The sequence below is a fragment of the Lontra canadensis genome, unplaced genomic scaffold, assembly GCF_010015895.1.
Source record: "Lontra canadensis isolate GAN:19392208 unplaced genomic scaffold, GSC_riverotter_1.0 scaffold123, whole genome shotgun sequence".
Classification (NCBI taxonomy): domain Eukaryota; kingdom Metazoa; phylum Chordata; class Mammalia; order Carnivora; family Mustelidae; genus Lontra; species Lontra canadensis.
Window position 1 is genome coordinate 4,165,202 of NW_022631117.1, and position 144,179 is coordinate 4,309,380.

The 144,179-nt window shown below is 43.4% G+C and overlaps 3 protein-coding genes and 1 non-coding gene across 7 annotated transcripts; 3 read left to right on the forward strand and 1 right to left on the reverse strand.

The window, feature by feature from the left end:
- Window positions 1-3,632: 3,632 nt before the first annotated feature.
- Window positions 3,633-5,186, forward strand: GPR101 (G protein-coupled receptor 101). Its single transcript, XM_032841434.1, has one exon. The coding sequence runs from the start codon at window positions 3,633-3,635 to the stop codon at window positions 5,121-5,123; it is 1,491 nt and encodes a 496-aa protein (XP_032697325.1). The 3' UTR covers window positions 5,124-5,186.
- Window positions 5,187-14,231: 9,045 nt separating this feature from the next.
- Window positions 14,232-94,525, reverse strand: LOC116857395 (transmembrane 9 superfamily member 2-like). 4 transcript variants are annotated; one of them, XM_032841427.1, is made up of 17 exons: window positions 94,314-94,525; window positions 85,639-85,706; window positions 83,991-84,084; window positions 80,481-80,608; window positions 80,046-80,172; window positions 69,754-69,881; window positions 64,275-64,386; window positions 49,366-49,445; window positions 46,150-46,255; window positions 45,315-45,447; window positions 43,775-43,894; window positions 43,517-43,574; window positions 33,840-33,999; window positions 29,468-29,616; window positions 27,126-27,237; window positions 24,777-24,948; window positions 14,232-14,419 (listed from the first exon to the last, which is right to left on the reverse strand). In XM_032841427.1, the coding sequence occupies exons 1-17, from the start codon at window positions 94,500-94,502 to the stop codon at window positions 14,352-14,354; spliced, it is 2,004 nt and encodes a 667-aa protein (XP_032697318.1). In that variant the 5' UTR covers window positions 94,503-94,525; the 3' UTR covers window positions 14,232-14,351. The 4 variants fall into 4 exon arrangements, with proteins under 4 accessions (XP_032697318.1, XP_032697320.1, XP_032697319.1 ...); XM_032841428.1 differs by lacking the exon at window positions 27,126-27,237 and having other exon boundaries at window positions 14,373-14,419; XM_032841429.1 differs by lacking the exons at window positions 29,468-29,616; window positions 33,840-33,999.
- A 22,769-nt stretch (window positions 94,526-117,294) lies between these two features.
- On the forward strand, window positions 117,295-122,470 carry RBMX (RNA binding motif protein X-linked). Its single transcript, XM_032841382.1, has 9 exons — window positions 117,295-117,466; window positions 118,573-118,701; window positions 118,899-119,005; window positions 119,523-119,694; window positions 120,257-120,409; window positions 120,889-121,003; window positions 121,101-121,226; window positions 121,329-121,411; window positions 122,049-122,470. Exons 2-9 carry the CDS (start codon window positions 118,593-118,595, stop codon window positions 122,357-122,359), a joined length of 1,176 nt encoding a protein of 391 aa, XP_032697273.1. The 5' UTR covers window positions 117,295-117,466; window positions 118,573-118,592; the 3' UTR covers window positions 122,360-122,470.
- Window positions 118,750-118,821, forward strand: LOC116857423. The gene has a single exon (XR_004380753.1). It is a non-coding gene; the product is annotated as a small nucleolar RNA SNORD61 (small nucleolar RNA).
- Window positions 122,471-144,179: the final 21,709 nt, after the last annotated feature.

Here is a 144,179-nt window from a genome sequence, read left to right on the forward strand (position 1 = left end):
TATCAAGACCCAACTTGTCCCCTGTCACAGCCTCCTTTCTGCTCTTTGTCCATTCAATGTCTCATTTTCCCCCACCTCTGCCCTGTTTCTTAGAAGACCCTGGAAAAACAGAAATCTCATCACATCGCCCTGCACAGAAACCATCAATGAACAATAATGGCAAAATATTTATCATTGCTAAGGCTGAATGGTGGGAACATGGGGTTTATCTTATGATTCTCATGACACTTGTGTAAGTTTGAAATTGTTCGTAATAACACAAATCTTCACCAGCCCTCCAGGGATCTCAGGATACATTCCAAAGTCCCCAGGCTGGCATTCAAGGTCCCTCGGGACCTGCCCCTGCCCCAGCCCCATTTTTCTAGCTCACCTCCTGACACTCACCATGCTGCAGCCTCTCTTGGCACCTGGCTCTCTCCAGCAGTCAGATCTCTGCCAGTGCCTCCTTCTTGCAGAACATGTTTTCCCTTCGTTCCTATCTAAAAACGTTTCCTCAGCCCTTGGAAACCGGATGCAAATGACTCCTGAACTGGGATATGGGATACCTTCCCAAGCCTGGCCCTCCTTTTTTATTTGGGGGGAGGAGGGGACAGCCTATGTCCTGGTGTCTGCCCAGGCAATGATACAGAGCAAACACTCCGTATGTTTGGGATACAGCAGAAAGTCTTGGTTAATAAAGCTGGTGCAGCATTTACTTGAAGTTGAGCAATTTGGGTACTCTCTTAGCTTTGGCTTCTGTCTCTATAAAACGAGACTTAACAGCTTAACCCAGTACCACAGTACCTGGTGGGGTGGGGTGGGGGGCGGACTTATAGACAGACTTCCGTCAAATAATATAGTGGACAATTAAGCAGCTTCTCTTTGACCAAATGATCCCAAAACCCACAGGAAAGGAACTACTGTTTAGCCCTTGCTGGGAGCTAGAAAAAACTGCAAAATTGGGGACCTCAAAGTCACGATTCCTCTCTGGGGCCCGGGGTGGTTCTTACTTTAGGAGAGTGGACGTGAGGGGGCGGGGGTTCTTCAAAGGTCGTGGCCCGACGCTCGGACCCAGGTTTCTGCTCCTCTTTGGAAGAACTGTGCAGGTATGTGGCCGGGGCCTGGCCGAAATCCGGGGGCCAGGAAGGCACAGGTTTGCAGGAATATCTGTCCGGGTGACAATCCCCCATTCTGTGAGGTGCTGGCGAGTTCAGGCCGCCCCAGTTGGGGCCCCGGGCTGAGAAGACCAGAGCGCGGTCCGCGGCAGCGCCCCCCCCACCGCACCCCGCACCCCGCACCCCGCACCCGCGGGCCCCGCTCTTCCCGGCGCCCGCGGCCTCGTGCGTCACCGGCGCGGGCGGGGGCCGAGGGGAGGGGGACGCCGCAAGGTGAGGGCCCCGCGCCGCCTTAAGACGCCGCGCGCCCCCGCCGCCGCTCAGAGCTTGCAGCGCGGCGCGCGGGCCGGACGTGCGGGCTCAGGCGCCCCGCTCCCACCGCGCCCCGCGCCCCGCGGGCTCCCCGCCGCCGGCGCCTCGGGAGACAGCCCGGACGAGCGCGGCGAGTCCCCGAAGGAGCGGCACGCAGCTTCCGCGGCGCGACACCTCCGCCAGCAACAGGTAAGCGGCCCGGCTCGGCTCCCGGCACCGCGGCCCTGGCGCCCACCTGGCCCCGCGCTCGAGCGCCCCGGACGCCCGGTCCGCCGCGGCCCGACGGCAGCCGCTCCGGCCGGCGCCGAGCCCCCGCGCGCCCCGCTCGCCTGGCTGCAGCCCTCGCCGGTGGCCTCGCGCTTATTCCGCGCGGTCCCCCGCTCTCCCCTCTGCTCCCCATCCTCTCTGTCTTAGTCTCTCTTCGATTCTCCTGTCTCTGTCTCTCCCTGCCTCTCGTTCGCTTGCTGTCTCTCATTCGTGGTCCCCACTCATCTCCCTATCATTTTCTCTGCCCCTCCGGGCGGCTCTCATCCTGTCTCTGTCTCTCCTTCTCTTTCTGTCTCTCCGGGTCTCTTTTTTCCCTCTCTCTGTCTCTCTCATTCTCTTTCTCTGTCTGCCTCCCGGTGTCTCCCGCTCTGCCTCTCTCAGACTCTCCCACCAGCCCGGCACCTCTGCCTCGTGTCCTGCTCTCCCCGAGCTCTCCCTCCCCAGCCGGGCCGCCGAGAGAGATAGAGAGATAGCGGGCGGGCTGGAGGCTACGGGGAGGGGGTCGCAGGAGGCATCCTCCCTGCACCCAGCGGCGGCTGCGCCCCTGAGAAACTAGGGGATTGATCCGCCGGAGCCCGAGGGAGCCGGGGTGGCAGCCGGTTTGCCTGGCGAAATAGCCAGCCCAGAGACAGAGATCGGAGATCGAGATCCGGGCAGAGAAAAACCGAGGTGAGGGCTCGTCGGGGACGAACGGGGGGACACTGAGATGCATACGCACTAAAAACATACGAAGGAAGCGTTCCGCGAGAGTCCCAGGGACAGAGGGAGAGACAGAGAACCCAACTGTCAAAGTGCACGCGCCGGCGAGATAGCCTGAGCCACGAGAGACAGGGACAACCAGGAGAGACAGCCATAGACCTTCCGAGGCAATGGCGAGAGACAGGCAGACCGCGGTCAAGAGGAAACTTAGCGCGCGGAGAGACAGAACCCGCGGGGAGACGCGCGGGGGACACAGGGAGACGCGGCAGCGAGAGCCTCGGGGAGACACGGGGACCGACAGGGACACGCAGGCGGCTTGGGATACTGGACAGGTGCACTGGGGACCCCAGAGATTGTCAGGGAGCTAGGCTGACAGAGACCGGGAGAGACGACGCCGCGTGGGGAGAAGACGGGGGAGCGCACGCACTAGAGAGCGACACAGACCGTGACAGGCAGAGACACGGAGAGAGACGGGAGCGCATCAGCAAGAGACGGAGGGAGAGACGGGGAGACAGGCGGAGAGAGACGGAGAGAGACGTGCGCACACAGCTGCAGAGAAAGTGAGCCGGCGAAAGAGTAACGGGGCGGGGGTCGTGTGAGGGGGTACTGAGTCCGAGAAATTGGCTGAGACCTGGAGGGACAGACGGGAGTGACACAGAGACAGGCTGGAACGAGAACGACAGAGTGACGGAGAACGACTGCGCGCACGTGCTAGCGAGACGCTGGGAAGGAGAGACAGAAGCCAGAGTGAGAGACGCGGAGAGTCGGAGAAAACCGCTGAGACACCGCCACAGACCCCCAAGAGACACAGGACAAGTGCGTTAGTGCGGGACACTGAGGAGAGCGCGCGCGACACGTAAACAGTAGAGACCGCGCGCGCGCATGCGCCGGCGCCAGAGATCGCTGGAGAGACGCAGAGACCGTGTGGGAGAGACGCGGCGCGCGCAAGCCCGCGGGAACGGCGGGTGGTGGGGGGGGACCCGGAGACTCTGAAAGAGCGGGGCGGAGGGACCGGGAAAGGAAGAGGAGGTGCAGAGAAACTGCCCTTCCCGTGGGCAGAAGTGGCTGTGGAGGGCGCGGTGGGGGCCGGTGTCCAGGGGAGGAGGTCCCCCGCCCCCCCTCCCCGAAGCGGCCCTCTCCCGCGCCACGGCGGGGTGACTGACCCGGCCCGGGTGTTTCTTTCGTCCCCAGCACAGGCACTGACTGCGGTGCGGTGCGTGGTCCGAGGAGCGCCCCTGAGGCCGCCCGCCCTCCGTCACTATGACGTCCACCTGCCCCAACAGCACACGCGAGAGCAACAGCAGCCACACGTGCGTGCCCCTTTCCAAAATGCCCATCAGCCTGGCTCACGGCATCATCCGCTCGAGCGTGCTGCTCATCTTCCTCACCGCCTCCTTCGTGGGCAACATCGTCCTGGCGCTGGTGCTGCAGCGCAAGCCGCAACTGCTGCAGGTCACCAACCGCTTCATCTTTAACCTCCTCGTCACTGACCTGCTGCAGATTTCGCTCGTGGCCCCCTGGGTGGTGGCCACCTCCATGCCCCTCTTCTGGCCCCTCAACAGCCACTTCTGCACCGCCCTCGTGAGCCTCACTCACCTGTTCGCCTTTGCCAGTGTCAACACCATCGTGGTGGTGTCAGTGGATCGCTACCTGTCCATCATCCACCCTCTCTCCTACCCCTCCAAGATGACCCCGCGCCGGGGGTACATGCTCCTCTACGGCACCTGGATCGTGGCCATCCTGCAGAGCACACCCCCTCTCTACGGTTGGGGCCAGGCTGCCTTTGACCAGCGCAACGCCCTCTGCTCCATGATCTGGGGGGCCAGCCCCAGCTACACCGTTCTCAGCGTGGTGTCCTTCATCATCATCCCACTGGCTGTCATGATCGCCTGCTACTCCGTGGTGTTCGGCGCGGCCCGGCGGCAGCACGCTCTGCTGTACAACGCCAAGAGCCACAGCCTGGAGGTGCGAGCCAAGGACCCTGTGGAGAATGAGGATGAAGAGGGAGAGAGGAAGGATGCATCCTCAGGCCAGCACGGAGGTGAGGTCAATGTCCAGGAGGGCAGCTCGGAGGCCGAGGAAGGGAGCGTGGAGAGCAGCGCAGGTGGTGCGGCGGCCAAGGGCAGCAAGGAGGTCGGAGAAAGCATCTGGGTGGCCGGGGAAGGCAGCATGGAGGGCGAGGAAGATGGCATAGCCGCCGGCGGCGTGATGGCAGACAAGGTCCACATCGAAGAAGGCCAGTGCAACATTGACCTGGGTGAAGATGACATGGAGTTTGGCGAGGAGGACATCAATTTCAGCGAGGATGACATCGAGGCTGTGAACATCCCAGAGAGTCTACCACCCAGTCGTCGAAACAGCGCCAACGACCCTCCTCTGCCCAGGTGCTACCAGTGCAAAGCAGCGAAAGTGATCTTCCTCATCATTTTCTCCTACGTGCTGTCTCTGGGGCCCTACTGCTTCCTAGCAGTCCTGGCCGTGTGGGTGGATGTCCAAACCAAGGTGCCCCAGTGGGTGATCACCATAATAATCTGGCTTTTCTTCCTGCAGTGCTGCATCCACCCCTACATCTATGGCTACATGCACAAGACCATCAAGAAGGAGATCCAGGATATGCTGAAGAAGGTCTTCCGCAAGGAAAAGCCCCCAAAGGAAGACAGCCACCCAGACCTGCCGGGAACAGAAGCCGGCACAGAGGGTGGAACCGAAGGCAAGACTGTCCCTTCTCGTGATTCTGCCATTTTGCCTTGAAGCTAGCTCAAAGGCAAAACCTGAACCCTGCGCCGTGCAGAGACAGGAGCAGCTTTGTTTTTCGTGGACTGCCCCCCCCATCCCGGTAATGCCAACCCACGCCATTTCAGGCAAAGACCTTGCACACCTCCTCCTCACCACAAGATAAACTGATGGAAGAGGTAGGAACTGGAGTTTTCCCTTAAAAATGTGCCCGCAACGCATGGACTTGAGGATTCTGACTGAAATTACCCGCCCCCCGAAATTATTAGGCTCTAAATTTCTTAAAGCAACAAGGGCTATCCACTTTGGACCTGTGTCTGTCTCCCCAGAGCTACAGCGTTGTTGGCTTTTGCTCTGAGGAAAAAGGAAGATGATGCCTGTGAACTTAAGGACGTTTAGGCCCTCAGGTCAAGAGATTATGGGTAAGGGCTACAGCCCGTGTTCAACCAAAAGAAAAGCAGCGGACCAAATCATTCACGGAGCCCAAGAAGCAGAACCCGACTGACCGAACAATGAGTCAAGTTCTAAACTGAAGAGACCACAGTCTGGTGTAAAGACTATTATGGGAAAAAAAAGAGACTATTATGGAAACTAAGGCAAAGGGCATCATGTAGTTAAAATACCAAGAGGGTTTCTAGATCCTCGAAAGGGATCCAGAAAAGCAGAAGAGGATATTAGGGCATGTTTGGAATGGGAAGGTAGTCCAAGGGAAAAGTTCGAGAAATAACACACATCCATGAGGCTGGGGCTGGGACCAGGTCATTCCATGCAAATGGAAAATTGTCAGTTGACACTAAAACTATTTTCTGTCTCCTATTCGAATAATAGTGAGACAGAAAGCATGCCACCATTTTACAATTTTCCCTTTGTGATTGAATTGGGATGCTCATAAGAATCCTCGAAATAGGACTTTTTGGTCAAACAGTATTTCCAGAAAAAAAAGAAAGGTGAGCGGGAGTGGCCAAAAGTTTACAAAACTCACACTGCCAATCAAGAGTGATGTGCCCATTAGAAATCTCTTTTGTGTCCACAGGATCATAGACAAGACCCATGACCTCCACGTGGGGAGCGAGTGAGGCAGGCTAAACCTTTTCCTTCCTGCAGGCTCACCCATGTGTCTTTTCCACCTGTGGCTCTCCCTAAAGCCTTTAAGCTCCCTGCAGATGTGGAAGAGAAATACAGGAGAGTCAGAAATAGAGACGGTGGTTTCACAATGCCAGGCAAGAATCTGACCTATTTCAAACAATCCTAAACGAAAGTGTTCAGGTCACACATATCCTAAGTATTGCTACAGAAATACATTGCTTTGGGAAAGACTTTACGAAGCCTAAATTATCCCCAGGGTTAACACAGAGGAAGGTTCTTTCACATCTCAAACCCTGAAATCATTTTGGGTCATGAGCTTCTCAAGGGGGAGAGGTAAACAGCAGTGTGTGTGGGCTATGAATAAGTCTGCGTGGGAACTTGGGATCACCACGTTCAGAATTTAGGGAAGGAGATGGGTATAGATGCAGACAGTACTGAGCTGGCCTGTTGACTCAGTATGTCCGTGAAAGTCGTGTCAATTCCACCCTCCCTACAATGTGTGGTAATTCAGACAAGACATGTGGGCTGCAGTTTCCCCTTGCACTGTCATTTATTTTTCTACTAAAGTGTATAAAGCGAATTAATAGTCATAAATTTATTATACCAATTTATTGCCAAACTCTTGTAGTGACCTGTCCTCAAAGGACACCTGGGTGGAAATGGCCCGTGTGTCCAGGCCTCTTATGGGGGAAGGGGTATCACCTTGAACGTCTGTCATGGTCATAACAGTTCAAAGTGGCAAGATCCTGTACTTTGAGTAGAAATGCTTACCTGGGTAGGAAACAGGATTTCAAACACATGTGTCTCCAAATATTTTGTTGAAACTGAACTTCTTGTTTTATTTTTTAAAGCTCAACCCCTTCAGAGTGTATCAGAGAAATTTGTTTGCCAAAATCCCAAATCAAAATGGAACCAGAACCTGAGTGTGGTAAGTTCACGTAACAGCACACAACATTCTCCGGGGTACCACGACTCACCAATTTCCTTTATAAAAATTTCCTCTTTTCCCCATTTTAGTCATTGTCTGTTCTTACAGCAAATTGGATTTTTCAAAGGTGAAAACCTTTTGAAAATAGGAGACTGGGAAAGAGGACCTTTGAATTAAGAGCAGTCTGCTTTGCTGACATTTTCTGCTTAATGAACAATAGGGCCTCTAGTTAGCTCGAGATAGTAAGTGCTTCAAATTTTGTGCTATTTTGAATAAAACACTATCAACTTAATGAGGTTTTACTGCACATACTGTTTTGTCATTTAAAAATCTGAAAGCACACAAAAAAGTCATCATTAGCCTCACAGAGCCTCATGCGCAATAGCTTTCCCTAAATGTTTTTAAAGGATGTGTTCTTTTGCCAAGGCCACTTCATATGTGCAGTAAAAATCCCATTAAAATCCAGGGGCCAGACAAACCAGACTTTGAAATGATGTGATTTCCAATTTAATGATTTCCTTATTTAAAAATAATAAAGCATCTAGTTTGCCAAGGAGTCGCAGGTGCTTTCACTGACACACAATTTCAAAAAGCTTGGAAGTCAGTAATAAGGAGCAAGCCTTGGGCTTCTATGGCTTCTGTGATTTGAGGGTCCATCTTCTCGAAGACACCACAAACAGCAGCTCCCTGCCTACCTCTTGCCATCAGGCCCCTGCCTCCACCTGTCTCACAACCCCTCCCCTTGTCCCACTGGTCCTTCCCCTGTCCCATCCCCGCCCCCTCCCACACCCAGAGCTGACAGATCCAAAGGAACCTGGGGGCCCATGGAAGCAGGGAAGGAGAGAAGTGAAAGGTAGGAGTGACAGAAAGGTATTTTTCTGTCTCCTCCCCAATTCCAATTCAATTTAGAGATGACGGGATATCAACTTCAAATTTCTTATCCAAAAAGCACCCAATACAACCCATCTTTGGGGACATATTCAATCTTATCGATACTCTCCACCGATTGCAGCAGGAAAAAAAAAACACTAAAAAAAATTTTACCTATAAAATTATAAGGTGCCTAACATTGCCTTATTTTATACATAATTAGCCAATTAAGCTAGATAGTTACTTCACAAGATTTTTTTCATACTATCTTGAAGAATAATTTACAAAATTAAATTAGGCATTCTTTCTCAGACTTTGCCAAAATGCTCTTAAAAATGTCTGAAATACACCATTTGGAAGGGAAGAATTATGCATCATCTGGTAATTGGAACTTTCCAAAATAAAATCCTCAGAGGTTGTTGGGATGAAACACAGAGAATAACAATTTAAACTACTGGACTGCTTCTTTCTCTCACAACTGCCCTCCCCCATGTCCTGAGGAAAAGAAAAAAAAAAAGTGTTTGCCCCTGATAATGTTTTTTTGCTGTGTTTCTCTTTAAGACAAACCCCATGCTGTCAGGAGAGGCTTCTCTAAGCAAAATGTCTTTTCCTTCTAGAGCAGACAAAAGATTAAACGAACAGTTGGCTGCCAGCCAGTTACCAAGATAAGGAGAGAAAATCTGGTCAGTCATGGCTTTTAACCCTCTCCCTCTTTAGTTCTGTCCTTCTTGTCTTCTACCGGCTGGACAGGTGCTCTTGACCTCCCCCCCTCGGAGCCCCTCCCAGCTCAGGCAGGAGGAGACGGAAGCAGCGAGCTGCAGACCACAGACCATAGCCTAAAACTCAAAAAGAAAAGTAGCCCTGGTCATAAATTCTTTCCAGTTACTTACAAACGGTCTCTTCCTCTATGGCAAATGCCCAGCTTGCTCACAGCAGTCTTCTGCTAAAAGCAACAAGATAGGCTGGAGGAAGAAGTAGGAAAGCTACAATTCACAGAACTTGACCACTGATTGCCACTTCACTGGCAAGTTCACGGCTCTTTGGTAAGTAGAATGAGAATCCTCAAGGTAAATGAAGGTTGCCAGTAGGAGTCAAATTTTCCCATCATTGCTCTTAGATCTCAAAGTACACATAACAAGAGGAAACCACGTAATTTCTACACTCATGAGAGGCTTATGATGTTTGAGGACTCATTACTGGATCTCCCTTGTTCCAACCAGCAGACGGAAACAAGATTGGTTTTAGTTTGGTGCTTTAAGGTTGAGCGGATTCCCCCTACACCCCCGCTTCATCTGTTCCAACTTTAATGTTAAAAAAAAATTGATATTTTGGTCTATTTCAGTGGTATATTCCTTTCTGTGGTAGTTCTAAATGTAAGCTGTACCTGTATATAAAACACCAGTGTTCTTGGAGATACGGTGCTAGATATTAGAGTTTGTGTGTTTGTAGATAGTGTCATCCTCAACAATGGGTAGTTCGTACATGTAGTTAATAAAATGCATGCCGAATTTTACGTGTGACCCACACCTTGGTCAGCTTCTGAAGTAGAACATAGTACATTCGTTTTTCAAATTTCATTTTTAAAGTGTATACTACAGGCTGTAAAAGATGGGTCCAAGGTGGGGGCGGCAGGTACAGGTGCCTTTCATTCCGTAAATCCCTGGTGATCTCTGACAGGGAAGAACTTATTCTGGGACAACTGATCATTAGTGTGAATTAATCATCTTGGCTGAAGCCCTCGCTGGCAGTTCTCCACCACATGCTTGGCACTGGTTTACCTGTTGTCCATTAGGCGAATGTACAAAGAACGCAGACCCAGGAGAGGCTATTGGAGTCCTGTTGGCAGGATTTAAAAAAAAAAATACCATACTCTCAAGACCCAACCAGTAGCTGACAGGACATGCATTTAGCAGATCTATATTGTGCCCATCCCTCCCCTCTTAGAACACCACCCAAACGCAGAAAAATGCTATTCTGGATTTTTCCTTTGATCAGCTACCTGAGAGATGAGCTAGAACTGGATGGGTAAATCAAGGAGTGGGTCTCCTCCGGGGGGGTCGCAGCTAAGGTGTTTGAGAATATTACAATCGCATATCAACAGCATATGCATCAGACAAAAAAGAGAGAAGTATGAGTTTATTATATTTTAAGAATAAAAATATGAAAATAAAAGACCATGTATATATGTATATCCTCATTGAGTAATTTCTAAACCTGCCTAAACCAAATTTTATGTGCTGCTTTGAGACTGAAAACCATAGAAAGATGCATTCATTGAGAATAGTTCTCTTTAATATATTCAATTGTGAATTTAAGATTTTCCTTTTCCTTTGGAAAAAAAAAATTTGTAATTTAAAAGTGCCTTTTCAAAGGACTGCCACATTATGATCCTGAGGCCAAGTTCCCATTGGCACAACTTACCTTCCGGTGCACAAGAGGGGTGGGCTTTATCCTCCTGCCCCAGCAAGAAGAGAAACCCCTTCACACCCCAATCAAATTCATAAACCAATACTGTTATAAGGGGCCAGTAGTCTCAGACATTCTGCCCAAGGACAAGGTTTCACATATTGGTTGGCGTTAATTGGATCCTTTCTAAAATGGTTACAATGCATTTTTTGCTGAAAAGGAATAATGGACTCCTGCTTGGGGAAGGCAGAGAGATTGATGTCTGTGGCTTAATTAAATATTATTAAGTAGTGTTTGTGTTTCTTAAATAGGTGCTGTTAATCTGTCCTTGGTATTCTTCTTAAATATGCTAAATAAAGTCTAATTTTAATGTGCGTATCTGGTTATTATGCTGAGATTGGTGGGAAAACAGCAAGAAGGACACACCATGAGGTCTCCATGCCTTCCCACTTGCTGGAAGAGAAGAGACAGGATAAGCTAACTGTATTACATGGTAGGATGGGACATATGGGCCCCAGATTTCACATTCTGCTGGCCCAATACAAGAAACATGCAACAGGTTGGGGGAGCCATCCTGATGGGCTTGCTGGAATAGGGGCTTGGGCCTCAGTCGTCTATGAATAAAAGGGATTTCAAAGCAACAGTAGGGTGGGCAGAGCAGAAAAAGGGCCAGGTGGTTTGTGGGGTTCCCAAATGCCAGCCTTCATTCCCAAGGCAGGGAGGTTTGACCAGGGGAGAGGGTAAGGAATAGCCTTCATTTATAGGAAACAATACTGCCCAGCACCCAGGTCACCCCCCACTGGGCTCCTGCCCTTGCTGTCCCACTACTGAGGACCAGGACACCTCCCTTGGCACAATCCCGTCCCAGCCACCTCACCTCAGCCCCAACTCACCAGGGTTTACGGAAGAGTGGGGCGGATGCACGTTCCCTCGAGCCCCGGGGTGAGAAAGTTATACCTTGAACACCTACTATGACATATGTACACACAGGACACAGACAAGATAGTCCAATATGTCTAAAACTTAAAAGCCCACCAGTTCCTCTGCGGCTGACATGCTTGACCTACTCGTAGCTCCCCTGTCCTCTCATCACCAGCAGTTCAAGGAACTGCACACCTTGTGCTTCCCGAGTGGCATTTACGGCCCACACTCAGAGGTTCGGGGAGCTGTTCATCTCCGTTTCAATCAAAGTCAAGGGCTCTTCCCCAGTTTTCACTCCAAAATCAAGCTAAATTCTGACTTACACATTGTATTTCAAGATGTTCAAAGATGGCTGCCATGAGACCTGCATGCAGCTGCAGAAATAAATTTGCCCTTCTATTTCTTTTTAATACTTATTATTGAAGTATAGATCACCTACAATGATATATGAGTTTCAGGTGGATGACACAGCAATTCAACAATTCTGTAGGTTAACTCACTGCTCACCACGATGGGTACGGTCACCACCAGTCACCATACAACATTATTACAATATGACCGCATTCTCTATGCTGCACTTTCCTCTCCATCACTTACTTATTTTATCACTGGCACTTTGTACTTCTTAATCCCCTTCACCTATTTCGCCCATCCACCCCCACCCCCTCCCAACTGGTCACCGCCCGTCTGTCTTCTGTACCTATGAATCCGTTTCCATTTGTTCCTTTTGGTTTTTTTAAATTCTACATGAGTGAAATCATATGATACGTGTCTTTCTCTGTCTAGTTCACTTAGCATAAAACCCTCAAGGTCCAGCCATGTGTCACAAATGGCAAGAGTTCATTCTTTTTTTTTTTTAGATTTTATTTATTTATTTGACAGAGAGAGAGCACAAGGAGGCAGAGAGGGAGGTAGAGAGGGTGGGAGGAAGCAGACTCCCCGCTGAGCAGAGAGCCTGAGCAGAGAGCCCAATGCGGGGCTCGATCCCAGGACCCTGAGATCATGACCTGAGCCCAAGGCAGAGGCTTAACCCACTGAGCCACCCAGGTGCTCCAAGAGCTCATTCTTTTAACAAAGCTGCCTTTCAAGCAAACTACTACCATCAATGCAAGTAGGAGGGCTTGTGAGCTTGGATAAAATTCCCCAGCAGCCAACCCAATGGGAAGAGTCCCCAAAGCTCACTATAACACTGCTTAGTTCAAAGCATTCAGGGGAGAATGGAATTGGTTCCAACGAATCTCAGAACAGCAGTTACTCCCCTCAGGTAGGGCCTAGGGGTCGGCCTGATTCTGACACTGAGTGGGAGAAGGTGGAGAGGATCTGAAAATTCTAGTCAAGAGACACCTTTGACCTTCTATAACCACTCCCTCTCTCACCAGGCAGCTCCAGGACCCCCAGGCCTATTTGCCTGGGGTCTGAGACTTCAACCTTCAATACAGACAAAGGCATCCTACTGGCTGGGGAATTACCTTCCTCCTTGAGGCAACTAGTCAACTTCTATCACCTCCCCCCTCCTTCAAAATGCAACTCTCTAAACCCCATCCCTCCCCATCCCAATTTCCCCTTCAGGAACAACATGGCTTCTTTGATCCACACACACACAGACAAGTGCTCCTCAGCTTAAGGAAGGCTTTAAGCATGTTCATGAATTGAAGCTTGTGCATATATAGTTTTCAAACATTTTCCTCCACAAGGCCAATACTTATCAACACAACGTATTGCAGAAAATACACGATTTTCATGATTGCTTTCCCAAAATTGAGAACTCGGAGAATATTTTGTCATATGAATTCCTGGCATTTGGGGAGTTAAGATACCTGACTATTCTAGTCAAAGCAAATAAATCCCAGAAAATTGGCTCCAAATATTTTTATCTACACACAGTCAAGTCAAACTTGAACATTGTCAACCTCCAAATGACAGCAAACAGAAAAAGACAACCAATAACCAGCAATGTGCAGATTTAATTTAGGAATAAGAGAGCAGTACCTGGTATTTCATAAACTCGATATACTAAACCAATGTTCAGGGAGCGCCTGCGTGGCTCAGCTGGTTAAGCATCTGCTTTCAGCTCAGGTCGTGATCCCAGGGTCCTGGGATGGAGCACAGCCTCAGGCTCCCTGTTCATCGGGGAGTCTGCTTCTCCCTCTCCCTCCCACCCCCATTCATGCTCTCTTGCTCTCTCAAATAAATAAAAGCTTAAGAAACAAAAACAAAACAAAACAAAACAAAAAACAGATGTGCTTTGATAAAATGGTCATCCAGGGGCACCTGGTTGGCTCAGTCAGGAGAGCAAGTGACTCTTGATCTCAGAGTTGTGAGTTCAAACCCCATGTTGGACCTAGAGCTTCCTTTAAAAAGTAAACAAAATAAGGGCATGGAATCTTGGTTTCATTTAAGCATGGACTCTTGGTTTCAGCTCAGGGTCCTGGGATCAAGCCCCACGTCATGCTCCATGCCCAGTGGGGAGTCTGCTTAAGATTCCCTCTCCCTCTCCCTTTCCTGCTTCCCTGCTCTCTCTCTTTCTCTAAAATAAATAAGCCTCACAAAAATAAATAAATACATATATAAAATAAAACTGTTATCCAAATACAAGGGTCGAATAGTCTGTACAATCCACTTAAGTTAGAAAAATTCACATTTTACCTAAGATTTGACAATAGTTCTGATCCTATAAACGAAATGAAGAAAAGGAAAAAAAAATTTTCATCTGAAAAGGCTGTGTGCTCAGCTTTCATTTTGTAAAGAAATGTGCCTCCCTTTGCTCTGATTCCTTTCAATTAAACCTTTTTATGGTATCTTTTCAGGACAGTCTGACTTAGAATAAACCTGTTTCCAAACCAACCTGTTTTTTCCACATAATCAGTATTTTGTGTCATATAAAATGAGGCCAGACAATGAGATTTTTAAGTGATATATATTTAAAATGCGTAGTAGGAAGCATGCATGTACATCTCTATAGATGTTCATACGGGTATAGATGGATATATTCAAAAGTGACGCTGATGAACCTGAAGGACGTTGAGGGACATTCTTTAATCCACTTTCACCACACTGTAGATTTTAGTAATAAACCAGAAACAAGAAAAAAATCCAATTGTCCCTGAAACAAAATGAAAAAGATCCTTGTTTACCAGACACTCTAACAAATCAAAGTAGTTTTCTCAAAAATGCAAAGCATGTCAGTTTGGAGGTGAACTACTGATTCTCTAAATCTCAAGACTCATACATTATCAAATAAAAAATCACCAGGCTCCCTTGCTGAGCCAAGAGTATGAGCAGCAGGGCTGGAGGCAGCCACCTTCAACAGGGTGTGAGAATTCATTTGATTGAACGCTGCAGGTCTCGAGTCAAAGCAAAAAAAAAAAAAAAAAAGAGTAGCTTAAGTTCTCTATTTCAAAAAGGATACAAAGAGGTCCAAGGCTAGTTTCTAATATAATAAGCTTCGTATAACTTGCATCAATTTAGAAAATGTAAATAACGGTTATCACTTGATGTAACAAAAATGGCAATAATCAATTTACTTTCCTGCATACTCAGTACATAAATAAGTTTTATAAATCAAAATTTTGTCTTATTAAATTTCAGAAATATCCCTCTTCTGGGGATTTATCTTAAAGAAATGACCCCATGGAGATGGAGAGGAGAAGGGAGTTGGGGGAAATTGGAGGGGGAGATGAAGCATGAGAGACTGTGGACTCTGAGAAACAATCTGAGGGTTTTGGAGGGGTGGGGGTTGGAGGTTGGGTGAGCCTGGTGGTGGGTATTAAGGAGGGCACGTATTGCATGGAGCACTGGGTGTGGTGCATAAACAATCAATTCTGGAGCACTGAAAATAAATTTAAAAAAAATAAAAATTTAAAAATAAATAAATAAATAAATAAAACCAATCTCAAAAAAAAAAAAAAGAAAGAAAAGAAATGACCCCATATGGCGCCTGGGTGGCTCAGTGGGTTAAGCATCTACCTTCGGCTCAGGTCATGGTCTCAGTCCTGGGATAGAATCCTGCATTGGGCTTCCTGCTCAGTGGGAAGCCTTCTTCTCCATCTCCCTCTGTACACCCTCCCCCAGCTTGTGCTCTCTCTTTCTCTCAAATAAATAAATAAAATCTTAAAAAAAGAAATGACCCCATAGAAGAAAAAAATTACATGCAAAAATGGTGTTCATAATACTCTGATTTATAATATTAAAAAATTACAAACAAACCAAATGCCCCCCAATAGGTGACTTAGCTAAATGATGGACGAAGTCCTCAATGAAACAAGACAGTCATCAAAAATGATAAATTTAAAGACTATACAGGAGCATGGAGCAGTCTTTATAATACTGTGTTAGGTAAGTCAGATCATAACTCACCAGCGTGAACCCTATGTACGCTTAAACCCATGGACTAGACAGAGCAGAGCATGGACCAAAGAAGAGACCTTCATATGTAGGGTGACACAGTTCTGTTGTTTGACATAGGATTTCATTGAGGTTCATGTTCTAAAAACAATTCTCAGACGATATTAAGGTTCAATGACTCAAAGAAAACTCTAATAGGAGCTTTCTTTTCCAGATCCTACAATCTAATGGGGCCCCTGAAGACAATTCAATCATCTAGGGAAACATGTTAATCACAGAAAGCTTTAGGCAGGGTTTGCTTCCTTTTTCTTTGCCAGTTTCCAAGCTCAGAGTAACTTCCCATCCAATATACCATCATGGCCCTCCACACCCTTCAAAGCTCCTTCTTAGAAGAGTGACATAAATCTACTCTGTTGGTAACTATCTGTTTAGAGGCCTTCCTTCTCCAGACTATAGCTGTGAGGTTTACTCGGTGCTGTAACCCCAGTGCTTAGCCCAGGGCTGGGCACACTGTAGGCACCTAACAATCATTATACAGAACTGTTTGGATGAACGGCATAGCAACGTAAGCTCCCAAGGATGGAAATCTCTCTCCCTTTATACGAAGTTTTGTTCACTGCTAAAGGCCTGGCTTCCAGGGCTGGTGCCTGACACACAGTAGGTATTCGATATATGCTTGAATGAATGGTGAGAATTTGGAGAGGACAACACAGTCCAAATTGGACTCAGAGGCATCTGAAGATGAGAGACAGGTATCCCAGACAGAGTGAGAAGTACCCATAAAGGCCTGGAACAATTAAACCTCAACAGTTGTAAGGAACAGTGAGAACCCCAGAAGAAGGACTGGGACGTTAAGGGTGTATGATCAAAGACCGAAGGGAGCACTGGGATGTGTCTGGCTGGCTCTGTCCAAAGAGCATATGACTGTTGATCTCAGGGTCATGGGTTCAAGGCCCATGTTGGGTGTAGAGATGACTTAACAATAAAAAAATAAACTGAGAATACTCTTGAAAATATTCAGAGGAGAGGCTCCTGGGTGGCTCAGTGGGTTAAAGCCTCTGCCTTCGGCTCAGGTTGTGGTCCCAGGGTCCTGGGATGGAGCCCTGTGTCGGGCTCCCCCTCTCTCTCTCTGCCTGCCTCTCCACCTACTTGTGATCTCTGTCAAATAAATAAATAAAATCTTTTTAAAAAGTAAAATTGACAAAATTCAAATAATCACAAAATACAGAAGTACAAAGCCTAAAGGGAACAGATACATGATAAACATTGAGAAATCAAGGGGCGCCTGGGAGGCTCAGTGGGTTAAAGCCTCTGCCTTCGGCTCAGGTCATGATCCCAGGGTCCTGGGATCGAGGCCCGCATCAGTCTCTTTGCTCAGTGGGGAGCCTGCTTCCCCATCTCGCTCTGCCTGCATCTCTGCCTACTTGTGATCTCTGTCTGTCAAATAAATAAATAAAATCTTTTTAAAAAAAGAAAATATTCAAAGGAAAAAATAGAATTAAGGGAAGAGCAAAGAAAGCATATAGTAGAAAAGACTGCAAAAGTAGGTTAAGAGCCAGAGAGTGAATCCTAAGAAGCTGGGATTTGATTAGGCAGGCAGCTGGGAGCCAGTGAAGATACATAAGCCAGAGAAGAAGATGACCAAATTTCTATTTCATGTCAATGACAACAACGATGGTAACAACGATGAGGTTGATACCCATTGTTTACTAACTTCTTATATGCCTGGCTCTGGCTTAAGTGTTTACACATGGGATCAGATTGAGTCGAAGTCTCTGAGGTAAGTACTGGGATTTTCCCCGATTCTATAAGGAAACACAGGCTCAGAGAGTCTGTGGACTTGCCTTACAAAACCCAGCCAATGAGCGTTATAGCTGGGACTCAAAGCCAAGTCTGTCCAATTGCTCTAAGATAGGGAGATCAATATGCGCAGAGGTGAACACGAACTGCTTTGTGCAGAAAGACCTCAGAGAATGAGCATCCGTTGGACAGGAAAAGTTTGGGGTGTAGGGAGTAGAATTCAACTCAGGTATGAGACGCCAGAGAATGTAAGCTACACCACACAAGAACGCCAGAGAACGCAGACTCTGCTTACCACTGGGGAAAGGAACGCTACCTTTCCCAATATTTCAGCATGATACTCAGGACTAGAAGAATACTGGCTCGCAGAGGGCCCAGAGTTAGAGTAGGTGTGTAACTACCTGCACTGGGAAAAACAGCAGGAGCCCCAGGTTTTCCGTATCCTCAAGAACAGAGAGGACACCGTCCCGCTCATTCCTACAGCACCTGGTGTGTGGATCCATAAATGTAAATCGAGACCAAAATGAGGTGGGCTTGAGGAAGTATGAAGTTATTCCCCAGGAAAAACTGGAAGACTGTGCCTCTGTTTTTTGAAAGAAGGGTCACAAGGGTATGGGAAAGACTTGAGATAATTCTGTTTCCATCATCTTATTCTCCAGGGCAATATTGTGTCATCTTAGATGCACCAATCTTAGCTCCCCCAATTAGAGAAGTCCCCCTGATCAAACAGAGGACCACAGAGAAGATTCCACAGGCCTTCTCTGGCTGTTGGCTTGGCCTCAGCTCAAGGAAAGCGCCTCTCTGTTGAGGAGGACATGGAGAGTTGTAGTTAAGAGAATGAGCTTTGGAGTCAGACCAGCCTGGGTTGGACTGAGTCAGAGAGCCAACACTTACTAACAGAGTGACTTCAAGCAAGTCATTTAATCTCTCTGGCCTCAGTTTCCTCATCTGTACAATGGGAGTAATATGACCTAACAGCTCATGATAGCTACACAATTAGGTGAAAATCAAGTGAGATAAATACAAGCAAATAGTTGGCACACAAGTCAACTCAACAGAAAACAAGTGGTATTAGATCTAGGATTCCGTATCCCCCATGAACACATTGCCATTGCCAAGTACATGGAAGCTTAATAACTATTTGTTGGTTGGTTAAGTTAGCATTAATAAATTTTATCCCTTTTTGATCTTTTGGCCTTTAGAACTGAAATTTTTTTTTAGATTTTTTAAAATTTATTTATTTGACAGAGAGAGCACATGCACAAGCAGGGGGAGCAGCGGGCAGAGCGGGAGAGAGAAGCAGGCTCCCTGCTGAGCAGGGAGCCCAAGGCGGGGCTTGATCCCAGCACCCTGGGATCATGACCCGAGCCGAGGCAGATGCTTAACTGATCGAGCCACCCAGGTGCCCCAGAACTGAAATTTTTAATAAGGCAAGGACAAGTCAGTATAATAAAACACAAAAGGCCCACTATGGCTAATACTTGTATGTTGAGGTAATTGGACTTTTCCTTCAGCGTATCCCATCCTACACTATGTGAGAACATGGATTCTTCACTTTAATTTAGTGATAAAATATTACATAGTAGACATTCTCAAAACATAGTGAGCTTCATTAGGTTCTTTTAATGAATAAAAATATATTCAAAGCACAGACCCTGAGTGAGAGAGCCACCAGAAAAGCACTCTGCCCTTGCCTAATACTTCTTCTGGGTCTTAAAAACTCCTGGTACCAAACTGGCTTCAGTCCTTGCACAGTGACTGGTGATTTAGAGTCTCCGATTCTAAACAATATCTTGATTCTTGAGACAATCAAAACTGTATTTTGAAAGTAGCACTAACTCCGGAGTAAAAGTGAGGTTCGAAAATAGCTCAGTCTAGACCAGGGTTTCTTAACAGTGGCACCACTGACGTTTGGGGCCAGATAATTCTTTGTTGTAGAGGGCTGTTCTGCGTGTAGTAGCCTCTACCCACTAGATGTCTCTAGCACTCTTCCAGTCATGACAATTAAAAATGGTTCCACATACTGTTAAATGTTCCCTAGGGAGCAAATTCACCCCTGGGTTGAGAAACACTGCTCTAGAATAATAGATTGTGGCTGAATAATGGACCTTGGCTACATATAGACATTTTTCATGGCTTGCCTAAAATATACATCATCATGTAAAAGATGTCATTCATTACCCAACAGCAATGCCAAGGTTTATATTAGGCTAGAAATGTCAGTATTATAATAGAAGATAGTACTTTAGGCTTTTAGAGAAGGAATCCTAAGTGTTAGATTTTAATTGGTTATTGTGAGTTTATGTCCTTCCTTCCAAAATAAAACTACACTATTTCAATTCATTTTCTTAAGACTTTAACTCACTTGGGGTACCCGGCTACTTCAGTCAGCATGTGACTCTAGATCAAGTAAGTTCAAGTAGAGATTATTTAAAAATAAAAATTTTTTTAAAAGACTTTAACTCGGGCACCTGGGTGGCTCAGTGGGTTAAGCCTCTGCCTTCAGCTCAGGTCATGGTCCCAGGGTCCTGGGGTGGAGCCCCACATTGGGCTCTCTGCTCAGTGGGGAGCCTGCTTCCTCCTCTCTCTCTGCCTGCCTCTCTGCCTACCTGTGATTTCTCTCTGTGTGTGTCAAATAAATAAAAATCTTTAAAAAAAAAAAGACTTTAACCCATTTGATATCTAAAAGAAAACTTGATGCAAATAAAAAATCACTAACTATCCTTCAGTCAAAACTAAGTATCCGTAAGTGAACCAGCAATGAGCATCCATTAGAAATCAGAGGCAAACAATCGAATTAGAAGAGAGCAAAGTCTACACATCTGTAATGCACAGACTTAGCTTCCTTTTTAACTAGCTTAACCAGGTGATAGACTAGTCTTTAAAAACCAGTTAGGCTGGGGCGCCTGGGTGGCTCAGTGGGTCAAAGCCTCTGCCTTCAGCTCAGGTCATGATCCCAGCATCCTGGGATGGAGCCCGCATCGGGCTCTCTGCTCAGCAGGGAGACTGCTTCCCCCCTCTCTCTCTGCCTGCCTCTCTGCCTACTTGTGATCTCTGTCAAATAAATAAAATCTTAAAAAAAAAAAAACAACCAGGATTTGGGGCAAGTCACCCACACATAACTGAAATTTATTATCTCAGTCTACACAATACAAGGTTTCCGTCCTGGTACCCTTGGATGATATTGTTGATATATTGCGGCTTATCTTCCCTCTCGCTATCCCTTGAATCCTACTTCGACATGTTGTTTACACATCTGTAAGTGTGCCACCAACTGAAAACTGGGTAGAGGAACACCAGCCACAATGCACATCACTTCCTTTGCCTCAAAAAATGAGTGGAAGAGGGGCACCTGGGTGGCTCAGTGTGTTAAGCCTCTGCCTTCGGCTCAGGTCATGATCTTAGGGTCCTGGGATCAAGCCCCACATCCGGCTCTCTGCTCAGTGGGGAGCCTGCTTCCCCCTCTCTCTGCCTGCCTCTCTGCCTACTTGTGATCTCTCTCTCTCCGTCAAATGAATAAATAAAATCTTAAAAAATAATGAGTGGAAGAAAACAATGGGATTCCATTTTAGACATATCGTGTTAACAAAAAGGAAAACCACTGCTGGAGTTTTGTTTTGTTTTTTTCAAAAATTATACTCAATGCCAGCCAAGGTTGTGGAGGAACCAATACACTATGTTAATGACAGAAAAGTGTAAAGAACCATAAACATATTCATGCTTTTTGACCCTGCTATCCCATTTCACAGACTACCTTAAGGAAATAAGTCAAAACAGAAAAAAACAAGTTCAATGGGCAAGAAACAGGTAATCTGCTCACTAGCTTAAGCAGCCTCACAAAAGATAAATATAAAGGATTCATATTTGAATATGAATTCATATTCATATTCCATAGTTGGGGCACCGGGGTGGCTCAGTCAGAAGGGTGCAGGACTCTTGATCTTGGGGTTGCAAGTTCAAGCCCCATGTTGGGTGTAGAGATTCCTTAAATAAATTTTTTAAATAAATAAAAGTAAAAGATTTGTAGCAACATGGAAATATAATTAGTATATGAATAATCTTCTCTACAGTCACAATACTCAATATTGAAAGATGACAGCTGTGAAGTCTTATCTCTCTGCTGCAACGACACAGAAGAATCCAAATAGCAAAGACAATGTGGTGACCACAAGGAAGAGCTTTGAATGAATGCATAATTATTCTAAATGAGTGTGAAACTCCTTGGCATTTTAAACATGAGTGGATATTGCTAATTTTCCAGTTGCCATTTAAAAAAAAAACCCTCTCAGAAGCATTTGTCTACAGCAAGAAAGAGTAATCAGCAATTATTAACTGTACTTTTGTGTACATCCATATTCTCAAGACTAATGATTTAATTAAGGATGTCTTCCTCAAAAGTGAAACAACATGAACATAAGCAGTAAGCCTTACTTCCTGCGGTGAACCTCAAAATATAATGATGACAAAATAAAAGGAACTCAACAGAAAAAATATATATAATGATGAAATGTAAAGAGATGCCATTTAAGGGTCTATAAGCAGACAAGGCTTCTTAAAGAAGAGTTCTAGAAAATAGATGCCAAAAACACACATCATGGGATGCCTGGGTAGCTCAGTCAGCTGAATGTCTAACTCTTGATTTTGGCTCAGGTCATGATCTCAGGGTTGTGGGATCGAGTCCCCCCACCCATACCATTTGGCTCTGCACACAGTGGGGAGTTCAGTTCTCCATCCCACCCACCCCCACCCCTCCCCACCACGCTCGTTCTCTCTAAAATAAATAAATCCATCAAAGATGGAAAGAAATTAAAATGAGTCAGTCTTGGGGAAAGGAAGCACTATAGTCACTAGAGTTGGCGTGTTGAGTTGGTAGTGCCAGTGTGACGTGCAAATGCTCAGAATCTAACTGCCTAGAAGTTACAGCTTGGGATACAGACTTAGGAGCTGTCAGCACTGGGGACCTAGACGAAGCCATGGGACTGAATGAGCTCTGAAAGGGAGAGGATACAAAGAGGGGACTGGAATGCTGAAGACAACCCTGCATAGAGGCTAGAGGTAGGTGACAAGAAGAGGAAGGCAAAAGAAGATCCAGAGCAGTATAAGGAGAGTGATACAAATCACACTGAGAGAGTTTCGCAGAATAGGTGCTGATTAGTTAGCTGCAGAAACTAAGGAGGGTGAAGGCTAGGGAAAGGCCATTAGATCTGGCAAGGGATCATTGGGAACCTTCAAGAGTCAGTATTCAGGTGCACCTGAGCAGTTCAGTCGGTTAAGTGTCTGCCTTTGGCTCAGGTCATGATCCTGTGGTCCTAGGATTAAGCCCCGCATCGGGATCCTTGCTCAGAGGGGCCTGCTTCTCCCTCTCCCTCGGATGCACCCCCGCTGCTTGTGCCCTCTCACTCCCTCTCAAATAAATAAATACATAAATAAAATCTTTTTTTTAAATCTTAGTATTAAAAAAAAAAAGAGTCAGTATTCAGTGGAGGGTGACCAAAGAGATGACAAGTGGTGGAGCCAACCAATGGGAGATTTCTGTCAGCAGCGTGATCATTCAGCATTCCATCTACCTTCTGAAGGAAGCTGTTGTCATACAAGACTCCCAGAAAAAAAGCAACCTGAGTCAAAGTGCTAGGTATTGAAGAAAACAGAAGCCTGAAATTACTGTGTGAGACCCAAATATAAAAGCCAGTCAGGGGGCGCCTGGGTGGCTCAGTGGGTTAAAGCCTCTGCCTTCAGCTCAGGTCATGATCCCAGGGTCCTGGGACCGAGCCCCGCATTGGGCTCTCTGCTCCGCAGGGAGCCTGCTTCCTCCCCTCTCTCTCTGCCTGCCTCTTTGCCTACTTGTGATCTCTGTCAAATAAATAAATAAAATCTTTAAAAAAAAAAAAGCCAGTCAGTCACTGAGGGAGAAATCCAAAACAAAAGACACAAGGGGTAGAGACAACATCTACACACAGCATCATGGGGGAACTTCACCAACAATACTGAGGAAAAGAGAGCAGACATTAAAGAGTACATCCTGTAGGATTCTATTTATGCACAATTCACAAACGGGACAAATTAATCCATGATGCTAGGAGTTAGGGGAGCAGCTGCCTTTGGGGAAGGCGAGGAGAGAGAAGTGGCTCCCGGGGCACTGATTGTGTACCAGTCACTGACACCAGTGCCAGTTTCAAAAGTGCGTTTACTTGGCAATAACTCATTGAGCTGTGCGTGCATGTTGCACGCACTTCTCTGTATGCATATTTCAAATACGAAGTTAGAAAAACTGCAAAACACATGAGGATCCTGGTTAGACCAGGATGGTGAGATGTCGTCAGGCCCTCAGTTTTATCTAGAACGTCTGGTGGCTGAGAGATGAGAGGAATCCTGCACAGTCTTCTTTGACCTGAGGAGATGAGGCTGGCAGGTCATAGGTAATACAGTATTAAACAGGGAGCCACCACCAAGATGCCTTGGTTTCTCAGATAACAGACTTGTCTTAAGGCTTTGATTTCTGACACATTTCCATAGTTTACGTATCTGTTGAACCTGACAGAGACAATACTTGAAATTTGTCCAAGTGACCTACATCAGTCATACAACTTGAGAGAAGAACCAGAACTTAAAAGTGAGGCAGGTAGAAAGGTGCCTGACTGGCTCAGTTGGAGGAGCTTGCGACTCTTGATCTCAGGGTTGTGAGTTCAAGCTCCATGTCAGGTATGAAGATGACTTAAAAGTAAAATCTTAAAAAAAAAAAAAAAGTGAGGCAGATGGAATGGAACACTGCCTCGCTCGTCATGAAAGGGTCTCCAAGCTCTCAACTTCATTATTTCTCTAAATGGATCATTTTATAAACCACTCCATTTTGCCACCTACATCAAGCATTAATCTAAACAAGAGTTGCCATCACATCTTGGACTCAAATAACAACCCCAAATGAGTAATCCTGAGAAGTATACATCTTGTCCCTCGTATCTAATTGCTCAAATGACTACACATTCATTTAATCTATTTTTGCTAATTTAAAAGTTATTCAAGCCAGTTAATGTTTATGCTCAGAGGCCATTCAAAGGTGATTACATATAACCCTTTCTGTACTTTGGAACACATCCCTACTGCTTGAAAACATTCACCAGGGACAACCTTGAAGCTGAGTACATAAGGTCCCTCCAGTTCCCCAGGCTTTGCAATCTTTTATCCCCAAAGCATAAAAACGAACATGATGACTTTGTTCCCTATTCCTTCCATTAATTGTTAATTGATGCTTATTACATTATGGCTACCTCCAGGTCTCTTCAGAGAGTCTGAAATGCATGAAGTAGTTCTGTGGTTACCTGTAAAAAGGAAGAAGATCAGGACGATGACCATTGTGTACCCAAAGTATAAAATGCTGCTTGCAAAGCCCGTGATTTGAAGTTTGGCGAAGAAGTAATGAACTGCATATATGAAAAGGTAAACAGCTGTAAAACTGCTGGTAAAAAAGGCTCTCCACCACCAACGATAATCCTGCAAAAAGAAATAGAAAAAAATAACTTTTTAGGTGAAATCTAACTATAAATGAGTTAGCAATTATTGTCATAAAATAGGCTCCATTAGATTACAGAGTAAGAGAAATAAAAGGGAAACTTTCATAAGAAGTTCAACTGGGGGTTGCTGGGTGGCTCAGTCAGTTAAGAGACTGCCTTCAGCTGAGGTCATGATCCTGGGGTCCTGGGATGGAGAACTGCCTCTCTGCTCAGCAGGGAGCCTGCTTTCCCCCTCTCCCTCTGCCTGCTGCTCCCCCTGCTTGTGCTCTCTGTCTCAAATAAATTAATTTTTTAAATTCTTTTTTAAAAAAAGAAATTCAATGTGGTATACACTATCTGACTAATGTAGTTCTGCTTGGGGTGCCTTAACTTGTATAACCTCCTTGTTTCCAGGGAGACCACGTGTGCCTTCAGGGTCTGCACTCGTAATGCACACGTCTTTTCTATCAGGACGCTGCCTCAGCCTTGGAAGGCTTTTCCGGTCAGCTTCAATTTACTGGCCAGAGCTGCCTCGGGCTAGGTAGGAAACTATTAGTATAGAAACTTCAGATTGAGCTTTACAGCGAATGCGATTTGTTTTACCCTACTGAAGGTGGGATCCATGGAGGCATGACGGAGGTCAATACACAGGTTCTGCATATTCTGCGGGCTCCTGCTGATGCTAATTTTACTCTAAGGGGTGGGTAGAGCCTGCAGACTCTTGATCTCAAGGTTGCGTTCAAGCCCCACATTGGGTGTGGAGCCTACTTTAAAAAAAAAAAAAGGAAAGAATTTTACTGGAAAGTCACTGTGGTCAGGGGCTAAGGGGATCTACAGTGCAGAAAAGAGTTAACATAGCAGGTCTGAAGTTACTATCTTTAGAAGGGCCCACTTGCAAATTTGGCACTTAGCTTACATCTGGGAATTTGGCATTTAATCATTCCCTGATTGATAAGACTGGTTTGCTATACCGAGACTGTACAAACAATGTGATTGATGATGAGCACTTGCTTTCCTTTTGGGAGTCTGGAATTTTTGTACTTGCCAGGCAGAGGTTGCCTGTGTGATTAGCTCCTAATGAAGACCTTAGATGTGGAGTCTCCAATGGGCTTCCCTGAGCACAAACACTGCATATCTATTACTATATTTTTTACTGCTGGAGAAAGAAGCACAATTGATGTATTCTCTTGTGGAAAAGAGAAAGCATGGGAAGACTGAATGTGGATTTCTCCAGGCTCTACCTGTGTCTTTTCCCCTTGCCGATCCTGTTGTGTATCCTTTGGCTACAATGGGCCGTAACCATGTGTACATCTATACTCTGAGCCCCATGAGTCCTTCCACTGAACTGTCCAATATGTGGGTGGTCTTAGGAGCCTCCAAAACATTTTTTTTTCTTAAGTAGGCTCCAAACTCAGCGTGGAGCCCAATGCGGGGTTTGAACTCATGACCCTGGAGCTGAGATCAAGAGCTGGACGCTTAACTGACTGAGCCACCTGGCACCCCATCTAAGAAATAGAAATAGACACATCATATGTCTATGAAAATGCTCTCAGACATCAGGTACACGATTGTCATTCCCTAAACTCTCTATTGTCACCTTTAGAAAGTCCCATCTAACTACCAAAACAAGAAGGATGTAGGGCATTTATGAAAATAATCTTCACTACCACTTTAATTATCCAGAATAACATCAGAAAAAAAAATGGGGGTGGAGTGGGGTTAGCAGAACTATTTATGTCCATAGTAACCAAAAGGCAATGAAATGAAAATAAGAGAAAGGGCCTTTAGCAGCAACCTCAAACCCATAAAACACGATGCTGGCCTAAGTGGCGAAAATTTTAGTTGTTATTAAAAAAACACTATTGAAGCAGATCTTTTATAGGTCTAAATATCAAATCAGTTCCCTATATTTTTCTATGTTAACTGAATATTACATAGCAATTACAGTAACTAGCCAGAGAGAAATTGCATTCTGTTTAAATTTTCCATCAAAGTTGCATTAACTTGATAGCTACATCAAAATCAAAATGTGTCATCAGGAAAACAATATAAAACTGATGCCACATTCTTGAAACCATGCGGTTAACAGTTGCTTCAATTCCTTTCTCAACACAAGCTCCTCATTCCAATAACACGAGCTTGGGAAGCAGAAAATACATTCATTTCTTAGGTCTTTACCTCAGCGCACAAATGGAAATAACACAGCAAAACTGTAGCTTCTGAACAGGTAATCAGGAGAATTATAAAGACCAAGAAAAGGAAGCCAAACATGAAGTACATCTGATGAGACCTGAAAATAAAAATGACAGCTTTAAAATTAACTTCGAGTACACAGAAAGCCCAATCCAAATCCATACGAGAGATGGCCACACTTTTCGAACCTTAGCCATTCATTCCAAACCTTGATCTATCCATCCAGTATCCAAAAGAGACTTCCTGACCTGTGTGGCTTCTGAGTTCCCCCCCGATCCTGTCCAGGGTGACCCCGTCTGGCTACTAACCCATAATTTCCTGCTCACGTAGTTGAGACCCATCAGTATCTCTGTCATTTTCTTTATGCACACGTTAAACCACGCTTTCTTTTTAGCAACGGAAGGTTGTAAGTGCCATAAATATCAGCGACGACGTTATATAACAGAAAACCACAGAATCAAATACGCTTTGCCTTTGAAGCTCTATTGATAGGCAGCCTCTCCCGATGGGTCTTGCTAGCACAGCGCACATAATTCTATTAAATATACTTTCACACATGCATCCTCTTAAAGCTCTGTGTGTAGACTCCATTTCTGCCAGACTTTGCAGGAACAAAGTCATTTCTTTCATTATGACAGAGCTGAGCTGACTAAATTGGGATGAGCAATTTTTAAGAGCCTCCTGAAGAAAAGAAACTGAGGAACAAATCGATACCCCATTTTACACTCTCCTGCAGAATGCATTCCCCGGGCACAAGGGCGAGGGACAGGGCTTGGGGAGAATCATTTTTTTTAAAGATTTTATTTATTTATTTGACAGAGAGAGATCACAAGTAGGCAGAGAGGCAGGCAGAGAGAGACGGAGAAGCAGGCTCCCCGCTGAGCAGAGAGCCCGATGCGGGGCTCGATCCCAGGACCCCGGGATCATGACCTGAGCCTAAGGCAGAGGCTTTAACCCACTGAGCCACCCAGGTGCCCTGGGAGAATCATTTCGATAATGAACATATACACAGTTGTATACGACAAGCACCCTCTGTTTCACTGAAATAAAACTTGTCTGAAGACTCTTCTAGTTTTCACTTGAAAATTATTTTCCCATCAAAAACATCTGGAAAATGCTGTTACTATAATCGATTTTGCAGCAGGTTAAATATTTAGTTGCTGACAAGGTAACAGACTTTATTGCTTATCTTTTAAACAAATTTGGCACAATGCTGTTTAAAAGGTAAGCAATTAATGTACATGATTAAGCCTAACTTTTGAGGACTTGAAAACTGTGTCTGGAAGGTGGCTTTGGGACAAAAGCATTCTAAACACACACAGCTGGCTACTGCATTTGATTTGATTGTGCGTTTGCCCCATCTCCAAAACTCCCTCCAGAGGGCCACCCCACTGACCAGCTCCTGAAACCAGAATGCAGTCAAAAATCAGGAATTAAGGAAAATAAAGGGACTTGGAGAAGCTGAAGCTGTCGCACTTGCATCAGAGAGCTCGGATTCTTACTTAACATATCAGGATTCTTAAATCACGACAGATTCAAAGTAGCCAAGACAAAGGGGAATGCTGTAAGAAACAAGCGTCCCAACATCAGAGCTAACAGCTGACAGACAGGAAAGCAGAAAAATATTACTCACATACAGCTCAGTACAGATGAAGACCCAGAGTCAGTGGTCTTCAAGGTATTTTTAGCGGAGGAACTCTGAAATCTTGCATGCAAGGTCAGTACAGAAAAAAGAGACACATGGGGGCCACCTCTTCCCATGTTCAGACGCCTCCTTCCAAGGGACACCCCCGCCCCACCTCTTGCAAAGGCTTAGAGAAGTATGGTGGCAGCCAACTTTCTAAGTCATCTGGAAAGGCTTAAAAAGAGGTTATTACTTTTTTTAAAAAAGGAAACCCGCATAGAAATTTCCATCAAAAAGTGTCTTTAAAAACTTGTGAATTAAGGGGTGCCTGGGTGGCTCAGTGGGTTAAAGCCTCTGCCTTCGGCTCGGATCGTGGTCTCAGGGTCCTGAGATTGAGCCCCGAGTCGGGCTCTCTGCTCGGCGGGGAGCCTGCTTCCCCCTCTCTCTCTCTTTCTGCCTCTCTGCCTACTTGTGATCTCTGTATGTCAAATAAATAAATAAAATCTTAAAAAAAAACTTGTGAATTAAGTCTTAATTCCCTAGGAAACTCCCCTGGGGTCAGACCGCCATTTCCTGGATACAAAAAGGTGGGAGGGGGGACAAATGAAGTTTTACCATACCAGAATTAAACCTCCTTGAAATACAGGAAAATTAACTGATCAACAATTAAGATTTTTTGAGATTATGAAGATATAATACTCACCACATACTGTTTAGAATGAAAAAGAGTTGAATAAAAATACAGCCAAAAGGTAAAATGCCACCGATTATGATGCCAAAAATCGGTTTAGTAAAGAAATTCTGCTGAGGAATATGACGGGGAATCTGGTTTGTGTGAACTGGACACCTAAACTGCTCGAAAAGAAATTCAAGTGAAAATCAGAATGACATGAAACTGAAGCGAATTTATATACTTATAATCACATACTGAATCCTAAATTGGAACAGGACAAGAAACACTTGCAAGAGCAGTCATGTGGGCAGAGGCTAGACCAACTCTGTGCGAGAGAAACATAATGCAAGCCATACATGAAGTCTTAAAGCGTTTAGAAGCTGTATTTTATTTTATTTTTTTTTTATTTACTTGACAGAGATCATAAGTAGGCAGAGAGGCAGGCAGAGACAGAGGGAGGAAGCAGGCTCCCCGCCGAGCAGAGAGCCCGACGCGGGGCTTGATCCCAGGACCCTGAGATCATGACCTGAGCCGAAGGCCGAGGCTTTAACCCACTGAGCCACCCAGGTGCCCCTAGAAGCTGCATTTTAAAAAGTGGAAAGAAATAGGCAACATCATGGTGCCTGGGTGGCTCAGTTAAGCCTCTGCCTTTGGCTCAGGTCATGATCTCAGGGTCCTGGGATCAAGCCCCACATTGGGCTCCCTGCTCAGTGGAGAGCCTGCTTCCCCCTCTTCCTCTGCCCTTCCCCTCCCTTGTGCTCTCTCTCACTCTCTCAAAAAAAATAAATTTTAAAAAAATTTAAAAAAGAAATAGGCAGAATCAATTTATGAATACATTTCATTTGACCTAACATAGTCAAATATTATCAGTTAAACTTGTCATGATGTTTTTTATTTTGTTGCTATTGTTCTGTTTGAAATTCATTGTGTATTTTTTTAAGATTTTACTTATTTATTTGAGAGAGAGATAGTGAGAGAGAGCATGAGGGGGAGAAGATCAGACAGAGAAGCAGACTCCCCGTGGAGCTGAGAGCCCAATGTGGGACTCAATCCCAGGACTCTGGGATTATGACCTGAGCTAAAGGCAGTTGCTTAACCAACTGAGCCACCAAGGCGCCCTCACTGTGTATTTTAAACTTCCTTACAACACTTACCAGTTTGGAACTTGCCATATTTCAAGCACTCAAAAGTCATATGGGGTGGGGGGCGCCTGGGTGGCTCAGTGGGTTAAGCCTCTGCCTTTGGCTCAGGTCATGATCTTAGGGTCCTGGGATCGACCCCCGCATCAGGCTCTCTTCTCCTTCCCCCTCTCTCTTTCTGCCTGCCTCTCTGCCTACTTGTAATCTCTGTCTGTCAAATAAATAAATAAAATCTTTAAAAAAAAAAGTCATGTAGGGCTGGTGACCACCACACTAGAGAGCACACAGCTAGATAATAAGGACTTTTATCCTTTCTTATCAGTTTCAAGGAAGAGATTAGACAAGATTTAGTGGTGATTATTCCAATATGAAGTATTTGATAACAAAAAGTCCTCTCAGAATGTATAGAAAAACCTGAAAGACTCCATCAAAAAATTGCTAGAACTACTATATGAATTCGGCAAAGTTGCAGGATATAAAATCAATGTATGGAAATCAGTTGCATTTCTATAGTCCCATAATGAAGCAGCAGAAAAAGAAATCAAGGAATCAGTCTCATTTACAATTGCACCAAAAACAATGAGATACCTAGGAATAAACTTAACCAAAGAGGTAAAAGATCTCTACTCTGAAAACTACAGAATACTTATGAAAGAAACTGAAGAGGACACAAAGAAATGGAAAAACGTTCCATGCTCATGGAGTGGAAGAACACTGTTAATTGTCAATACTACCCAAAGCAGTCTACATTATCAAATGCAATCCTGAATCAAAAATGTAATCCCTATCAAAATATCAATGGCAGGGGCGCCCGGGTGGCTCAGTGGGTTAAGCCTCTGCCTTCGGCTCAGGTCATGATCTCAGGGTCCTGGGATCGAGCCCTGCCTCCGGCTCTCTGCTCAGCAGGGAGCCTGCTTCTCCCCTCTCTCTGCCTGCCTCTCTGCCTACTTGTGATCTCTCTCTCTCTATGTCAAATAAATAAATAAAATCTTTTAAAAAAATACCAACAGCATTTCTCACAGAGCTGGAAAAAACAATCCTAAAATTTGCATGGAACCACAAAAGACCCAAATAACCAAAGCAATCCTGAAAAAGAAAAGCAAAGCTGGAGGCATCACGATTCCGGACTTCCAAGTTACATTACAAAGCTGTAGTCATTGAGACAGTATGGTGCTGGCATACAGACACACAGATCAATGGAACAGAATAGAGAACCCAGAAATGGACCGTCAACTCCATGGTCAACTAATCCTCGACAAAGCAGGAAAGAATGTCCAATGGAGAAAAAGACAGTCTCTTCAAAAATGGTGTTGGGAAGACTGGACAGCAACCTGCAGAAGAATGAACCTGGACTGCTTTCTGACACCATCCACAAAAATAGATTCCAAATGGATGAAAGATCTACATGTGAGACAGGCAGCTATCAGACCCTAGAAGAGAACACAGGCAGCAAACTCTTTGCTCAGCCACAGCAACTTCTTACTAGGCATGTTGCTGGAGGCAAGGGAAACAAAAGCAAAAATGAACTACTGAGACTCATCCAGATGAAAAGCTTCTGTGCAGCAAAGGAAACAAAACTAAAAGGCAGCCTGCAGAATGGCAGAAGATATTTGCAAATGGCATAGCTAATAAAGGGCTGGTATCCAAAATCTATAGAGTTCATCAAACTTATCCGAAAAACAAAAATCCAATTAAGAAATGGGCAGAAGACATGAACAGACATTTTTCCAAAGACATCCAGATGGCCAACAGACACATGAAAAAGTGTTCCACATCACTCATCATCAGAGAAATACAAATCAAAACCAGTGAGATACCACCTCACACTGGTCAGAACGACTAAAATGAACAAGACAGGAAACAAAAGATGCTGGCAAGGATGCGGAGAAAGGGGAACCCTCTTGCACTGTTGGTGGGAATGCAAGCTGATGCAGCCACTCTGGAAAACCATACAGAGGTTTCCCAAAAAAGTTAAAAATGGAACCACCCTACAACCCAGCAATTGTACTACTAGGTATTTACCCAAAGGATACAAAAATACAGATTCAAAGGGGCACATGCACCCTGATGTTTATAGCAGCAAAGTCCACAATAGCCAAACTATGTTAAGAGCCCAGATGTCCATTGACAGATGAATGGATAAAGAAGATGTCATAGGTATATATACATATACATATATATAACTATAGTAGATAGATAGATAGATAGATGTGATATTTATATATACACACATATAGAGATGTAGTATAGATACACACACACACACACACACACACACACACAAAGCATGGACTATTGCACAGCCATCAAAAAGAATGAAATCTTGCCACATGCAACCATGCGGTTGGAGCTAAAGGGTATTACGCTAAGCAAAATAAGTCACTCAGAGAAAGACAAATACCATATTATCTCACTCATATGTGGAATTTAAGAAACAAAAGAGATGAGCATAGGCGAAGGGAAGAAAAAGAGAGAGGGAAGCGGATGGTGAGGCTCTTAATCGAGAGCAAACTGAGGGTTATTGGAAGGAGGTGGGTGATGCATGGACCAGATGGGGATCAAGGAGGGCACTTGCTGTGTTGAGCACTGGGTGTTCTTCGTAAGGGATGAATCCATAAATCCTACTTCTGAAACCAATATTAAACTATATGGTAAGTAACCAGAATTTAAATAAAATTTTGGAGGGAAAAAAAAAGAGAATTTCTCTTAAAATGTGTCAGTGTTTTTCAGGCATCTTTCTTTTTTCTGCTCTGTGTGGAACCAGCTCATGTTTTGTCCTATCTGATTTCTCTCCTGCAAATGCACACCATATCTTTGTACAATCCTTTTGCAGGCTGGCCTCATTTAGTTTTTTTGATATCCTGCTCCTTTACCCTATGCATGGAATAGGCTAATTTCAGATCTATAAACTGAATAGCTCCATTTTTCAGACTGTATCTTTGCTTTCTTCCCCCACTCCATAATCTTATTACTTTTCTGACTTTGTTAAAGTCAGCCTTCCAACAATATGTCCCTTTAATTTCATCTAACAGAGATAGACAGAAATATAAACAACCTATAAAATGGGAAGTACATTAAATAGTGTCTTTTGAAGCGTTACTGTGTTTCATTTTTTTAATTTTTTTAAATTTTTTATTCCAAAATGATTATTCTTTGTAGTTTTCGCCAATGGTACATTTCGCTTTCCATGTATAGTAATATACGCTTTGAGGTATTATTGCAGACATTAGTCAATGGCCAAAAGCAGGATTTTACAAATTTACCTTTATCTTGCTTCCGAAGTATGCACCCAAAAATGTTAATGGTACAGAAATTCCAAACCACAGCGCAAGGATACCTATCAGGGTACCAAAGGAGATGGCAGCCGATGACCTTTCCACCCAAAGAATCAGGTTCATTAAGAACAGGTCGATGAAGATGACACTAGGGAGAAAAAAAAATAAGGAAACAATATGCTTTCAGGAAAATGTTATAATTATACTTGATGTGAATGTCGGGAAATTCTTTTGGTGGGAAGGATAGAATAAATGACAAGGCAAAACCCTAGAAGAATATTATGCTTCACTGTGGAAACCCAGCCATACCATGGAAAAACTCGATGTGTGGTATAGTGAACACAATCAAGAACATGGATATACTAGAAACAGATTTTAGAATCCCAAAGGAAATGGGCTGTGAGTCTCAAGTCCAACAAGCGTTGACTTAACACAAGAGCTTTCAATCAGTCACTCAAAATCAAGGGGTCAGCTGTGAATCTACTGGGTAAATCACCAGGTGAGCTATTGTCCCCCCATGGGTTCCAGCCAACTTGGCCAAAGCTACAGGTGAGTCTGGGTATGGATGTGGGTGTTTCCAAAAGCTTAAAAGATGAGGGTGAAGACGTGGACAGAGGCTAGATTGTGGAAGGCTTTGAACACCGGGGTAAGGAACGTAGACTTGCTCCTGGCAGGACCAGGAGACAGCAGAAGGGGCTTTACATTCAAAGCTCTGGGGTACATAGCACAGCCTTCCAGGTAGAGAAGTCTGCAGCCTGGTGAAGGTCAGACCTAAGAGAAGAGAACTAGAGACAAGGAGACCAGATACAAAACAGTAAGAATCTGTATAACGTGGTGATGGTTAAAATGTAAATGAGTTATAAAAAAGTCATCAAGCACTGAGACTTTTGGTTAAAGATGACAGATTGAAATCACACATTTAGCTCCGCCCCTCCTCAAAACTCCAATAAATGATAGTAAAAGAACTTTAAAAGAGCATGAATACACAAGGATGGGGGATACAGGAGAGAAGACATTAGCAACAAATTTTGGAAAGCAGACAGCAGATGGACTAGTAGTAACTGAGTTAGTGGGAGGGAAGGAGTGGCTAAAACCAGGACTGGTAGAAAGTCAGCCTAAGATACTCACAGATTGTAGATCCCCTTCCCCGTGCCTCAGAGCCGAAGACCTTCTTCCCAACCCCAGCAGAAAACTGGAGGGTCAAGCCTCCTAGAGAAGAACCCTGCAGCTCAGAAGAAAACTTTAGAAAGGAAAACCTATGATTGACATCCACAAAGAGATTGGAAGGGCCACTGCAACTGAGAAGCAAGATGACACGTTAAGGACTGGTGAGAAATAAAAGAGCTCTTTAGAATTAGAAATATGACAGGGGGGATGAAAACCTGAGTCAAAGGGTTAGAACATAAAGCTAATGATAATGTCTTAGAAGGCAGCATTAGAAGGAAGAGGAAGAGGAGGAGGAGGGGGAGGAGAAGAAATGAAAACACCTTAAGCGCCCATTGAAACATGAGTGGAGGGGCGCCTGGGTGGCTCAGTGGGTTAAAGCCTCTGCCTTTGGCTCAGGTCATGGTCCCACGGTCCTGGGATCAAGCCCCACATCAGGCTCTCTGCTCAGCGGGGAGCCTGCTTCCTCCTCTCTCTCTGCCTGCCTCTCAGACTACTTGTGATCTCTGTCTGACAAATAAATAAAATATTTACAAAAAAAAAAAAGAAAGAAACATGAGTGGATAAAGAAGTTGTGGTATAGATAGACAGATGATAGAGATAGAGATATTATTCAGCCTAAAACTGAAGGAAATCCTACCATTTGTGACAACATGGATGGACTCTGAAGACATTATGCTAACTGAAATAAGTCAGAGAAAGATAAATACTGTGTGATCTCATTTATATGTAGAATCTAAAACAAAAACAAAGGCAAACCAAACTCAGGGCTCGTGGGTGGCTCAGTTGGTTTAGCATCTGACTCTTGGTTTCAGCTGAGCCCTATTCTCAGAGTCATGAGATCGAGCACCATGTCAGGCTGTGCACTCAGCAGGAGGTCTGCTTGGGATTCTCCCCCTCTCCCTCTACCCATACCCTGCTCACTCTCTTTCTCTCTCAAATAAATAAATATTTTTTTAAAAAAAGCAAACCAAACTCATAGAAAAAGAAATCAGACTTGTGGCTAACTGGGGCCAGGGTGGAGGGAGGAAGGTGGTCAAAAGGTACAAACTTCCAATGATAAACACCTACAAGGGACGTAATGTGCAACATGATGGCTTCCACTAACACCACTGTGTGATAGAGAGATAGAGAGATAGGGAAGTTAAGAGTGTAAAACCTAAGAGTTCTTATCATAAGGAGAGTTTTTTTTTCCTTTTTTCTTCTTTATTTGCCTTTTCTTGTAGCTCTATGAGATGATGGGTGTGAACTGAACCCACTGTGGTCATCATTACACAGTATATGTAAGTTGAACGATCACACTGTACACCTTGAACTTATACAGTGATGGGTGTCAATTACTTCTCAATAACAGGGGAGGAAAAAAGAAAAAACCAAATAGGTCAAAAAGAAAGAAAAATTAGATGAACAGCCCAGGCACATGAGAAATAGGAGTCACCTGAATAGGGAGTTCTTCGTGTCTTTTAGGGATATTAAGTACTTTGTCAAGGTCAGACCGCTGATAAGAGAGAGAGCTGGGATTCTAACTCAGGTGGGTGTGATTCTTTACCAGCAAGCCATTTCCATGCCACAGTGTTCTGCTAAGGCCTCTATGGTGGGAACCCACCCCGCCAACCAGGTCTATCTTCCCCCAGACTTTTTGTCAAAGCACCAGCTAAGGCTCCGAGGTCTCCTGTTTAGGGAATCTCTGGTTAATTCTTTACTTGGAAATTCTCTCAAGGTCCATTCCAATTCTAGGATTTAATGCTGTCTTCCTATTTGCCATCTTTCTCCAATTTCTTAATCAGGATCATGTTCTTTTTATGTTCCTCATCTCTCATGATAAACCAACTTCAGCCATTTCTTCCTTCATGTCACTATTTCTGCTTCATCCTCCCCACTGTGTGTATGATCTCTTCTGCCGACTAAACCTATGTCGGTAGATAACTCTACTGTGCTTTTGAAAGGCTCACGTGTGCTCCTGCCAGAGATGCATGTCATCTGAAGCCCTTTCAAATGACAACAAACCTTAGGTCTCATCACTTTCTGGCATCTTAATAAGGGATTCTGGTTTCCTATGATTTAACCATACTTCTTCAAATGTTTCTTAATACCTTTCTGCTCTAATGAATTTGTTCACAATATTCCTCTGCCAAATTTCCCAGCCTTTGAGAGATTCATTTCAGCTGTTATCATTCCATGGCCAGAAAAATTACTTCTCACTTGACAAATCATAACCTCCCTTCTTATACATAAACTCAATTAACCCGTCTCAACAATTTCCCTTTTGAAAGTACACTCTAGAATGTTAATATGTGTTTAACAATTCTGTAACTGCCCTTCAGTTTCAAGTTTTTATATTCTAAATAGCTCTTCCTTTGTTGATCTCTAATTATTTCTAGACCTTTTCATGGAATCTTAAACAGCAAAACTAAAAGGAAACTTAAGATGTCATCTGGGGTCATCTCCTACCTGAAACATTTATTCACATGTTCATCGAACATTTATTGAGTACATATGTGTTAGCCCCTGGCACTCAGAGGTAAATAAAAACCCTTGCTCTGAAAAGCTTAGTCTGGTGGGAGAGAGAGATAAATAAATTACAATACAACATGGCATATACTATAGCAAATGACAAAGACAGAGCAATAGGATCACAGAAGAAAAGAGTGACCAAAAATACTGTATAGCTCACAAAACAATTTCACAGTCCATTAGTTCATTTACTTCTCTAAACGACTCTGTGACACAGGCATTACCAGGCAAGGAAACAGACAATCAGGAAGGTTGTAGGACTTCTCCCAAAGTCACTTACCTAATACCGAGGGCCTGATCGTAAGTGCTAGAATTCAGGCTTGCTTCTTTCTAATTGTAAAGTTTGGGTACATGACCACCGAAGTAGACTACCTTTTCCTTTTCCTACCTACCACTTTTGGGGTTACATGAAGGAAAATTATATGGTTGAAGAATCTTACTTTCTTCAATTTCTTTTTTTTAAAGATTTTATTTATTTATTTGATAGAGATCACAAGTAGGAAGAGAGGCACACAGAAAGAGAGAGGAAGGGAAGCAGGCTCCCTGCTGAGCAGAGAGCCCAATGGGGGGCTTGATCCCAGGACCCCGGGATCATGACCTGAGCTGAAAGCAGAGGCTTTAACCCACTGAGCCACCCAGGCGCCCCCTTTCTTCAATTTCTTTTAGGGAATATCTATGTTCATTAGACTGAATGCTTCTCCTTTTAAATTAAAGCCGTTTTGGGGGCGCCTGGGTGTCTCAGTGGGTTAAAGCCTCTGCCTTCAGCTTGGGTCATGATCCCAGGGTCCTGGTATCGAGCCCCGCATCGGGCTCTCTGCTCAGCGGGGAGCCTGCTTCCTCCTCTCTCTCTGCCTCCTCTCTGCCTACTTGTGATCTCTGTCTGTCAAATAAATAAATAAAATCTTTAAAAAAAATTAAAGCCGTTTTTATGGTGCCCATTTAAGGTGCCATATGAGCTACTCGCACACTGATCCATTACGAGGCACTGAACTTCTCTTTCAACCTACTACAGTCTAAGAAATGAGAACACCAGTACCTTACGATTCTCTCGCTCTCATATACTTAAGAGAGCCCTCGAACCACTTGAGGGAAATATGTCCTTTGTATCATGCCTGGTTTATTGCTTTAAAATTGCATTCAGTTCTACCAACAGAACAAGGAAACCGAATCTGTTTTGCATTTTTAAATTATTCATTTGATTCGATCATACAGTAGATATTTACTGAACACTTACTCCATATAAGGCACTTGGTTACATGCTGTGAAAGATACAGAAATGATTAAGACATAGTAATCACCCTGGTGAGTTTTAGAATGCACAATGAGATAAGGCATATCACAAATAAGTCCAATCTAAGGAACACTGTGACAATTGTTAAAATAATGATAGTAGACACGATATAATTCCAGAACATGGAAGTTGTGGCATATCAGCGGGGACATAAAAAAAGAACAGGAGGAGCACCTGGGTGGCTCAGTGTGTTAAGCCTCTCCCTTCGGCTCGGATCATGATCCCAGGGTCCTGGGATTGAGCCCCACATCGGGCTCTCTGCTTGGCGGGGAGCCTGCTTCCTCCCCTCTCTCTGCCTGCCTCTCTGCCTACTTGTGATCTCTCTCTGTCAAATAAATAAATAAAAATCTTTAAAAAAAAAAGAAAGAAAAGAAAAGAGGAGTGCCTGGGTGGCTCAGTGGGTTGAAGCCTCTGCCTTTGGCTCAGGTCGTGGTCCCAGGGTCCTGGGATTGAGCCCCACATCCGGCTCTGTGCTCTGCGGGGAGCCTGCTTCCTCCCTTCTCTCTCTGCCTGCCTCTCTGCCTACTTGTGATCTCTCTCTCTCTCTGTCAAATAAATAAGTAAAATCTTAAAAAAAAAAAAAAGAACAGGAATCTGGCATTGGAGGATTGGAAAGAAGTGATTACAAAAAGAGGGAACAGCATGAGCAAAGGCATGACGGCAAAAGTCAAGAGTAGCTAACAACCACAGCTACCATTTGTTGAGCACTCAGTATCTGCTAGGCACTCTTTCAAATCCATCATACATCATCCCATTTAATCCTCACAGCAACCCTGAGGTAGATAACACCATGATCTGCATACTCCAGATGAGGAAAGCCAGGATTAGAGAGGTAAAACCACTTGCCCAACAACCCATGATTAGCAAATATTAGTTGAAGCTCTTTTTCGTCCAATTTAAAAGACAACAGCATAATGTGATCATTATAAATCTGTGTTGATGAGCATGCACAGTATTAAGATGTCATCTGTCTGGCAATAACTGCACAAGGAAGGAGGGAAAGGTGCTACATGGGATCAAAGTTTCCATATAATATTGAAATTAAATTAATCCAAACCAGACTGGTGTAAATTGAGGCATTAATTGTAATCTGTAAGGTAACCACTAAGAAAATCATTCAAAAAAATAGTAAGAAATGACAAGAGAATAAAAATAGTACAGTAGAAAAATATCTATTTAACGCAATAGAAGGCCAAGATCTCAAAGAAAGGCCCGAACCCCTATGTTCATTCAGCAATATTCACAACGTGCGCAGGGCCTGGTGACTAGAAGGAGGCAGAACTGGGAAATGAACTGCTGTGTGTGTGTAGAGTGTAGGGTTGGTGTGCATGGGAGAGTGCCTGCGGGTGTGCGTGCACGTGCTCAGGTATGTGCGTGTATGTGTGTCTGTGTCTGTGTGTCTGACTCTAAAGCCTGTGCTTGTAGCTTCTATCAGTACCTCTCCCCTTTAATGTACAGTTATGAGTTGTTGTTACTGTTGTTTATAATGAAATTATTTAAAAGTTATCTAAAAATTAAAATAAAAAATTACTTTAAAATAATGAAATGATTTTTTTAAATTATAATGAAATTATTTAAAAATTTCTCTAAAAGGTGGGGCACCTGGGTGTGTCAGTCAGTTAAGCATCTCTCTTTTTTTTATTCTAAGATTTTATTTATTTGACAGAGAGAGACAGCGAGAGAGGGAACACAGGCAGGGGGAGTGTGAGAGGGAGAAGAAGACTCCCCACTGAGCCGGGAGCCCGATGTGGGGCTCGACCCCAAGACTCTGGAATCATGACCTGAGCCAAAGGCAGACACTTAACAACTGAGCCACCCAGGCGCCCCAAGCATTTGAGTCTTGATATCAACTCAGGTCTTGATCTTAGGGCATGGAGCCTACTTAAAATAAAAATAATAATAATAAAAGTAACAAAATAAAAATAGAAATAGGTAACAAATGCATATGGTATACGATGCAAAACTTTTTTAAAAAAGAGTGAAAAGTAAATCTGATACAAATAGTCTCCTTTACACTCCTATCCCCCAGCCACCCAAAAACCCACCCAGGACACAACCACCATTATTTAAATTTGTTTTTCAATTTTTAATTTTTTTTTTTACTTTTACAAAACTATGGCTATAAACCTGAGCCCCATGATTATGGATTTCTGCTCAAATTTTTGAATTTTTCTGTGTAAGACATTCTTCAAAATGTTTTGAATCCCAATTTGCTCCCATAGAAAACATGATGAAAACAGCTCATAGTGTGTTGCAAATGCTAATGCTTTTCAGACATTAATTGTTTAATTTGGCTAATCAAGCTTAGTGATACGGTATATTCTAATTATTTTACATCTATTTCAATGATGTAACTTCTTTTTGCAGTAAGATGGGACATCTGTGTGATGAAAAATGGGTCATTATTATTCATCTTGAGCCACGAAGCCAGAGATTCAGGGGCAATTTGTATTTATTTCCTCTATAGTGCCTAGTATAATGCCTTAAATATAATAAAAACAAAAACAAAACAAAAAAGACCACAGTAAGTATGTTGAATGAGTAACTAAATAATGCAGAGAACAGTGAATGGCTTATTGACTGGCTCTTGCATGTAATATCCCTTGTATTACAATCCAGTATAATGACTTCTGCACAATGGCACTTCGTTGCCAAATTTATTCAGTTTTGGATTCATTTGAGGCTCAAACTGGAAGCAACAGATATCTGAAGTATTGTCAAGGACATCGCTTTCTTACAGAAATGTAATAAAGCATTCACCTCAGAAAAGACCACCCATTCTTGTTCCCTTGAAAAGAGTTATAGGAAAAGCAGATGGCTCTATTCAAGGTGGGGGAGGGGAGGGGAGGGCATTGTCTGTATTTTAAACCAGTTAAAAATTCTGAGGTTCCCGTATTTGATGTGCAAACTTGTAACATTCAAGCCTTTCAATGATCTAATCTTTTTCCCTGGAGTTTTGAGAGAAACCAGCCACATGGAGATGAATGATTATGGGGCTACAGAACCCATCACTGTATTGCATGCCTTATTGTGTGACACGCAGTCACAGACCATTATTGAAGCATTTGCTTTCACTTTGTCACTATTCAGAATATAACGTAACTGAATTCACTATGTGTAACTTTCACTATTGGACCTCTTCTGCTATTGCGACATCCTCTTAGCATCACAGATGTGGAGACTTCGTAACAAGTAGAAATTAACGTACCACGTGACAATTAAGATATAATCCACTACTTTCTCCTTAAAAAAAAAAAAAGGCTATCCTTCCTAACAGATCAAGGAAAGAATATTAGAAGTGAAACGTGCTATGGACTGCATTGTGTTCCCCGCCCCCATTCATTTGTTGAAACCCTAATCCATAATGTAATGGTATTTGGAGGTGAGACCTTTGGGAGGTGAAGAAGCTTAGATGAGGTCACGACAGTAGGGCCTTCATGATGAGATAGGTGCCTTTATGAGAAGAGACACCAGAGTTCACCGTCTCTGCCTGCCATGTGAGGAAACACTGAGAAGGCAGTCGTCTACAAGCCAGGAAGACAGCCCTCACCAGGACCCAACCCTGTTGGTGCCCTGATCTGACATCCCTGCCTCCAGAACTGTGAGAAATCAAATTTCTATTGTCTAAGCACCCCCCAACCCCCGTCTATGGTATTTTGTTATGGTAGTCCAGACTAACTAAGGAAATTAAACACAGGAAATAAAAGGAAAGGAATGAAAGGAAATGAAAGTGCTGGGCACCCGGGGGGCTGGCTCAGCTGGTGAAGTGTCTGCCTTCAGCTCAGGCCATGATCCCAGGGTCCTGAGATTGAGTCCCAGGTGGGGTTCTCTGCTCATCGGGGAGTCTGCTTCTCCCCCCTCCTCCCACTCATTCTCTCTCTCTCTCTCAAATAAATAAATAAGATATTTTTAAAAAAAGGATTCAACAAAATGTGAAAGAAAGAGAGGGAAGGAGGAAGGAAGGAAGGAAGGAAGGAAGGAAGAGGAAAGAAAGAAAGAAAGAAAGAAAGAAAGAAAGAAAGAAAGAAAGAAAGAAAGAAAGAAAGAAAGAAAGAAAAGGAAAGGAAGGAAGAAACCCAAAGTGGGTCAGCACTTCATCAGCGAGGTTCTGTGGGAAGAGCCCTGGACAGGATGCCAGGAGGACTCTCAGTTATGTACAGCCTGGGCTCTGTCACTGACTTCCCATGTGACCTCGAACACCTGCTCCCCAGCTTGGTCACCAGTCTCCTGTCTCTATAATCAGAGGGCGGAGGGAGCTACTAGCACCCACCCCGAGCAGCTGCACCCACTCCCCCTGGGACAAGGACCCTACCTGGGAGCGGCAGTCACTACTGATACCGCAAGAACCAGGTGAGACAGGAAGAAAGGATCAGGGAAGCCAGTGACACGGGGAGCAACAAAAGGTGGTATGTAACGCGAGCTATATAACGAGATGAGCATTTATGAACTCTGCTTCCAGACCAAATCTCAAACTCGAACACAGTGGCACCAAAGCCGTCCCTCTGTCCTAGAGGGTACGATGTACAAAAAGATGAAAGTAATGCAGATACCACAGAAAGAATGCCGGCGCTACAGAGAACACAGGGGTCTCTCATCTCCTGTCTACTCCTCATTACCGCATACAGTGATTTTTTTCCAAGATGGAATCCAAGAAAGAGTATAATTGTGTAGAGAAAAGAGAATGAGCAATACTGACCCAGGACATAAGAGTGCCGTCAGCAGAAAATTTGTCTTCCAGTTAACACCTTTAAGTGCTAAGGAAGGAAAAGACAGAAATAGTTACTGTAGCAACTTATTTAGCCCAATTACAACTACTTTATACCCAGTGCCCAATTACATTTTGGTAGGCCGGTTAAAATGCCCCATGCAATGTTTAAATGTTTTCTTTTACGGCCTTTTAATTTCTACATTTAACACACCAACTAACCGGAATGATAACAGTTGCGATGCTTACTTTTATACATTCTGGAGGACACATATCCGGCAGGGGTTCCCAGGAGGACCCATAACACGACGGCACAGGTCATTAAGGCCCCTCGATTGGCAGGGGACAGAAAACCAAAGCAGGCTAGAACTAAAGGTACAAAAAAGAAATATCAAAGCAGTGACGGTAACAGTCTCAGAGCCACACAAGATTTTGTAATAAATTTAAGATCTGCTCATTAAGACCCATTATGTGTAACAGCACACAAGGAAATTCTGTGGTGTGAGTACTTAAATGACAGTGGGAACGACTGTTATTTACTTCGCTGATGACAATTTTTTTTCTGAACGAAAAGGTGTGGTTTTTCAATACCAGGCAAATGAAGTCCGTTTCCAAGTGGGGTCTAGTCTTTAATCTCACTGTTGGTGAAATCAAAATTAAACAAACTAACGCCCCGTTCCCTACTCCGGGATCACAACCTAAACGACAAATCATTTTTCCCCACAAAAATTTCCTTCTACTTCCTTTTATTCAAGGTGAGGGATAAAAACAAAAAAATCAAGGTGAGACTTAGTCTCAAGAAAATATAACCTTAGGAGCTGAATTTTGAAATTATCATTGACATGTGAAACACCTAATAAGCCTTTTTTTCTTTTTAACAGCAGCTTTGTTTACAAAAATCACCACTCTGGCTATCAAAAACTGACAAGCTCCATATTCACTTTATAAATGAAGGCAGCCAGGGTTTGTCAGCTGTTTTAAGACTACTCAAGAAGCCATTGCGTTTATACATTTAAAGACCAGTGCCTAGGCTTCCCATAGCATTTCAAAATGCTAGTCGTTAGGGGCAGCTGGGTGGCTCAATGGGTTAAGCCTCTGCCTTCAGCTCCTGTCCTGGTCTCAGGGTCCTGGGATCAAGCCCCGCATCAGGCTCTCTGCTCAGCAGGGAGCCTGCTTCCTCCTGCCTCTCTGCCTACTTATGATCTCTGTCAAATAAACAAATAAAATATTTTTTAAAAATGCTAGTCATTAATTATGAATTCCCTTAGTCCATATTTAATATGCTTCTGCCCACATGCTGATTTTCTTTCTTTCTTTTTAATTTGAGAGAGAGAATGAAGGGGAAAGAGAGCATGAGAAGGGGGGAGGGTCAGAGGGAGAAGCAGACTCTCCGCTGAGCAGAGAGCCCGATGCAGGACTCAACCCCAGGATTCCAGGATCATGACCTGAGCCAAAGGCAGTCGCCCAACCAGTGGAGCCACCGAGGCCTCCAATACATGCTGATTTTCAAGAAAGCATTTATTTCTCAAAGCAAGGAATATGGGTATTGGATAGTATAATAAATTATTCAGAACTGAAGAAAGCCACAAAAGGTCCTTGACATAGGAACGTATTCAGAGTCCTATCCTTAATTTGCAAAGATGGAAATATAAGTACCATAAAACACACATTTTCTTAAAACTTCAGGGTATCTTCAAAATCCTTTTGTGCACATGGATCAAAATTTAACATACGTCAGCAGTTGACTAAGAATGTTTAAGGTGACACCAACTGATCTGAGTCTACTCACATAAGGTAATAAACGTCATAATCAAAACTTGTGTTCCTTGCCCCAGGAAAGCTGACAGCAGCATTCTGTTCCTTGGAGGTCTGAATACATCCCCATGAACCAGCTTCCAACCAAAGTCCTCCTGGATGCCTTCCTGCATGTGAGAAAGTCTTTGGTAAATGCACACTATGACCGAAAGTTACCGAAAATCTGAAAGTTACATGAAAATGAATTTTCCTCTAAAGACAGATTAATGGAAACCGGTAGCTCATTTTGGATACAGTGAGGTCTCTGGAAGGTAAGTGATCTGCCATACAAGTAAGTTGCTCCCTTACTTTAAGGTTTGCACTGGGGGGGGGGGGCGGCGTTGTTCACCATATAAGGGCACACACCTGGCTTCATTTCATGAAGAAAGCAAAATCATTTAACACACAAAAGGAATTTAACCAATTTTATAGACATTGAAAATTCACCATATACAAATGATGATAAGAGTCAAAACAGCATAAATGAGATGAAAACTAAATTTAACCTAAATGATAGCATTTTGCAATGTTTGGTACATTTATCTCTTGCTCCAAATTTATGAAAACCTTAAATAATAATATTCTGTAAGTTCAGAAACATACAAAAAGGAATGGAACCAGAGTTGATAACAAATATTTCTCTAATTAGCTTACTTGTGCTTTTTAAAAATCTACACAACCCCATAATTTCTGATTTGGTCTAATAGGCAAAATGACTAGACATCGAAAATGTGCTGTATTCAAGGTATTATATCCTCTAAGTACAAATATAACATTGACTACTGGGCATTTAGATATGTGCTGAATCAAATATGTGCATTTTTACTCACAGAATTCATCTGATTATATCTGATAATATCTCTATGGAGTGTTCTTAATAGAATCATAGCCACCATCCCAGACAAGAAGAGAGCAATAATGAAGGAATTCATAATACTAGAAAATTTAAGGAAGAAAAAGAGAGAAGTTAGGTCTCAAGGTCTTTAAATAGTGAAGAGAAAATGTGTGTGCGTATAAAAGAAAGACATGCAAATTATCGTTACAGTGATCAGCTTTCCAAGGTTAAACTTAGATCAAATGCTGAATGCATCAACATATTAAATGAACTTAAAGCTCTACCATAAAAGGGCATTATAAATAAAGGAATAGCAGCAACACTATCCTTCAGGTGATTTTAGAATTTTTTTAAGAGTACATTCCCAGGGGCGCCTGGGTGGCTCAGTGGGTTAAGCCTCTGCCTTCAGCTCAGGTCATGATCCCAGGGTCCTGGGATGGAGCCCCACCTCGGGCTCTCTGCTCAGCAGGGAGCCTGCTTCCCCCTCCCCCTCTGCCTGCCTCTCTGCCTACTTGTGATCTCTGTCTGTCAAATAAATAAATAAAATCTTAAAAAAAAAAAGAGTACATTCCCAAAAAGAAGCAAGAAGTAAATAAGATCAATAACAGGAACTCAGTTCCAGAGCATGGAACTGAGAACGAAAGTTCAGGAATCAAGGTTGAACTAATGGCGGACCGACTTCTTCGCTGATAAACCAAGGTTGTAGTCTTTTTGTCATTCTATGAGCTTCAGAGTAATGACCCCATGGACGACTGACCTGCCAGCTCTTACTGTTACTAAAACTAAAACTTGAAAATTATCCCCAAATCACAACCAGTACGTCTGCCATCCCACCACCCAGCCAAACCCAGACACATCAAAAGATTCCACCAGAATCTATGAAAAGACCAGCACCGTTTTAGAAAGATGCCAATAAGATGATGGATATCTACGACTGCCTGAGAGGGGGTGGTGGAGGGATGGGCAACACAGGTGAAGGAGGGCGGGAGGGGCAGGTTTCCAGTTCATGGAATGAGTAAGTCAAAGGGATAGAAGGCGCAGCCTAGGGAATGTCCTGAATGGTATCAAAATGGCGCTGTATGGGGACAGATTGTATAGGGAACATGGCAGAACGTGTAGACTTGTCCAGTCACGCTGTCTTACACCTGCAACTCATATAACATTGTGTGTCAACTAGACTTTTGGATATAAATAAATAAATAAGCCAGCCAGCCAGCCAGGCCTGGGGATGAAAGGTACAGCACAGGGAATATAGTCAATAATATTATAATAACTGTACGTGGTGACAGATGGTAAGTACACCTATCACGGTAAGCATTTCACAATGTACATGATCGTCAAATCGCCACGTTGTACACCTGAAACTAATAATATCGTCCGGCAGCTATACTTCAATTAAAAAGTTTTAAAAAGATGACTGACTTCTAAAATGTCTGTTAAATGTCGAAAGTAAATTAGCTCATGACAGAAACTGAAGTACATTCCCTCATTAAGCTATAAAGATCACTACTACGAGAGATTAGCCCCCACAGTGTATCCGGAGGCCCTTTGATTTCACAATCCCTTTGGAGAAACCATTCACCTAAATTTTATCTGAAGAGACTTCTGGGGGTATAAGAAAATGGGACCTGGACAGTTGCCCAAAGAAAAGACTCAGTGGAAAAGCTATGATATGATCATAATAATGAAGAAGAAAAGGAGGAGGGAGAGCAGGAAGAGAAGAAGGAACAAATCTAGAAAAATAGGAGTAGGGGATGCTGTTCTCACTTTTTTTAAGATTTATTTATTTAGAAAGAGAGAGAGAGAGAATGCATGCAGGGGGTAGGGGCAGAGGGAGAAGGAGAGAGAAAATCTCCAGCAGACTCCCACTGAATATGGAGCCCAATGTGGGGCTCGATCTCACCACCCTGAGATCATGACCTGAGCTGAAACCAAGAGTCAGACACTTACCAACCACACCACCCAGGTGCCCCGCTATTGTCACTTCAAAGGCAATGTCAATATTAGGAAAATCATCACCTCAAAAGACCATACTCAGAATCACACCTTTCCTCACTTTCATTATTACCTTTATAGTCTTCTTCCACCCCCAATTGAGCTAACACCCTACACCTCCCTCAGGACTTTACCACAGTCATGCCCGATCATCACGTTCTCAGCTGGTCTATCCCTCTGTCTCAGGTTGAAATTCTAACTCTGTGGCTTGGCCCTGTTGAAGATTCCTGAGGAATCAAGCACTTTCCCTGGAATCCACTAGAACGTGGTAAGCTTCATGGGAGCGGAAGCCTGCGTGCCTCACTCACACTGTCTCAGAGCCCAGCAGAGTGCCCGGCCACCTAAGAGAGACAAGGAAGAACTCCAGTGGAATGAGTGGCCCTTCACTCACTTTTCCTCACACAGTCCTCTCCAATATCTGCCCTGCCGATAATAAAATTATAAATAATAAAGCTGCTCTTTCCCTTCAGCAGAAACATTTGTGTATTTAAGACACAACTTCCTTTCTTACTTTTTCTCTGTGTATGCAGAGGGGTGGGAGAGAGGAAGGAGTGGAGAAACTAGCCATAGAGAAGAAAAAACGTCACTCAAGATCATCTCTGGTAACAAAATAATTTTAAAAAATAGGGCTGCCTGAGTGGCTCGGTTGGTTAAGTAACTGACTCTTATTTCAGCTCAGGTCATGATCTCAAGGTTGTGGGATTGAGCCCAGCGTTGGGCTCTGCGCTGGGCATGGAGCTTCTTTGGGACTCTCTTTCCCTCTGCTCTCTCACCCTTAAAAAAAAAATGTATCAAAAAAAAAATATATATATGTATGTATAGGGGCGCTGGGTGGCTCAGTCAGTTAAGCCTCTGACTCTTGATCTGGGCTCAGGTCATGATCTTGGGGTCCTGGGACTGAGCCCTGCATCAGGCCCCATGCTCAGTGGGAAGTCTGCCTGACGTTCTCTCTCTCCCTCTCCCTTTGACTCCCCCTTGCTCATGCTCTCTAAAATAAAATCTCTTATATGTGTATATAATACAAATAAATACTTACATCTCCCTCCCTTAAACTATGTATTCTTTGTGTCATAAACTACTTACATAGGGGCACCTGGCTGGCTCAGCTGGAGCAGCGTGAGATTTGATCTCAGGGTCATGAGTTCAAGCCCCACATTGGGGGTAGAGATTACCAAAAAGAAATTAATTAATTAAAAAATAAAAATAAAGTACTTACCTAAACCACTGAATGTTGGTATGAGGCATGGACTCCAAAATATAATCCCATCTAGATGCCCACCTGATACTTCTGTTTTCCTAAAAAACAAAAATATATAATTACATGACCGAACTGTCACTGACCTTTTTCCTGGTTATAATCCTAAAACAGGCAGAAAGTTATTCTGCATGTACTTTCTCCATTTCTTTATCACTAAGTTCATGGAATAATGAGACGTAACCTGGCATTTTTATCTTATTTTTATTAACTGATATTCCTCTTCATTTCGGGAAGAGACTAGGAAGAAAGTAATTTTAGCTCGCCGCTATTCCCCAGAAGTCGCAACCTTTTTTAAAAAAACAGACTATCTAAGGGCTCCTGGATGGCTCAGTCAATTATGCGTCTGCCTTCACCTCAGGTCATGATCTCAGGGTTCTGGGATCGAGCCCTGAGTTGTGCTTCCCACTCAGCAGGGAGTCTGCTTGTCCCTCTCCCCCTCCCCCTACCTGAGCACGTTCTCTCTCTCTCAAATAAATAAAAATTAAACAAAAATAAAACGGACTATTCATTAACTTAAGGTCATCTGTACATTCAACGTGGGGCTCGAACTCACAACCCTGAGATCAAGAGTCCCACACTCTTCCCACTGAACCAGCCAGGCATCCCTACATTTTTTTTTCATCCCTACATTTTTATACATTGAGTATTTTGAGATGTAATGGCAACAAGTTTATAAAGAGATGTTTTGTTTTCAAATATTGTAATTTTCAACACTGAATAAACCACAAGAAAATACAATTACCAATCAATCTGTTTCTGCTGATGTGTGATCAAACTCAAACTGTCAGTAGCTTTCTTACAAAATATCCCCAGTAGATGAAGATCTTAACTGGTAACCCCAATAAACGCTTACACCATTAATACAGAGTAATCACCCCTCAAATCAATAACATCCTCTCAGCAAAAGGAAAATGCTGGTACAAATTGATCAAGTAATGTCTGAAATGACTTATTTAAAATTGGATGTTTGTAAGGCAAAATCAGAGAGGGACAGAAACCATAAAAGACTCAACTCTAGGGGCGCCTGGGTGGCTCAGTGGGTTGAGCCGCTGCCTTCGGCTCAGGTCATGATCTCAGGGTCCTGATATCGAGTCCCGCATCGGGCTCTCTGCTCAGCAGGGTGCCTGCTTCTCTCTCTCTCTCTCTCTCTCTCTCTCTCTCTCTGCCTGCCTCCCCATCTACTTGTGATCTCTCTCTGTCAAATAATAATAAATATGATATAATAAAATATATAATAAAATATATAATAATAAAAATGACAATGTCAAATCTTAAAAAAAAAGACTCAACTCTAGGAAACAAACTGAGGGTTCATGGAGGGGAGAGGGGTGTGGGAATGGGGTAACCGGGTGATGGGCATTAAGGAGGACACGCAATATAATGAGCACTGGGGGTTATAGAAGACTGATGAATCACTGACCTCCACCTCTGAAACTAGTACTACATTATATGTTATTTACTTGAATTTAAGTTAAAAAAAATAAAATACGGGCGCCTGGGTGGCTCAGTTGTTAAGTGGCTGCCTTCAGCTCGGGTCATGATTCCAGGGTCCGGGGATCAAGCCCCACATCCGGCTCCTTGCTGGATGGGAAGCCTGCTTCTTCCTCTCCCATGCCCCCTGCTTGTGTTCCCGCTCTCTATCTCTGTCTCTCTCTCTGTCAAATAAATAAAACCTTTAAAATAAATAAAATAAAAGTGGGGTTTTGTTAGGTGTTTTTTTTCTGAAGTTTAGAGTTGGGAATATGGAGAAACTCAATGTGCATTGCTTTTTTTTTTTTTTTTTTTTTTTCACAAGTAGGCTCCAAACCCAACATGGGGCTTGAACTCAACCTTGAGATCAAGAACTACATACTCTACTGACTGAGACAGCCAGGTGCCCCTAATATGCCTTGCTTAAAAAAAAAAACCCAAGAGGCACCTAACTGGTTTAGTTGGTAGAACATGCATGTGACTCCTGATCTCAGGGTTGTGAGTTCAAGCCCCAAACTGGGTGTGGAGACTACTTAAAAAAATAAAAATTTTTAAAAATCCAAATGATAGATTTTAATTGGGGTTTGATTCAATGGTGGATTTTAGTTAAAAGCTGATGACCAGGAGATTGTGATTAACCAGTGACAAGGCAGGTTAACATCACATGCGACCTAATGTGCGACATCACTTCTGCCATGTAATCTCTGCCCAGAATGTGGCCTGAGCCTGTCCATAAAGAACCATCAGACAGATTAATGATCATCCTGCAGGTTGCCAAGTCCTGACTCTATAAAAATTTCAAGGATGTGGAAGACAGTGGAAGACAGAGAAAGAACCAGTCTGGATTGGAGATCACAAACTAAACAACACACACTCCTGGATAGGATCTCAAACCACAAAGGGAAAAAGTGACATTTTTGGCCAACTGGTGACATTTGAATGGATGGATATGGACCGGATGGGAATGAGATACCGATACAGATTCCTGATTTGGAATCACTATGCTAGTGGTATGCTATGCTAGTAGGAAAGTGATCTTGTTTGGGAAAAAGACTCTGGAGTGTTTGGGGGTGTTGGAACACCTAGCTCTCCAAAGATTCAGAGAAAGACTAAGGCTAATGGACACACAAGGGTGAAGAATGCAGCAAAATGAGTAAAATGGTAACGATTGGGACATCTGATTAAAGGGACTACAGGAGTTCTTTGCATTGTTCTGACAATCTTTCCATAGTCTGAAACTGTTTCAAGATAAATCATTATTTAAAACCTATAAGGAGGGGTGCCTGGGTGGCTCAGTCAGTTAAACATCTGCCTTTGGCTCAGGTCATGATTTTAGGGTCCTAGGATCGAGCCTGGCATCAGGCTCCCTGTTCTGCGGGGGGCCTGCTTCTCCTTCTTCCTCTGCCTACTGCTCCTCTTGTGCTTTCTCTCTTTCAAATGAATAAATAAAATCTTTAAGAAAATAAAAATTAAAATTAAAAAACCTATAAGGAAATCAGAATTCATAGACAAATAAAGGGTTAAATATTCATTGCATGAAAGCATGTATCTTCGCCATTCTATTAAAATATTGTTTCTACAGTAAAATGTGACTTAATTTGTAAAAATTTGAATTACAGGCATCTTCTTCACCAGTCTATTCATTGCCTTGAGCATGTTAACTCATATCAAGTCTTTCAAAACGGACAAATATTTTAAAATATGCGCCAGGAAGTTTGGATTTTAAATACAAACAGAGCTTGGAAAAATCTGCATTTGTTAAACCTAATAGTTTTGCACCCAACACTGCCATCTTCTGGAAATAACAGACCATAACACATATTACTCTTACTAAGAGAATAAGAAACCATTTAAAAATCCTACAGCACATTTGAGAACAAAATGACAAAAGCAGACAGATAACTAAGTGGTGAAACCTATTTCCTTAATCCATGGAAAACTAATGAGTTATTCTGCTTCTTTCCATGCCAGAGTTTCAAAGAAAACATTCATGTTTTCTAAGACATAGCAAATTCCCCTAAAACAAGTCCTTAATGTTGTCTATACTGGAGACACATAAGCCAGGTTGGAAACACACACACAGGACTTCTAGAGTCCTGACACAGTGTCCCATGATGGATCTCACTCAATAAATAATTAGGCAGGGGCTCTAAGAATCAAATGGGCAGACAACTAGGGCTTCTTCTAGTCCAGATGTTTTCAACATGGGGAGCAGCACCCCCTAGGAGGCCAAATGAAAATGTGTACGGATATATCCAGTGTTCTGCAGCAGAGAACGCCAGACTTCCTACAGGGCACTGGCAGACCAACACAGCAACAAACTGAGAAAAACTTCCAAAGCGCCACCCAATGTGGTTTGAGGGAAAGACTGCTTATGATTATGATCTGCGGGAAGCTGAGGTGGTTCAGTCAGTTAAGTGTGTGCCTTTGGGGGCGCCTGGGTGGCTCAGCGGCTTAAAGCCTCTGCCTTCGGCTCAGGTCATGATCCCAGGGTCCTGGGATCGAGCCCCGCATCGGGCTCTCTGCTCAGCAGGGAGCCTGCTTCCTCCTCTCTCTCTGCCTGCCTACTAGTGATCTCTGTCTGTCAAATAAATAAGTAAAATCTTAAAAAAAAAAAAGTGTCTGCCTTCGGCTCAGGTCATGATCTCAGGGTCCTGGGATCAAGTTCCCCATCAGGGTCTCTACTCAGCGGGGAGCCTGCTTCTCCTTCTGCCTTCACCCCTCCTCCTGATCGTGCTCTATCTCAAATAAATAAAATCTTTAAAAATTTTTATTATTTTTTAAAGGATTATGATCTGTGCCTAGAATCAAGTTCCATTTTACAGATAAAGTACCTTTATGCATTTTTAATATACACTGACTTTTGGGGGGAGTGCAACTACCATGTAGTTGAGGGAAAACTGTATTATGTTTGGTTTGAAACTTTTTATTTGACAGAGAGAGAGCACAAGCAGGGGGAGCAGCAGGCAGAAGGAGAGGGATAAGCAGGCTTCCCGCTGAGCAGGGAGCAGGATGAGGGGCTTGATCCCAGGACCCCGGGATCATGCCCTGAGCTGAAAGCAGCCGCAAAACCGACAAAGCCACCCAGGTGCCCGTTAAAACTTTTTTTTTATGGTATTTTTTTTTTCTAGGTAATCTCTCAGCCCAATGTGGGGCTCAAGCTCACAAGGCCAAGACTGAGAATAGCATGTGCTACCGACCCAGCCGGCCAGGCGTCCCTGGTTTGCAACTTCACCGAAATTGATCAGCATTTCAGAGACTCATGTCATCTTGTGGAAATATGAGCTACCAATGCACAGTATTCTCATCTTCATCTGCCTCCACGGCAATCACATTTATAGTGATTATACACTTTGGCACATGCATCTGACAGGCTGATATATGTACTGAACTACATGTTATTTTATTAGAAGTTATTTTCTTTTTGTTTATTTGATATTATAGGTAGGCTGTTATACTGATGTTTATTGAAACTACGTGTATAGACAGGTTCAATCATTTAGTATCTACAAATATGAATTCACAGTAGTAAAGGGATACCACAAAAACATTTGATATTAAAAGAGGACATCAGGGCACCTATGTGGCTCAGTCGGTTGAGCATGTCCGACTCTTGGTGTCAGGTTGGGTCATGATCTCAGAGCTGGGGGACTGAGCCCCCACATGGATCTCCAAGCTCAGCACGGGGTCTGTTTGCCCCTCTCCCACCCCATCACGCACACAAGTGCTGTCTCTCTCAAATAAATAAAATCTTTTAAATAAATAAAAGAGGACATCAATGTGATAGGGTTGAGAACTACTGATGTGTTGTCAAGCCTCGCTTTTATTACGGGGAAATTAGAGTCCAGACAGGCAAATAAACTTGCTCAAAGTCCCAGGATGAGTTTGAGGCAAGAGAATGCCAAAATACCAAAATATTCCACTTCTCAATTCAGTTAGTGGTCCATGCTGCCTACAAATCAGGAATATATTTTGGAGGGGGTGCCTGGGTAGCAGTGTCGGTTAGGAATATATTTTGGAGGGAAAAAAGCAAAGCTAGTAAGTAAATTAATGAATGACTTAAACCAAAAAAAAGGAAAGAAAAAGAAAAAAAAATGCTATAAATGTGGCCAGGGTCCCAGGTTAGCCCACAAATAAAGCTTATATAATTCACATAAATAGCTAAAAGTACTGGGATTAGAATGAAACCAAAAAACATTTGATTGGTGGTATAAAAACAGTAAGTTTCTGGGCGCCTGGGTGGCTCAGTGGGTTAAGCCGCTGCCTTCAGCTCAGGTCATGATCTCAGGGTCCTGGGATCGAGTCCCACATCGGGCTCTCTGCTCAGCGGGGAGCCTGCTTCCCTCTCTCTCTCTGCCTGCCTCTCTGTCTACTTGTGATCTCTGTCTGTCAAATAAATAAATAAAATCTTAAAAAAAAAACAGTTTCTGAAATAAAAGTACTGGGAATAAAAACACCTTAGCCTGGCACTCAAAGCCATTCAAAATCTGACCCATGTCTATCTTTCTGACCTTTCTACCAATACTATATAAACACTTAAAGTCTAGAGTGTTAGACTGAATCTTTTTGGCCTTTACAAACCAGCACCTAAATGCACTTAATGTCCTTTGACGAACGGATAAGCAACACTTTGTTTCAATTGGATGTTTGTTTGCTGTTCTCCACATACACCATGCACAATCTTACCCAAAAAGCCTTACCCCACCTCCTCTCCAAATTCCTAAAATCCGGGTCTCTTAACTCAGCCCATTGGCCTTCCCACAATGCCTCGCACACCTCTGTCCCTTCCATCCAAATCACATGCAGCGTCCTTTGAAGCCCAGCTCGAGGCCCCTCTCTTACAGTGTCCTCTTGAACAATTCACCCACCATAATTCTTTGCCATTTTAAGGTCACACAGTGTAGTTGAGAGGCTGTGTTTACAGCGTGGACTCTCTAGTCAAACTAATCTTGGTTTATAATCCTTTACAGCCATGACCTTGGGCAAGTGACTTTCCCTCTATGAGTCTCAGTTTTATTTTCTATAAAATGGAGATTTAAAATAGTACCTGCTTTCAGAGGACTATTGAGAGAAATGAAGTTAGACTAAGTACTTCAAAAAATCCCCATGCCAGGCATACAACAGGCACTTGATAAATATTTGTCATCTAAATGGATGAATGAAAGGTCTTCGCTCTGATGTTAATCTTTATGACCCATCCTTCAATAACTTCTGAACAAATTTGTTATATAAACTCCCGACCTTACACCCCTTTGGGAACATGAGTCATTTTCCGAAAACATAAAATACACAAGATGTTTAACTAAATAACCAAAAACACAGAATTTTTTTAACTAAAAATTATATTGTCTCTGGACCTTTCTGTAGCCAGTAGCTGCCTGAGCAGGGGCTCAGGCCCACAGTCTCAGCCAATCACCATGGGCTCTGCTTCCAAACAACAGCTTGCAGGTGCTGTACAGGAGGTACAAGGAGGTCTAAGGCGATAGAGGGAGGCCAGGAGGAGGGAGGTCACAAGCCAGGTGGCTGAGGAGCCCCAGCTGCTGCATGGCTTGACATATGCATGAAGTTTGCCTTCCTGTCCATGTCCCCCGGCCCCACCTCTGTGTCGGGATTGTGCATGCCCCTCCCCCGCTGACCCTGAGAAGGACTCTGTGTGCCAGAGGTACATGGAAGGCTTCCACAGTCTGTACGAGGATGAGACGGTGTGGTTTGCCCAACCAAGGGCCTGGAATCAATCCATGTCACAGGACCTGGTGGGATCTTCTGTACTGGGAGTGAGAAGCAGCAAAAAGAGGGAAAACATGCAGAAGCACGGACCAAAGGGGAAACTTCCAGGAAATGTGGAGGGTTAGATCTTTGCCAAGATGACAGCAACTAGTCACCTGTGTCTATCGAGCACCTGAAATGTGGGTGGTCCGAAGGGAGATGAGCTTTAAGTGTAACATATACGCTGGATTTCAAAGACTTGTTACAAGATAAAAGAACACAAGGTATTGCTTTACCAAAACAAGTGCTAAACAAATATGGCATTCTAGTTAATAACTGTGTCTCTCACAGGGGTATAGGTTACAGACACTACATGTATGCTAGGGTTGAACAAATAAGTCAACACAGGGTAGACGATAGGGGCCAGGTTTCTCAGTGTCAGAGAATGACCAATGAGCAAGGGGAATAGGGCTATCCGGAACCCCACAGTACTAGATTAAGTCTGAGTTACTGGTATGAGCTCATGTTTGCTTATTTCCTTATCCACTCACTTATTTTTCTATTTTCCCATTTGCAATTAGCAAGTCATCTGTGGTCATCATACTTTGCTACTGTGAGAGTGACCAGTTCCCCAGTACTCATTCACCTCCAATTTTAACACCCACTGATAACATTGACCTGAATCAATTATTTGACTGGAGGGTGAAAAATAATGGTTTTTGAATTCAAATTCAATTTCCACTTCAAATAGTCATGACCACCAAAGCATTTCAAAAAATGATGATGTCAGCCCAGCGAGTTGACAAAATCCTGCACAAGCCATAGTGCACTTTTATATTACAGTTACCAGCGTGGGAAGCTTTGCTTATTTGTCCACTGAAAGTTCAAGCTCTGTTAGGAGTTCAATAAGATTTTGTGAGCTATTCCAAGATGCAACAACCACGTACACTTGGGACAACCGAAGTGACATTCACTATGCAACATAAATTGTGTTCCAGAAGAGGGCGCCTGGGGGGCTCAGTCATTGAGCATCTGCCTTCGGCTCAGGGCTCAGGTCATGATCGCAGGCTGCTGGGATGGAGCCCCACGTCTGGCTCCCTGCTTGGCAGAGAGCCTGCTTCTCCCTCTCCCACTCCCCCTGTTTGTGTTTCCTCTCTCGCTGTGTCTCTATCAAATAAATAAATAAAATCTTTTTTAAAAATCATACTCCAGAAGAGTACTCCAGAGCCAAGTGTAGATGTAAAATGCTGGGTTAGACTCAGTCAAAAGGTCACTTTACTAGGAGACTTTTTTTTAATAAAGATTTTATTTATTTAAGAGAAGGGGCGCCTGGGTGGCTCAGTGGGTTAAGCCTCTGCCTTCAGCTCAGGTCATGATCTCAGGGTCCTGGGATCGAGCCCCGCATCAGGCCCTCTGCTCAGCAGGGAGCCTGCTTCCCCCTCTCTCACTGCCTGCCTCTCTGCCTACTTGTGATCTCTATCTGATAAATAAATAAATAAATAAAATCTTTTTAAAAAGAGAGAGAGTGAGAGAGCAAGCGGGGTTAGGGGTGCGGTGCAGAGTGAGAGGAAGATGCAGGCTCCCCACTGAGCAGGGAACCCGACGCAGGACTCGATCCCAGGATCCTGGGATCATGACCTGAGCCAAAGACAGACGCTTAGCTGACAGAGCCACCCAGGCACCCTAGGAGACTTTTAAATATTTTACTGATGGGCTTTGTGAAGCTAGAGAGCAGCGTTTTCCAAACTTGTTTGACTAGTGTTCCAGGGAATGTACTTTGGAAAATGCTGATGTATATCACTGTCACTGGGTTTTAAAAAAAAATCATTTTTCAACTAAAGACAATAAAATGAACGGCAGCAGAGCTATACAACACCACTCTTCTTGACCCCTCCCCCACCTACAACAGCAACGTTCTGGTGTTCCGATCAAGAATATGGTGGCTCTGTGTGCTCTCTGCACACATGAGCCATTGTCGTGTGAGATACTTATGAATCACCGGCTCCTGTATCCTCAAGAAGGAAGAGGAATCATTGCATGTCTACTACGGCTAGGCCCTGTGCTAAACATTTTATGTGAGCTCACATATCTTGGATAGTAATCACCGGAGATGATGATTTTATGCCCATTTTACAGATTAGGAAAAATAGGCACAAAGTACCCCGCCCAAGTTCACACAGCTAGTAAATGTCAGAGCCAGAATTCAAACTCAGACATGTCTGGTTCTTTCCATTGTGCCACTTCTTGAAGCCAAGGGCCTTCTAAGCCCCCTAAATGAGCTTCAACAAGAGAGGGAGAGAATTCCCTGGAAGCCCTGGGCTTCCAGGATGGAGACCTAATAAGAAACAAGGGGTTGAGAATGTTTATAGCAGCAATGTCCACAATAGCCAAACTATGGAAAGAACCTAGATGTCCATCACAGATGAATGAATAAAGAAGAAGTGATATATCTATACAATGGAATACTATGCAGCCATCAAAAGAAACGAAATCTTGCCATTTGCAATGACGTGGATGGAACTAGGGGTATTACGCTGAGTGAAATAAGTCAATCAGAGAAAGACAACTAACATATGATCTCCCTGATATGAGGAAGTGGAGATGCAACATGGGGGGGTTGGGGGGTAGGAAAAGAATAAATGAAACAAGATGGGATCGGGAGGGAGACAAACCATAAGAGACTCTTAATGTCACAAAACAAACAGAGTTGCTAGGGGGATGGGGGTAGGGAGAGGGTGGTGGGGTTATGGACATTGGGAGGGTGTGTGCTATGGTGAGTGCTGTGAAGTGTGTAAACCTGGCGATTCACAGACCTGTACCCCTGGGGCCAATAATACATTATATGTTTATTTAAAAAATTTAAAAATGAAAAAAAAAATAAAAAATAAAAAAAAAGAAACAAGGGGTTGAACCCTAACCCCAAATAAGGCGATTTCCCCATACTCCCCCCCGTCTGATTACATCTGAACTTGTACTTCAGCTTTGGATAGCCACGGTTACTTCCTGACAGCCAGACAGTCCACTAGCGCCATACCATGTAGGCTTCTGATATGAATCTGGACTTCAATTTAGAAGCGTTCTCCCTTGGCTTTTACTGTAAACATAAAGCTTCCTACATTTATTTTTTTAAAGTAGGCTCTGTGCCCAGCATGGTGCTTGAACTCATGACCCTGAGATTAAGAGTCACCTGCTCTACCGAGTGAGCCAACCAGACGCCTCCCTTCTACATTTAAATTTTTAACAGCTGATGAATAAGAGATAAATATGTAGAAGGGCTTCCGTTCTTTGATCAATTTCTGACAGTAGCTTACTCTTAGTAATATTCTTGATCACTGGGGAAAGTTTATTTTAACTTCTTGAGTGTATTTCATCCCTTCCCCCAGATTACACTTCTGCATTTCATCCCAAGACCAGGCAGCTGACTGGACTATACTTATCGGACTAGTAAATTGCCTGGTTTTTTTTTTTTGTTTGTTTTTGTTTTTACCAATTGTACTTTGGGTGAACTGCAGGATGTGGGATCAAGTAATCTTGACCTCTAGCTGGATGATCTAAAGTACACACACACGCAGGTGTGCACACACACACACACACACATTTCTAATGCAAAAGTTTCTCATTTTCTTCGCAGTAACTCTGTGGACAGAAAACATAACTGACCTTTCATGTTGAAGGTCAGAATGGTAGAGTAGAAAAGTTATGACTCTGGAGGCCAGACAGATCTGAGTTTGAATATCACTTCCACCTCCTGCCAGCTATGATCCTGAGGAAATTATTTCACCTCGCTGGGCATCAGTATCCTCATTTAAAAAATGGATATAACCACGTAGGTGATCCAGAGGGACAAAAGAAAGCCATCCCCAACCTGGAATTGCTTTCAGAATGGGATTAGGAAAAATTATGTTCTGATGGCCGTCAGGCATCTTTGGAAATGATACAAACTGAGCACAATTTGTAAATATTTGAAAAAATTTGAGACTTAATCCCAAATAATATGATTAGGGTTTGGTCTCAAGAAAGCACATCAAAAGCTTTAAGAAATAAGCCTTTTATACAAAATCAAGTACAATCAAAGCAGAATCAAAAATATGAGATATAGGGCGCCTGGGTGGCTCAGAGGGTTAAAGCCCCTGTCTTTGGCTCAGGTTATGATCTCAGGGTCCTGGGATTGAGTCCTGCATCCGGCTCTCTGCTCAGCAGGGAGCCTGCTTCCTCCTCTGTCTCTTTGCCTGCCTGTCTGCCTACTTGTGATCTCTGTCAAATAAATAAATAAAATCTTTTTAAAAAAATATGAGATATACATATGATCTCCCTGATATGAGGAAGTTGAGAGGCAACATGGGGGGGGTTGGGGGGTAGGAAAGGAATAAATGAAACAAGATGGGCTCGGTAGGGAGACAAACCATAAGAGACTCAGTCTCACAAAACAAAGTGAGGGTTGTTGGCGGGGGGATGGAGAGGGTGGTTGGGTTATGGACATTGGGGAGGGTATGTGCTATGGTGAGTGCTGTGAAGTGTGTAAACCTGGCGATTCACAGACCTGTACCCCTGGGGCTAATACTACATTATATGTTAATAAAAAATATAATAGGGGCGCCTGGGTGGCTCAGTGGGTTAAAGCCTCTGCCTTCGGCTCAGGTCATGATCCCAGGGTCCTGGGATCGAGCCCCGCATCGGGCTCTCTGCTCAGCGGGGAGCCTGCTTCCCTTCCTCTCTCTCTGCCTGCCTCTCTGCCTACTTGTGATCTCTGTCTGTCAAATAAATAAATAAAATCTTTTAAAAAAATAAAAAATAAAATAAATAAATAAATAAAAATATAATAAAAAACATATATAAGATATAGTCTTTAAAACAAAACTAAAAACAGAAATACATGGATCTGTATAGTCATAAAAGGTTTTCCCTATAAAAGGAGAGCCCCAAAGTTAATCTTTTGGTGAAGCACCTCTAATACTGCCCAGGGCTGAGTCCCTAACTCATGAATATGAACATTTGGTCCATGGGCAAGCAGAGCACTAGAGTGCCATGAATATCATCTTTCAATGCCCATTTCCCTTTGCTCTGGAGTTCTATGCTCACCATGAAACTTTCTATTCATTCTATTCTGTTTCTATTCGCTTTTTCACATATCGTTATAACAGGCAGATGTGCTAACCGGCTCACATGAATGGTGTGGTCTGCTAGGCACTTCTATTTCTCCATGTAAATTAGTAAGTTGGTATTCTGGTTTATACATTGGATCCTTAGGAGTTTGGTTAGTATGAATCAATCTTCTTTAGACATACTCACAGAATTAAAATTCTGAAGAAAGATTTTTTAAAATTGACAAAAACCTAATACTGCTGCGTATGTAAGGAAACAGCAGATCCTCAGGCCCAGCAAGTTGTCTGGACAAAAATTTGGCAATGTGTTATCAAAATATGTACGTCCTTTTACCTAAATAAGCCTACTGCTAGGAATTTAACTTTGGGAGGTAATTATACAAGAAAACAAGTAAGAATGTTCATTAAAGTATTGTTTATAGTAATTAAAAATTAGACATTTGAGTCATTTTTATCAATAGTACACTAAGGAAATCAACGATGTCCTACACATTATGTGTATGTAATAGGGGGTGTCTTTCTTGGCAGCCCAGTCGGTTAAGCGTTCAACTCTTGATTTCGGCTCAGGTCACGATTTCAGGGTCATGGGACCAAGCCCCACATGGGGCTCTGTGCTCAGCATGGAGTCTGCTTGACACTCTTTCTCCTTCTTTCTCTGCCCCTCCCCACCCTCCCCTCTCTAAAATAAAAATAAATCTAAAAAACTTTTAAAAATGGAGTACCCAGGGGCATCTGGGTGGCTCAGTGGGTTAAAGCCTCTCCCTTCAGCTCAGGTCATGGTCTCAGGGTCCTGGGATCGAGCCCCACATCGGGCTCTCTGCTCAGCAGGGAGCCTGCTTCCTCCTCTCTCTCTGCCTGCCTCTCTGCCTGCTTGTAATGTCTATCAAATAAATAAATAAAATCTTTAAAAAAAATGGAGTGCCTGGGTGGCTCAGTTGGTTAAGCATCTACCTTCGGCTAAGGCTGTGATTCAGTGTCCTGGGATCGAGCCCTGAGTTGGGCTCCCTGCTTAGCAGCGGGTCTGTTCCTCCCTCTGCCTCTGCCCCTTCTCATGCTTCCTCACTCACTCTCTCTCAAATAAATAAATAAAATCTTTTTAAAATTTTTAAAAATAGGGAGGCCTGGGTGGCTTGGTCCATTGAGCAGCTGCCTTTGGCTCAGGTCATGATCCTAGGGTTCTGGGATCAAGCCCCGCATCAGGCTCTCTGCTCAGTGGGGAGCCTGCTTCTCTCTCTGCCTCTGCCTGCTTGTGCTCTCTCTCTGACAAATAAGCAAATGAAATCTTTAAAAAATTTAAATAAATGTGCCAGGCAGTAAATAAAAAGAAGGCTGTGACTCTATATTTATTGACATGGAAAGATGTCCATGATAAACACATGGAGTGAAAATAGCATGTGTAGTATCTCATTTGTACAAAGTCGCATATTTTTTAGTATCACATGCAGTGTTTCCCTTGAATATGTTACAGAACGTTATAATCCCATGAGTTCTGCCATTGTCTATGAAATGCCACATATCATAATCATCTTCTGAAAAATCACAGTGCTTTCTAACATAATGACTACTCTCGATGCCATTGTTTTAACATCGTTTAATTCAGCATTATCTGAAGTAACCTCGTCATAGAATCCCTTTTTCACATAACGCTTTTGAAAATACAAAGCAAAAATAAATAAAATATGAAGTAACGAGTTTCCAGGAAAATCTTTGGGAAACATGGGCATCACAGTGCTGATAAATTATTCACTAGAAGGTTAATAGTCAGTCTGTATGTCTATCCACCCTCCCCAAATACAGAACACTTCATAAAAACAGCCACTTACAAAAGACAAATGACAGATGTAGAAACAATAACGAGTGCCATATGTTGGGGACCTACTGTGTCATGCAAAGGTCTTTATATATTCTGAAAATGAGGATGAAATAACATGAGAAAAAAAATTGAGCCTGAGGTCAAATGACTTACCTAAGCTCACACCACTAGCAACCGGCCAAGCCTCAACTTGAACCCCAGGTCAGTCTGAGCCCAATAAGGACGTGGGTGTCTGGGTGGCTCAGTCGGTTAAGCATCTGACTCTTGATTTTGGCTCCGGTCATGATCTCAGGGTGGTGGGACTGAGCCCTGCATCAGGCTCTGGGCTTTGCATGGGAGTCTGCTTGACATTCTCTCTCCCTTTGCCCCGGCCCCTCTTTCTTTCTCTCAAATATATTAAAAAAAAAAAAATTTAAAGGATTCTCTTTTCACTACATGATACTCTGTCCTTTAAGGTTCCACTGGAGCAGCCCGACAGCCTGCCGACCCCAAGTGAGACTCCTCTGATTTTCCAAGTACTTCTTTCAAACCTCCACATAAAATAAGAGAAAGTAAGTTATCTGACACAGTACCTGAAAGGGAGATTTAATACAGAATTCCTTTCACGATTGTCCTCTGACTAGTTTTAATGTAAAGAACTTACCTGCTTTCCTGGGCTCTTAGCTGTGTTATAAAAAACTTTGATGATGGAAATTAAGGCTTTACTATTAATGAAGTATATGGTATTTATATATTTGATTTGGAACAAAAGTAAGATGATGGCATGGAACACTTACTTCAAATCTCACGGAGTAAGTGTAGGTTACATTCATCTTATCTGTATCTTCTCCAGGAATTTCCATAGGGGGTCCACTGCAAGTCAGGTGGTTTTCATCTGAATGCTTATAGCTAAGAAAAGGGGGAGGGGAAGAAGGGAAAACCGCTGCTGTAAATTTCCGAGTCATGGTTATTCAGGCATGTAAGAATAGCAGACAGAAGAAATACGCCTTCCATTATATTTCATATTTAACACTCTTTATGGCTTAAAATACTTCTGTTTCTAAATGTCCCTAACACTCACATGAGAGTCAATATCCTGCCCAAAATGCAATACAGGTACCCCCGGTTTTCCGAAGCTCACTTTATTCCACTTCGCTTTAACGAAAGACCTACATTAGCACCTGTTTTCATGAACTAACAGGAAGAAATGCGAAGAAGATTTTCACTTTTACAAGAAATCGAAAAGAGGATTCAGCATCACTTTTGCAGGAAGCCATCCTAAACGCAGCTCGCAGTCCCGCGGCGAGAATGGCGCCGCCCAGCGCCTTCCCTGGGAACTACACAGCATGTTGACCTGAAGCTGTCAATGCTCTGAACTCTGTGAGCATCTGCGCTTGACCTTGCTTTACTTTGTGCATCCATTAGCAAGCTGTGTCTTAAGGCATTAGAAAAGCCTACGAGAGGTGATCTGGGGGGTCTGGGAATGCTCACAAATTTTTCCATATAAATTAATGGCAATTCCTTCTTTACTTTGGCATTTCAGCTTCCAAATACTTTCAGAGGAACGCTCTACTTCAGACAGCAGGGGAAAACATATCCCTAAGAACCTTCTCATGGTTCTTCTCATGAGCCTGGCTGGCTCAGTTGGTACAGCGTGCAACTCTTGATCTCAGAACTGTAAGCTCAAGCCCCATGTAGAGATTACTTAAAAATAAAATCTAAAAAAAAAAAAGGAATCTTCTCTTTGGCTGTACATAGATTTTTTTTAAAGTCCTTCTATTAGCAAATGGCTTTATTTCTCATCTCTCACCTTATCCCTCCCAATATGTTAAACAACCTAGCTTGTAATCTTAGCCGTAGGCTTAGAAAAACAAACAGAAATCATATTTATAAGCAGCCAGGGATCTGAGGGCCTACTGTGTGTAAAATGCTACAATTAGTGATGAAAGGTAGGGAGGACATAATCTATGCAAACAGGACTGATGCACTGAACAGGACTGACGAAGCTGACCAGCGCCTAGTCAGAAACAAAGAGACTGTAATATTACTTGAAAAATAAAAGCGGAATAAAGGGGAGAGAGAAAAATTGAAAGGAGAAACAGTGGTGCTTCCCTTTTGAATTATTTACTCAACATACAACTTATCCCTTGGCTTCCATGTAAAGGAGAATATGCAACCCTTATGGGATGGTTATTTCTACATGTATATGCTCAATAAAAACATTCACTCACAATTGCAGGAGTTACTGACGTGGCCCTCTTCCTATCATTTTTGTAACCCTAATGTCTGGCAGATGATATGCCCTTACTAAGTGTTTGTAGGCTGAATTCTATTTAAAGCCAAAATGTAGGGGCGCCTGTGTGGCTTAGTCAATTAAGCAGCTGCCTTCGGCTTGGGTCATGATCTCAGGGTTCTGGGATCGAGCCCTGCATCGGGCTTGCCACTCAGTAGGAAGCCTGCTTCTCCTTCTCCCACTCCGCCTGCTTATGTTCCCTCTCTCGCTGTGCCTCCCTCTGTCAAATAAATAAATAATCTTTAAAAAAATAAAAAAAGCCAAAATGTACTTTTAAAAAGCTATGAATTAGGGCGCCCAGGTGGCTCTGTCGGTTAAGTGTCTGACTCTTGATCTCGGCTCAGATCTTGATCTCAGAGTCGTGAGTTCAAGCCCTGCATTGGGCTCCACACTCAGCCCAGAGCCTACTTTTAAAAATTTTAAAAATTAAAAGTAAAATAAAACAGCTATGAATTAAAGAAATGATCACTGTTAAGGCTACTGATAAAAACTTCACATCTACAGAAAAACATTCCATCACCAAATGACAACACATATCAAGGTTTACTGTTTAAGTGTGGGCCTTGAACCCAGCATAGGAAATACCTGAATTTCATGTGAGAGAGATCATGCACCAAAAAGTGTATTAAGATCTCCAACCAATGTAAAAGGCCTATTTTAAACCACTGGCCTTACATACGGGTTGCATAAGGCCTTCTAGGTCTTTTGAAAACTTGGCCCTTTAAGTGAGATGGGAAGCCACTGGAAGATTCTGAGCGGAGGACTGACATGATCTAAATGCTCTGTACAGAATGCTGCCCGCTGTATGGGGAACAGACTTCTGGGCGACAAGGATGGCACCAGGGAGACCGGCAAGAGTGTTGCCACCAGTCAGGTGAGATGTAACGATGTCTTGGACCAGGTGATAGAGGTGGAGGTGATGAGAAAGGATGTCCTGAATATATTTTAAAAATACAGTGCCATGGTCTGCCAAAGGATTGGAATAGATACAGGGTAGGAGTGAAAAATTGTAAAGAGGAGTCAAGGAGGCTGCCAATAGTGTGGGGGCCTGAGCAACCGGAAGGATGTAGTCGCCATTTGCTGAGATGAACAAGACAACAGGAAAAACAGGTTGGAGGCAAGATTACAAATTCATGTTTGGTCACGTTAAATTTGCCAGGGCACCTGGGTGGCTCAGTGAGTTCAGCGTCTGACTTTGGCTCAGGTCATGATCTCAGGGTCTTGGGATCTAGCCCTGGGCAGGGAAGCCCACTTCTCCCTCTTGCCCTTCCCCTCCCTCCACCACTTGTGCTCAATCTCTCTCTTTCTTAAATAAATAAATCTTCTTAAAAAAATTCAAATACTTACTAGACATCTATGGTCATGTCAAGTAGACAACTAGATATACAAGTTTACAGATCTAAGGGTCATTGTTGGATTTAATACCATGAGATAGGATAAGATTACCAATGTGGAAGTATATATAAAGAAGAAAAAAGTTCAAAGACTCAGTCCTGGGGCCCTCCAATATGAAGATGTTGGAGAAATGAGAAGACTGATACACAACCAGTGAGACAGGAGAAAATCAGTGAAGTATGGTCATTCAAAAGCCAAATGAAGTCAGTAATTTTAATAAAAAGAAATGATCAACTATGGTAACCATCAGGGAAATTAGCTGGGTACAATCCCTAATAAAGAACACAAGATTGTAGGCCTAGAATACCGTGAGGCCTAACTCACTTCGTATGACCTTGAGCAGACTGCCTAATTGTAAACAAAATAATTTACAGCACAGTCCTTGTTCTCAAGGGGCCCACATAAATGACCTTTACAAAGATTAGATAAAAGTTTCATTGCATGCATACATAAACTGTTACTATGTGCAGTGTTGAATAAATATGTCTAAAAAATATTTTCTTGGCTTTTTTACTCTGAGTCTGACAATATGAGATATAACTGTAAAGCATTAAGCTTGATTTTCATACAGCTGATGTGACTAGCTTCCTGGGTGAGCCCTACCTATGTTTGTGTTTACTACCTAGTGACTGTATGTTTACTACCTAATGACTATGTTTACTACCTAATGATTTCGAATATGAGCAGCCATCCTGAGTTAGACCTCACAGTCCATCCTCCTAACATTCTGTTGAAGTGACATACACCAAAAAAAAGCATCAGTGATTGCCCTGACAATGATCAGTATTTCCTGTTAATTTAAAAAGAATTTCAAAAGAATATCCTTTTGGGTGCCTGGATGGCTCAATTGGTTAAGCAACTGCCTACAGCTCAGGTCATGATCCTGGAGTCCCGTGATTGAGTCCCACATCAGGCTCCAGTCCCACATCTGGCTACCAGCTCCATGGGGAGTCTGCTCCTCGCTCTGACCTTCTCCCCTCTCAAACTCTCTCTTTCTCTCTCTCTCTCTCAAATAAATAAAGTCTTTTTAAAAAAAAAAAAAACCTCTAAACAACAAAAAAAAATTTTTTTAAAGGATATCCTTTTACTAAGATAAACCAAAGTTGGAAAGTACCAGCGTTCCTCACCACTTGGGGTCCATTTAATGAAATCTATAGGCCCTTTTTACCCAGAAAAATACACATCAATAAAAATTTCCAGAGTTTGGGGCACCTGGGTGGCTCAGTGGGTTAAGCCGCTGCCTTCGGCTCAGGTCGTGGTCTCAGGGTCCTGGGATCGAGCCCCGCATCGGGCTCTCTGCTCAGCAGGGAGCCTGCTTCCTCCTCTCTCTCTGCCTGCCTCTCTGCCTGCTTGTGATCTCTCTCTGTCAAATAAATAAATAAAAATCTTTTTAAAAAAATTTCCAGAGTTTGGGGGCTCCTGGGTGGCTCAGGGGGTTAAAGCCTCTGCCTTCAGCTTAGGTCATGATCCCAGGGTCCTGGGATCGAGCCCCACATCGGGCTCCCTGCTCAGCAGGGAGCCTGCTTCCTCCTCTCTCTCTGCCTGTCTCTCTGCCTATTCATCTGTCGAATAAATAAATAAAATCTTTAAAAAAAATTTCGAGAGTTTGATATATCAGGGACCATATTAAAAACTCCCAATTCAGTCCTCTCCTTTCACAGATGAGGAAATTAAGCCTATGGCAGATCAAGTTAACCGACCCAATGGTCAAAAGTTTGGCACGATACAGTTTCTAACTCTTCTTTCCCTCTGGGAATCAATCATCTGTGCCAGATGGAACAACCTTGGCTGACATCAAATAGGGCAGTAACCTTAAAAACAATAAAGTCTGATCCATTTCTACAAACTAGGGTTGACTTACAAAATGGATCCAGGAGAGATGAGACTAAAATCCAAATTTCCTAATTCTTCATTCTGTCTTGGAAAACTCTATCGCAAGGGCCTCCTTTAATACACTCACATTCTTTCCCCCATCTTAGTATTTCAGGTTTTATAATATTTTGCCCATAATGGACCATGACTTTACACGTGTGCTATACTCCCCTCTCTGTCTTAATTGAAGAGTTCTCATTTATCCTATAGTTTTGAAGGATTCTAGTTGCAACATTCAAGGTCACCTGTCTAGTCTCTTACATAGTGCTGATTGTCCTTTACAATCCGTTGAGCATTTACTGGGGACCAGACACTACACTGGATGCCTAGTTATGAACTCTCTAACAGCTGTGCCATCCATTGTTAGTAGATCCTTCCTTATTTTCAGCTGATACCTGCCCGACAGACTCCAGTAATAGACCTGTCCTCGGAAGAAACCCAGATCTAAATCCCAGCTCTTTGTCCTATGGCAGCCAGCAAAGAAGAGCGTTAGGATGCCCTCAATAAGTCTATTCCCTTCCAGATCTGTCAATTCTTCCTCACATTACATGATAGGCAAACGCTAGGGAATAAATGGCCTGTTTGATTTCTCAAACCATATGTCTAAGGTTACATCACACATGTATCCTAAAAACGAAAATTCTAGTTGAGAACTCCTACATTCTGAATTAATTTTTAAATTAAAGGGGCTAATTAAAAAGATAGTCTATAATTACCTTTGGGGGTCTAGTCTAGCAGCAACCAATCTTGCAGTACTCCAATTTCTTTCACTTTCTTTGTGATATGTGATAATAATATCAACGTGGTTGAAGAGGTAGAAAGTATTACTTTTGTTGAATTCAGGCTGCAAAAAGACATGGAAATTTTTTTTTTTTAAAGATTTTATTTATTTATTTGACAGAGAGATCACAAGTAGGCAGAGAGGCAGGCAGAGAGAGAGGAGGAAGCAGGCTCCCTGCTGAGTAGAGAGCCCGATGCGGGGCTCGATCCCAGGATTCTGAGATCATGACCTGAGCCGAAGGCAGCGGCTTAACCCACTGAGCCACCCAGGCACCCCAAGACATGGAAATTTTAAAGAAGCTTGAACTTTTCCCAGAATCTAAAAAATATATACTCTGACCATTGATTAAAAATGAGATCCATTATAATATTACTGGCCAGGGGGCACCTGTGTAGCTCAGTGGGTTAAAGCCTCTGCCTTCAGCTCAGATCATGATCCCAGGTTCCTGGGATCGAGTCCCACATCGGGCTCTCTGCTCGGCAGGGAGCCTGTTTCCCTTCCTCTCTCTCTGCCTGCCCCTCTGCCTACTTGTGATCTTTGTCTGTCAAATAAATAAATAAAATCTTTAAAAAAATATTACTGGCTAGATTCCCTATGCTTTTTATCTTCATAACTTATTTATTTTATAACTGGCAGTTTGTACTTCTTAATCCCCTTCACCTATTTGGCCCATCCCCCCATCCCCTCCCCTCTGACAACCTCAGAACCTTCAGAAGGAAACAACGCTGCCTACACGTTGATCTTGGACTTCTAGACTCCAGAACTAGGAGACAATACATTTTTGTTGTTTTTTTTTAAAGATTTATTTATTTATTTGAGAGAGAGAGAGAAAGAGAGAGAGCACGATCATGGCGCGGAGGCAAAGGGAGAGAGAGAATCTCAAGCAGACTCCTACTGAGCAGGGAGCCTGACACGCAGGTCTCCATCCCAGGACCCTGAGATCATGACCTGAGCCATGACCAGATGCTTCACCAACTAAGCCACCCAAGCACCCCAAACTTTTATTGTTTTAAGCTACCCATTTTGGGTTTTTTTAAGATTTTATTTATTTATTTGACAGACAGAGATCACAAGTAGGCAGAGAGGCAGGCCGAGAGGAAGGGAAGCAGGCTCCTTGCTGAGCAGAGAGCCCGATGCGGGGCTCGATCCCAGGACCCTGAGATCATGACCCAAGCTGAAGGCAGAGGCTTTAACCCACTGAGCCACCCAGGTGCCCCTAAGCTACCCATTTTACAGTGTATTTTTAGTGAAGCCCTAGCAAACAAAGGGCTTTGTAATATGAGCTTTGAAATCAGACAGCACCTACAAGCTATATGAACACAGACAAGTCATTTAACCTCTTTGAGCCTCAGTTTCCTCTTTTTAAAAATGGAAACAATCGGGGAGTCTGGCTGGCCCAGTTGGTACAGCATGTGATTCCTGATCTCAGGGTCACGAGTTTGAGCTCCACCTTGGATGTCGAGATTACTTATAAAAATATCTTTAACTGGGATGCCTGGGTGGCTCAGTCGGTTAAGCATCTGCCTTCAGCTCCGGTTGCGATCCCAGGGTCCTGGGATCAAGTCCCGTGCTGGGCTCCTTCCTCAGCAGGGAGCCTGCCTCTCTGTCTGCCTCTTTCTCTCTCTCTCAGTCTGACAAACAAAAATTAAAATATTTTAAAAATAGATTTAACTAGGGACACCTGGGTGGCTCAGTGGGTTAAAGCTTCTGACCCATGATCTCAGGGTCCTGGGATTGAGCCCCGCATCGGGCTCTCTGCTTGGTGGGGAGACTGCTTCCTCCTCTCTCTCTGCCTGCCTCTCTGCCTACTTGTGATCTCTGTTTGGCAAATAAATAAATAAAAATCTTAAAAAAAATAGATTTAACTAAAAAAAATGGGGACTATAATAGGATTGCTCATAGAATGGTTGAGGATTCAATAGAATAGTGTATGTTTGCAGTACAGTGCTTGGCATAGGAAGCCTTCAACAAATATTAGCTATCACATTACCCAAGCCCTTCAATCTTCAGAAAATGAATCCAAAGAACCTTGTCAATTACCACATTCAGTAATCTACAACATGCAGGACACCTAGATTGAGAATTATGGCTCTGGAAATCCCAGAATTGAGGGTGATGGCCTGAAGGAATTTTAGCGATCCTTTAGTACAATGATAATAGAGAAGAGGGTAAGAGTGATCCTGTGGCGGAGTATCACAGTCAGCTTAGAGTGGAGAGTGAGTACTGCTCCCTGCAGGGCTGTCCGTAATTGCAAAGGACTAAAAACCACCAAGAAACCACTGTCTATCCACTCAGTTAAATGAAACATGGTGTGATCCTATAGAGAAATAAACTGCAGCTAGCAGATTTGCACGTCCTAGTATGGAGAATACCACGTATTGGTAGCGGATGTCCACAATAAATACAAATGGAAGCAGTTAAGGACGTGGTCTCCACAGTCCAACTGCCTAGGTTGAAAACTCAGGTATGGGATGTACTAGCCTGTGTGATCACAAGGCTAGGAACGTTGCTTCATTCATTCATTCATTCAGCAAATATTTTTGAACATCTGTTATATGCCAGGCACATCTTAACTATGCCCTAAGGGCTAATATCCTACAAGCATTCAAATAATACAAGAGGTAGTTTCCTAGGTTGCAGAGAGAACGGAATTTGGACCAAAAAACACTGGGACACAATTCAGATTTTGCCACATACACTCTTTTGTACGTCAATCTTTCTTGGCCTTAGTTTTCTTTTTCTTTTTTTATAAATTTACTTATTTCACAGACAGAGATAGGCAGAGAGGCAGGCAGAGAGAGAGGAGGAAACAGGCTCCCTGCTGAGCAGAGAGCGCAATGTGGGGCTTGATCCCAGGATCCTAGGATCCTGACCCGAGCCGAAGGCAGAGGCTTTAACCCACTGAGCCACCCAGGAGCCCCTGGCCGTAGTTTTCTTAAAATGGGGACACTATCACTTACTTCATAAAATCATTAAGTGGATTAAGTGAGAAATTATAGGGAAAGAACTAGCCCAGCACCTGGCACAGAACAAGGAGATCATTAAATGTTAGTTTCCTTCCTACTGATGTTAAAATTGTGCTTTGAATCTTCAACTAGATTTCCAATTCCAATCCACTTTGGGCTAAATCTCCTGCTGAAAACTACAAATGATAAATATAACATAACAAATATCTTCATAAAAGGAACATGAACATAGAATGTACAATGGCAAAAGTCAACCCTAATGTAAAGTATGGACATTGGGTGTCAATTGTTCATCAATTGTGTAAAATGTACCACTCTGGGGTGGGCGGCTGGCTCAGTTGGTAGAACATGCGACCTTCAATCTCCAGGTTGTAAGTTCAAGCCCCACATTGTTGTAGAGATGACTTAAAAATAAAATCTTTTTAGGGGTGCCTGGGTGAGTCAGCCGGTTAAGTGTCAGACTCAGTTTCAGCTCAGATCATGAGCCCAGGGTCATGAGATCAGGACCCAGACTGAGCTCTGGCTCAGTGCAGAGTCTGCTTGTCCTTCTTCCTCTGCTCCTCCCCAAGCTCTTGATTTCTCTCTCTCAAATAAATAAGTAAATTTTTAAAATTGTTTTTAATTTTTAAAAACAAAATGAAACATACTACTCAGGTGGGGGAGGTTAATAGTGGAGGAGGCTATGTATATATCGGGGTAGGGAGTATATGAGAACTCTCTGTACATATCCTCTTAATTTTGCTGTGAACCTAATCCTGCTCTAAAAAATAAAGTCTTTTAAATTTGAAACAAAAACAAAACATGAGCTGTGGAGAAAGTGAGGAATTGCCATGCCAAATTCTAAGGGAAAGCTGGAAGCCAGAGAGTTAAGTTGGGTGAGGGAGCACTGACATGGCTATTGCCCTGAGGACACCTGCTGATCTGGGTAAACTTGAACTTAAGTTTGGGTAGCCTCATGGGATAGGGAGGAGAGCACTCAGGGAGGGCCCTCCCAGCTGAGAAGGCTAAAATGAGACCCTCTGCCCATTAATCTGAGACCACTGACCCCCTCGCAAAACCAATACCCTCAAAGGTAAAGATGAGCCAGAAGTAAGCCTTCTCCACACTCCCCAATGGACCATAAGGAAGATGGCCTTGATGCTAAACACCAAAAGGGAGTGGGGGAACTGTCCTTGAGCAGTTGTGGCCACAGGCCAGTCCTAACGTAGATTTGCAGTGTGGATTCCCATCACCTAAGTGGCCCCAGGAAATTCAAGTTGTGAATTTGTTTTAAGGCAGTCCCAGGCTGGTATTTCCCAAAGACGCTTTGCAGAAGTAAGTGAAAATCTTCTCTGGAGGAAACCAGTTTGACCCTAAGACTCAAAGAAACTCCGTGAACAACTTTCTTTTAGAGACTGAGAGAGTGAGTGAGCGGCATTGGGGGGCAGAGGGAGAGGGAGAATCTCAAGCAGGCTCCATGCCCAGTGCAGAGCCAGACACAGGGCTTGAACTCACGACCTGAGACCATGACCTGAGCTGAAATCAAGAATCAGACTGACTGAGCCACCCAGGTGCCCCATCAGAAGCAGATTTAAAATTAACTACATTTACTATACTTCAAAGAAGTAAAATACAAGCATGACAGCATGTGCATAAAATAGAAAAGTACAAAATAATGATGTAGCAAATTTGCAAAAGAATAAAACAAAACTTGCAGAAATGAGAAAGCTAACTGTTGAAATTAAAAATTCAGTGCCTATGAGGGTTTTTTTTTAGGATTTTTGAGGTTTGTTTATGTATAAATTAACTTATAAATTATCAGATGCCAAGGCAAAGGGCTTGAAAATGTGAGAACAAAAATCTCAATATGTTTGATATCAATGTTATTATAATAACACATTTCTTTTTTTTCCAAGTTCTTATTTAAATTCTAGTAAGTTAACACACAGTGCAATATTGATTTCAGGAGTAGAATCTAGTGATTCATCATTTACATACAACACCCGGTGCTCATCACAACATGTGCCCTCGATGCCAATGTTCATAAGAGAAGAAACAAATGAGAAGAAAATTTAGACTAGAAGATAGGCCAGAACACAGCACAGAAAAAAAAAATGGAAAATACACAAGAGAGATTAAGAGGCATGGAGGAGAAAATAAAAACATTTCACACAGCTTTAATTGGAGTCTGAAAAGGAAAGAAGAAAGTACCTGACAATGCTGAGAATTCCAGAACTGATAAGACACACCAATCCAGGAAACTCAAAAAAATTACAAAGAAGATTAAAAACAAAGCAAAACAAAAATCTATAACTAGACACCTAATTATGAAACTGCATGAGATCCTTTAAAGAAAGAGGTGACTAATAATTCCATTTCATGGAATCTAAAATGCCACCAACTATAAAACATTATTTTAGGGGCGCCTGGGTGGCACAGTCAGTTAAGCATCTGACTCTTGGTTTCAGCTCGAGTCGTGGTCTCAGGGTTGTAGGATCGAGCCCTGTGTTGGGCTCCATGATCAGAGTAGAGTCTGCTTGGAGATCTCTCTCCCTCTGTCCCTCCCTTCCCCCACCTCCACTTTCTTTCTTAAATAAATCTTTTAGAAAGACATTATTTAATATGCTGCTAAGAAAAAACATTGCTAATTAAACTTTGCCAAGCCATCAACTGAAAGGGACACATTCTGATTTCATAAATGTTAAAATATGGGAAAAGATGAGTTTTAGAATCAATAAAATATAGAATATAAAAATAATGAACAAAAGCATAAACTAGTATAACAGAAGTGAGACCAAACATCATATCAGTATATGTAAATAGGCTTAACTCACCTAGTAAGAGGAAAAGGACTTTCGGAAGATACCACAAAGCAAAACTCAACAACATGTTGTGTACAAGAGACGCATCTAAAACAAAGAGGTTCCAGGGCTCCTGGGTGGCTCAGTGGGTTAAGCCACTGCCTACGGCTCAGGTCATGATCTCAGGGTCCTGGAATCGAGTACCGCATCAGGCTCTCAGCTCAGCAGGAAGCCTGCTTCTCTCTCTCTCTTTCTGCCTACCTCTCCGTCTACTTGTGATCTCTCTCTGTCAAATAAATAAACAAAATCTTTAAAAAAAAAAATAAATAAAACAAAGAGGTTCTGAAAAGCTAAAAAGGGATGGGCAAAGTTACACTGAGGGAATGTAGGCAAGAAGAAAGCAAGGGACTTGGACTCCCTTCTTCTGATATGATGGAATAATGCAAGACCAGATTTATCCCTTCACTTTAAACAACTAAAAAAGTTGGGTAAAATATATAAAGACAACATTCTTTAGACCTCAGACAACAAAGAGCATTAAGAAACCGATCACTGGGGCACCTGGGTGGCTCAGTTGGTTGAGCAACTGACTCTTGGTTTCAGCTCAGGTCATGATCTTGGAGGTCCTGGGATCAAGCCCCGCATTGGGCTCCACAGTCAGTGGGGAGTCTGCTTGGGATTCTCTCTCTCCCTTTGCCCCTCCCCCCCAAATGATAAATAAATCTTTAAAAAATAGAGAGAGAGACTGATCATTAAGAGAAAGGCAACAAATAAGGTGAGCCCACATATTGCTTCAAGCTTACTTCCCAGGGAGAATTTTCAGGATCTGGTGTAAGGAAAGGGTATCCAATCAGAGCCCTGCAGTCTCACAGAATTGAGGAGACAAGGTTCACAGTCCAGGGATGCCCAGGGGCTACATGGTATGGGGCAGAATACCAGAGAGAAGAGAGCTGCACAGAGATTTCATCGGTAAATGCATATAAAGTGTGCCAGTCATTGACTTCTTGCCTCACATCTCCAAATTCATTCCTTTTGGCCTCTATGAAAATTACCCAGGCCCTTTAATTTGTTTTCTTTTGCAGGTGACTGTTGGCTCAGGTCGTGATCCCAGGGTCCTCAGATCAAGGACCACATCGGGCTCCCTGCTCAGCAGAGAGCTTGCTTCTCCCTCTCCCTCTGCCTGCTGCTCCCCCTGTTTGTGCATGCATCTGTTCCCTCTCTCAAATAAATAAAATCTTTTTTAAAAAATTGTTTTCCAGGGCACCTGGGTGGCTCAGTGGGTTAAAGCCTCTGCCTTAGGCTCAGGTCATGATCCCAGGGTCCTGGAATCAATTCCCACATCGGGCTCTCTGCTTAGCAGAGATCCTGTTTCCCCCTCTCTCTCTGCCTGCCTCTTTGCCTACTTGTGATCTCTGTCTGTCAAATAAATAAAAAAAATCTTTAAAAAATTTTAAAAAAATAAAAAATTGTTTTCCTTTGCAAGAAGGCGTTGAATGAAGTGTTGCCAGTAGAGGGCGCTGGACAGACATTACCAGGGAGAAGAGTTTGGTTTTCTGGTTGAGGGGAGCTCTGGCTCCAGGCTCCCGTTCCAGTTTCTCCAGTGAACACAACCTCTAAAGAATTAATGCATCCATGTGTCTCAACAAAAAGAGAGACAAAAAGACATCAGGGTTGGGGTAGGAGGGAGGGATGAATAGGCATAAGGAAGAACACGGATTTGGAGGGCTGTGAGACTACTCAGTAGGATACCCTTACAGTAGGTATGTGTCATTATACATTTGTCCAAACCCATAAAATGTACAACACCAAGAGTGAACCCTACTGAAAACTGTGCTCTCTGGGCGATAATGCTGTGTCAATGTAGGTTTATCAGTTGTAACAAATGCATCACATTCTGGTGAGTGATACTGATCATGAGGGAGGCTATGCACGTGGGGGAGGGCAAGGGGTCCATGGGAAAATCTCTGTACCTGCCTCTCAATTTTTCTCTGAACCTAAAACATCTAAATAATAAATCTATTTTTTGGGGGGGTGGGAGGGGAGCCTGGGTGGCACAGTTGGTTAACTGTCTGACTCTTGGTTTCAGCTCATGGTCATGGTCTCAGGGTCATGGGATCTAGCCCCAAGTCAGGCTCCACACACAGCACAGAATCAGCTTGTCCCTCTCCCTCTATCCCCCCCAAACTTCCCCCCTTTTCTCTTTCTCAAGTAAATAAAATCTTTAAAATAATAATAATAAATTCGTTTGTTAAAAAGGAGACATCATTTGCCTCTTGAAAGAGCACACCACTATCTTATCTCATCAAGAGATCAAACTTGAATCAGATCAAGCCAGTGGATCCATCTGCCAATTTGCAAGAACTAAAAGACAGAGAACATGCAGCCTTGTTTGGATGAATGATACAGGGATAGACAAAAGGATAGACGTGGGATAAATCAAATATTTTAAAATGCTAATTTGGGGCACGTTGCTGGCTGGGTTGGAAGAGCATGCAACTCTTGATCTTGGAGTCATGAGTTCGAGCCCCTGTTGGGTGTACAGATTACTTAAATAGAACTGTAAAAAAAATTAAAACGCTCATGATAGAATATAGGTACTGGGGTGCCTGCATGGCTCAGTGGGTTAAGCCTCTGCCTTCAGCTCAGGTCATGATCTCAGGGTCCTGGGATCAAGCCCTACATTGGGCTCTCTGCTCAGCGGGAGGCCGCTTCCTCCTGTCTCTCTCTCTCTCTCTCTCTGCCGCTTGTGATCTCTATCTCCATCAAATAAATAAATAAAATCTTATTAAAAAAAGAATCTAGGTACTGCATATATGAGTGTCCACTACATAATTAATTAAGCTTTTCTATGTGTTTGAAATTGCTCATAATAAAAGATTTTAAAAAGATATATGAGGGGCGCCTGGGTGGCTCAGTCGGTTAAGCATCTGTCTTCAGCTCAGGTCAAGATCTCAGGGTCCTTGGATCGAGCCCCACATCAGGCTCCCTGTTTAGTGGGGAGCCTGCTTCTCCCTTTCTCTCTGCCTGCTGCTCCCCATGCTTGTGCTCTTTCTGTGTCAAATAAACAAATAAATAAATAAAATCTTTACATTTTTTTAAATCTAAAAATCCTCAAAAAACCATTTAGGGGTGCCTGGCTGGCTCAGTCAGAAGAACATGTGACGCTTGATCTTGGGGTCCTGAGTTCCAGCCCCAGGATAGGTGTAGAAATGACTAAGGCTAAATAAACTAAAAAAGTTTAATAGATAAATAATAAGTCCCTCAAATTTGACCAAAATCACCAAGATGGTGCATAAATGATTGAAATTTCAGAAGTACTGCACTTTTCTCTGGAAAGAAACAGTTAAGTGCGCCATCAGTTAGACAACCAAGGCAGAAACTGGGCAGCCACCCTACACTCTTCCTTCTCCTGTCCCTTTTGTCCCCGTCACTGACCCACATCAAGTCACCATACAGAAAACAGATCAAAAGCAGTGCTGTCCTGGTGGAGCCCTTTCACGTCCGTTCGGCCCCTTAGTCGTGCTCCATGGCAGCCCAAGACATGCCTGCTAGTCTGGGGCCTGGTAGGAGACTGCCTGAGAACCGCAAGGCAGAACGGTGTGATTGGGACACCCAAGCTAGAAAGATCAGAGCTGGAGTCCACTTCTGCCACGTAACTAGCCGTACGCCTCTAGTCATGCCACAGCCTCTCGGAGACTGAGTCTCACGTTCTGTAAAATGGCAGCAGTGGATCCCAGCAACAAGGCCATTCTCAGGATGAAATCAATCACTGTCTAAAGCAATATAACATCGCTCCTGGCCCGTAAGAGGCTTTCAATACGATTCTCCTTACCATTGCACACAGGACCCCCCTCCATGATCTGGCTTCTGCCTACCCCCCGTTTTAGCTTCATCTCTAGCTGTACTTTCCAAACCCCAAAACTTATGCTGATAGACATGCTCGACTCCTCACAGTCCCCCAATCACATCATCCTGCTTCAGACTTTCAAGCTTTTTTTTTTATTTATTTATTTGACACAGAGAGAGAGATCACAAGTAGGCAGAGAGGCAGGCAAAGAGAGAGGGGGAAGCAGGCTCCTCAAAGAGCAGAGAGCCCTATGCGGGGCTCGATCCCAGGACCCTGGGATCACAACCTGAGCTGAAGGCAGAGGCTTAACCAACTGAGCCACCCAGGCGCCCCGACTTCCAAGCTCTAGATCACATTGATCTCCCTCCTAGAAATGCTCACCCACCCATTTATTTCGCAAATACTTTTTCATTCCCTCCATTATATCCTCCTTGTCCCTTTTCTACAGGGTCACCTCCTTACTCAGGACTGGGAACTCTGAGAGGACAGAGACCATACCTACTTGAGTTTGTATTCCCAACACCTAGCCCCAAACCTAGAAGATGGTAGGTGTCCCATTAATGTTTGCTAAGTGACTATAACAGAAAGCAAATTATAAGCAACTTATATTCTATAATAAGTTCTCAACACTTACGCGGATAGCGCAAGCATCTTTTGCTGCGCCATCATTGGTAATAAAACATCCTATCGGAAATCCTGTTGTGCAGTACTTTCCATCCTCAATAACGTGACACCATATTACTGGCATATTATCAATAATCCTAAATATAAAGATTTTAAAAATAAAAGATTTAACAAGCATGCATGTCACACCAAGCAATACCAACATCATCTTGCATATATTTAGTTCAAATTTGTATTCAAAGTCACAAAAAATAGTCTATAATTTCAAGTATCAATTAAAACTACATGTTTTTAAAAAAATACTGAAAGGACTTAAAATTTTTAATCAAAGTCACAAAAATAGTGTACAATTTCAAGTACTAAAACTACTTTTTTTAATAAAAAACTACTTCTGAAAGGACTTAAAAAACTAAGTCATGTTATCTCAGTGTTATCGCAAACCTACCAGTGATGCTGATAATTTAGTTTTATCCCTTTCTTCAAAAAAGCCAGCTTTTTCTTGGGGTCGTCATTTCCTTTATCGTAGGATTTTACACAGACTTTTTTACACGTTTCTGTCTTGTTAAAAGAAAACTGTTAAGAAAGATTTAAAATAATAAAAGATTTGACTACATTTTAGAAAACAAGTGTCCCAAAATAAGCACTTTACCTTACAGATGAAACTTGTTCCCAGAGATCTCAGTATGCCATCAGCCTCAACACTCTCTCCTTTGAGTTTCAATTCATACCTGAAATGATTACACTACACACATACACACACACACATGCACACACACACACACGTGCACACGCGCACACACATACACAATATGCTTTCACCACTAAGCAGAAGAATTTGCCTTCTTCAATAACACATAAGGTGGGATATAATATCCACTGTAACTTCCTAAGACCACCCTGATATGGAACCCTTCACTTAAAAGTGGTAACAAAATTGATTTTAGTGATGGTCACACAATGCTCTGAATATACTAAAAAAAAATAAGTCAAAGGGGCGCCTGGGTGGCTCAGTCAGTTAAGTGTCTGCCTTTGGCTCAGTCCATGATCCCAGGGTCCTGGGATCGAGTCCCGCATCAAGCTCCTTGCTCAGCGGGGAGTCTGCTTCTCCCTCTCCCACTCCCCACCCCCGGCTTATACCCTCTCTCAAATAAATAAAATCTTTAACAAACAGAAAATAAAAAATAAACAAACGTTAAATCAGATACTTCAAGGGGTGCCTGGCTGACTCAGTCAATGCAGCATGCAACTCTGGATCTCTAGGCTGGGAATTCAAGCCCCACCTTGGGTGTAGAGCTTACTTTAAAAAAATGGCCACTTCAAGTGGGTGAATTCTTTGGCATGTGAATATTTCTCAATAGAGCTGTTAATAAAAAAGTGATAATAAAATATTTCATACTTTAATATGAAACCTCTTATTTACAAAGTGTAGCTATCAAGGATTATCAGGACGAAGTACCAGTGTTACTAATCAGGAAAAAATGAGCAAGAATAAACTATGAAAAAGAGTTATAGTAAGGACCTCATACCCTGAAATCACACAAATATTAACCAAAAAGTTCCCTATTGGCAGCTGAGAAGAACACTGTCATCTTTCTTTCTTCCTATCTTTCTTTCTTTCTCTCTTTCTAGTACTGTCACGTTCTTCATTTCAAGGGACAGCACCCCTTGAAAAAATTCCCTTTTTTGTTAGGACAATGGTACCCCCATGGAGGTATTTTGTGCAACTTTAATTATCAAAAAGCTAATGCCTGGGGCACCTGGGTGGCTCAGTGGGTTAAAGCCTCTGCCTTCGGCTCAGGTCATGATCCCAGGGTCCTGGGATGGAGCCCCACCTCGGGCTCTCTGCTCAGCAGGGAGACTGCTTCCTTCTCTTTCTCTCTGCCTGCCTCTCTGCCTACTTGTGATCTCTGTCTGTCAAATAAATAAATAAAATCTTAAAAAAAATTTTTTTTTAAAAAAAGCTAATGCCTGACACACAGACCAAAGAAACAGATCAACAAAGAACCCAGAAATAGAACTCTACAACTATGCCTGTGTGATTTTTTTGACAAACATGCAAAAGCAATTCAGAGAAGGAATGACAGTCTTTTGAACAGATAGTGTTGAAGCAACTTGACTTCTACATGTCAAAAAAAAACCCAAAAAGCAAAACCAAAAAAATTCTGTAATTTCAATCCAAACCTCATACCTGATACAAAATAATTCAAAAAAGATCACAGACTTAAATATATAAATTATAAAAGTTTCAGAAGGAAACATAAAAGAAAATCTTCAAGACCTAAAGGCTTATGTCATGTGTCCTTAGACTAGACACCAAAAACACAATCCATAAAAAGGAAATTTGATTACTGGACCTCATAAAAATTAATGTTTGCTCTGTGGAATACTCTGTTAAGAAGATGAAAACACAGGGCACCTGGGTGGCTCAGAGGTTAAATAAGTGCCTTTGGCAGTCCCAGGATCCTGGGATCAAGACCCGGAAAAACTGCTTCTCCCTCTTCCACTCCCCCTGCTTGTGTTCCCTCTCTTGCTGTGTCTCTGTCAAATAAATAAATAAAATCTACAAAAAAAAAAAAAAGATGAAGACACAGGGGTGCCTGGCTGGCCCAGTTTGTAGAGCACACTATTCTTGATCTCAGAGTCATGAGTTTGAGCCTCAAGTTGAGTACAGAGATTATTTAAAAATAAAATCTTTAAAAAAAAAAGATGATGGAAACAAAAGCTACAGACTGGGAAAAAACTATTTGTAAACTACTGCCCTAACAAAGGAATCACACCTAGAATATATAAGGAATTCTGAAAACTCAATAGTAAAGGTACAAACAATCCAAATATAAAATGGGTAAAAGAGGAGACAGGGGGCCTGGGTGGCTCAGTCGGTTAAGCATCTTGCCTTCAGCTCAGGTCATGATCCCGGGGTCCTGGGATCAAGCCCCCCACATCAGGCTCCCTGCTCAGAGGGGAGTCTGCTTGTCTCTCCCTCTTCCTCTCCCCCTGCTTGTGTTCCCTCTGTCTCTCTCTCTCTCCCAAATGAATAAATAAAATCTTTAAAAAAATAAATTAAATTAATGAGTGAATAAAAATTCTTTAAAAAAAGTTTAAAAGAAGCTAATCCCCAATGGTTTCACAAGAGTATACATAAATTAATATTGAGCAAACTACATACTTTTTTTAAAAAGTTTTATTTAAGTAATCTCCATACCCCATGCAGGGCTCAAACTCACAGCCCTGAGACCAAGAGTTGCATGCATATCTGACTGAGCTAGCCAGTTGCCCCCAAACAATACACTTTCAATATGTGCAGTGTATTGTACTTCAAGTAGACTTCAATGAATTTGGAAAAAAAGAAGAAAAAAGTTAATGCCTTCATAATCATAACTGCTTATGAAAACATCCCTACTCTATCCCTGTATCTATTAAGGTACTGAAGGCAAAATCAATACACAATAACAGTCCAATGACATCTGCTTATACCACCTTACCCAAAATATGTAGGGACAATAAAGGAAACTGTTTTTCTTTACAAAGCAAAAAAAAAATTTTGAAAGGCAAAATGATTATGTGGAACCACTCCCTACTGCAGATAGTTCAAAGAGCACATATTCAGGCATTCTTCCGACAATACCACATCCTATCTCCTTTCCTTTTTCTCTGCCTCCTTCTAAAACAGACTCTTTGTGGGGCGCCAGGGTGGCTCAGTCGGTTAGGCTCGGGTCATGATCCCAGGGTCCTGGGATCAAGTCCTGCATCAGGCTCCCTGCTTGATAGGAAACCTGCTTCCCCCTCCCCCATTCCCCCTGCTTGTGTTCCCTCTCTTGTTGTGTCTCTCTCTGTCAACTAAATAAAATCTTTAAAAATAAAATAAAAATATAACAGACTCTTTGCTACAATTTTAAGTAGCCAGTTCTGAAAAAATTCCATTTAAAACAATATTATATAAGATCCACTGAGTAACCTTATAGGGAGATGATGTTATTCGTTCTCCGAATAGTACTTGTCCGAGATTTTCAGAAGGGTTTTTCTTCCCAGAGGCTTGACAGAAGTCAAAGCTAGAGGGAAAGTTCAAGGAAGGTTAAAAAAAAAAAATCAGCAAAGAAATTAATCTTTGTAATTTGTCAAGCCTCTCCACTGTTAATGGTAGATACTTCTAAAAACATGACCCAGAAGGTGTCTAATTATGATTTATAGACCTCATTATTTTAAACTGTTTAACCTCTTATAACTATGAATTCATTATTTAAAATGCTTATGGTACTGCTCTTGACTTTTATAATGTAGGTAATCACAATCTTAATAAAATTCACAGTATCTTCAGGGTTAAACTTCAAATTACATTTTAAAAAAAGAAAAGAATAGTTTAAAATCTGTACTAATTCTAACCTGAGACATTTAGAAACTGCTGTTATCAGTTCTGATCAAAGGGGAACTTAAACAACAAAATCCCTTTTCAAATACAGGCCCATAGACTCACAAATCAAATGGTTACCACATGGAAAGAATTACAACTGCCTTTAAGCAAATGTGAATATATAAAATTAAATATAAAATGGTAAAAGAGAAAATCAATGGTAGGCACGTGTAATATTTTAAATGCTCGTGCTAACACCCTATGTCTAAATGTGGTATTTTAATGAAAATTAGACCTGGTTTTATTTCTGTTTAATTAGTGGAAATAAAGTAATACCAGAGAGAGCTACAATCATTTTTCTAAGAAGTGTAGCATTTGTTGCTATTCTCAAATGACTGATCTTAATCTTGATTATATGATACTGGCCCAATACTAAACTAAGCACTTGCATCCATTAAAAGCCTTAGTAGGGGGGCACCTGGGTGGCTCAGTGGGTTAAAGCCTCTGCCTTTGGCTCGGGTCATGATCCCAGGGTCCTGGGATCAAACCCTGTATTGGGCTTTCTGCTTAGCAGGGAGCCTGCTTCCTCCTCTCTCTCTCCCTGCCTCTCTGCCTCCTTGTGATTTCTGTCTGTCAAATAAATAAACAAAATCTTTAAAAAATAAATAAATAAAAGCCTTAGTAGAAATTTCCCTATCCCATGTTTTAAAAATAAACTGCACTGGGACGCCTGGGTGGCTCAGTTGGTTAAGCAGCTGCCTTCGGCTCAGGTCATGATCCCAGCGTCCTGGGATCGAGTCCCACATCAGGCTCCTTGCTCGGCGGGGAGCCTGCTTCTCCCTCTGCCTCTGTCTGCCTGTGCTCGCTCTCTCTCCCTCTGTCTCTGACAAATAAATAAATAAAATCTTTAAAAAAAAAAATAAATAAAAATAAAAAAATAAAAATAAACTACACTTCCGCAATGATTTTTTTGAAGTTCAAAATATAGTAGATTTATAATTTGTTTTCCTTACAAAAATCAAGTATGGCAACTTCCTAAATTTTTAAGCATTTGCCTCACACTGAAAGCACTCTGTTTTAATTTTGTTCCTGTTACTTTTATTACAAAATTGCCACCATATTTCTTAATATATCCAGGGCTTTCATTCACTGTCTTTAAAAATTTAAAACACCTTTAACACAATAATATTATAATTACGATGTAACTGCAGTAATATCAATTATATCAGATACAATGACAATACTTATAACTTACGTATTATATTCATAAGGCAGGACAGATTCTGTTGAGTCCAATCTATTTACAAATAGTGCTATTGACGACTACAAAAAGAAAGAAAACACTAATTAATAATACAAAATAAAAAAGGTAGCACTTGCAAAATACATAACAAAGTGAAAAGTAATTGGGTCTATTGCTCCCATCAATGTATGACTGTGCAATTATAAATTTATAACTTAGCACAGTGTATACATGTATAACAAAATGGTTATAAATTTTTAACACAGTACAGCTATAAATTCATAACATTTCATTTAGGTAGCATCATCGGAGTCTCTGAAAACATCAATTTTTCAGACATCTCAGCCATTCTTAACCTTTTTTAATTATAGAACCCTTTGAGAATGTGATGAAAACTATGGGCCCTCTCCCCTAAAAAGCACACATACTCACCAAAGTCTCTGTTCAGGTTTCAGAGGCTTCATAGGGCCTCTGGAGTCCACGGAATTCAGGTTAAGAACTTGAGATAATTACAGCTACCTGCGTAAGAGCTCTCCTTGTATCATTTTAACCATTTTTATAAGAATCATTCTAAAATACACTTCATTCTTTCCTATCTTAAACAGAACATGGTGATCACAATTTAACCTTCCTTGATGGCTCAGGGTCATTTTGAACATCGATCCTTGTACCAGCTTTGACTCTGTGACATCCTCAGGATCAAACTAAGTGAACACTATTTGCCCCAAAACTACACTGCAATAGATGGTACCCACACCCCTACTACCCACACCCCTCACCCCTACCAAAGAGCTTCAACTTCTTTGTATAGATTTTACGTCTTTCTTTTCAGCTGTCAGTTGTCGTGATGCCTCTTCTCCCTTCTTCTCCCTTCTTCTCCCACCCTTGATCTGCTAGAGAGCAAGCCCTCAACTTGTAGAATAAATCACAGATTTGTTAAAACTAAATCAAAAAGACTGAGCGCATGAGGGTTAGTGCATGAGCATTAGGGTATCTATTCTGGCTTTTTTTTTTTAAGATTTTTTTTTTTTTTGACAGAGATCACAAGTAGGCAGAGAGGCAGGCAGAGACAGAGAGAGTGGGAAGCAGGCTCCCCGCTGAGCAGAGAGCCCAATGTGGGGCTTGATCCTAGAACCCTGGGATCATGACCTGAGCCGAAGGCAGAGGCTTTAACCCATTGAGCCACCCAGGCGCCCCTATTCTGGCTTTTCACAGGATACTTCCATTTACTTCCCTGGATCTCAGCTGGGTTCTTGATAATCTACAAGATAGGGTTGTTTTGTTTTGTTTTGTTTTAAGTAGGCTCCATGCCCAGCATGGAACACTATGTGGGGCTTGAACTCATGACCCTGAGATCAAGACCTGAGCTGAGATCAAGGGTCAGACAACTGACTGAGCCCCCCAGGTACCCCCAAGATAGGATTTTTATTTTTTTTTAAGATTTTATTTATTTGACACAAAGAGAGAGATCACAAGTAGGCAGAGAGGCAGGCAGAGAGAGAGGGGGAAGGAAGCAGGCTCCCCATGGAGCAGAAAGCCGAATGTGAGGCTCCATCCCAGGACCCTGGGATCATGACCTGAGCCGAAGGCAGAGGCTTTAACCCACTGAGCCACCCAGGTGCCCCAAGATAGGATTTTTAAAAAGACTAAAACAGCAGAACTTTAGTGAACACTATTCTTGTTCAAAATTCCATAAACTGCTTTTTTTTTAATTGAACATCTGCTATCATCTTTACCATAAGGTTAGATTTTTTTTTTAAGAGGATGTAGAAAATCACCAAGTTTGGGACAAATATAAACAGCATTACTGTAACTCTGTAAGAGTATTGTATCTGTACTTAATGAAACCTTGTCAGAAATTCAGCAACAGCAACATATATCAGAGTTTTATAAAGGTGAATAGGGAAAAGCGAAGGACAACAGATAACTAAGGATAATAGCTCTCATCTAGAATCCCAAAACACAACATACATAAGATTCATATTTTAAAATGCATATCTGGGGTGCCTGGGTGGCTCAGTGGGTTAAAGCCTCTGCTTTCGGCTCAGGTCATGATCCCAGGGTCCTGGGATTAGGCCCCACATCAGGCTCTCTGCTCTGCGGGAAGCCTGCTTCATCCTCTCTCTCTCTCTGCCTGCCTCTCTGCCTACTTGTGATCTCTGTCAAATAAATAAATAAAGGCTTTAAAATGCATATCTGGAGCTTACTATATTTAAAAGAGCCTTACTGTTTTCACAAGTCAAGTGAAGAAAAGAGAAATTATTCAATAATGGTGTTAAGATAACTGGTCAGTGATGGGGGGGGGGTTAAGCTGGATACTTACCTAATACATATACCAGGAAATATCAATATTATTTATTAAAATTTAAACCATAAAAGTAATAGAAGAAGCCATGGGAGAATAATTTTATAATCTTGGCTGGCTTGGTTAAGATCTTTCAAAATAGGGCACAAAAGTCAGAAAACAAAAAAAAATTTGATATATTAGAATAAAAGCCAATTTTGGGGCACCTGGGTGGCTCAGTGGGTTAAAGCCTCTGCCTTCAGCTCAGGTCATGATCTCAGGGTCCTGGGATCGCCCCGCATCGGGCTCTCTGCTCAGCAGGGGGCCTGCTTCCTCCTCTCTCTCTGCCTGCCTCTCTGACTACTTGTGATCTCTCTGTCTCTGTCAAATAAATAAATAAAATCTTTAAAAAAAAAAAGAATAAAAGCCAATTTTTCTAAATGGCAAAAAAGAAAAACAAAAACAAAATGCAATAAACAAAACCAAAAGACAACTGACAAACTTGGGAAAAGAATGTCACAGATAAAGGACTAGTTTCCTGATTTAAGAGTGTCCACAGAACCAAAAAAAAGTGTCCACAAATCATTTTTTAAATGTCCAACCTTATAGAAAAATGAACAAAGAATTTATAGATAGTTCACCAAAAAGAAAATACAAGTTGTTTTTATTTATATGAAATGATTCTCAATTTTAAAAAAGACTCCTGATAACAGCAATATAAATTAAAACCATAAGACACAATTTTTCACCCATAAAATTGTCAAAGATCTAAAAGTTTGACAACACTTTGTCAAGCTGTGGAGAAGGAGGCACTCTCACATACTGTCTGCGGAAGTGTAAATTAATGCAACCTCCGTGGAAAGCAATTTGAGGATATCAAAATTGCTAAGTGCATCTATTCTTTGACCCAGCAATTGCATTCCTAGGAATTTATTCTATGGATATTCTTATATGCAACAATGTTTGATAAGATCAAGAGTATAGAAACAAGCTAAATACATACATAAGGGACTATGTAAATCCAATATATAACATCCTTATAATAGAATGATATACCATTAAAAAAGAACAAGGGTGTTCTTTTTTTTTTTTTTAAAGATTTTATTTATTTATTTGACAGAGAGATCACAAGTAGGCAGAGAGGCAGGCAGAGAGAGAGGAGGAAGCAGGCTCCCTGCTGAGTAGAGAGCCCGATGCGGGGCTCGATCCCAGGATTCTGAGATCATGACCTGAGCCGAAGGCAGCGGCTTAACCCACTGAGCCACCCAGGCACCCCAAGGGTGTTCTTTATATAATGATATAAAGTGATCTCTAAGCTATATCATTAAATGATAAAGGCACCTGAAGTGGAGAACAGTATGCTCCCATTTGTGTAAAAAAAAAAAAAAGGAGGAAAAAATTATATAAACACATATTTGTTCATTTAATCAAGAAATCCCTAGCAGGATATGAGAAACTGACGATATTGGTGCTCTCCAGGGAGGGATACTATGTGGCTAAAAGACCCAGGTAGATGAGACCTTCACAGGGAAAAACTTCTTATCTGCCTGTATCCTTCTATATTATTCTAAGTGAGATCATTACAATCAAGGGGATGAACAGTTTCAAAGACTTTGATGTATATTTCAAATTGCTTTCCAAAGGGTTCAAGTCTAACTATTAAACCAATCTGAATGCCATCACAAGGCAGCAAAGAGACAAGTCCAGGTGGAGGGGTATTGTACAGGAAAAACAGACTGATCCCTTTTATAACTTAATGTTATGAAAAGAAAAAGCAGGGACTGTGCTTAATTAAAAGAATCATAGACTATAATAAAGAGATGCAATTTGTGGTCCTAGATTGGATTCTGATTTGGTTATTTCAGGGATAGCTAAGGAAATCTATGAACTTGGTAATACATGAGATAAAAATGTATTCATGTGGAAAAAATCTGTCGATGTGTAAAGATAGAGTTGTTAATAGAAAAGTGCAGGTTATGGGATGGTTAAGCGTCTGCCTTTGGCTCAGGCTCAGATCATGATTCCAGGGTCCTGGGATCCAGTCCCACACGGGGCTCCTTGCTCAGCAGGGATCCTGCTTCTCCCTCTGCCTGCCACTCCTCCTGCTTTGGCTCACTCTCTCTGACAAATAAATTTCAAAAATCTTTAAAAAAAAAAAAGGAGAGAAACAAGGCATTGATTAAAAAAAAAGAAAGAAAGAAAAGTGCAGGTTACAAAAAAACATGGATACCATGATTTTATGTAGGTAAAAAATGCATATGGACTTCCATTCATTGCTGGAATGGAATGGGAATACAAAATGGTACAGCCACTTAAGAAGACAGCTTGGCAATTTCTTTAAAAAAACTAAATATAGGGGTGCCTGGGTGGCTCAGTGGATTAAGCCTCTGCCTTCGGCTCAGGTCATGATCTCAGGGTCCTGGGATCAAGCCCCGCATCAAATCTCTGCTCAGCGGGGAGCCTGCTTCCCCCTCTCTCTCTGCCTGCCTCCTCTCTGCCTACTTGTGATTTCTCTCTGTGTCAAATAAATAAATAAAATCTTTTTTTAGAAAAAAGGAAAAAAAGAAGAAAAAAAACTAAATATACTCTTAATATACAATCTAGCAGTGATACACCCTGGTATTTGCCCAAAGGAGTTGAAAACATAAATTTACCCAAAAACCGGCACAATGTCTATAGCAGCTTTGTTCATCAATGTGAAAACTTGGAAGCAACCAAGATGTCTTTAGTAGATAAATATATGAATGAATTGTGGTACATCCAGATAATGGAATATTCAAAACTGAAAAGCAATGAACCATTAAGCCATGAAAAGACACAGAGGAACCCTAAATGCATATTACTAAGTAAAAGAAGCAAGTCTGAAAAGTCTACGTACTGTATGATTCCAATTATAAGACATTCTGGAAAAGGCAAAATTATGAAGACAGTAGATAGATCAGTGGTTGCCAGGGATTAAGAGAGGGACAGATAATAGCAGAGAGCATAGAGAATGTATAAGGCAGTGAAATTACTCTATATGATATTAGAATGATGGATACATGTCATTACACATTCCTCCAAACTTCACCAAGGGTGAACTGTAATGTAGACTATGGGCTTTGGGTGGCAATGATGTGTCAGCCCAGGTTCATCAACTATAAGGAATGTAACACTCTGGTAGGGACTGTTGATGTAGAAGGCTAGGCATGCGTGGGGGCAGGGCTATATGGGAACTCCACTTTCTGCTCGATTTTGCTGTAAACCTAAAACTGCTCTAAAAAATTTAAAAACTCTGTTAAAAATACACATATGAGGTACCTGGGTGGCTCAGTTGGTTAAGCAACTGCCTTCAGCCCAGGTCATGATCCTGGAGTCCCAGGATCAAGACCCGCATCAGGTTCCTTGCTCACTTGGGAATCCACTTCTCCCTCTGACCCTCTGCCCTCTCACACCCTCTCTCTCTCTCTCATTCTCTCTCTCAAATAAATAAATAAAATCTTTAAAAAAATACACATGTGGGTATGAGTATGTGTAGAAAAAAAATCTAGAACATATGGTAAGATAGTAATAGCAGTAATTCTCTAGTTATTAGAAAAGTTTTTCTTATTTTTGCCTATCTGCATTTTCTAGTCATCTATCATGCATGCTACTGCTTTTGTAATAGCAAAAGTTTCAAAACTAAAAAAAAAAAAAAAAACAAGGGGCTGGATGCTACCAAATGAAGTAAGTTTAGAGTGTTAAACCTAAAAATGAGAGACTCACCAAAAGACAGAAGGCAAAAACTAGAATAAAAAGTAGAAACATGTAGGGATGCAAGTAATAACCCAAAAAGAAAAGAGCTTATGGAAAAATTCCAGATATTTGTTATGGTTAAAGATCATGTTTCTTTGCTAGGAAGCCTGATGAAATAAAGAACAGAGATTCAGGATGAGGAATTACCAGAGAAAAGGCAGACATAAAAATATTTTGTAAATGCCATTTCCTACATTACACATGTTTGGCAAGATGTTGGCTCAAATGTTACCATCAGGGGCGCCTGGGTGGCTCAGTGGGTTAAGCCTCTGTCTTCAGCTCAGGTCATGATCCCAGGGTCCTGGGATCGAGCCCCACATCGGGCTCTCTGCTCAGTGGGGAGCCTGCTTCCTCCTCTCTCTCTCTGCCTGCCTCTCTGCCTACTTGTGATCTCTGTCTGTGAAATAAATAAATAAAATCTTTAAAAAAAAAATGTTACCATCAAAACTTCACACAGGAAAAGGCAAGTTCCAGGTTTTAAGGGCAAACTTGCTGCCCCAAAACTGACCTTTAAAAAACACTGGAAAATGGGACACGTGGGAGGCTCAGTCGGTTAAGTACCTGCCTTTGGCTCAGGTCATGATCCCAGTGTCATGGGATCAAGTCCCGAATCTGCCTCCTTGCTCATCAGGGAGCCTGCTTCTCCCCCTGGCTGCAGCTCCCCCTGCTTGTGCCCTCTCTGATAAATAAAATTTTAAAAACAAAACAAAACACCCTGGAACTTTCAAGTTGGTTAAGTCTATAGTTAAACCACACCCAGCACTGTTCTCAACTTCCCAGTGCCTTTGTGGTGCCCTATGACAGAACACTACCCCATTCACTAAATTAGGCAACTAGGAGTCAGAAAAATAAGTCTTATTCATTAGGATCTTTTGAAGTGATTACTTGCCCCCCCCCCAAAAAAAAGTACAACACACAACCTTTTTTGGACTCAGCTTAGTTACAGAAACCAGGCTGCTGAAGAAATGAGTCAGGAAATTATTGGAGAACTTCAAGAGGACAGACACCTTGGCCTCAGTGGGAGGAGGAGCATGCAACTCTTGATTTTGAGGTCTTGAGTTCAAGCCCCAGTTGGGTGTAGAGATGACTTAAATAAACTTTAAATAAAAAAATCTCTGCCTAAAGAAAACGAATAATGATAATAGTTACCATTTATGGAAAGCTTACTAAGCGCCAGATATAGTTGTCAGTGCTTTTCATACATTGTCTCACTTTATCCTCTCAAGTCTGAGAGGTAAATAATACCTTGATGTTTACAGGCAAAGGGCCTAGGGGATACAAAAGTGCATTAACAAGAATTCGGGAGGTAACAAGCAGGCTGCTGGAGGAGTGAAGAATGACGGGAAAGAAAACATGGTGGGGTTGCGTCTAAGACCACAGTGAGGCGGATGGGGGGATGGGTGAAATAGCTGATGGGAACTAAGCATTGTACTTGTGACGAGCTCCTGGTGTTTGTATGGAAGTGTTGAATCACTAAATTCTACACCTGAAGCTAATATAACACTGCATGTGAACTCACTGGAATTTAAATCAATTTTTTAAAAAAAGACCATGGTGAGTGTGTGGGAGAGAGGACAAGGGAGACAACAGGAAACGGAAGAAGAGAGCAAGAGGAAAGAGCCCAGGCGACGGGAGGAAAGAGCCCAGGCGGCGGAAGGAAAGGAGCTGCGACAGAAGAGGAGGAGCTAAGTGGAGGAGCAGCCAATAGGGAGGGAGGAGCTCAGAGGAAGGAGGAACAGCCAATAGGGAGGGAGGAGCTCAGAGGAAGGAGGAACAGAAGGAGCTGAGAAGGGCGGTGGAGAAACACTGCGGAAAGGAGGAAGCAAGGGCTGCCTGGGTGGCTTAGTCGTTAGGCATTCGCCTGCAGCTGGGGTCATGATCCCCGCGTCCTGGAATCGAGCCCTGCATGGGGCTCCCTGCTCGGTGGGAAGCCTGCTTCTCTCCCACTCCCCCTGCTCGTGTTCCCTCTCCGTCTGTCTCACTCTCTCACCCTCTCTCTGTCAGATTAAAAAAAAAAAACTTCAAAAAAAAAGGGAGGAGGAAGCAAGGGGGCGGGCCCAGAGGGAAAAGAAAGAGGGAGGGGTGGAGCCAGGCAAAAAGGGCGGGACCCAGGGGGAGATTGGAGGGAAGGGGTGGGGCTAGGTGGAAATGGTGGGCGGGGCTAAGGGGGAGGGAGGGGCTACGAGGGAAGTGGGGAAGGTAGGGGCCCAGGCACTGGGGCGGGGCCTAGAGGAAGGGGAGGGGAGGGATTGCGAAGGTAGAAGAGCAAGGGAGGGGCGGGGCGGGGAGGGAGGAGAAGAGGAAACGCTGAGATGAAAGGGAGGGAGCCAAGAGAAATGGGGGAAAAGGAGGAGCTATGAGGACTAAGGAAGAGCTGAGCGGGAGTTGGGCGAAAGGAGAGTAAGGGGAGGGGCCGAAAGGGTAGGAAAGAGAATCTGGGAAAAAGAGAGGTCCAGATGCTCCACGTGCGAGGCTCAGAGATAGAGCCGCTGAGACACACCCACAGAAAGGGCTGTGGCGTTCTGGGTCAGAGGCGAAAGAGCTCGCGACCGTGGTCTCCCCCCGGCGTGCCCCCTACCCCTGCCGGAAGCCTTCCCCTCTCATCTCACTGCCTCCCACGGGTCCTCACCTTGCAGGTTGCAGTCTCTCGGGCCGCCTCGCAGAAGTTAACTGGAGCCAACCCGGGGAGGTAGAAGGCCGCGCTGGGGGTGGCCTGAAGCCCCAGGAACAGCCACAGCCCCAGCAGCCACCTCAGCCCGGGGAGGGCGAGCCTGAGGCGGCAAGGGTTGGTTCCCACGCGGAAACCACGAGTACTCATTTGAGGAGCCGGCTCAGGGCTCGGGGGCGCACTACAGGCGAGATCTAACCAGTGAACAGGAGAAACGGATATGATAACTCGGCTGGTGGGACTAGAACTCCGGGGAAAGCCACTTATTCCGACGAAACAGTGGCTTGGAACCCGTTGCTAGGGCGCCAGGCTGCCCATATGAGCACACGTAGTACGCATGCGTGCGTGTTCCCGCTAAGTCTTCCACACACACCCCACCCTCCCCACTCCCCCCATCCCCCACCCACAGCCCGGCAATTTCCCGCGGTTCGAGGTGCCTCGGGGAGCGGGGAAGGGGGGCAAGGGAGGCTGGCTGAGAGGTCTCAGCATGCAACATCACAAGTAAACAGGGTGTTGTGTCCTCCCCGAGTTTGCCTCAGTCCCAAAGTAGCAGTGTTACCCCCCCATTTTCACTTTTTCCGGCGGGGTGGTGGGACAAGAATGGGCAAGAGGGGAAATTCCGGGGCCAAGCTGTCCAGTACGGTGGGTGTTAGGCGCTTGAAATGCAGCCAGTGCAAAATTGATGTTCCATAGGTCCAAGTGCACACCCAGTATCAGGGACTGCTTGGAAAAAGGAATGCAAACCTCTGCGTTTTTATATTGATTGCATGTCGAAACAGTAATATTTTGGGTCAGTTGCATTGAATAAAACATTATTAAAATTAATTTCACCTGTGTTTTGTTTTGTTTTGTTTTTGACAGACAAAGATCACAAGTAGGTAGAGAGACAGGCAAACAGAGAGAGGGGGGAATCAGGTTGCCTGTTGAGCAGAGATCCCAAAGTGGGGCTCAATCCCATGACCCTGAGATCATGACCTGAACGGAAGGTAAAGGCTTAACCCACTGAGCCACCCAGGCATCCCCCACCTGTTTCTTTTTAAAGTATGATTGCTAGGGGCACCTGGATGGCTCAGTCCATACAGAATGGGCCTCTTGATCTCAGAGTCATGAGTTCAAATTCCATGTTGGGCATGGAGCCTACTTTAAAATAAATATAAAAAAAAATAAATTGTGGCTGCTAAAACATTTAAAATGACATGTGGCTCATGTCATATTTCTTTTTTTATTCATTAAAGCACTTTTAATATAAATAAATTCTGCGGAAATAATACAGCAAAACAAAGCCATGCACTGATACAAATTAACCAGTTCAGCTACTCGATATTTTTAGGTTGTCTGTGATGATACGTGGATTGCTCAATGTGTAATAAGTTCTGGCATCATTCCTACCCGGGAGAGACAACTTTTATTTTACTTTGATGACTTAAGTAGAATACGTTTATTATATTGTGATTCAATGGTAATCTGAAAAACCTTTAAAATCACCTTAAGAAAAAAAAGCACAAAAAGAAAGAAAGAAAAGAAAACCATAATAATCACATCCTAGAGACTGTCAGGTGAACTTATCCTAAATGTTCTTTGACATGTTGTCAACACACAATATCACATCAATTTCAGGTGTACAACATAGTGATTCCACAAGTTCACTGGCATTCCATTTCTGTTGGACAGCTCATGTCTGGGGAGGAGGGTGGAAGGGGCAAAGACGAAGAAGAGGGAGGGAGAGGGAAGGATTGCTCTCAGTCTTTGAAAGAAAGTTTTTCCTCTCTTAGCTCTAGGGATCTTATTTTTCGACCTCTGTAGGAATGCTTGTCGCCCACCCTTCTGCTCCTCGTGCTGTCCTATAATGCAAAGTGCTTGTATTTGGACCTAGACAGTAGTGTAGGCATCATACAACAAAGACAGCAGAAGAGCTGATCATTTTTCCTTCTTGTCTGTCAAGAGCTTTGGAGAACAAGAGGTCACTTGTGTATGCCGAGACCAGTGCGCCTCGCCATTCTGTCCAAGTTCCCTCGCTCCTAGAGGTCTGCGTCCTCTGTTGATTGGCAGCCTGCGATTCCAGGCCGAACAAAGGCAGCGAACGGGCGGGTTAGCAGCGGCCTGTAGAATTTAGTGACTTAACTCCTGGATCAGAGAGGCAGGAAAAGTGGCAGGAGAAAATGTACCAATGATCAGAATTCCGGGTGTTGCAAGGGCGGGGAGAACGAACTTGACTACGCGGACTGGAGAGGCCCTTGTAAAGATTTGGAGAAGGGGATAAGGGGATCAGAAGGGGCACCACTTTTGTGAGGAGGAACAGGAAAGAGCAGTAGAGGCGTCAGGAATCGAAGCAACCACAGCTTGAATAAAACTCTTGCGTTTTGCCACTCTGTTACCACCCCTCTCTGGTCAGTCTTTGGCTGAAAAAATTGTACGTGTTAAAATAAACGGGATGCTCAGCCAGCCTTCGAGGCCTGGGCCAGGACGTCTAGCGGCTGAGCTAGGGCCCTGCGGGCCGGGACTGCAGCGGGGACAGGGCGTCCTACTGACCGAGCCCGGGCGGCCCACCGAGTGCTGGGAACGTGCTCGGCTGGTCTCCCCGGGGCTGGTGTGTCACCCAAGTCGCCTACAGGAGACCGGCCCCAGCCTCTACGGAGACCGAAAAGCTGGAAAGAGCAGCCGTCAGCCTGTTTGCGAGCCTTTTGGCCCCGTCCCTATCCTCATCTACCGTTCAAACTGGGGCTTTGACGTCTTCATAAAAGCTGCTGTGAGGTGTCTGTTAAACTCAAGAAGTAAAGCATCACCGAGGGCTACGTCCCCATTCTCAGCAATAAGACACAGCCCTCCCGGTGTCCCCTCTGTGTGATTGTCACCAGCTCCATCCACCTGAAAGCGGGGGCGGGGGGGAGGGGGGGCTCGTTCTGGTGGATTCTCTGTGCTGCCTGTGCTCCAGGAAGCCCTTCACTAGGCAGGCCTGGCTATGCTCGGCTCCAAGGCTCCCCTTCCCCCATGCGCCAATTTGAAGACCTCTTCCAGAGTGAGGCCTGACGGCAACCTGTAACTAGGAACAGCTTTATTTATTCCTTTCCAGTTCCTATGCCTCTCATTTCTTGTTCTTGCCTTGTCCACTAAATAGGATTTCCAATAGGATATTGAATAGAAGTGCGAGCAGACATTACCTGTTCTCCATCCCAAGGGGAAAGCAGTATGATACAGCTATAGGCTTTTTTTTTTTAAGATTTTATTTATTTATTTGACAGAGAGCACAAGCATACAAGCAGGGGGAGTGGCAGGCAGAGAGAGAGAGAGAGAAGCAGGCTCCCCACTGAGCAAGGAGCCTGCATAGGGGCTCAATCCCAGGACTCTTGGATCATGACCTGAACAGATGACAGATGCTTAACCGACTGAGCCACACAGGTACCCCCCTCCCAGCTATAGGTGTTTTATACTTGTCCTTTATCAAGTTAAGGAAGTTCTTTTCTCTTCCTAGTTTGTTGAAAGTTTTTATCATGATGCAATATTGAATTTTATTCAATTTTTTGGCAGTGTTTCTTAGTAAGACTATTAATATGATGCATTACATTGACATTTAAATGTTGAATCAGTAGTGTATTTCCAGAATAAACCCCACTTGGTTGGATGATATGTAAAAAAAAAAAAAAAAAAAAAAAAAAAAAAGCAATAACAAAACAAATAGGGCTATGTTTTGGTATAGAATGCAAAATTTGCAAGGCTTTTAAAAGATAAAATTCAAGGGGCACCTGGATGGCTCAGTTGGTTGGGCAGCTGCCTTCAGCTCAAGTGATGATCTGAGGGCCATGAGATAGAACCCCACATTGGGCTCCCTGATTGATGGGGAGTCTTCTTCTCACTCTCCCTCTGCTGCTCCCCCTGCTTGTGCTCTCTTACTCTTGCACTCTCTCTCAAGTAAATAAGTAAAATCTTTTTTAAAAAAATTAAAAGATAGGGGCACCTGGGTGGCTCAGTGGGTTAAAGCCTCTGCCTTCAGGTTGGGTCATGATTCCAGGGTTCTGGGATCAAGCTGTGCAGGCTCTCTGCTCAGCAGGGAGCCTGCTTCCTTCTCTCTCTGCCTGCCCCTCTGCCTACTTGTGATCTCAGTCAAATAAATAAATAAAATCTTTTTAAAAAAATAAAAGATAAAAGATGAAATTCAAGGGGCGCCTGGGTGGCTCAGTGGTTAAAGCCTCTGCCTTCGGCTCAGGTCATGATCTCGGGGTCCTGGGATCGAGTCCCGCATCGGGCTCTCTGCTCAGCAGGGAGCCTGCTTCCACCTCTCTCTCTGCCTGCTTCTCTGCCTGCTTGTGATCTCTGTCAAATAAATAAATAAAATCTAAAAAAAATAATAAAAAATAAAATAAAATAAAATTTAAATTAAAATAAATAAATAAAATCTTTAAAAAAAAGAGTCAGATGCTTAACTGACTGAGCCATCTAGGCACCCCAAGATTCTCTTAGGCACTTAAGGGGAAGATAAAAGAAGAAAAACTTCCTGGGGCTCCTTGCTGCCTCAGATGGAGGAGTCTGCAACTCTTGATCTCAGGGTCCTGAGTTCAAGCTCCACATTTGGTGTAGAGATTACGTAAATAAAATAAACTGGAAAAAAAAAAAAGAAAAGAAACATTTCCCTAGTCTTCCATTTCTTAATAATCAGCCTAGGGGAAAAAAATAATAATCAGCCTAGGGAGGCCTGGCTGGCTCATTCGGACTCTTGATCTCAGGCTCAGTGAGTTCAAGCCCCGTGTTGAGCACAGAGATTATTAAAATAAATAAAACTTGGAAAAATTTTAGAAAAGAAAAAAAAAGAATCAGACTAAAATAATCCATATGCCCAAGAGACACATCTGGGGGTGTCAAATTTTGCCACCAACAAGCACAATGCATTGATTCAGAATAAATGAAAAGATGGAAGAATGAATACTGTCTCTGGGAATTTGTATATATTTTACTTCATTTAGAAGTCAAAAGAGGATGCAATCAATGGGAGTAAGTGTAGATAACCAGGATAATCCCCCTTTTTTTACAGCAGTAGTGTCTGCATAGCTCCTGCCCATCCATCTTTGACATTATCCCCCCAGGTAGACAGGGTAGTCATTTTATGTGAGATAACTGAGGCCAAGTGTAGCTAGTTTGCTTGTCGAAGTTCACACTGTAATAGAGGACCAAGTCAAAGGAAGGAAGCAGATCCCCTGATATCTAATTTAGTTCTGAAATATAATGGAATTAAAAGGAAGTGCCAGGGGCGCCTGGGTGGCTCAGATGGTAAAGCTTCTCTGCCTTTGGCTCAGGTCATGATCTCACAGTCTGGAAATCGAGCCCCCTCAGTGGGGAGTCTGCTTCTCCCTCTTCCCCTACCTCCCACCCCTGCTGGTGCTCTCTCTGTCTTTCTGTCTCTCTCAAATAAATACACAACATCTTATAAAAAATAATAAAAGGAAGGGCCAAGTGGTAACAAAAAAGAAATAAACTCATTTTATGGAGCTGGAAATTCGACAGCTACATCAGCTATGAAACACGCAAGTAAAAGCTTGAATGAAGCATGTGAACCTGAAGTTGGGAGCTCTCTTGGGCAGGGGCACACAGACAGATTCAACCATGAAATTTGTGATACACAACGTCACTCAGACAACTTTGGGAAAGGAGAGAAACACAAAGAATGGCACTTCACAGAAGTGGGTACTTCGGGGGCGCCTGGGTGGCTCAGTGGGTTAAGCCTCTGCCTTCCACTCAGGTCATGATCTCAGGGTCCTGGGATCGAGTCCCACATCGGGATCTCCCCTTAGCTGGGAGCCTGCTCCTCGCCCCCCCCATCTGTCTCTCTTGTGATCTCTCTCTCTCTCTCTCTCTCTGTCAAATAAATAAATAAATAAATCTTAAAAAAAAAAGTGGGTACTTCGGCCTGCACTAAAGACAACGCGTAAAATGGACGAATATATCCCTGGATTCTAACTATTTCGAGTTAAAGATATCCATGTGACAGTTCCCATCCTCTTCCCAGGTCTCTCCGGCATATATATACCCAAATTCAGGAGTGGAACAAAGGAATACTGTGGTCCAGTGAAATCATGCTCTATTTAAGCCATGTTTCTAAATCAGTATATTGGGACATCAAAAAAAAAAAAAAAAAAAAAAGAACTAATGTGCCATGGTAGGCAAGGGTGCCAACTCCAGAGGCCAGATCATACCTTTCATAGTGTGCTGACAGGGCTGGTCTAGCTTATCCCTGGGGCCTCCTGTCTTGACTCACTTTTCCTTCCCAGTTCCCCCCAAACCTAAATAGGTTTCTTTCAAACTGGTAGTGTAAATCTCATCATCTCATACCCTCCCTTAAAATCCTTTTCTGCACAGGAGGGATTGGCCAGCTCTGTTGGTAGAGCATCCCACTGTTGGTCTCAGGGTCATAAGTTCAAGCCCCACACTGACTGTAGAGATTACCTCCAGAAAAATTAAAATTTAAAAATCCTTTGCTAGGGCACCAGGGTGGCTCATTTGGTGGAAGTGTCTGCCTTTGGCTCAAGTCGCGATCCCAGGGTTCTGGGATGGAACCCAGCATTGGGGTCCCTGCTTGGCAGGGAGCCTGCTTCTCCCTCTCCCTCCCACTTCCATGCTCTCTTGCTCTCTCGCTCTCTCTCAAGTAAATAAATAAAATCTTTAAAATAAATTTTAAAAATAATTCTTTACTGCACAAATCAGTGTAATGTGTGGGGCCTAGACTGGACCCTGGCACAGAAAAAGGACACTAGTGAGAAAATTGATGAAAGCCAAATAGGGTCTTAGTTTGCTTAATACCATTGAACTGATGTTTATTTCTTCCTTTGATCATTGTACCACAGTTACATAAGATGTTCACATTAAGTGAAGCTCAGAGAAGGGTATATGAGACCTCTGTGTACTATTTTGGCAACACTTCTGTAAATCTAAAATTATCTAAAGTAAAAAATTGAAAAACTCTCCTACTGGCTCTCCATCGCCCAAAGGGTTAAGTTCGAATTTTGCTTAGCAAGGTTGGTCCACCTAACCCCCAGCCCCCAACACACACCTCTCCAGCATCAGCCTTCCGGTGTGGATGGGGGTCCGCTCCCACAGTCACTCTGATCTTGCTCTAGAGAACGACTTTTAGTTAGGTGAAGAGCCCATTCTCTCTAGCCTCTGAACAAATGGATCCTTGCTATTCCTGGGTCAAGCACGCTCTGCTGACGCTCACCCGCTCTCCCATCTCTGGCTTGGCTGAAATCTCGATCCTGTATTTCAGCTCATAATCTGGAAGCTGCTTTTCCCAGTGTACGTTCCCTGACAAACCCCCACACTACACATATCCCGCCCATACACATCACACTCACACAGAGAGTTGGATCAAGTATCCCTTGAATGTATTTCTGCTGTTCTCTATGTATTACTTCTGATTTGTCACTTTCACACTGTTTTGCAATCCTGTCTGCCCTCCTGCCCCTCCACCCCCGGGGTCAATTGTGAACTCTGGATCTTCCCCTTCTATCCACACCTACCACTTTCCTGGTATAGCAAAAGGCCATTACAGTAGATTGACCTCACGGGTTTAACACTTTGAAGGTTAAGCTTCCCATTTGAGTAATGATTCTTGTAATTCATATACTCTGATAGGGTGAACAGGAAGAGTTTTAGTTTTTCCCTCTGTACTATAGAGTTTCTGGCTGACAATCATATTTTTGCCCCAATATCTACTTGTTACCAAAGGATACGTAGATTCCTGTATTACAGAAATCATTGCAAAATGATGACCACAGTAAATCTAGTTAACACCCATCAACAAACATAGTTATCTTTTTTCCCTTTTCTTTCTTCTTTCTTTTTCTTTATTTTTTAAAAGATTTTATTTTTAAGTAATCTCCACATCCAACATGGGGCTCAAACTCACAACCCCGAGATCAAGAGCCCACCTTCGCAAAAAAAAAATTTAAGATGAAAACTTTTAAGATTTACTCTCTTAGCAATTTTCAAGTATACAATACAGTATGAACTGTAGTTAATATGCCCTCTGTATTCATGAACTCAGCTTTTTGTCATTGCATTTTTTTTGGTGGGTTTTTTTTGTGTTTTTTGTTTTGTTTTGTTTTGCATTCCACATGTAAGTGAGATGGTTGTCTTTCCTGTCTGACTTACTTCACTTAGCGTCATGCACTCAAGATCTATCCATGTTACAAATGGCAAGAATTCCTTCTTTATTAAGGCTAAATAATATTCTGTTTTATATATTATACCACATTTTCTTTATCCATTTGTCCATTGATGGATATTTGGGTTGCTTTCGTATCTTGGCTATTGTAAATAACACTTCAGTGAACATCAGAGAGGGGTTATATCTTTTCAAATTAGTGTTTTCGTTTCCTTTGGATAAACACCTAGAAACGGAATTGCTAGATCATATGGTCATTCTATTTTTAATTTTTTGAGGGGCCTCTGCACTGTTTTCCATGGCTGCACCAATTTACAACCCCACCAACAGTACACAAGGGTTCCCTTTTCTCCATATTCTTGCCCACACTTATTATTTCTTGTCTTTTTGATAGTAGCCATTCTAACAGGTGTAAGATGGTATCTCATTTGGTTTTGATTTGCATTTCCCTGATGATGAGTGATACTGAACATCTTTTCATGTGTCTGCTGTCTATTTGTGTATCTTCTTTGGAAAATATCTGTTCAAGTCCTCTGCCCATTTTTATTTTTATTTTTTTAAAGACTGATTTATTTATTTGGGAGAAAATGCACACACAGGGGGTGGGGGAAGCAGAGGGAGAGGAAAAGAAGATTCTCCACTGAGCAGGGAGCCCAGATGCTGGGCTCAATCCCGAGGGGACCCTTGGGTCATGACCTGAGCTGAAGGCAGACACTTAGCTGACTGAGCCACCCAGGTGTCCCTCCTCTGCCCATTTTTAATCAGATTATTTTTTGTGTGATTTTGTTTGTTATTAAGTTGCATGGGTTCTTTATATATTTTGAATATTAGCCCCTTATTAGATATATGATTCGCAAATATTTTCTCTCATTCAGTATGTTTCCTTTTCATTTTGTTGGTGGGTTTTTTGTTTGTTTGTTTGTTTTGTTTGCTGTGCAGAAACATTTTAGTTTGATTGAGTCCCATTTATTTATTTTTGCTTTTGTTGCCTTTGTTTCTTGTTATACACAAGTTTTCGTGTCTGAGAGACCACCAAGGAGCCAACACCGATGCAATCACACAAGGGTTTATTCAACAAGCTTAAGCTTGGGCCCAAGTATACCTGACACAGCAGAGTAGGGACTTGGACCCCGAGCTTAGTTAAGGCAGGGGTATTTATGGGTTCCTGTTACTAAAGCAAGGTGGAGGATTCCTGTTACTAAAGCAGGGTGGGGGTTTCTGGAACCAAAGCAGGGTGGGGCTTCCTGTTACTAAAGCAGGGTGGGGGTCCTTAGAACTAAAGTAAAGTAGGGAAAAGTTCAGCCCTTGGGCACAGGGGTCTGAGATTGCTGCTGGAGCTAAGATGGCTGTACTTATGCTAAGGCTAAACCTGAGGTGGGATGGCCTTAATTTTTCTCGGCCTCCACATTTCTTATGTCAGATCCAAAAAATCATTACCAAGACCAACACCAAGAAGCTTACCACCTGTGTTTTCTTCTAGGAGTTTCATGGTTTCAGATCTTGCACTCAGATCCATTTTGAGTTTATTTTTATGCATGATGTAAACTAGTGATCCACTTTTATTCTTTTGTATGTGGTTGTTCAGTTTTCCCAACGCCATTTACTGAAAACACTGTCTTTTTCTCATTCTATGTTCTTGGCTTCCTTGTCATAAATTAATTGACCACATATATTTGGGCTCATTTCTGGGCTATTTTGTTCCGTTGATCTAAGTGTCTGTTTTTTATGCCACTACTATACTGTTTTGATTAGTGCAGCTCTGTAGTATAGTTTGAAATCAGGGAGCATGAGGCCGCAAGCTTTGTTCTTTCTCAAGATTGCTTTGGCTATGGGGGCACCTGGGTGGCTCAGTTGATTAAGCATCTGCCTTCAGCTCAGGTCACGATCTCAGGCCCTGGGATGGAGCCCCTGCTTAGCAGGGAGCCTCTATCTCCCTCTCTCTCTGCAGCTCCCCCTGCTTGTGCTCTCTCTCAAACAAATAAATAAAATCTTTAAAAAAAATTATTCTGCAGGCAGTATATGTTTAAAAAAAAAGATTGCTATTCTGGGTCTCTAATGGTTTCATACAAATATTAGGATTGTTTGTTCTATTGTCAGATGGTTCTAGAAAAAACCCTATGTTTTCTAAAACAAAAGGGAGCAGTGAGAAGGGTGGTATTGTTTTTCATTTTTGCCAATCTCCTTAATGTCTGGCTTCATAGAAGATAGCCAGATTCTCCTACTTGCTTCTGCATTCAATTTGTGGTGATATCACATGTCACACAGCCTCAGGACTACCGCATATTTGGAATTATTATGCAATTTTTCATCTTGTGAACGCACTGGATGTGTCTCTGGATCCTTCCAGAGTTCTCGAACCAAACTTTGAGACCTCTTGACTAGAGCATTAACGTAGTGTTAACCGTGGACATAATGAGATATTTAGGAGTTAAAACTGATAGGATTTGGTGATTGATGGATGATACTGCGGGCTGAGGTAGAGGGAAGGGTCATGCTGATTCACAGGCTGCTGATTTGCACAAGTGGCTGGGTGGTGAAGCCATGGCATCGGGAGAGGACCAGGTTTAGGGTGACAGAGAGAGAGAGATCAGGAGGGTTTTTTGGAACTGTTAAACCTGAGGAGACCCTGAGAGTTACAGACGGAGATTTATTTTTTTCATTTAAATTCAATTTAGTCAACATATATTGTATTACTCATTTCAAGGGTAGAATTTAGTGAGTCGTCGGTTGCCTATAACACCCAGCTCATCACATCACGTGTCCTCCTTATGCCCATCCCCCAGTGACCCCTTCCCCCACCCCCACCCCTCCAGCATCCCTGTCTATTTTCTAGACTTAAAAGTCTCCTATGGTTTGCCTCTATCTCTGTTTTTATCTTACTTTATTTTTCCTTTCCTTCCCCATGTTCGTCTGTTTTGTTTCTTAAATCCCACCTATCAGTGAGATCATATGATAATTGTCCTTCTCTGATTGACCTAGTTCCCTCAGCATAATCCCCTCTAGTTCCACCCTTGTTGTTGCAAATGGCAAGATTTCACAAATGGAGATTTCAAGCATGAATATATAGCTCTGGAATGGAGACATAAATTTGGGAATTGATGGCTTATGATAGAAGAAAGCACATACAAGATGAGTACAGGAAGAGAGCAGAGGAGGGTCTAGGGCCAATCTTTGAAAAATGTCAACAGTTTGTAGTCTAGTAGAAAGCGGTAAACTACAGAGTTGCTAGAGAAGAATCAGGTGGAGAGGTAGGTGGAAAACCAGAACTAGGTGATGTTCAATCTAAAAGGGCTTGGAAGCCAAAGGAAGACAGCCCTTCGAGGAGAAAGTGCTCAAGAACCAAAAAACAAAACAAACAAACAAAAAAACCAAGTAAAATAGCAGACAACATCTAATCTATCTGATTTGGTGACACAGATGTCGTTGGTGACATGAGAGAGAGCTATCTGAGGGAAAATTATCAGGAGAAAAGCCAGATTGGAACAGATTGAGCATTGAGTAACAGGTGATGAAATGAAGGTAGTTGGGGGCACCTGGGTGGCCCAGTGGGTTAAAGCCTCTGCCTTCAGGTTGGGTCATGGTCCCAGGGTCCCAGGGTCCTGGGATCGAGAGTCAGGCTCTCTGCTCAGCAGGGGGCCTGCTTCCTCCTCTCTCTCTGCCTGCCTCTCTGCCTACTTGTGATCTCTGTCAAGTAAAGAAATAAAATCTTTTAAACAAAAGAAATGAAGGTAATTGGTATAGACAACTTTATTTTATTTGATTAACTTTTAATTGCATAAGTAATACAGAAATATGTTTCTCCTTTATAAAAATTAGAACGTTCAGGGGCGCCTGGGTGACTCAGTTGATTAAGTGTCTGCCTTTGGCTCCAGTCATGATCTCAGGGTCCTGGGATCCAGTCCTGCATCCAGCTCCCTGCTCAGCGGGGAGTCTGCTTCTCCCTCTCCCCCTGGCTTGTGCTCTCTGTAGCTTGCTCTCTCTCTCTCTCTCTCAAATAAATAAACGAACCCTTTTTTAAAAAAGAATATTAAATGTCCTTTCCTTAAATTGTCCTTTATTAAAAAAAAAAAGAGCATTACAGAGAAAACTAAAATCCTCTGACCACTGCCATCAATCGTGGTGTTCTCACTTTCTGGAGGTAACCATTATTATTTGTTTGGTGTGCCCTTCCTGGCCTTTTCCATGTACTAACATGCAGTGTTGTCTATAGTATAATTTTACATATGTACATACATACACACATATGCATATACTTAGGCATATTTTACATATACCTATTTTCCATATAGTATAACATTATGTATAAAGTAATGTACTCTACTGTTTTAACAGATGTGCTACGGATGTCACATACTAGGAGAACATCAGTATTTATTCAACATTCCTCTACTGATAGTCATTGAAGCTGTTTCCACTTTTGTCCCTAGTTGCTAACAATTCTGCACACACACACACAAAAAACCTGCTTTATACACACACTGGCCTGGGCAGGGAAGACGACAAGAAGGGTAGGGCTCACTGAAGTTTTAATAGACACCACTTGTCCTTCTGATATTTTCACAGATACTACCAAACTGCCCTCCCAGATGGCTGTTCCAAGTTTTCTTCCCACCGGCAGTGGGAGTCTCACAAAAAGTACTAATGACCCACGGTCCCACACTTTACTCAACTCTTTTGAGATGTTTGGCTGTGGAGGGGAGGAAAACTAGCAAGTGGTAGCCAGAAGGGGATAAAAGACTGAGTTGGGGAGAGGTTCTTTTCTTTTTTTTTCTTTCTTTTCTTCCTTTCTTTCTTTTTTTTAAAAATTTATTTATTTATTTATTTATTTTTGTAAGTAAGCTCTACACACGACATGGGGCTTTGAACTCACAATCCTGAGATCAGGAATCAAATTCTCCCATGACTGAGCCAGGCAGGCACCCCAGAGGGGGTTTTCTTTCTCTCTTTTTTAAGATTTTATGTACTTAATTGAGAGAGAGGGAGAGTGAGAGAAATCACAGAGGGAGAGGGAGAAGCAGACTCCCCGCTGAGCAGGGAGCCCGATGAGGGACTTGATCCCAGGACCCCGAAATCATGACCTGAGCCAAAGGCAGAGGCTTAATCAACTGAGCCACCCAGGTGCCGCCGCAGGGGGTTTTCTACATGAGGAAGGCTTGTGCATGTTTTGATGTGCTGGAGAAAGTTTCAGTTGAGCAGTGGTTGAATATATACAAGAAAAGAAGAATTAATGACATAAAATTCCCAAGAAAGCAGGGGAGGACTGTCCAAAACTCAGGTAGAAAAACTGGCGTTAAATGAGAAGAGCCATTAGTTTTCCATTACATTGGTTCCCTAACTTGGTTTTGCAGCAGAGATCCCTGGAGAGCTTGTCAAAACACAGATTGCTGTCCCTACTTCCACCAGAGTTTGGGATTCTGTAAGGGTCTCAAGGCAGAGTCTGCAAATGTGCATTTCTAACAAGTTCCCAGGCCCGGTCCATGCTGCTGTTTGGGGGAGCCACTGTCCTACCAGCAGGAGGAGAGGAAGATAGGATGGGTAGTGATGTGGAGATACACATGTTTGGTTACCAGAAGATGAGAGATTACCCATCTATGGCCTTCTATTTTGTCTATGAAATAAGAGTTGAAGTCAAATATTGGGGCGCCTGGGGGCGCCTGGGTGACTCAGTGGGGTAAAGCCTCTGCCTTCAGCTCAGGTCATGATCTCAGGGTCCTGGGATCAAGCCCCGCATCAGATCTCTGCTCAGCGGGGAGCCTGCTTCCCCCTCTCTCTCTGCACCTGCCTCTGCCTACTTGTGGTCTCTGTCTGTCAAATAAAATAAATGAAATGTTTAAAAAGAAAATATTGGGGCACCTGGATGGCTCAGTCGGTTGAGCGACCCTCTCTCAGTCATGATCTCATGTTGTGGGGTGAAGCCCTACAAGGCTTCATGCTCGAGCAGGGAGTCTCCTTGGGATTCTCGCCCTCTGCCCCTCCCCCCACTCGTGAGCTCTCTCGCTCTCAAATAAATAAAACTTCAAAATAAATTTTTAAAAAAAGAATTGAGGGGACGCCTGGGTGGCTCAGTTGGTTAAGTGTCTGCCTTTGGCTCAGGTCATGATCCCAGGGTCCTAGGATCAAGTCCCGCATCGGGCTCCTTGTTCAGCGAGCAGTCTGCTACTCCCTCTCCCTCGGCCTGCCACTCCCCCTGCTTGTGTGCTCGCTCGCTCTCCCTCTCTCTGACAAATAAATAAATAAAATCTTGAAAAAAAGAATTGAGGTCAAATATTGTTAAGTTGGGGGGTGGGAAGGAAGTGATGCTGGGGTAGAAGGTTAGAAAAGAGTGGAGAAATTTCTACAAAATAATTGCAGTAGGTAGGACAGTTAATTGACTAAAGATATGTAGTAAAATTCCTCAACTGCCCGATTGTGTCAAATTTTCCAGTAGATATGGAGAAATTAAATTTCGGGTTTCACCCAAGAGTGAGGTTTTTGTCACCTTAGTGTCTCAAAAAGACATCCAGTAGCTCATGCCAGAAACCTGGCCTCACTGGGGATTCCTCCCTCCCTCCCCATAGCCAATGTGTCTCAAGGTCAATAGTTAACACTTGGTATAGAGCTTACTCTTCTCTAGGCAATGTTATAAATGTGTCGTATGTATTAAATTCATTTACTACTGACCCTTCCTATAAGTATTATTATTATCTTCATTTTGTAAATGAGGACACCAAAATGCAGAGAAATTAGTAATTTGCTCTAATTCATACAGCTGGGAAGTGGCAAAGCCTGGCTTCAAACCGGGCATCTCAGCACCAGGGTCTAGTCTTTAGGCAGGCTGTTGTTGTACCCGAGTTTTCGCGTCTGAGAGACCACCAAGGAGCCAACACCAATGCAATCACACGAGGGTTTATTTGACAAGCTTAAGCTTGGGCCCAAGTATACCTGACACAGCAGAGTAGGGACTTGGACCCCGAGCTTAGTTAAGGCAGGGGTATTTATGGGTTCCTGTTACTAAAGCAGGGTGGGGGTTTCTGGAACCAAAGCAGGGTGGGGCTTCCTGTTACTAAAGCAGGGTGGGGGTTCTTGTTACTAAAGCAGGGTGGGGGTCCTTAGAACTAAAATAAAGTAGGGGAAAGTTCAGCCCTTGGGCACAGGGGTCTGAGATGGCTGCCAGAGCTAAGATGGCTGTACTTAGGCTAAGGCTAAACCTGAGGTGAGATGGCCTTAATTTTTCTCGGCCTCCACACTATTCTGCATTGTTTCAACTTCATAACCAGCTTTCTGATCTACCCATGTTTCTCTATCTCCACAACCACTACCCTAGCGTAAGTGGCATCCTCTCCTGCTCTGAATACTACCTTAAACTTGTAAGTGGTTTTCTGGCTCCTGTGCCTGCCCCCTTTATCACACATTCTCTTCTCAGCTGCTAGAGTGATCTTTCAAAAATACAAACCAGCTCAAGTTTTTCTCCTGGATAAAAGCTTCCTATTGCTCTTAGCAGAAACCCCCCAAATCTCAGGCAGGACTTAGAAGGTTCTGGATGCTCTGACACTTCCCCAGTCTTCCAATGACACCACTTGCCACTGTTTTCTTTACTCCCCATGTGCCAGTGAAAGTGGCTTCATGTAAGTTCTTCAAACACATCAAATTCTTTTCCTCAGCAGGGCCTTTGCACGTGCTGTGGCTACTATCTAGAATGCTCTTCCTATGGGTGGTTGCTGCCCGTCATTGAGAACTCTGAGCTTCCGTGTCACTTCCTCAGAGAGCTCTTCCCTGGCTATTGTAAGTAGGTTTCCTCCCCTTGCACACACATACTTTAAAAGAAAGTTCTGTATCTCTGCAACTTATGTTATTCATAGCGATTTTCACTTTTTTATTTTCTCATCTGTTTTCTCTCTCTCGTGTGCTCGCTCTTTCTCTCTCTCTCCCACACACACACCCCAACTAAAACCCAAGTTTCATGAGGGCAGAGACAAAGTCCATTTTATTCACCATTGTATACTGCAGGGGAGCAAAACATGACACCCCAAAATGTGTCTCTCTGGCATGTGGGTTACTTTAGGCTGGTGATTTTAAATTTTTTTAAGTAAAAAAATATGCCTGATGTGGGGCTTGAGCTCACGACTCTGAGATCAAGAGTTGCATGCTCTGACAACTGAGCCGGCTAGGCCACCCAGGCTGATTATTTTTGAAAAAAAACAGAGGACTCGGGAAGTTTTTCTTTTTGCCTCTTAACTGCCTAAAAGAATCTAGATCAAGGACCTGCTCCAGGCAAGGAGGTATCAGCATAGGAAACTGTAGTTTAATAGAAACTAGGTGTAGACTGGGAAGAACTTAGTGAAGTCTGTTAGAATTCTCTGTCCCACTGTTTCTGAATAGACAGGCAAACATTTGTTTACCAAATATTTGCTTTTTCTCATCTTCCTGTGAACTGCCTGCCTTCCCTTTGGACCCCCAGACCACTACTGCTTTCTCCTTAGTCTAGAATGACATACCTACTTCACTTTCCTGACTGTCTTTGGAATCTCTCATGTGGGGTGTGTGTGTGTGTGTGTGTGTGTGTGTGCGCGCGCGCGCGTGTGTGTGGATTCCCTGTAGGTACATAATTAAACTCGATTTTCTCCTGTTAATCTGTCTCATGTCAATTTAATTCTTGGACCAGCCTGAAAAACCTTGAAGAACAGAGGAAATTTTTCCTCCCCAACAATACAGGTCCCAATCTTGGTGACTAATGCCCCGTAGTAGGTATCTGATCAATATCCAGTCAGGGAATGAATTAATAAACTTGAGGCAGCTGAGGGGTAATGTGTGACAGGAAGTTCGATATGCAGGTCGAGGAACTCAAGGAAGAGATCTGGCGTGGAAATATAAATCCAGGGAAACATAAGGGTATTTATTGCAGTGGACACTCTGGTAATGTATTCGATTACCCAAGAAGTGAGACCAGAATGAAAAGGCGAGAGGGTCTAGCAACAAGTCTTAAGAAACTCCAATATTTAAAGACCTCTGGTAAAGAAGGAGCCCTTCAAAGACGTTTGAGGATGAATGAATGCTCTTACAGTCGGATGAATCAGTCTTTTCACTCATGCCATCTGGATTTTGTGTCAGAAAGTCCTTTGGCTTCAGCCTTCAAAATATATCCAGAACATAATAACTTTTCACCACCTCCACTGTCATCTCCTCCATCCCAGACCCTATTACGATAGTCTTCTCATGGGTCTCCCTGCTTTCACCCTCGCTCCCTACAGTGCATCCTGGAAAGAGCAGCCAATGTGAGACCATTAGGAGGTAAGACAGGTAAGTCACTCCTGTGCTCTCGGCTTGCCAGTGGCTTTCGATTTCAATCCCAGTACAAGGGGAGGGGGCAGAATTGGCCACCTGCCAATAAGCCTCTTTGGCAAAAGGGTTATTTGCAAGGGATTATTTTTTAAGAACTGCAAACTCCGGAGAAGCCCTAAAAACCCAAGTAGAAGTTGCCTTTTCAGAAGACACATTAACATTTACAAGGGAATCTCCATTCGTTAGGGTGTCTCCCTTTGGGGACCAGGAAGAGACTAAACTAAACCTAAACTCTAAACCTCTAGAAACTCTTATCAATGGAGAAGGTAATGACTTAAACTTGCATAACAACCTTCCCCTTGTTTCTTGTTCATTGTCTGCTCCCCTCCCATAAGGGACACCCCCATCCACAACGTTTTTCTTTTGTTGTTAGCTGAAGATGCTAATTAAGATGATGGCTAGGGCCATTTCACAGAGAGACTCAGATTTCCTGGGTCTATCCCATGCAGGTAGGAGGGACACATGCTATTAAACTTGTTTTTCTCCAGTTCATCTGTCTTTTTTTTTTCTGGGGTGAGGGAGTATATCCCCAGCTGAGAATTTAGAAGGCTAGGAGGAAAATTACTTTTCCTAACAAACGTAAAGACTTCACCACTGTCTACAAACATCTACAGGCTCTGGCCCCTCTGCTACTTAGAATCCTCTCATTCTCCTTGAATCGGTTTCAGCAACACTAGCCTCCTTGCTGTTCTTAGAACATGACGGGTAGGCTTCGTCTTTCTGGCGAACTTTCCTCCCAGATATCCACACAGTTTACTCCCTCTCTTATCTCTGCTTCAAATGTCACCTTAGTGGGCCGCCTGGGTGACTCAGGCGGTTGGGCATCCGCCTTCAGCTCCAATCATGGTCTTGGGATCCTTGAGTCCTGCATTGGGCTCCCCGCTTCCTGGGGAGCCTGCTTCTCCCTCTCCCTCTGCCTGCCGCTCCCCCTGCTTGTTCCCGCTCTCTATCAAATAAATAGATAAAATCTTTAAAACATGTTACCTTAGTGAAGCCAATTCTTGTCTACCCTTTCAATGTTGCCCCCTTCCTTTCCATACTCCAGACACCCCCCTCCTTTATTTCTTGCACACCACTTTTCAATTTCAAACATACTGATTGATTGATTTGGATTGTTTACTGTCTCCCCCCGCCAAATGTTAGCTCCGCGTCGGCAGGTGCTCTTCTCTTTTCGTTCATGGAGGTATTCCCAGCACTTATTTGGGTGCCAGCACAGAACAGACACTGTGTTTGAATAAGGATTTGCTAAGTGAATAAAGGAATGGATGGAAGTCTTCATGCCCGGATGATAAAAACACCTACCCATTTTTCCTCTAGTACTTCAGTGGTTCTACCCTTTCCATTTAAGTCTTTGAACTGGAATTTATTCCGGGGTCAAAAGTGTGGTATGAATCCAGATTTTCCCCCCTTCAAATGCCTAATTGACACAATTTATTGCAAAATCCATCGTTCGCCACCGCTTCATTTGAAATGTTTCTGAAAACATACTTCAGTTCCTTTTAATCAAGTATTAAGTTCGGTTAAAACTCACTACCTCCTTCATTGTGGCGAAAGGTCCCGCAGAATTAGATCTTCATCTCTTCAACCAGTTTCTATAGTGATACCAGAGCCTCACTTTGGTTTACAAAGTTATTATTTCTTGCTTATTGTAGCAAAATTGGCTATCTTCTGGACGGTGGCCGCTCTAAGTGGTTTGGAAAGTCTCCCAATCATTAATCTTATGAAATTCTTCCCTCCCTTCCTTCTAGCTCAAAACCAGATAACAGATGTTTCTAGAACGCGTGGCAGGATATCTTTCTGGCGTTTGGAGAACAGGCGTAACTAGATGCAGGGCTAGCGACCTTACATCCGCCCTTCGTGGGAAAATGCAAGCCTGCCCAGAGAGCTTCGATTTGCTCATCTCGCAGTGAGCCCTAATTTGATGATCGTAGTTTTTTTTTTTTTGAAGGTTTTTTTTTAATTAAGCGAAAGGTATTTCTTAATCATTTAATTGCCTTTAAAACTATAGAGTGCTTTTTGTTGTCGTTTGTTCTAGTATTTAAAAAAAGGTGAGCTCTTTGCAGGTAAATTGAGATTTAAGACAAGGCTACAGTATTCATTAAATACTCACTATGCCCCCATCTCATACGGAGTACCATGGAGAATAAAAAGAGCTTGCAAGTCATTCAGCCAACATTTATTTGGCCCTGATTATACTCCAAGGATACAGAGCAGTGAAGTAATATTGCTTGACTCCGTCTATCAGTCAATCATCGAGATGGCATCTGGAGAGAAACAACCAGACCGAGGGAAAATTTATAGTAAAGAGAACAACGTGTAACTATACTTAATGATAATCTAAAGGAGTAAGTTGAAAGAAAGCAGCTAAGGGAAAAATCGAGAGGATCCATGAAGGGGAGGGATGGGTTTCAGACCTTACTTTTGGGCAGTGTGAGTCCTGCTTCTCGCACTGTCCACTAGCCAGATCCCTTCCCACTGGGCTGGCCCAAGTCCCCTCTCCAGGATTACGTCAACAGTACCCTGCCTCCAGCTCCTCCCTCCCCCCATACAGTCTCCAGACAGCAGACACGGTGGTCTCTTTAAGATGGAGTCTGATGGGGCGCCTGGGTGGCTCAGTGGGTTAAGCCGCTGCCTTCGGCTCAGGTCATGATCTCAGGGTCCTGGGATCGAGTCCCGCATCAGGCTCTCTGCTCAGCAGGGAGCCTGCTTCCCTCTCTCTCTCTCTCTGCCTGCCTCTCCATCTACTTGTGATCTCTGTCAAATAAATAAATAAAATCTTTAAAAAAAATATTAAAAAAAAAAAAAAAAAAAAGATGGAGTCTGATTACCACGTGCCACCCCTTCGAAAGGCTTCCCTCTTCATTGCTACCTGGATCTAGTCAGTAGGCCCTCCCTCTCCAGCTTCTTTTGTCCCCTCTGTCCTGACTTGCATTCTGGCTTCTTGCCCTTGGAAGTCCTGTCCCCACCCCACCCCCCACACTCCTGGGCACTAATTGCAAAGACCAGACCTCTCTGGTCCTCAGAGATCCACATTTCCCTCTTGACACCCAGGGGGACAGGGACATTTATGGTAGAGTTGGCCCTGTTCTGCTCCAGACTGGGGGAGGGAGGCCTGGCTGAGTCTCAGAGCCTGGACGAAGGTCCGGTAGTGCTCTGTCTGGATTTGAGACAGAGAAAGACAGCGCCTGCCAAACCAGGGGGAAGGATTTCTTCTGATTCCTCCTGGGGCTGCAGACTGCTTGCTGAGCCCGACATTTAAGTGGTTTTTGCCAACTTGGCCGATTCCCAACTATTGGCACAGCCTGCAATTTAAATAACTCGTCCCGAAGGCAAATGGACAGGACTTTTGCTTTATTTGTCATTATTTGGCTAGGAAGTAAAGGAACCAATATGCTCGTCATACTGATTACTACTGAGTATTAGTCCCTCCCGTAATGTTAATAATCCAGAGCTGGTTCCAAGGCTCCTTGGGGTTTTTACCCATGACCTGAACAACATTTACTACTACCTGCCTGGCATATACCCTAATACACCATGGGCAGAGTAATTGTGTTTTTTTAAGGTTCTATTTATTTATTTGCCAGGGAGGGAGGGAGAGAGAGAGAGAGAGCAAGCACGCACACGAGTGCACAAGCAGGGGGCAGCCGGCAGGCGCAGGGTGGGGGCGGGGCAGAGGCAGGCAGAGGGAGAAGCCGACTCCCTGCTGAGCAAGGAGCTCCACTGATCCCAGGACTTGGGGATCAAGACCTGAGCCAAAGGCAGGCGCATCATCAATTGAAACACCTAGGCGTCCCGGGGCTGCGTTATTGTAACTGTGAAGAAGCAAAGTAACAATTGTTCATAAATCCTACCCCCACCAAGATCAACTGGTAACAATTCAGCATATTTCCTTCCAGTCGTTTCTCTCCATACACGGATTTTCGAGTTAATAATGTGTGATCTCGCGCCTTCTTCTCCCATCGTGTTCTCTTTTTTGGTGGGCTCATTCTTGTATTATCATTTGTAAGCAACAATTTAGCTCTGATCTCCACTCTGAGCATCAAGTTGTCCACGTCTCCATCCCAAACTTACTTCTCTGCAACCATTTTGGTAAGTGCCCCCCATTTATGCCAGGCAGTTTAGTCATCCACACCGACCTCTGTTGCCTCAATTCCACCCCAGCCCTTTCCCATCTGATTCATTAGCAAATTTAGTGCACCCTACCTGTCCCATACACCTAAGGATTGATTGTTCCTTCCTCCCCATCCTCACGGCCACGCCCCTAATTCAAGGCCCCGTCCGCTCTCTCCAGGTCTGTTCACACAGTCCCAGAGGTACTCCTGGTTTCACACTTAACCCTCTGCAATCTTTTAATGGGTTCCAAGATTCTGCCTAACTCCTCGGTTCCTTCTCTTGATACCCCTTTAATTCCTGACACCCTGGATCTCTTTCTGTCTCTTGATCCGTGCAGGGTCTTTCCCCCTACTTTCTGCTTAGTGCTCTCTCTTGAAAGGCACTCCCATGGCTAGTTTCTTTTCTGCATTCAGTTCTGATGTGGCTTCTAAAAATCAAATTTGGTCTCCTGTATATTGCCCACAAGAGCACCTAGTTTGCTTCCTGGCACTAATCACAACACGTAATTGTTTTGTTATTTGTATTGCCATTTTTTCCGTTGGGTTTTAAATAAATTAGAAAATGTTTAACTTTTGTAATCCCCCCCCCAACACGAGTGGATTGACATACAAAAAAAGACATAATGCCCACTTAAATTTCAGTTAACCATTAGGTTTTCTGTACATGGTCTGGGGATATACATGCTTTAAAAATATATCTGAAATTCAAACTTAACTGGGCGTCCTTTATTTTTATTTGCCAAATTTGGTAGTTCTACCTTCGACGTAAGTGCTTTCTTGCCCTTGTCTCCGCTTGTTGAGTTGTAACCCCGCAGCCAAGCCCAGAGCCTGCCTTGTAGGTGTTCAGTAATTGTTCTCTATGAAGTGACTGTCTGCTGTTTCGTACTCTTTCCTCCCCTAAGTAACGTTCAATTGTCAGAATTTTCCCCACCCACTAAAAGTTCCGGTTGAAGATATTTTGGGAAGATGTATTTGATTATCTAAACTTCTTTGTTTCCCCTTGACGCAAAATTAGCACAGTTAGGATCAACCTTCATCACATTGCTTTGAGAATTAAATGAGTTAACGGGTATAAAGTTTAGCACCGTGTCCGGCCCCCGGAATATGTAATAAATTTCAGTTCGGTATTAAACGCAGCCCTGGAAGCATTTTAGCGGAAAGCAAAAACGCGGGTCTGGGGAGCACGGGTGGGGGCTGGGAAAACGGTTACAAGCGGGCGCCGGCTAGAACGCCGAGGGCCTGGGGTAAGAGGTGGGGCAAGGAGTGAGTGACAGAGAAGAAAGCCAATGGGGAGACTGGGAACGGCTCCCCCTCCCTTTGCGTTTCAAATTCTAAGCTCGGTTTCCATCCGGGTCCTTCAGCCTCGTTCCCGGGCAGTATAAAGTTTGCTGTCTCCTTTGTTCGCCCTCGTTGCGCAGTATTGCTAGCGGCTTCCCCCTTCCGTTCTCGGATCCGGCGGCACTCCCTCGTGCTGAGCTGCTACGAAGCCCCTGCCGACGAGCTCGTAGGAGCTTGGAACCGTTGTCACCCCTCCGGTACGTGTTAGCCTTTCCTTCTGCCGTTTCGCGTGCCTTCTTGCCACGTTAGAACTTGGGATTATCTCCCTGGAGATGGGGGTGGCGGGCGCCATTTTAAGAACCGAAAGGTGCCGACCTATTTCGATAAAGCGGCGCGTGTCCGAGGAAAACAGACGTGGGGCCTCCGTCCCGCTGGGTGCCTCTCGGGAAAGTTTGGTTGTCGCCTGCGGGGGTGGTGCCGGAGGTCGGGGCTGGAACGGGACGAGGGCAGAGCGCGCCACCGCGGTACCTGCATTGGGATGGCGCTGGCGCTACGGATGGGCACGTGCACTTTTACGCGGGTCCTTGTTCATTGGCAGCCTTGGAGAGGAGGCCCTTTGACTTTTCGCAGCCACTGCTGATAGCAAAAGTTACTCCCCTGACCAGTGTAGGTTTTTCTGGGTTGAATCCAAGTGTCGCCATTTTGTGTTTTCCACGCGGTTTTTAATGACGGATTTTAATTGGATTCTGCTGCAGTCATGGAGCGTTGAGTGATACGATGCGCGCTTCCACCTTCCGTTATTATGAAACGATACTGAAACCTTTTTTTTTTCTTGTTCTAAAAGAACCTTTTCGGCGGGTTTAGGGGTTGGTTTAGAAGAGGAGGTATAACTTGGCTCAAACTTGAAATTTTTATTTAGATTGACTAGAGAATCCTAATGAGGAAAGGCAAAGTTCTTGGAAGAGGACCTGCGTCTGGCCTGTGACCTTGAATGAGGCGATACGCTTTTAAAAAAAAGGGGAATTAGAAGGTGATAATTGAATCTTTAAAAGGGAACACATCTAGGATTAAAACTAGAATTGCTTTTTCAGACGCTGAGTAGCTGTTACCTTATTAAAATTATCGAGGTGGATTAAAGATGAAGGTATTAAGTTGGTCCTTTAACTAGTTTAAGGTAAACTGCAGCATCACTAAACTACTTGAATTGGTTTCCTGCTGAGGCTTAGGAAAGTAGGCTTTTTGGTGTCTGCAGTTTTTAAGGAATGATAATCTTAGTGAAACAAGAAATATGCACTAGTAAATATACATGTGCCCCATAAACTTGAACTTTCTATGGGGAGGTAATACTGTTCTTTTTCAACAGACTCTCACCAGGGGGAAAAAATGGTTGAAGCAGATCGCCCAGGAAAGCTTTTCATTGGTGGCCTCAATACAGAAACAAATGAAAAAGCCCTTGAAGCAGTATTTGGCAAATATGGACGAATAGTGGAAGGTGAGTTATTTGAAAGGATCTAGGGAGCTGTTAAAGTTAAAAATGTAAGCTGTGATGTATTTGATTACGTTGATCGTTTGAAATGATACATTGTTTTGTCCTCTAAGAAGTTCTGAGCTTACATTTTGCAGGTGCACTTTTGTTATTTAATTCGAACTAGAGTAACACTCCCCCCCCCAAAAAATCTGCTTTTTCAGTTCTGTTGATGAAAGATCGTGAAACCAACAAATCAAGAGGATTTGCTTTTGTCACCTTTGAGAGCCCAGCAGATGCTAAGGATGCAGCCAGAGACATGAATGGAAAGGTGAGATTGCACAATGGTAATGTTTCCTAATGCATAAAGAGTGTTACTGAAGTCTGGTCTAGAAAAGTTCTTGATTTGTGTTTGAATGTATACCTTTCCAAAACCCTCTAATCTTCCGCCCTTTGTAATTTCACGTTTTGCAGAGTTGTGGATTATACTCTTAAATTGTTTCAGTTGAGAAAATTATATGACCGTGTGTTATCTGGAATCCATAGAATGCCTTGATATCTTGGCTTTCTTCTGCTGTTACCACATTTAATAACAAGGTGACTGTCTGGCTTTTTAAATGTTACTGACCAGCAGTGTGATGGATTCACCTTATGTTGGAGTTGAACTGATTAGTATCATTCTAAAAAACTTAGAATGGAAAATGACCCTATATTTTACCGCTTTTCTCAGATTAATTGGTGAGCTAAATTTCATTTTGGAGAGCACGTTGGTGTCATGAATGCATAGTGAATGGATGTGCAGGGTATTTTTAAATATTGATGCCGTTAACTGTTTCGATGTTTTTTAGTCCTTAGATGGAAAAGCCATCAAAGTAGAACAGGCCACTAAACCATCATTTGAAAGTGGTAGACGTGGACCACCGCCACCTCCAAGAAGCAGAGGCCCTCCAAGAGGTCTTAGAGGTGGAAGAGGAGGAAGTGGAGGAACCAGGGGACCTCCCTCACGTGGAGGGCACATGGGTAATGACTTCTACCTTAGGCTTGTTGTAGAATTAGGAACTGTAAACCCCCATACCAGTCTGTGCACTGGTTAAGTCCTGTAGTAAACTCTCCAGCTTTTGATACCGAGAAGACCTCATTTATCAAAGTCATGACTTAAGAGAAACCTAGAAGGCATCCTAAGTTAATATTTTAAAAAGCAATAGATCGGAGCCTAGCTAATAACTCTTGGTGACAGGTAATGAGTGAGTCCCACATTGGATGTAGAGATTACTTAAATACCAAAACAATAAAACCGTGGACAACAAAATTGTCCAGAATTTGCAGAAAATTTTTGATGACATGTACTTTGGTGTATAAAAATGAAACAGTTTGTATTTTTCTTTGAAGCAACTTAAGAGTACACTTCAGTTTTATTATTTTGTTAGTCTATGTAGACTCCCTTACAGTTGGTAGTCTTAGGCAAGTGAAAAGCAGGATTCCCCAACTAAACAGAAAATGGTCATTGATAACAGCAAAGAAAACTTAAATAACTTTTATCGATGCTGGAATTAACATGTTTTTCTTTTCTCTTTCAATGTAGATGATGGTGGCTATTCCATGAATTTTAACATGAGTTCTTCCAGGGGACCACTTCCAGTAAAAAGAGGACCACCACCACGAAGTGGTGGTCCTCCTCCTAAAAGATCTGCCCCTTCAGGACCAGTTCGCAGCAGCAGTGGAATGGGAGGAAGAGGTAAATGCTGGATTTCTAGAACATTCTGTTCTACCACTATAACAAAGGATTGATAAGTGAATTTCAAAAATGATGCTTTAAAATAAACGTAGGGGTGCCTGGGTGGCACCGTCTGTTAAGTGTCTTCTTGCCCCACATGGGTCTCCCTGCTCAGCCTGGGGGGAGCCTGCTTCTTCCTCTTCCCCTCTGCTGCTTGTGCTTTTTCTTGCTTGCTCACTTGCTCAAGTAAAATCTTCCAAAAAATTTTTTTTAAAGCCTTAAATGTTAAAAATGATGCTTAATGAAACTCTCATGGACTAGAGGTGAATCTAGGTGTGCATAAAGTTAGAAGTACTGAAAAGAATTGGTTTGTGTGAAGGAAATTTTTAAAGAATCATCTTTATTGAGTTCACAGTGTCTTATTTAAGTTCCTGCTTTTCATTGCCTGAATGTACATGCACATTTTGGTTATATTGAAAAAAATTTTTTTTTTCCTTAAGCTCCTGTGTCACGCGGAAGAGATAGTTACGGAGGCCCACCTCGAAGGGAACCCCTGCCCTCCCGTAGAGATGTTTATTTGTCCCCGAGAGATGATGGATACTCCACTAAAGACAGGTAACTGATGGGTGTACTTAGTTCATCTTCTTAATAACTGAGGTTGAAGGGAGAACTTTGGGAAAGTGTGAACCGACTTAAATTTTTGTCTTTTCAGCTATTCAAGCAGAGATTACCCAAGTTCTCGTGATACAAGAGATTATGCACCACCGCCGAGAGATTATACTTACCGTGATTATGGTCATTCCAGTTCACGTGATGACTACCCGTCAAGAGGCTATAGGTAGGGTACCGGCTGCTGCCAGCCGTGGCTTGCTGGGAAAAACGAAGTCGCTCTGAAATTGATGCCCTGTGCCCTAACAAGTTTTCTTCTTTGTAACTGCAGTGATAGAGATGGCTATGGTCGTGATCGTGACTATTCAGATCATCCAAGTGGAGGCTCCTACAGAGATTCATATGAGAGTTATGGTAAGATACTGGTTGAGGGTCTTTGAATATCACCAGCTTGAGTTTTTAGGTTCATGAGCCACTTTATTAGGCTGTGTGGTGCTTGCTTTTTAAGGGATATTTGCTTGCTTTTAAGGGGTAACTTTATCAGCTGGGCTTTTCCTAGTTTTGTGAGGGGCTTTTGTTTTTTCTAAGTTTTTTTTTTTTCTTTTTGAGGCTGTTTGCTTGCTTTGGAGGGGATTTTGCTTGCTTAAATTGGCAGCCTTATGTGTTTTCCCCCAACAGTGAAAATACAGTTTAAAAATTTTATTAACAAGATCAAATGTTTACCATTGCAATATGAAGGAAAGTCTACAGTTCAAAATTGCAACTTATCACTGGAAAGTGTCTGAGTGCCTACTATAAAATAACAAGCTGTCTGGAATATCCTCTTGAAATACACACCGTCTTCAGTCTTTTCAAACAAAACATTAAAACCCATCCATTTCCGTATCTCAGCAGATGAGCAAATCCCTGTTAATGGCCAGCAATGGCAGAGTTTAAAACCTCCCATTTAAGAAAGTAAACGTTTAATACAAGAATTCTGTAAATTCAGATTTAAATGTTGTATATATACAATTTATAGTGTTGCCATATTACCTGACCATTGACCCTGCAGGTAACTCACGTAGTGCTCCACCTACACGAGGGCCCCCGCCATCTTATGGTGGAAGCAGTCGCTATGATGATTACAGCAGCTCACGTGACGGATATGGTGGAAGTCGAGACAGTTACTCAAGCAGCCGAAGTGATCTCTACTCAAGTGGTCGTGATCGGGTTGGCAGACAAGAAAGAGGGCTTCCCCCTTCTATGGAAAGGGGGTACCCTCCTCCACGTGATTCCTACAGCAGTTCAAGCCGCGGAGCACCAAGAGGTGGTGGCCGTGGAGGAAGCCGATCTGATAGAGGGGGAGGCAGAAGCAGATATTAAAAACAAACAAAACTTTGGACCAAAATCCCTGTTCAAAGAAACAAACAAAAAAGTGGAACCTTTTCTGTCATAACTACCCAAGGACTACTAAAAGGAAAAATTGTGTTACCTTTTTTTAAATTTCCTGTTTAAGTTCCCCTTCCATAATTTTTATGTTCTTGTGAGGGAAAAAAAGTAAAACCTGTTTAATCTTATTTGACTTGATGACATTGCTTTCAATAAGCAAATGTTAAATGTGTTAAGACTTAACTTGTGTACTAGTGTTGTAATTTTTCAAGTTAAAAGTGTCCCTAAAGGCCACTTCCTATATCCGATTTTTCCCAGTAAGTGAGGCAAAGCAATTCTAAGACCTTCCACAAACATCTAGCCATCTAAAATGGAGAGGTGAATCCTTCTGCCTATACAAACAAGCTAGCTGTTAGAGGGCGGTCGGGGGATGCTACTCGTAGGATTTCAGAGGGTCTTCAAACTGAAATCTCCATGTTCTCAGTATGAAAAACCTTGAGATCAGATGCTTATGTAAGGAAAGTGCTATTCACCCAGTAAACCCAAAAAACCAAATGGATAATGCTGGCCATATTTTGCCTTTCTGACATTTCCTTGGGAATCTACAAGAACCTCCCCTTTCCCCTCCCCCCAATAAGACCATTTAAGTGTGTGTTAAGCAACTACAGAATACTAAATAAAAAGTTTGGCCAAAACCAACCATGAAGCTGCAAACGGTGCTTGCTCTTACTGTTTCAAATTTTTGCAACTCTGTAGTGTCTCACTTTTAAGGAACAGCTTGATTGCAAAGGAGAAAATAGATAAGCAATGAAGTTATCTCCAACTTCTCAAAGGCTTATGACTTCTAAAAAGTGAATCTATCAGCATTCCACATCAGATTTAAAGCATCAAATGCCTGTGAAACAGCAAAGATGGTAAGCAAAGCAAACTAGTTTTTCCGTCTAAGTCGAGATTGAACACTTACCTTCCTCATAGTACAGTGAGACATACTGTACCTCATGGCAATGGAAATGCTTTCTAGATTTAAAAAAAAAAAACTTTTGGAAAAGCAAAGTGTTCGATAGCATATTAGAAGTCCTCCAAATTCAACACATGGATTTTTCTTTTTCTTTTTTTTTTTTTAAAGCATGTATGACAGTTAAAGGCCTTAATAATAAAGCTGTTGTATACCAATGGCAATCCGGGGCTCGGGAGGGGGTGTCTTTTTTTTTACTTTTTTAAGTATTTTTTGATGAAGACCTTTAAACATGCTTCATACGTTTTAACATTTTTCAAAATAGCCTTTTAGTCAATATAGGAAATGGCTTAAGTTTGGGGTCCCGATCTCTGCCCCTGTAAGCCATTGCAAACTTGACATTTAGTTGGATGCCTGACTTGTTTTTAGTTCTATGGAACTACACTGTATGGAGAAAATCTATTGCAAGTGGTCTTTAAAAAGCAAAACCTGAGGCAGCATGACCCAGGTCCAGCCATGAAGTTGAAAAAGATGCTCTTGAATATAGTAAACTTGAAGACCTCCAACTAAAATCCTTACACTGCACTTATTCCTTCAAATAAGTTTTGTCCGTTCAACTTATGGATTTAACATGGCAGTGCACCATTGGAACAGAATGAGAATCCATAAGCCATGCGACTTAACCATTTTAAGCCATTCCAGTCCATCCCAAGCCAGTGACTCTACCACCACTTTGAGAATTAGTAGAACATGAAATAACGTTAAGCTGCAAGTCTGAACTTGCCTTTTCTTTCTGGAAAAGAGCAGTTGTAGGCAAGTTTTGAAGATTTTCCTTTAAGAGCGATAACTAGTTATATATTTAATTTTTACAGGTTGAGGATTTTGGTCATTATGCTTGGAGTGCTGATTAATTCACACTAGATAAAGCTGGCCGCAAGAGAAATCAAATGCTAAGGTAAGATTCAGAAGCCGTGGCCTTATAGGTGTAAGTAATAGCTTTTCACTTTGCATACCTATGGTATTTAAGTTTCTTCATGAAGGGGCTTGTAACCTGACTTGTGGATTAGGAGGATAAAGTAATGTGTAACCCCTTGTATGTTCATTTCCCCATTAGAATGTAGGGCAGAGTTTAAACAGGTGTGTTTCCATTAGTGGCTCAGTCATCCACTAGTGCTTTTTCCTATATTCTGTATTTTCCAATGGAGTTACTTATCCTGTAACTGGAAGTTTGTACCTCTTAAGCTCCTTTATAATTAGCTTATTTTTGAATGTATAAAGCTTGCTAATGTAGTCCCCATAAGCAGTGGTTGATTGGAGCTGTACACTTTGTGTTTTGGTATATGAACAAACTTGACATGCATGAGGTTTAAACTTGCTCCCATGCATTTTTGTAAGAGAATACACCCTTTTTAAAGATTTTATTTATTTATTTGACAGCGAGAGAGGGAACACAAGCAGGGGGAGTGGGGGAGGGAGAAGCGGGCTTCCCGCCGAGCAGAGAGCCGGATGGAGGGCTCAGGGCTCGTTCCCAGTACCCTGGGATCATGATCCAGGCTGAAGGCAGATGCCCAATGGCTGAGCCACCCAGGCGCCCAGAGGATACCCTTTTTATTATTGGTGCTTCCTCAGCCACAGTATAACTCAACTAAGGGGAGAACAGATGCCACTGCTTCTCAGTTCCCACTTGGAGAGTGGCGGTGTCACTGGTGCATTGATGACCTAGTAGCACTCAATATTACCAAAGTGATAACAGGAATTATTAATGAGTGTTTTTGGTTGCATTTTAGAGCTTGCAGTTTAAAGCACACGTTTCGTTGCCAGTTAAAGCAGTAAAGTATATTTAGAGAATGGGTAAGAGCGGGGAGTAATTTCCAGTATAAAAGTGTCTTGTGATCTGATCACATGCTTTTCATTTTACAGAGTTGTTGAAGCAGAAGAATGCTGATTGTCAATAAGGCACAACAGTTGCATAAGCAGTACTCATCAGAATTGGTTTGGTGCAGGCAATAGATCTTTGCCTTGGAGGGTTCCTGTGGATCTAAGGAAGGAAGGCATCAGTGTTGGTTAGCACTTAACTAGGGAGTGGTAGTTACTTTAAAAAAGTAATTGGCCAGATAAAGGGGAGCAGCTAAAGGAAATTGGTAAGTGGAGGTAGTAAGTTCTTGTGGTTCTTTATGTGGATTTTACAGCTTTGGTTTTCATTTTGCTAAAGTCCTGGGGACAACTCTGCAATTTAGAACTTCTAATTATTGCTGTCAGAAAGCTGCAGTAGAAAAATGAAAGGCATGAGTGGTAACTCTTTATCCAGTAAACTGATTTTTCAGCAAGTGGGGACATTTGATTTGGTGTAGTTCATTCAGAAGTGGGGTTCAGTCATAAAACGAAGGAGTAGCATCTGGAAACTAAAGTAACTGGAAATGGAGCTGAAACAATTGAAAGCACACTTGAAAAACTGGAAACAAATTGGGCCACTTGGCTTTTTTTAAGTGTACTATTTGTAAGTCTGCTTTACCCCACCACCTGTCTTGGAAACAAACCAGTCATGTTGGAGATTAAAGCCGATAGTATGTAAAGCTAATGTTCTTAAAGGGACTGGATTGGAGTTGTTGGGTTAGAAGAACTAAGTACAAAAACTTCAGAGATTTTTTTTTCCATAGTAAAATCAGTGCTGTCATGTTTAGTCTTCGCAGTTGTGAGAAATAGTCCAAAAATTGTAACCCTCATTGGACAGGCTCTTCTAATCCTAGACCGCGATGAGGGATTGACCACTTTTAAGTAGCTGTTGCACCTAACATAGCTGTCTTCCTCAGTCCTGTAATGTAAACTACCTGGGATTATGTTTCTCATGACTTCTTGGCTCTGGAGATTTTATTTAGGTAAATTGAAAATAGGGTAGAACATAGAAATTAATCATAGTAAATGTGAATACTAAATTCAAATTAAGCATACCTAAATCACCATTCAGCTGTTTGGCAAATAGTTTACTGACCCAGCAGATTTATTCCCCCATTGGAAAAAGAATCCGTCTTGATTCTCCCGGCTTTATACTGGTTGTAAAATGATAAAGAATGTTTTGTTTAACAGTAGTTGAATATAGAACTTAGATATTATAGATCACTTTTCTCTTTTTGGAATGTTTTGTATTTGAAACTTAATAAAACTTAACATGCATTTTTTGTGGCCCCTGGGTTCTTTTTATTTTTTACAATAAGGACTACAGGCTTTTCCGTATGCTCTCCCTATGCCTCCTCCCCCAAACTACTTCTCATGTACTTCTGGCAGCTCTGAGCAGTTGCCATTGTCACCAAGATGGCCTGTTCTGTGACTCGGGCCCCCTAATGAGGGGAATGAGCTTCAGGTGTAGGTATCAAGGTAATTGAGGTGTTTGCATTTCATCTCTACCCCTACATGGGTGAGTGGGACCAGTGACATCAAAGAACTAGAAGTTGAAAGACCAAGGATGTACTCTTGGTGCTTCTGCTTAACTCTTGAGGGAAAACCGGTCCATTTTATATAGCACAGTTCAGTAGCGAATCCCAGTTTGGGCCTTCAGCAAGGCTGTTAACCCAGCGCCTGATGAACACACACCTCTGTATGGGTCACGTTCTCTGCTTGTGTCGGCGGCTCTCTGTGTATCCCTGACTCCCGGGGGACTGTTGAAAAGTTCAGTGACCTTTGTCCTTTATCAAAGGAAGATAACCCGTGCGCTGGAGTGCGGCGGAGCTTCTGCTTCCAGAGGGCTTTGGGGCCTGGATGCGTTGCAGAGCTGTGGAAGAAGAGGTGGTGCGGGAAGGCAGGGTTCGGCCAGGCGGTCGGTCCTGTGGAGGGTGAAGCTGAGGTGGACTGGTTGGTGGTGAGGTTTCCTCATCTGACCGGTTTAGATTTGTGACCTGGGCCGCACTGCTGGGGCAGCCTCCATTTTATGGGTCCCCATTACATGCATGAAATTCATCTGCACCTAAAACATGTATTTGGGTTACGTAGGCAGTTGAGAAAAAAAATCACATGGGAAAGTGATGTCCACCAGGTTGGCAGAATGAAGCCCTAAGTACTGCCCTGTAGGTAAGTTTCTTAGCTCCAAGCCAGTTACTCTAGAAGAGCCAGTCCTTCCTATCAGTGAAGTTGCACACATCTGGATGCTTCCCTAAAAGCACCTCTCAGTGAGCTGAGTATTTACAGATTTTGAAAATGGAAAACTGAGATGTTCAAAAGTTACTTTGTGACTCTTCTTAGACACCTGCCTATTCAGGAGCATCTAAATGGAATCAAAAGTGGAGACTGGCATAGGCTTTTTGTTCTCAAGCAAAATGCTTTTTAAGATTCTGCCACATGTATATCCATAGTTCCTTTTTGTGGTCAAGGATAAGCATATGGTACAGTACCTGTTGGTGGAGACCTGGGCCTTTGCTAGCTAGCTCTTGGCTATTCTGAATAAAGTTGCTGTGTGTATTCTAAGATGGAAGTCTGTGTAATGAGATAAGAACACTTTGGAATTGCTGGATCATATGGTTGATACTTAGTTTCATAGGAAGTCACAGTTTTTCCAAAGTTGTAACGTTTTATTTGCCATCCACTTGGAATAGAGGTTATTCTGTGCCCTCACCAGTATTGGGTGGTTTTAAATGTAGCCATTCTGATGGATACCTTGTATCTCATTTAACTGTATCTCTGATGAATGAGTAGCATTTCTATTTTTTAAAAAATTTACTTGAACTGAAATGACACAGATCTTGTGTTCAGTTTGATCAGTCTTGGAAAAGAGTTGATAACCCATTTATCAAAGGCAGGCTATTTCCCTCCAAAAAGTTCCTTTGTGCCCCTTACCAGTCAGTGTCTCTTCTCCCAGGCCCAGAGAAACACCACTGACCTGGTTTCTATTGTTGCAGGGTAGATGTGGCTATTTTAGGATTTCATAGGTGTTGAAGCTTACATCACTACTTTTCTCTGTCTAGCTATGTTTGGCATGTTTTTGAGATGCACCCATGTAGTGTTCGTTTTTGGTGTAGAGAATTCCAGTGTAGAGTTTACAGTGTATATCGTCCATCTGTCTCGCTGGACATTTGGACTTCCAGCCTTCACAAACAACGTTGCTATGAATGTTGTCCAAATCTTGGGCGTACAGTTCCATTTCTTCTGGATAAAATTTGGAGTGGAATTGATGAGGTAATAGGGTGGAGTATATGTGTTTAATTTTTAAACTGCTGAATAGTGTCCCAAGAGTACCATTTTATGCCCTTCTAGCAATTTGAGTGTTCTGGTTGCTTTTCAACATTGGCGGCTGTTTCATTTTACCCATTTTAGTGGGGGATGGGGTGGGGTGGTATCACACTGAGATTTTAAGTTGCGTTTCCCTGATGACTAATGCTGAGCACTTTTTAAAAAAGTGAACTTTATTTTGGGATGGTTTTAAATTTACAGAAATGTTGCAAAGATAGCATAAATCTCCCATATATCCTACACCCAGTTTGCCCTAATTTTAACCTCTTAAGGTAGTTAACGGTGTATTTGTCAAAATTAAGAGATTAACATTGGTATATGAGTACTACAAGTCTGGTAGTTTTAACTTTGTTAGGTCTGTAATTCATTTTGAATTGATTTTTTTGGGTAAGGGTTGAAGTTTTTTTTTAAATAAGGATTTCCATTCTAGTATGTGTTGAAAACACTGCTATTTGTTGAATTACTGCCTCGTGGAAACCGTTACTATACATTTTTATTAACATGTTTGATCTTGATTGTTGTAGCTCTATACTGTAAGCTGTTTAAAGACACCATTCTTTTTTTATTTATAAAGGTTTAAAAGAGTGAGCCAGGGACAGTGCACAAGCCTGAGGTAGGGGGAGGTGGAGAGGCAGAGGGAAAAAGAAGCAAGACTGCTGGGCAGGGAGCCTGGGATCCATGGGATCACGACCTGAGCGGAAGGTAGATGCTTAACCAACTGACCCTCCTGGGTGCCCCAGGAAATACTAATTTTTTTTAAGGTTTTTTTTTTTTTTTCCCGTGGACTGTTTTCCCTCAGAGTTATTGTTGCTGGGTTTTTATTTTACTTAAAATTCCATCTTCCATGTTTAGAGGCTTTCTTAAGTGGAGATTTTTGGTTTTGTGCTCATGGTTACAATAGATGACCTTGTACGCTCCGACGCACTTCAGCTCTGAGCTCTGCTGCGAATGAGCTCTGCTGCGGGGCTGTTTCCCTGATAACCAGTGACTTTGTTTCTCCTCTTGGGCTAATCAGATCCCTCAAGGAAATCTTGGCCACATTCCTGCCTTTGAGGGTCTGGGGTGTACTCACTGGTTTAAGATGTGAGGTTGGGATTTCACTGTGTGTGTGGTGTGTGTGGTGGGAGCTAATGGGCCTGCGCGCTCACACACGCACTATGCTCCCCACTGCGGTGGCTTCCGTGCTGCCTTAATGGAACCCCTTCTGGCGGGCTTGGCACCACTGTTTTTTGTCCTAACGTGGTGATGAGGTGGAAAAGGCTTGTTTCAGAGTAATGTTGGGGGAGGGAGAAAAAGGGGGTACAGTTGGACATTTCTCTGGCCTCTCTCCTGTCTGTGGTGCTTACCCCTCTTCCATTTTAGGCCGTGCTCTCCTGACCTCCATCCCTGCCCTGGACTCACCTTGTCTAGACTAGGTGTTCTCCGTTTTATCTAGACTATCTTGAGTTCAGATTCAACCTCCGGCATTACCAGTTGTGTGATCTGAGGCAATTTACTTAACCTCTCCTTGTTTCCTCCCGTATTAAATGGGGAGAAGAATATCTGTCTCCTAGCACGGGCTGTCTCAGAGCAGGAGGGTTAAATGAGTTAATAGTGCCTGGCACGCGGTAAATGCTGCAGAAGTAGATTTCATCATCTGTCTGTTTTCCTCGTGTGTCATCTTCAGGGCTGGAATTGGGGGATGGAGCCCAGCACCTTATGTTAGAATCTTGTCAAGGACTGGAAGTCCTTATTATAAGCCAGGGTTCTTCCTTTTCTTTTTTTTTCCTTGAGTCATAGTCCTCAGTTTTTTTTTTGGTACATTATGGTGATTAATCCATACAGGGCCCTTCTCATTTCATTTTCACATTTTTAATTCTCACTCACTCCCATTTACCATTTTCTTCTCTTCCAAAGAGCAGGAGGATGGGGGGAGAGGGAGAAGCAGGCTCCCTGCTGAGCAGAGAGCCTGACATGGGACTCAATCCCAGGACCCCGAGATCATGACCTCAGCAGAAGGCAGACGCTCAACCGAATGAGCCACCCAGGCCCCCCCATCCCCTGCACACTGGCAACCATTCTAACGCATTTAATGTATATTTTATATGCATGTATTTTGAAGCTACTGAAATACTGTATGGTGTTAAATACCTCGTCCTGTTTCTTGTAATTTCTTGTAACTTCTCATCATCGTGTTTTGAGGGTTTAGCCATGTTGCCAATACATATCTAGTCCATTGTTTCTTTTTTTTTTCTTTTTTTAAAGATTTTATGTATTTATTTGACAGACTGATCACAAGTAGGCAGAGAGGCAGGCAGAGAGGGAGGAAGGGAAGGAGGCTCCCTGCTGAGCAGAGAGAGCCGGATGTGGGGCTCAATCCCAGGACCCTGAGATCACGACCCGAGCCAAAGGCAGAGGCTTTAACCCACGGAGCCACCCAGGTGCTCCAAGTCCATTGTTTCTAATTATAGTATTTAATGGGCTGCGTCCCCATACTTTGCCTTCCTGCTCCAGTTTGGTGTGGAAGCCGGCTCTTCTGGGTTGTAGTGTACACCTGGCTGTCTGGGGCTTGCCAAGATTTGACCCCAGTTATGGAACTCTTGTGGCAGATGGAAGGGTTTTGGTGGACCCGAAGGAGAATAGCACTCGCTTTCAAGGAGTGTGCCCCACGTGAGGTTATTCCAGAGGTTTTTTGTTTTTTTTTTAAGATTTTATGTTTATTTATTTCAGAGAGAGCAGGAGAGGGGACAGGTTAGAGGGAGAAGCAGACTCCCAATGAGCAGGGAGCCTGTTGTGGGACTCGATCCCAGGACTCCAGGATCATGACCTGAGTCAAGGCAGTCCAACCAACTGAACCACCCAGGTGCCCTATCTCAGGGTTTTTAAGCAGAGGAAGGCTTATTTCTAGGCATTGCCGGGCAATCTGCTTCAGCTGGTCAGGGAGATTCAGAATGACTTGGAGGTTCAAGATTGTGCATTTCATCTGGGTCCAAACAGAAGTGTCCAGCAGGGTCTCATTCCTTATCAGTCCCTGCCCTTTCATATGAGAATCTCCGAGAGCCTGCCTTCAACTGTGGTGGTTATTCGTTGTCCTGTATAATTGATGTTCAGGACTATCAGCCCTGTGACTACAAGAGATAAGTCATGGAAGCTCTTTGAGTCTCGGCTGTGATTGGAGCCTACAGTTAATGGACTTGAGCCTGTGTTTTTCTTTGTAAGCATTCAGGTGAACTCAAACCACCTAACACTAGTCCTTATGGTCACCTTACTGCTACAGGGTCAAGTGCAGCAAGCTTTGGGGCTCTTAAAGCATGCACTTTTGTGAGCTCTTCCTAATTCATTATGATGCTCCTACATGCCGGGGATTACTACCATCCTCGCTCCCATTCACAAGAAACACTGCACTCAAGCCCAAAGGCACGAACAAACCGATCCTTAGATGCTGCTTTTATGGGTTCATCTCCAGTTGTCTCTCCAGGGTCTGTCTCTTGGTCACTACATTATTTATTTGGGTCCAGTTGGAAGAGAAACCAGTCATTTGAACAGTGAAGGTTTGATAACAAAGACCTAATATACGTGGGGGAAGGTAGGGATTACTAGGTAAAGAAAACTTTTTAAAGACTGTATTGGACAGAGGACACAAGCAGGGGGAGCAGCTGGCAGAGGGAGAGAAGCGGGGCTCCCTGACACAGGGCTCGATCCCAGGACCCCAGGAATCATGACCTGAGCTGAAGGCAGATACTTAACTGATTGAGCCACCCAGGCACCCCAGTAAAGAGAACTAGAATGACAGAAATAACATAATGTATATAACAGTCACTAAGAAGGCCGACATGTACTCAGGAAGACCCCCCTCACCCCTGCCTGGGGCACTGATAGATTCAAGGAAGGGCCCTGCCACCAGCCCAGCGCTGAAATCTAGGCATGGTTGGAGAGGCGTGGCTGTGGCTGTGGTTGCGGTCCTCTTCCCCTACCCGCAGAACTTAACAAGGGCTATTTTCTAGGGTACTGGAGAGGGTTGTTTCTGGGGAGGGAGGTCTCACCAGAGGTATTGGGCTATAAAGGGGACTGGGAGGCCTGGGGAGGCTGGTGGCCTGGACAACCTCTAGAACTCGGGAAGGGCCTGAGGCTGGAGGAACGTACCCTCACCGCAGGAGGGAGGCCTGTGGGAGTTGACCCAAGCTAGAAAAGCACATCCTGTTAGAGCCTGCCAAACCGGCGAAGCTGAACCCGGAAGCAAAACCCCTTTTGTCCCCGCAGTGTCTCTTCGATGCCCCTTATTGATAAAACCTACTGTGCTATTGTGGTAGATTAGGAAATACATCTCTCGGGTTTTTCGTCCCCAGCTCCTGAAACAGCTCAGGAGGAATAAGGGTTAAAGGTGCGTCTTTTGTTCTGTTTGGGTTTTGTCCTCGGTTCCTGAAATAGCTCTAGAGTGATAAAGGTGAGAAGAATGTCTTTTGTTTGTTCCTAACTAGCCCCTTTCAGCCACACCCGGGTTTATGTTAATTAAATTTGCTTTGGGAAAGTCCCTAAGGATGGGGGCTGGTTGCCCTGGGAACTGACTACGTGACTGTAACTGTAGAGGATTAGAACTTTCAGCCCCGCCTCCTCGACCTCTGGGAAGGGAGTGAAGGGTGAGCCGAGCACCAGTGGCCAGTGATTGAATCAGTCGTGTCTACGGAATAAAACCTTCACAAAAGCACCTATCAAAGGGCTTTGGAGAGCCTCCTGGTGGGCGAACACACTGCTGGGGCGGTGGTACCCCCATCCCTTCCCCAGACCTTGCCCTATGCATCTCTTCAACGGGGCTGTTCCTGAGTTGTGTCCTGTATGATAAATGGTTAATCGTGAGTACAGCTTTTTTCCTGAGTTCTGTGACCTGTTCTCGAAAAGTATCAAGCCCAGGGAAGGGGTGGCTGGAATCTCTGGTTTATAGATAAGTAGAGGAGGCCCAGACTCGTCATTGGCATCTTACGTGAGGCGGTCTTGTGGGACTGAGCCCTTGTGGATGTCAGCTCCAGGTGGGTGGAATTAAATTGCAGGCCACCCAGCTGTTGCCGGAGGATACATCAATGTGGGGGGAAAAGACCCACCTTTGGTGGCCAGAGGTATTGAAAGTAGTAATAGATAGGAAACAAGTTTTCCTTTTATATACTGTTACGCACCAGCTGGCAAAGGGAAAATGTGTAAAGGGTTCAGCTTTCTTTTCATTTAAAGACTTCCTTGTCTGAGAGAGAGAGGGAGAGAGAGAGTGTGTGCAGGAAGAGGGACAACAGGAGAGGGAGAGAGAATCCTGAAGCCCTGGGGCTTGATCTCAGACCTGAGCTGAAATCAAGAGTCAGACACTTAACTGACAGCCACCCAGGCACCCCAGATTCATTTTCATAGAGAATCAAGATTTGGAGCTGAGAAGCAGTACGTCGATAATTGGTATGAACGGTAATGCTGGCCTTATACAATGAATTAGAAAATGTTTCCTTCTCTGTTTTCCAAAAAAGTGTTTATGATTGGCATTGTCTTTAAATGTCTGATAGAATTCACTAATGAAATCTGGGCCTGGAATTCTGTCTATGGGAAGATTTTTTTTGTTACTGCAAATTTTTAAAAATTTTTTCATTTTATTTATTTATTTATTTTTAAAAGATTTTATTTATTTATTTGACAGACAGAGATCACAAGTAGGCCGAGAAGCAGGCAGAGAGAGGGGGAGGCAGGCTCCCCGCTGAGCAGAGAGCCAGATTCGGGGCTTGATTGCAGGACCCTGGGATCGGGACCTGAGCTGAAGACAGAGGCTTAACCCACTGAGCCACCCAGGCGCCTCTGCAAATTTTTTTTAACTTGTTTTAATTATGTTTGAGTATAGTTGACACACAGTTACTTTAGTTTCAGGGGTACAACTTAGTGATTGGACAAGTTTATACATTATGCGGTGTTTTTAAAGATTTTATTTATTTATTTGACAGAGATCACAAGTAGGCAGAGAGGTAGGCAGAGAGAGAGGAGGAAGCAGACTCCCTGCTGAGCAGAGAGCTTGATGCGGGGCTCAGATCACAGAACCCTGGGATCATGACCTGAGCTGAAGGCAGAGGCTTAACCCATTGAGCCACCCAGGCTCCCCTATGCGGTGTTTTTAAAGGAAAGTTGTTTTTTTTTTTTTTAAGATTTTTTCTATTTCTTTGACAGACACAGCGAGAGAGGTAACACGAGCAGTGGGAGAGGGAGAGGGCGCCCCTCAGGTTTAATTTCTTGAGTAGATATAGGTTCATTCTGGTTTCCTACTTCTTTTTGTGTCTCTGGTAAGCGGAATTCCAAAGTGGCTCCCCAGATTTCTCTAGTCCCTGGAGCTGCGAATATATGTCCTAGTCATGATTGTGTTATGTTACAAGGTAAAAGGGAGGGGTACTTGGCTGGCTCAGTCGGGAGAGCATGTGACTCTTGATCTTGGGGTTGTGAGTTCGAGTTGTGAGTTGGGTACAGAGATTACTAAAGTAAAAAAAAAGTAAAAGGGGGCCGCCTGGGTGGCTCAGTGGGTTAAAGCCTCTGCCTCCAGCTCAGGTCATGATCCCAGGATCCTGGGATGGAGCCCCCGCATTGGGCTTTCTGCTCAGCGGGGGGAGCCTGCTCTCCCCGCCGCCCCCCCCCACTTGTGATCTCTGTCAAATAAACAAAATCTTAAAAAGTAAAAGGGATTTTGCAGATATAATTAAGGTTACTAATCAGTTGACTTTGAGTTAATCAAAAGGGAGATTGTGTAGGTAGGCCCAGTATAATCACAAGAGCTCTTTAAAAACAAGTGATTGTGGGGGAAGAAAGTAGAGATTGGCTGACTGGTAGCAAAAGAGATGTCAGAGGTCAGAGCATGAGAAGGATTTCATGTGTTCTTGCTTGCTTGCAAATGGAAGGGAGGCTTCTTGTCAAGGAATAAAGGTAGCGTCTAGACGCTGAGAGCAGCCCTAGGCTGATGGCCAGGGCCAGAAAGGAACTAAATTCCGCCATCAGCCCCAAAGAGATTTAAAAGCCGATTCTTCCCCAGAAGGTCCAGAGAATATCCCCAGTCCAGCCCGGCCAGCAGCTTGAGTTTAGCCTGACATGTTCCCCAAAGCAGGGAACACTGGACTCTTGACCTACTACCTGCTGCAGATACTCGTTTAACTCACTCCCTCACCTCTCGTAAGTCTTTGCTCGCAGCTCGCCTGCCCCAGTGAGACCTACCCTGACTGTCCTCTTTTCATACTGCATCTGTCCATCCCATCTCACCCCATTCCCAGCATGCCTGAGCCACATTACCCTGCTCTCGTCCCCCACCCCCACAATGCTTATTACTTTATTACATACTGGGTAATTTACCTTCTTACCATATCCATTGTTTGTTATTTATTTATTTATTTATTTGTCAGAGACAGAGGGAGAGAGAGTGAGCGAGCACAGGCAGACAGAGAGGCAGGCAGAGGCAGAGGGAGAAGCAGGCTCCCCGCCGAGCAAGGAGCCCGATGCGGGACTCGATCCCAGCGTCCTGGGATCATGACCTGAGCCGAAGGCAGCCGCTTAACCAACTGAGCCACCCAGGCGTCCCCATATCCATTGTTTATTTTCTGTCTTCTTCTGTTAGAGTATAATCTCTATGAGATCAGGGAACTTTGCCGGTTTTGTTTATTGTTGTATCCCAAAAGCCTAAGTGAGTGCCTGGCACAGTAGTTCAACAGATACGTGTAGAATGAATGAATACACTTTTCTCATATTCTTTCAAAAAATGTGTCTGCCTAACACACTTTATTTCCTATGTATCCCCAAATGTATTGCTTCATGGCCTCCCCAAAGAAAGATACTCTAGAGTTTCATGAATAATTAATTCAGCTCCCAAGGGCAAAGTCTCTGGGAACTTATCTTCATATTTTCCAATATATGGACTAAAAATGTTAAATTTATCTCCAAACGTTCTTTTTTTTAATTACTTTTTGAAGATTTTATTTATTTATTTGAGAGAGAGAGCATGAGCAGCCAGGAGGGGCAGAGGGAAGAGAGAGAAGCAGGCTTCCCTCTGAGCAGAGAGCCCAATTTGGGACTAGATCCCAGGACCCTGGGACCATGACCTGAGCTGAAGGCAGATGCTTAACGGACTGAGCCACCCAGGTGTCCCCATTCTTTTTTTTTTTTTAAGATTTTATTTTTAAGTAATCTCGACACCCAGCATGGAGCTCAAACTCACAACCCCGAGATCTATGCTCCAGTGTCTGCCCCAGCCAGGCGCCCCATCTCCAGATACTTTATATTATTGGAAGGAAACAAGTATGATAGAGCAGGGGACATAATTCAAGTGGAATCCACAACACTTGCTTTGGTAACTGGTCATAAGACCATATTGGTATTTACAATGTTCTTCCTAAAAGATCCATTTTATATTCCCTTTTACCTCAGTTAATGGTGGTAGTTACTTGGTGGTATGACCTGAACCTTTATTTCTGAGGGGTAAGCCCTTGGTTATTCTACCCGTGTGGGTAGTAATCTTCCTTTAACTTTTTAAAATCATGAAAAATATCAAAATATAGCGCACAGAAGAGTGAACCAAGCAACTTCCACGTCTGACAGTGATGGAGTAATTGGTATGAAACCTGCTTTCCCACCATAAACAATTGTAAAACTGGACAAACTAATGAAACAACCAGGAGGATCCATTTCCTTTCTCATTTGGGTTGTTGGTAGATTTCATTTCCTTGTAGGTTATGAATTTAATGTCCATGTCACCTGCATGCTGTAGACTGGGGGATGTTCCCAGCTTCTAGAGGCTACCAATTTTTTGTTTTATCCCCTTTTCTCCAACTTCAAAGTCGGAAATGGCAGGTTGAGTCTTCGTCATGTTTCATCTCTCTGACCTTTTCTGCTCCCGTCTTCTATTTTTTTTTAAAGATTTTATTTATTTATTTGACAGAGATCACAAGTAGGCAGAGAGGCAGGTAGAGAGAGGGGGAAGCAGGTTCCCCTCTGAGCAGAGAGCCCGATGCGGGGCTCGGTCCCAGGACCCTGAGATCATGACCTGAGCCAAAGGCAGAGGCCTAACCCACTGAGCCACCCAGGCGCCCCCCCATCTTCTATTTTTAAGGATTTGTGTGGTTTGACTGGGCCTATGTGGGTGATTCAGAATGATCTCCCTATCTTATGTAAACTGATTAGGAACTTTAATTCCCTCTGCAGCCTTAGCTCTTCTTCTCCATGTAACATAACATTCACAGGTTCTGAGGATCAAGACTTGGACATCTTTGTGGGGAGCCGTTATTCAGCCTACCACACCCAGATGTGCTCTCTAACTGGAACCAAACTAGGGATCGGTAATGGAAATGCAACAGGGAAATCAATGAACATTTGGAAAGAAAACTTTAGCACTGTTAAGTAATCCATGGATCAAAGAGAAAATCTCAAAGGAAATTTTAAAAATATATAGAATTGAATGACAGTACAACATATGTGGGACTCACTGAAGGCCGTGCTGGAAGGGAAATTTTTTTTTATATAGTAGCTTCGTTGATACGTAATTTATCCTTTTAAAGTGTGCAACTCAGTGGTTTTTAATACTTTCACAGAGTTGTGCCTCCACCACCACGAATTTATTTTCATCACCCCAAAAAGAAACCCTGTAACTGTTTGCAGTTACTTCCCATTCCCCGTGTTCCTCTCTGCCTCTCGGTCCTAGAAATAACTAATCTACTTTCTGTTTCTGTGGATTTGCCTATTCTTCTCGCATGTAAATGAAATCTTACAGTATATGGCTTTTTGTGACCGGCTTGTTTCACTTAACATGTTTTCAAGGTTCATCCATGTTGTGGCATCTATCAGTACTTCATTCCTTTTTTCCCCCTCCAAAGATTTTATTTATTTATTTGTCAGAGAGCCAGAGCACACAAGCGGGGGAAGCTGTAGGCAGAGGGAGAAGCAGGCTCCCCACTGAGCAAGGAGCCAGATGTGGGACTCGATCCCAGGGCCCTGGAATCATGACCTGAGCCAAGGGCAGCTGCTTAACTATCTGAGCCACCCAGAAGTCCCAGTACTTCATTCCTTTTATTAATCAAATAATACTGCGTTGTTTGCTTACCCATTCAACAACTGAGGGACAGTGGAGTAGTTCACACTTCTGTTGGTTGTTATGAATAAGGGGTCTGGACTGATCCTGTGCAAGTTCTGTAACTATATGTGTCCAGTTCTCCTGGGTATATACACCCAGAGGCCTATAGTAACTAATTTTTGCCATTTTGAGTTAATAACAAAATTCTTTTCCAAAATGAAACCATTCTTCAATCCCATGAAAGAGAAATTTTTAAAACTAGAAAAGAGGAAATTTCTCAAATTAATAACTTAAGTTTCTTTAAGCAACTGGAAAACAAAAAGCAAAATGAAACCAAAGCAGAAGGAAGGAGATAATAAAAATAAGGGCAGAAATCACCAAAATTGAGGGGTGCCTGGGTGGCTCAGTTGATTAAGCATCTGACTCTTGATTTTGGTGGTGAGATCAAGCCCTGCAGCGGGTTCCATGCTGGGTGTGGAGCCTGCTTAAGATTCTCTCTCCCCCCCCCTCCCCTTCCCCTGATTATTCTCTCTTTAAAAAAAATCACTGGAATTGTAAACAAGAAAACAATAGAGAAATCAGTGAAACAATAAGTTATTCTGGGCGCCTGGGTGGCTCAGTTGGTTAGATGACTGCCTTTGGCTCAAGTCATGATCCTGGAGTCCCAGGATCGAGTCCTGCATCGGGCTCCCAACTCCCTGGGGAGTCTGCTTCTCCCTCTGACCTTCTCCCCTCTCATGCTCTCTCTCTCTCTCTCTGTCTCTCACATAAAACCTTTTTTTAAAAAGTGATTCTTCTGAAATAATAAAATTGATAAAGCTCTAGCAAGTTTGACAAAGATAAAAAGAGAAGACGTAAATACCAGTATCAGGAACCAGACTACAGATCCTGCAGACGCCAAAAGGATTAAAGAGGAGTATCAGGAACAACTTGGCACTCCTAAATTTGAAAACTTAGAAGAAAAGTGCCAATTCCTCCAAACCACAAAGTACCTGGGATGGTAAATTTTACGTGTCATCTTGACTGGGCGAAGGGATGCCCAGATAAATAATCTAACATTGTTTGTCAGAATGTCTGGGGGAGCATTTCATGGAGCTGCTTTGCTCGCGCGTGCAGAGAGCTGGTGATGCCCGAGTTGACGTTCCCCCTCACACAAGCCTGTTCCTCCTCACCTGCAAGCCACGGGTGGTCTTTTCCCAGTGACTGACCGATGTGGGAGCATGAAAGGTTGGTTCCTCTGGCTTAAGTAGAGACAAACTCTTGAGTCAAAATTTATGATGAGAGTCCCCCGCGTGGATCGTGCTGAAGCAATCCTCCACAGGGATCTTGCCAGAAATTATGCACTTGGTTAGCTTCTTCCTGTTTCCTGTTACGCTTCCTCCGTTCTCTTGTCAGGTTCTCCTGGGAACACTTCTTAAAGTTAGTTGCATGGATATGGGGGCGCCTGGGTGGCTCAGTTGTGTCAGTGTGTCACTTTGGCTCAGGTCATGATCTCAGAGTTGTGAAATTGAGCCCCATGTTGGGTTCTGCTCAGTGGGAAGTCTGCTGGAGATTTTCTCTGGCCCTCTCTTTCTGGCCCTCTCCCCTGTGCTCTTTCTCTCTAAAAGAAATAGTCAATCAATCAAGAAAATTCCATGTGCGTGAATTCTCATCTCAGCATTTGCTTCTGGAGAACCCACCCCGAGACAAGGGGGGTTACTTATTCTTTTTTTTTTTTTTAAGATTTTATTTATTTATTTGACAGAGAGAGATCACAAGTAGACGGAGAGGCAGGCAGAGAGAGAGAGAGAGGGAAGCAGGCTCCCTGCTGAGCAGAGAGCCCGATGCGGGACTCGATCCCAGGAACCTGAGATCATGACCTGAGCCGAAGGCAGCGGCCTAACCCACTGAGCCACCCAGGCGCCCGGGTTACTTATTCTTTATTCCCCAGTTTTCAGGTAGGGGGACATTTATTAAAGTAACACTTCTTTATGTCCTTCACTCACTTTCCTCCCTGGAAGGAGGAGTGGCATGCTGAATTGTGAGTTTGGGACTAGGAATTTCATATCTATTGATAATCAGATACTCTGTGAACCCGTAGGTAGTGGTGCTGGCTGAGGCCTTCCTTGTGGGCAGCTAAGGCAAATCCATACTTGGCATATGTGTCAGCCTCTGCCAGAATGAACCACTGACCTTTCCAAAGGGAAGAGGTCAAGATAAAATCATTTTGACGCCAAGTCAGTGGTTGCTGTCCTCAGGGGATGGTGAATATTGGGGATTTATCTCCGGTCTCTGTTGCTGGAAGGTCAGATATCTGACCACAGCAATATGTCAATCCGTCTTGGGAAGAGGAAGACCATGCTGCCGGACCCGTGCGTAGCCTCCGTCACATCAGCCGGCCAGTTCGTCCTGTCTTCTTGGTCATTTAGTGCTGCTGCTGCTCTCTGGTGGGTGTCAACGTGAAAAGACAAAACCCTTCGTGTTGTGCCATTCCCCTAAGTCCACCCATGTGCCTCTTTCTCAGACGTCCTTGACCCCAGTCTTCTCATCTTTCCGTTCCAAACCCCTGACCAGCCAACTAGATCCACTGCGGCCATGAACCAGTATGTGTCATAATGCCAGGACACTTCTTCCACACAGAGAGGATGACCAAGTGTACCACCAAAAGCTCTCCCTGTGTCTTTTCTAGAAATCCCTGAGTGTGGCCAGAGGGAAGCAGCTGCACAGCCGACCCATCCACGAGCCAGGTGGGAGCTCTTTCCTTTTATGGCAGGTCGTCATGAGTGGTGCTCACCCTTCCGTGTGCCCATAGCTGTGAGTTGAAGGAGACGTAGCAGGGGTGGTAAGTCACCCACTTGTGTGTCTGGAACACCTGTTCCCGCAGCTTGCTTGTGCCCCCTGGGCCCGCCAGGGCCTCATCCTGCTGCAGGTACCACTTTATCTTGTAATGGGTTGCTGCTGGGCCTGTGCAGCCTTATGACTGGGTAGCTCTGACAGAACCCAGCTCATGATGGCCAGTTCTGGGAATGTGATGTCACTTGATGTCCCAAGGTCAGTGCTCAAATCTCTTCCATGGCCCATAGCATGTCAGGAGCTCCTTTTCAAATGATAGTTCTCTGCTTCCAGAGAACTGGCATGGTCTTGCTCCAGAACCCTAAGGGTCTGACCTGTACTGCTCCATTTTGGGCTTATCAGCACTTTCAAAAAAAAAAAGATTTTATTTATTTATTTGACAGACAGAGATCACAAGTAAGCAGAGAGGCAGGCAGAGAGAGAGGAGGAAGCAGGCTCCCTGCTGAGCAGAGAGCCCGATGTGGGGCTCGATCCCAGGACTCCGGATCATGACTTGAGCCGAAGGCAGAGGCTTAACCCGCTGAGCCACCCAGGGCCCCTTATCAGCACTTTTTTTTTCTTTTTTTTATTTCTTGGAGAGGGTGTGAACAAGCACATGCAAGCAGAGGGAGGGGCAGAGGGAGAGGAAGAAGGAATCCCAAGCAGATTCTGTGCTGAGTGTGGAGCCGGATCCGGGGCTGGATCCCATGACCCTGAGCTGAGATCACAACCCAAGCTGAAACCAAGAGTCGGTAGCCCAACTGACTGCTACCCAGGTGCCCCAGCACTTCTTTTTTTTTATTTAACCACAGATACATTTTGGGGTGCCTGGCTGGCTCAGTTGAAAGAGCATGTGACTTTTGAGTTCGAGTCCCATGTTGGGTGTGGAGATTACAAAAAAAAAAAAAAAACGATTAAAAAACAAACCAAAACTACATATATGAAAAAAAAGCAAACCCATAGATACCTCTAGTATTATGGAACTTTCTGGATCATCTGACCCAAGTGGCAGATTTGCATTTACTACAGCTTGAACTGGCCACAGAGCCCATTCTTGCACTGGGCCTCATTCAGAACTAGTAGCCTTCTAGTTCATCCAGTAAACGGACCAGTGCGGTATTCCCAGTCTGGGAACATGTTGCTTCCAGACCTGAAGAGATCCACTTTTACACCCTTCCTTAGAGGGTGGAGGAGTTTCAAAGTTCGAAATCACTTTGGAGCAAATGTCTTGGCCTTTCCCAGACCCCAGATCGCTAAAGCCCTCACTTGTGGGGCTCATCAGTGCGTGTTCGTAAGGTTTATCTTGGCCTCTCTAGAGCACACATGTCCTGGACCACCCAGGGTACTTCTGCTTTTCACTCCTCAGATCTGATTAATATGCCATCAATATGATGGACCCATATGATGATCTATGAAATAGCCAGATGGTTTAGGTACCTTGGTGCTGTATTAGGAGAGAGAACAGGAGAAAAAACATAGCCCTGGGGTGAGACTGTGAATCTCTATTGGTGTCTGTTCCATGAGAATGGAAAGTGTTTTTGATTTTTCTTCCAGATGGGCATGAAAGAATTTATTTTCCAAAATCTGTAGCCACCTGCCACCTGCCAGAGGCTGTGTTAATCTGTTCCAGTAAAGATACCACATCCAGCCCAGTAAATGTAATTGGGACTATTACTGGGCAGCAGCCAGACTAATTAAATGGGGATACGGTGGGGGACCGTGACTATTGCATCATCTAATTTTCTGAGGGTGACGCTAATTTTTGCCATCCCCGGCACCCCTGCCAGGGGATGTGACATTTTTTATTTACTGTCTTGGACACTGGAGGATTTTTTTGTCGAGGGGGTAGGGTTTCAGGAGCTTCCATGGTGCCTTTCCTATTACAGTAGGAAAAGGGTTGTGACTTTTCCATTGGGGCAGTTGACTGCTGTCTTAGTCTGTTTGGGCTGCTGGAGCAAGACATCAGAGACTGGGGGGCTTATAACCTAAACATGTATCCCTCATGGTTCTGGAGGCCGGGAAGTCTGATCAAGGTGATGGCAGATTCCGTGTCTGTTGGGAACCCGCTTCCCGGTTCATAGACAGCCAAGCCGACTCTTCACTGTAACTTCACATGACAGAAGGGGTGAGGGAGCTCTCTGGGGCTTCTTCTATAAGGGCACTAACCCCAGTCATGAGGGCTCCTCCTTCATGACCTCATCACCTCCCTAAGACGCCACCTCCAAATTCCCTCTCATTGGGGATTAAGTTTCAACATACAAATTTTGAGGGGGATACAGCCAACTATAGCCACCTTAGACGTCTGCTTATCTAATCTTCATTATATATAAAGCAATACCCTTGTTGTCTGTGCTCCTATCTTGCCCCTAGAATGCCATGTTTTGTGAGTCATCTCCTTAGATACCTGTGGGTCAGGCATGCCTTGGTGACATCTGACCTTCTTGCCCTCTGTGGTAATTATGCCCACCTTGCTTCTGATGGTTACATGCTATTACCTGGCCTCCCCACTCCATAGTCCTAACACCTCACCTGCTCCTAGGGAGCCCAGTTCCATAATAGCATCTTCTGTCGCCAGCCCTGCCTCACATCCCTCATGTCCCTCCCTCCCTCCTTCCCATCCTTCCTTCTTCCCTCCCTCCCTCCCTCCTTCTTCCTGTTGCAGCACCATAAGAATCCGAAACCTTTTTTGCCATTGCTTAGGAGGGAATCTGGTATTTATGGCAAAGAATTCCTCAAGGGTTTTGTGACTCCCCTGTTGTTTTTTCTAATCATTTACAGGAAAACTTGGAGAAATT

What these genes read in the sequence shown, in the direction of transcription:
- LOC116857395 (XM_032841427.1), bottom strand. Translation starts at nt 94,502, where the DNA reads ATGAGTACTCGTGGTTTCCGCGTGGGAACCAACCCTTGCCGCCTCAGG. An exon ending in CTGCCTTATGAATATAATAC is followed by an intron (nt 84,085 to 85,638) that starts GTAAGTTATAAG and finishes CTTTCCCTCTAG; the next exon opens with CTTTGACTTCTGTCAAGCCT. An exon ending in ACGGCACTCTTATGTCCTGG is followed by an intron (nt 34,000 to 43,516) that starts GTCAGTATTGCT and finishes TTTTCTCCCTAG; the next exon opens with TGTCATCTTCATCGACCTGT.
- RBMX (XM_032841382.1), top strand. Translation starts at nt 118,593, where the DNA reads ATGGTTGAAGCAGATCGCCCAGGAAAGCTTTTCATTGGTGGCCTCAAT. An exon ending in ATATGGACGAATAGTGGAAG is followed by an intron (nt 118,702 to 118,898) that starts GTGAGTTATTTG and finishes CTGCTTTTTCAG; the next exon opens with TTCTGTTGATGAAAGATCGT. An exon ending in CTCACGTGGAGGGCACATGG is followed by an intron (nt 119,695 to 120,256) that starts GTAATGACTTCT and finishes CTTTCAATGTAG; the next exon opens with ATGATGGTGGCTATTCCATG.
- GPR101 (XM_032841434.1), top strand. Translation starts at nt 3,633, where the DNA reads ATGACGTCCACCTGCCCCAACAGCACACGCGAGAGCAACAGCAGCCAC.